Source organism: Haliotis rubra, unplaced genomic scaffold, assembly GCF_003918875.1.
Source record: "Haliotis rubra isolate DU_JTF1 unplaced genomic scaffold, ASM391887v1 Scf81, whole genome shotgun sequence".
NCBI classification, from domain to species: Eukaryota; Metazoa; Mollusca; class Gastropoda; order Lepetellida; family Haliotidae; genus Haliotis; species Haliotis rubra.
In genome coordinates this window covers 237,717-372,390 of record NW_025767535.1, presented here as the reverse complement: position 1 = coordinate 372,390, position 134,674 = coordinate 237,717, and the positions used below count along the sequence as shown (strand labels likewise).

Sequence of the window (134,674 nt, the reverse complement as noted above, 5' to 3'; positions counted from 1 at the left end):
TTGTTTCCTAATACTGATTATAGAATTTTAAAATAGATGTTATATTATGTAGTGAGGTACTCAATATGGGAGGCTACTCTAACTAAATGAATCTTACTACATCAAGAGTTATCTCCCCTGGTGTAGCAGACGGCTTCCTTTGTTGACATGGCAGATTTGACAGCAGATGAGAAAAGAAAGCTTGTTCTAGAAGATGATTTTGAAAGGGGTGTGACTAATGCAAAAGAGTTAGCTGGTAGACATGACATTCCTTTGTCTACAGTATACAGAACTTTGAATAATGTTCAGCCAGGAGTTGGGTGTGATCACAAGATAGGGGCAGTACTACGGATCCGATTGTCCGATTGTGAGTAGGGGAAAATTGAAAAGCGTTGAGAATATCAGAAATGAGATGATTAATAGAGGAAGGCCTCAGGTATGTAATGAAACCTTTAGACAAGAATTACAAAGACTTAACTGGGTGAAAAAGCGCGGAATGTTCTCACCACTGATGAAAGATGCACAAAAATAAAGACGTTTAAACAGGTGTAGGGCTCACGAAAATCAAGATTGGGATAATGTTTTCTTTTCTGATGAAAGTTCTGTATGGCTTTTTTCGAACAGTTTGAAAAATGTGGAGAAGAAATATTGAGATGACCCCCGACTCAAAATGCTTCACAGTATAATACATTATGACAAGGCCGGACACTTCGGTGCACCCCACCCGACTGCTTGCTTCGACCACACACCCGTTTTGTGCGGATATATCGTCAGCCATTTGTGTCAAGATCGTTTAGTTGAGGGTCAAAATCGGGCTTCAATCGACTTGCAGAAATAAGAATAAAGAACTGGTAGGTGTCATGAGTGGTGATCAATAGACCAATCATCCATGATTATGTTTACAAGTTTTAATCGATTGCATGCGATGGTAGCGTAGCGATCGGCAAAGCAGTCGGGTGGGGTGTACCGAAGTGTCCGGCCTTGTCATGATGCATTGTACTGTGAAGCATTTCGAGTCGGGGGTCATCTCGAAACAATATTTTTTTAATCATTAATCCTCGCAAAGACACGAGGGCCTTTGCTACAGCCCAGATCTTAACCCTACTGAGATTGTGTGGGGAGTAATGAATAAACCAAAAAGGACTTAGAAATATTGAGGAAATTTAAGAAAGAAGTGGCCAAATATTGGGATACACTAACACACGATTTCCTACGAACGTTGATCGGCAGGGCAATGGGGTCTCACAAAGTACTGAAAAGACACTTAGGTTGTAAGAGAATCATATCAACTTTCTCAATAATTTCTGGGAATAGTATACATAAGTCAACTGTAAGAACATATTCTGTGATCCTTTCATAACGCTGGAATATTGCTAAAAGACGTGTTCACTCACTCAACATGTGATGCTACCAGTTGTTATTTAAGAAATAGATGCATCCGACACACCAGAACTCGGTTTACAGAATTCAGGAAACGACAATAAAAACGAGTCTTTTAGAGACACAATTAATTTTCCTATCACCTGCGTGAAGATGCGCCTGAGTGAGTGAGTTTAGTTTTACGCCGCACTCAGCGATATTCCAACTATATGGCGGCTGTCTGTAATAAATCGAGTCTGGACCAGACAAACCAGTGATCAACAGCATGAGCATCAATCTACGTAATGGAGATACGATGACACGTGTCAACCAAGTCAGTGAGCCTGACCACCGTCGACTCATACGACAAGCATGGGTTACTGAAGACCAATTCTTCAAGATCTTCACGGGTTGAAGATGCTCCTGAAAATTGAGTTTCACCCAGAAGCGGACCGTGCAGTTTGGGTTTTGTTTACTCAAACTAAGTTTTCAAATCATCCGGCCTGTCCGCCGAACGGTATATTTCGTTCAAAATATAATTACATCATCAGCCAATTAATATCAATGACTCACACAATCTGAGAGCGGCTCACTCTTTAGCATGAATTGTTCACCAAATCAGTTACTACCTATGACTAAACAATTTAGTAAATTAATTAATATATTTAACATTGTCATCACATTATATTGTTTTCGCAGTTATTTCCCCTTCCAAACGGAATTTGGGTATTCTTTCCCACAGATGGTCTATATTTAAGAAAGACGGTAGGGCCTAATGGTTAAAGCGTTTGCTTGTCACATCGAAGACCCGGGTTCGATTCCCCTGATGGGTACAATGTGTGAAGCCCATTTCTGGTGTCCCCACCGTGATATTGCTGGAATATTGCTAAACTGGTGTAAAACTACACTAGGATGCTATAAAACGGGATATAAATATGTCATTGATATGATCTGATATCACGAAATAGCTGTGAATTGTATCTTTACATATGTATCGAGGTAACACACCCTAATGTGTGAAACATTCAACTGAGATTTTCCATTCATTGTTTGCGGGAGTGCTGTATAGGCAAGGCTGTCGTGAATCTCGGTTAGTCAGATCCAGATGTGTCCATTTCGCCTCAATCTGAGATCCATTGTTAAACATACATTTGCGTAGGGCTATAGAAGGATGCTGTTGTGTTGTTTAACGCCGCACCCAGCAACACCCCAGCTATGACAGCGGTCTGTAAATAATCGAGTCTGGACAAGACAATCCAGTGATCAACAAGCATGAACATCGATCAACGCAACTGGGATACGACATGTGTCAAACAAGTCAGCGAGCCTGACCAGCCGTTCCCGTTAAGACAAGCATGGGTTACTGAAGACCAATTCTAACCAGGATCTTCACGGGTCGGATAAAGAAAGACACCAGCGAGCCTGACCAGCCGATCCCGTTACGACAAGCATGGGTTACTGAAGATCAATTCTAACCAGGATCTTCACGGGTCGGATATAGAAAGACACCAGCGAGCCTGACCACCCGATCCCGTTACGACAAACATGGGTTAGTGAAGATCTATTCTAACCAGGATCTTCACGGGTCGGATATAGAAAGACACCAGCGAGCCTTACCACCCGATCCCGTCACGACAAACATGGGTTAGTGAAGACCAATTCTAACCAGGATCTTCACTGGGTTGGATACCACCCGACCCCGTCAGAAAGACACTTCATACAGAAAGACACCAGCGAGCCTTACCACCCGATCCCGTAACGACAAACATGGGTTAGTGAAGACCAATTCTAACCAGGATCTTCTCGGGTTGGATACAGAAAGACACCAGCGAGCCTTACCACCCGATCCCGTAACGACAAACATGGGTTAGTGAAGACCAATTCTAACCAGGATCTTCACGGGTCGGATACAGACACCGGCTAAACAATTATTCTTTGTCTATTGTCGCTTTGATCAGCATTTCAGTTATATAAGAGGTGAGAAGGAGGCACCATATAACATGTCGAGCGAACAATTTTAACTTTGAGTGAGTGAGTGAGTTTTAGTTTTACTCCGCTTTTATCAATAGTCCATCAATATCACGGCTAGGTACGACGAATGCTCTTCCTACAAGGTTATCCCACCGCCCCACTTTGAGTCACATGATGTATTTCTCAAGATAATCATAAGGTGGGTTCCTTAAAGGCTTGCCTCTTTGGCGCAACCACCAAGGACAGGAATAGTGCTAAGACACCACGAAACATAAAGAGGAAATTCTTTGTTGCAATAGATGCGACGTTTCGGAGTAGATCCTAACACCGGTATCAAGCAAATGTTTCGGTGTAGATCCTAACACCGGTATCAAGCAAATGTTTCGGTGTAGATCCTAACACCGGTATCAAGCAAATGTTTCGGTGTAGATCCTAACACCGGTATCAAGCAAATGTTTCGGTGTAGATCCTAACACCGGTATCAAGCAAATATTTCGGTGTAGATCCTAACACCGGTATCAAAATGTTTCAAACACCGGTATCAAGCAAATGTTTCGGTGTAGATCCTAACACCGGTATCAAGCAAATGTTTCGGTGTAGATCCTAACACAGTTATCAAACAAATGTTTCGGTGTAGATCCTAACACAAGTATCAAGCAAATATTTCGGTGTAGATCTAAAACTGTTATCAAGCATTAGATAATGGTGTTAAGATCTACAGCGAAACAGAGAAGTTGTCTATCCATATATAGTGTTTATCTTCATCACCTCAGCTTCTAAATGCCACTTAAAGAAACCACAAAACATAGTCAGAGCAAAGCTGAGATCCTAATTCCCAACTACCTAAGGGACGCAACTCTGCAACTTCCTTTTGGTGATATAAGCAACCAAATATACATTAACTCTCGAGTGAAATTTATGCGACTAAGAACACGAAAAAAGTCAAAACTGACGACGTAGTCTCGTCTTACCTTTTTTTCTGTGGACAAGCAGGTCAGTGACACCAGAGGCAAGAGTCAGGCAACGAAAACGCGAATCAGAAAATTCCGCCCCGTTCCAGAGGCATTCTGTTCAGAATAAGAACGAACTAGAAACAAGCCTGAACCAAACTGAAGCGGCTGGGATAGGATAAAAATAGTTTGTACTCATTATCCTCTTACAGTTGACGCTGAATGAATGTCACTAAGTCGAAACGGTATATCATGATCCATGCAACACAATGCTGGCTGTATTTTGCTTTTATGACGTAATATTCTGAGCTCAATGATAAGATTTTAATTACGACAATCCTTTGTCAGTTCTAATCAGAAATCTGCAATTATTATTGTAGTTGCAGTTGTTTTTTATGTTGGTGGTATGAAATAAGTATTGTTTTTGTTTTCGTTTATTTGGTCAGAGACTCTATTATATGGTCTCTGATTTGGTATATTTCTATATTTATTTCCTTTCACATTTTTGTAGAGGAGGGTCGGTGGGGGTCTGCGGAGGGGAGGTGAGGTTTGGTTCCAAAATCAATTAACGCTGTAATAATTACTGGTAACGCATCTCTACACTGGAAGGACTACTTATTTTATTCCTATATTTGAGTCGTTTTGGAAGAAGAAACGACGGTAGTGTGGTGAAAAAAATGCTAAGATTTTCATATGCATGATCTGTGACGTCAAACCAGTGGTATACACCACAGCACGCGTGTGTGCATTAATTACACTTCAATTCGACATCCCCATTCGTCACCGTGTGAGATAAGTTTTTTCTCCTATGTATCGTCACGTTCAGATCGTGTTCCCTAGCAATACGCCATGATTCGTCACAAGGATGACCTTCACGCCACAGACCACACGACCTGACCGGTCGCCATTATAGATAGAATTATCCATGCATTTCGATTATCGTTGTTTTGGTCATTAATGAGTGCAAGTGATCCTACCATTTGCCGAACTGTAGACAACATATCTCAGTTCTAATTTTCCTTCACAGTGCATAAAAACCTACCCATTGCCGTACTGTAGACAACATATCTCAGTTCTAGTTCTCTTTGATAGTGAGTGCGTAAAGTCCTGCCCACTGCCGAACTGTGGACAAGTTTTAGGTTTTAATTCTTCTCGACAGTGAGTACATAATATCCTACCTGTTACCGAATTGTAGACGACACATCTTAATTATAATGCTACCTGTCTATCATCCGACCCATACCCTGATAGACATGTGTGTACATTATCAAACGTCCTCAGTGCCCAGTTGTGAGAGCCAAAAAACAAAACATCCGCTGAAATCAAACAGAACGTATAGGGAAGTGTACAGAACTTCCATGGAAACTATACAGAACCTCCAAAGTATATGTACAGAACTTCCATGGAAACCATTACAAATTTCCTAGGGATGTGTACAGTACCTCTCCGGAAACCATATAGAACGTCCACGGAAACAATACAGAACTCCAACGGACACCATTAAGAATAGCCCCGGAAACCATTGAGAACTTCACCGGAAACCATTAAGAATTCCCAAGGGATATGTGCAGAACTTCCACGGAAACCATACAGAACTTCCAGGGGATATGTGCAGAACTTCCACGGAAACCATACAGAACTTCCAGGGGATATGTGCAGAACTTCCACGGAAACCATACAGAACTTCCAGGGGATATGTGCAGAACTTCCATGGAAATCATTATGAAATCCCATGAAAACCTTTCATAACTTCAACGGAAACCATTAAGAACTTCCACGGAAACCGTTAAAAACTTCCACAGAAACCATTAAGACCTTCAAAGAGATGTGTACAGAACCTCTACAGAAACCATATAGAACTTCCAGGGAAACCATACAGAACATCAACGGAAATTAAATAAAACGTCCACTGAAATCACGCATGCATAAATTCTTCATAAGTCTCTATGCTTTTCAATATGAACGGAGGCAACGGAATTCTAAATGTCCAGTCAGCTTATGTTACATCCCTTGGGCTAACAATACTCCGCATGCCATAAAACAGAAATCTTTAGCAGAAGACAAATATTAATACGTGGATCTTCTGAAAGAATCCGTAACCTTAAAACATTTCGTCGGGTCAACACTCATGAACGGAACAGAAAGCATCAAATTGGTTCGTATGCGCTTCACTGTATATATTTAATTATGCCATGCTTTAGAAAAAAAACACACAATCAACATGCACGATTTCCGTGTAGTTCGGTTTTCGGGTGAAATAAAAAATGATGTTACCTACCTGTTTTCTCAACAATTCTGTTGACTGTAAAGAGTCACGCCCGAGCCGTTACGAACAGGGTTATTCAAGCTGTGGAAATTTCCACTGCGATCTGGAGTATAGTCCGTATCAGGGCTTGTTAAGTTTGCAATGCTTGGTCTAGCAGGGACAGCTCGGGATGACTGAGTTTTACTAACCTACTATCATGTTGACTAGTTTACGTGAAAAACATGTCACAGGTTAACAGATAGTTGGAATTAAATACAACAGGAATCTTTGGGTAGCACGTTCAAGGATACAGTTCTCCACAACAGGTGTCAGATCTGTGAAAGGGGCCGGTTATGTTACCGCCTGCTTATTTCATTGGGGGCGATGGAGTTGAGTAATGGTCAGTTGGTCACGCTGTTTGATCCCCCTCAGTGTGTGAAGCCAATTTCTGGTATTATGTGTTCCAGAATCCAACATGGTCGGTTTAATCCCACATTGTTCCTGATTATAATTCTTGGACTCTTGGCACAGGAAGCATCTAGGGCCTGCAAGTTTCTGAGTGAGTGAGTGAGTGAGTGAGTGGGTGGGTTTGGGGTGGGTGGGGGTTTCGATGGGGGATGGTTCGGTAGTTCGGTCAGTGAGTGAGTGAGTGAGTGTTTGGGTTGAGTGAGTGAGTGTAGCATTACGCCGCTTTTAGCAATATCCCAGTAAAGTCACGAAGAGACATTACATAGACGAGATGGACGGACACTTCAACCAGCAAGCTCCCCTATCGAGATATTCCCCATGCAATGCAGCTCATGTCAATGAACTGTATAGCGAAGGATGTTATTTTTATAAGCATAAAACCTTTGTGCATTGTAGTGATTAAACTTTTGGTGCAGGTGAAACTGTACAATACATGGCACGTATTTATCAAACCGACGGACCAAGATTTGAAGACATTATAATACCTCTTGGACCTTTAATAACCTTTTAAGATTTATGTTTTGTTTAGGTTTATTATAATACCCACGCAGTCATTATAATAATAATAATGCACTTGTATAGCACCACTAATTTCCAACCGGTGGCTGCTCAGTGGTGCTTCACAAGGTTAAAAATAAGAATAAAATAAACAGAGTTATTGGTTGAAGAGATGGGTTTTCAAATCACGGCGGAATGACTGGACAGAGTCCGCAGACACGTGTACAAGAATTAGTTTACTTCCACTTCCAAGGTTGATTTATTGAACTCACAATGTTAAACGTTACTATATTATACTGTATACACTTTTAAATTACAGTAAATTGTTAAATTAGTGTTACATGACTTAACTAGAATAAATATATTTGCTTGTGTAGTTAATCAATACTTCATAATTTTAAATAATTATATTGAAATAAACTAACAATACTGAGTGCAATAGAAAATGGAAACATGTTTAAGAATATTCAATGAATACGTGAACATGACGTACCTTAAGAAAAACCAAGAGAATCATCTATTAGTTGCCAGTCTTTATTCGGGGTATTTCATCCGTCATTTATACATACCCCACCCCCCACCCCGATGCTCTCAAAGGTCGTGGTTGGGTCGCTCGTTCAATTGTCACTTCTTTAAACAATACTTACAGTGCTAATCTACACTGATGACTATCTGAATCTCGAGATTACCTCGAAGCTTGGAAAGACTTGAGTATTCAGAAATGACTAAACATTATCTAACAGTTTCCTCGGAGAGCATGTGATTATAGAGTAATGTGTACATGTTTTCTTCACGATAAGTACATAACGCTTATCAAGTCAAAATTTAATATCGGGATCAACGACGTAAGTCCATATGTGGTAACCTCCCTTTAGCAATTGCGACAGGAAGATACTACAAGCCTCCTACCCCATTGAACGACAGAACATGCCAGTTCTGTACAGGAATAGGACAATCTGCTGCAGAAGATGAAACACACTTTCATATTCATTGTTACTTTTACTCGGATTTGAAATATATATAAGTTAGTTTTAGCGGCTGAACAAATCATTCCAGGATTTATCTACATGGACAGTGGTTGTAAACTTATGTACAATCTTAATCATGAGCATTTACAACCACTTTTAGCTTTTACCCTTCTACAAATGCTTTAAAGAAGGACGCTTTATGTATAACTTAATCCTTTCTTCAACGTTTATAGCATGCATGTTTATGCTCTATACCTTACATATTTATTTTATGCTACTATTATGTTTTAAAACTGTTCTATGTGTCTCACAAGCCAATTTGGTTGGGCATGTACTCTAATATTGTGCCTATATATTGTAATAAATGCTTAGTTGTATGCTTAAAGTTAAATAAGTGCTTAACAGTCACATTTTTTCACATCGTCACGTAAAGAGGCCTTGTCACGTAAACAGAGCTCTCACTGTCTTCACAGGCGACATCCATAAGTCCTCCAAATAGAATAGAACACTGTCCTAGGTTCATACATAATTGTAGACATAGAGTAATATCCATCCATGAGTATCTGATTATATATTTTGTGTTGCAGTGGCTTGTGTTTAATTTCAATCTTACCCTATGCCCACACGCCTCACTACCTTCGAAAGACATGGCCCGTAAAACTAGGTCAGTGTGTTATCGGACGAGTCTTTCAAATCATTAGGCAGAACTGCAAAGCAAACCATGCTTTAAAAATCGTAACCACTAAGTTTTACCGTCATTTAGAAGTGTAATCACGACATTACATTTAATAATAGTTGCATTAGCATTTCTTAAAATTATGTTTTATGCACTGTCATTTGGTCCCGTCACTTCAATAGCAAACACTTACATTAAAAATTAATTAAGAATCAACAATTAAGTCTATGAAAAATTCGTGTGAACGAGAAGATGGTGTTTATAATCTAAAAGTCATTAATATCATTGGAAATAAGACGTGAATTCAGAACAGAAATGAATAGATAATGATTAATGAAAACTCAAATAATGAATGCCTTTTCATGATATAAACTTTTTTTACTATGAACTTTATTTCAGTAAAATATGTTTATTTCAGAAACTAGTTGTTAGTATAGCGTATAACAAACTACGGTTATACAGTACAACTCGAAATTATTGAATTTTGGGTTTTTTTTACTCATTACTCACGTATTAATGTGAATATTAGCAGAACATAACTCCAGATTCAAAGACAGGTAAACAGTTAGTATTTTGTCAAGTCACCATAGGCAGCAATGCAGGCTTCAATGCGGCAGGGCATACTACTGATCAAAGAAGTTAGAAAGTCGTGGTCCATGCTGTCCCAATATCGGACCACCTCTTCTTTCATTTCAGCAATATTTGTCAGATTTTTCTTATTGGCACTTTCCTTCATAAGTCCCCAAACATTTTCTATTGGATTTAGGTCAGGGCTATAGCTTGGCCAATCTAATAATGTCATATTTTGTGTCCGAAACCAGGCCTGTGAATGCTTTGAACGATATTTTGGGTCGTTGTCCTGCTGGAAAATCCAAACATTTCCATAGAACACGTGAGCAGATGGATGTAAATGTCCCTCGAGAATATCTGTGTACCGCTCACTGTTCATATTCCCTTTAAATACACAGAGGGGCGTTGCCCCAAGCACGGATATGCTACCCCACACGTTAAATTTCGGACTGTACTTTAGGCGCTGATACAAAGGTTTTTCAGTTTGTTTGGTCCAGAATTTCAGTGTATTAGGAAACAGCCACACAGAAATTTCATCTGAGAAAATCACATTGCCCCAGTTAAAATTTCCATGCTGAAAGCACCAGTTAAACCTTCGCTCCTTTTGTTCAGGTTTCATGATCGGTGATGGAATTCCTCGACTTTTCTGCCAACCCATTGCATGCAGCTCAGTTCTAATTGTCTCCTTAAAGACAGCCACAGTTCCTCTATCAATCATATCCAGCCTCCTTCGTTTGTTTTTAGAAACAAGATACCAAGCCGCCTCCTGTCACCGACAGTCAATTTTCTGAGCTTACCTGCGCCTCCCTGGTGCTCAATGCCATATCCATTTGCAACATTTTTCAAAACACGATAAACAGTGGACAAAGGGATGTCTGTTCTACTTGAAATCACTTTAGCTGATCTGATGTCCTTGTTATAACACTCTAAAATCAACTTCCTCTTCTCTAAATCATCCATACTGAGGATCACTGAAAATGTCGTCTGCTAGAAAGTAACAAAGGGGATAACTCTTCACAAACTAATGAAAAAGGGTTAACGGAGTTGTCTCTCTTGAATTAAACCAAGCACTTGATAACTGTTCAAGGTTGTTTATACTAGAAATCCAATTAAACATATTCCTAAAATTCTCAATAATTTCTGGTCACACTATAACTAGGGCTGCACGGTATTACCGGTATACCGGTAAACCGAAATACGAAATTGCAACAATTACGTATCACGATACGTTTATGACGTACCGGTATACCGCCAAAGATTTATTTGTTCAATTTTAACCCATTCAACACCGCACATAAGACTTCCGCCCGTATACCCCCTAAATTGTAATGGTGAGTGAAAAGATATATATGTATATTCAGGTAATATGGGTGATGGTAGTTGGTGGGGATTGGGCGGAAGTCTTTCCAAATGATTGACAACGGGTCCACTTGAAAATTGTCAAAGAGCAAAGCATGAACGTTTCTAGGAAATCATTAAAATTGAATAAACTAATGAATAAAATCAACAGTTTTCATCAAAGTTGTCAAACGTACATCTAAGTACAAATAACTATTAGAAGTGAATTTGTTTAAGGTGAAGTTGTATTATTTGAATAATATGATAAACATACCTTTGGTATTATCAACAGTTGGATTAGACCTAAAAAGATTAAATGGTGTATGGCATAGCAACAATGTTTCACGAGCTGATATTTTCCTTGATAAACGTAGGCATCTATCTTATATATAGAACAAACTTTATGGATAACAACTTCTTTTATTCGTGAGTGCGACGTTTCGATACAGATTCTTGTACCGTTGTCAAGCATAATGGAACATGAAGAAGGGGAAGTGTATATATACTGGATGTAACAATGTAACAAAGAAAACAACATAATTAACATAATTGGCTAGGCAGAAAGCTGATGAAGCCAGAGAGTAGACAAAGGACAGGCGTGGAAGCCAATGATGTACAAATAATAATGAGATGTTTATACAGCAGAGTTTATACAGTAGATTGGGCTTGGTGGATGAGTGCATCATAAGCGGATGGAATGAAGTATCCTTGGTCTCGGTTGATGGTGGGCTTTGGCGTTTGATGTGGATGGCTTCGGTGAGCTTGCGTTTAGTGAAGTCTGTTTGTTTGTTAGAGAGAATGGTGATGTCAGACCACTCTATTTGATGATTGGGGCTTGCTTTGATGTGGTCGGAAATGGCTGATTTGCTGTCGGAATTGGTAACAGAGGTCTGATGTTCTTTCACTCGGGTGTTGATGGGTCGGGAAGTTTCGCCTATGTAGCTCTGCCCACAATCACAGTTTATTTTGTAGATGACACATTTTGGGTTGTTGTTCTTTACGGTGGCGGGTTTTCTTCCATTGGCATGGAGAATGTTGTTAAGGTTGGAGGACGCGGAGAAGGTGGTATCTATGCCAGCTTGTTGTTTTAGTAGACGGCTGATTTGATGTGACGGTTTGCCAATGTAGGGGATGGATATCTTGATGGGGGCTGAATCTGGTTTGGGTCTTTTGGTAGGAGGTGACAGGGTTGCAGCGATGGTTCTGTTGACTATTTGGGATGGAAAGTGGTTACGTTCTACGAAGACTTTCTTGAGGTGTTCGATTTCATCTTGTAGTTTAGTTGAGCATATGTTCTTGGCCCTTCTGGTTAATGTGGAGATGATGCCGGTCTTAACTTTAGGTGGATGATTGGAGTTGTAGTGGATGTACTGATCCGTATGGGTAGGTTTTCTATATACAGTGGTCTGGAGTTGGTTGCAGGAGGTGCGGGACACAAGGACGTCAAGAAAAGGTAGTTGCTGGTTCTGCTCGGTTTCCATGGTAAACTTGATGCGGGGATGTTGGTTGTTGAGATGGGTGAGAAGCTGAGTGGGGTCTTGCTGAGGTTGGAGGATGACGAAGGTATCATCCACTTTGCGATACCAACATGTGGGTTTGAAGGGTGCAGTATCTAGTGCTTTATCTTCCAGTTCCGTCATTCCATCCGCTTATGATGCACTCATCCACCAAGCCCAATCTACTGTATAAACTCTGCTGTATAAACATCTCATTATTATTTGTACATCATTGGCTTCCACGCCTGTCATTTGTCTACTCTCTAGCTTCATCAGCTTTCTGCCTAGCCAATTATGTTAATTATGTTGATTTCTTTGTTACATTGTTACATCCAGTATATATACACTTCCCCCTTCTTCATGTTCCATTATGCTTGACAACGGTACAATAATCTGTATCGAAACGTCGCACTCACGAATAAAAAGAAGTTGTTATCCATAAAGTTTGTTCTATATTGTAGTTACAATGTGTCAGTCAGTGTCGATCCATGCTGTTTTAAAATAAAAATATAAACAGAAGAATGTTGTGGATTTTCTTTTTTAACTTTTGCACAATGATTACTCACATATACTGTGATTCAATTTGAAGGTAAAAGAATATTACCAAGAGAACAGATCTCAATAACTGTTCTTTCACAATGTATTGCAATAAGTATCGCAGTACAGAAGAGTGTATCTCAATATATCGCAATACGTATCGCAATACAGAAGAGTGTATCGCAATATATCGCAATACAGAAGAGTGTATCGCAATATATCGCAATACAGAAGAGTGTATCGCAATATATCGCAATACGTATCGCAATACAGAAGAGTGTATCTCAATATATCGCAATACAGAAGAGTGTATCGCAATATAGAGCAATACAGAAGAGTGTATCGCAATATATCGCAATACAGAAGAGTGTATCGCAATATATCGCAATACGTATCGCAATACAGAAGAGTGTATCTCAATATATCGCAATACGTATCGCAATACATATCGCAATACAGAAGAGTGTATCTCAATATATCGCAATACAGAAGAGTGTATCGCAATATATCGCAATACAGAAGAGTGTATCGCAATATATCGCAATACAGTAGAGTGTATCGCAATATATCGCAATACAGAAGAGTGTATCACAATATATCGCAATACAGAAGAGTGTATCACAATATATCGCAATACAGAAGAATGTATCGCAATATATCGCAATACGAAATTTGGGGCAATACACAGCCCTAGTTATAACGAACCAGAATTATTGATCCCTTTGACTTCGTTATAACCGTAGTCAACTGTATAATATACAGCGATCCCGTGGGACCAAACAACAGCTCGGTATATTCGTCAGGTCGACATAATGGGTAGATCGATGCTCATGATGTCAATCTTTGGATTTACTGGTCCAGACTGGATTATTTACATACCGCCGTCATATGATATGATACTGCTGACTGTTGCGTAAAGCTACAAGAGGGAAGAATTCTTTGACTGGCATTCTAGAAGATGGTTAGATGAAGAATGAGGACTATTTTTATGGATATACAACTTCTTTGTTCTTTATAGTCAAACAACGACATTAGAATCCATGTCGAAACGTCTATACGTCTTTATGTCTATACAGAATAAAGACGTTGTATATCCATAAAAATAGTCCTCATTCTTCTTGGAGATATGTTGTCGATAATGGTGTGTTTTCTACGATTGCCACTGGAAAGCGAATTGGACACAGTGAGTAACCAAAAATTAGCATATCCTACAAATGTGGATATGGCTGTATTTGGTTAAAACATGGAGAGATACCACAGATGTTTAAAAGTGGTTTGGCACACACCGAAAAAGATATGTGCATCCATAAATGGCATGGTTCCTTGTCCAGTTCCAGAAGATCTGATTAGAACACTTTATTTAACCCACGATCGTAACTGTTTTATAACAAAGAATAACATAATATGTAGGAAAGGACCCAACAACAGCATTGAATACAGAAGAATAAATCCCACTGGTCACTCCCCGATCGTAACTGTTTTATAACAAAGAATAACATAATATGTAGGGAATGGACCCAACAACAGCATTGAATACAGAAGAATAAATCCCACTGGTCACTCCTTTTAACACAAACATATTCTAACAGAACTATCTAAAGTTAAGTTTTCAGTTTCTTACAAAGTGCCTGTTTATGTTGCAAACTTCAGCGAATCTGTGTAAATAGACACTAGTGTTATTTCGGAATTCTTCCATCGAAATCTATTACTACATGGTAATAGCAGTATAAATGGGGTATTTGTAGCGGGTAGGATCAGGGTAATGAAAGAATGTCATTTTGTTTATTCAAGCAGTGAGCTCATTTTATGTGTTTAGAGGTGAGGTGAGATGAAATTGGGTTTAATGTCGTGCTTGGGAATATTTCGCTCATATGACGACGTGCATGCGTGTGTATGTGTATGTGCGGCTGCTTGTACTCAGCCCAGACTGAAGCTGGTTTTATAGTGCTAGCCCACTGAGATACCATGCCCCAGTGAAGCATGAATACCCCACTCGGACACTGTTTACTGACTCCGAGCCGACCAGTCCTTGTTGTACCCATTAATGCCGAGCGCCAGGCAGGGACCAACAAGTACCACATTTTAACGTCTTTGGTATGACGCGGTCGGGGATCGAACCTGCGACCTTCCACTCTCCGGGCGGACGCTCTAATCACTACACCACGGAGGCGGTCTTTTATCGAGTAAGGTGAGGTGAAATTGGGTTTTACGTCGTGCTTGAGAATATTTCGCTCATATGACGACGTGCATGCGTGTGTATGTGTATGTGCGGCTGCTTGTACTAGCCCAGACTGAAGCTGGTTTTATAGTGCTAGCTCACTGAGATACCATGCCACAGTGAAGCATGAATAACCCACTCCAGACACATTATACTGACTCCGAGCCGACCAGTCCTTGTTGTACCCATTAATGCCGAGCGCCAGGCAGGGACCAACAAGTACCATATTTTAACGTCTTTGGTATGACGCGGTCGAGGATCGAACCCCTATCTTCCGCTCTCGGGCGGACGCATGTGTTTAGACCCTCAACGTGAACACACAATGTCATTTAGTGAGTGGTCAAATGTAACATATGTTATATTCGGGATTACACTTTCTCAGTAAAGTACAGATTCCAGTGACCCGTGAAGATCGCTGTTAGAATTTTTCTTCAGTAACCCATGCTTGTCGTAAGAGAAGACGAACGGGATCAGGTGGTCAGGCTCGCTCGCCTGGTTGACACTCCCAATTGCGTAGATCGATGCTCATGCTGTTGATCACTGGATTGTCTGGTTCAGCCTCCATTATTTACAGACCGCCGCCATATAACTGAAATATTGCTGAGTGCGGCGTTAAACAACAAACAAACAAACATAGTCTAGTACTTTTATTGGGTGGAGTCCCTCCGGGATTCGAAACCACACTCCAACAGCCAGGCACCTAATGGCACACAGGGTCCTGGATCCCGGTATTAAAATAATTATTCAGAATTCAATTTAACCCCGTCTGAAAGTGTGCTTTTCGAACAACGCGCTGGCAATTTTGTGAGTGACCGGGATTGGACTCAACCTAATTAAAGTACTAGAATCTATACTTTACTCAGAAGGAGTAATATCAGTAATATAATACGGTAGACCGTAAGCATCTTTAGAGACAGAATACTGCAGGTGTGTATTCCGTTTTTGCATCTAATCATATCTAGTGTGTATATATTCTAAAGAAATTTTAAAGTGAAACAACACGGGAACAATCAAACCCGTCCCATTATTTATCAAAGACTGCCATTCAGCATATATACTCATGTCAATAATGGTTGTCACCCCTTCAAGTTTTTAATTGGAGAGGGGGTGTTGGGTGGAGGTGGGGGGTTGGGGTTGGGTTGGGGTGACAACCATTATTGGCATGAGTATACATGTACACGCATTTTAATATATCCGTTACACATTTATTTTCTCTAGAGGTTTACGATATGAACACATTAAGGTATATTCCTGCGATATGCGTAGCACGTACGCCACATTACATATTCAAATTTTGAGTGGGTGAGTTTAGGATTATAAGTTACATCGGCAATATTTCAGCCATATCATGACTTAATCAAGTTATAGATTTGTAATAAATAAAGTTAAATTATAAAACCCTGTCAAGGAAGGATAGTAATACAACTAGAGCATCACAGATATAGATATAAAACTAGCATGAAAATCCAAAACCGTTTTACTGTAAAAGACCATACAATATAAAACAGGGCTTTAGATCACCAACAACTAGGGACCATGGGGACTTACAGTACATTTGCTACCTGCATGGCCCCTAGCTGGATTTACACCATCCCTTCAGCTGTAAGCAATCTAGACCAATCTAGCCATACATTAAAATTAGACATATGCTACGACTAAAAATGATATAATTAAATTTGCTTTCAATGTTTTGGGAGGTTCAAATTGTACTTCTATGGGACACCGAACCGCATTTTACCGTAACAAAATAATGTCACCACCACACATATTCTCGAAAGCTTAAATAGGATGGGCTGTTTTATGTCTGGTAAACAACTCAACGGTTATGTATATCTGACTTTTGTGTACGATGTAATATAAGACAATATGTGAAATAGGTCATGTCCTATGAACCACCTTGTAGAATACCCTACACCGTTAACCCTTTCAACTTCCAAATCAATATGTAATGTGCAAGTCAAGACTTAATATCTCAAGTGGGTGAGTATAGTTTTACGCCGCTTTTAGCAGTAATCCAGCAATATCACACATTGTGGGGATTCGAACCCGAGTCTTCGGCGTAACGAGCGGACGAACACTTTAACCAGCAAGCTCCCAAAGGTCTACAATACTCTGACAAGTGTAGATATCTAAAGTTTGAAAATGGCAGTTATATATTAACAAATATTCAACATATTTAAACTGCCTTTGATCCATACATTAGAACAACTTGTTAACCTCTTATAGTAATGGGTTAAGAATTGGAAGTGCTATCACGACGCGTGTTTTGCAGCTGAAAACCAACAGTTTTCATTTATTCTCACAGGTTCCTTGTAGGTAACGCTGAACACTTCAGCCACTCACCTTACCATGTGTTTCGTGACATAGGTACCTGTGGGTGAGTGAGCATGGTTTTATGCCGCTTTTAGCAATATTCCAGCAATATCACGGCGGGTGACACCAGAAATGGGCTTCACACATTGTACCCATTTTGGGTATCGAACCCGGGTATTCGGCGTGACGAGCGACCGTTTTAACCACTAGGCTACTCCACCGCCCCCTCATGACTTTAAACAGCGTTTAAAATATATCAATTCTCAACAGTGGCATGACGTTTTAACCAGCAGTTTAAGATATGATATATACTCAACATACAAAACAACGCTTGATGCTGAAAAATACTTATTAGATTCTTCACTACGAACCGGTTTGCTCCTGCCAGAGTTGGTCATACAAATATACAGACTGACAGAGGCCGGATATCAAATATTCCCCGTCAGCAACGTATCTGTCCAGACTGTGATCGATATGAAATCAAAGATCTGTATCATTTTACTTTGATATGCCCTTCCCTTGACACCATCAGAAAAGATATTCTACCAAGTTATGTGATCAGGAACCCATCAGTACAGATGTTCTCAAAATATATGTCAACAACTTCACAATCTGTGCTTACAAAATTGATGACATTCATGTTGCTTTTAAGATGATTGTTTAATATGACCATATTATTTTATCATATACTTGGCCACACATACATTATGGAAATAAACAAAAGTATTTCTGAATAAAGATGAAAACGGCATTTACAGTCATCGTTTTACTGTGATAAAGCTGTACACATATGGTATATTATATTTTCTGCGCGTCTCTATAGCGACAATATGTGCATTTCGCTTACTTTATCAATAATCTCTTTTGCACATCATGGAATATTATAAAGGCATTTACCTTAATCTTTCAATTCGGATTTGTCTGCAGACTCTCTGTTCACAGTAAACATTCAGATCTTTCAGTATCCTCTCTGAGACCTGGGTGCTGAAGTTTGGAATCAAAGGCGTTTCTTAAATATACCTGCACAATCACTGTCTTATAAACGACCTTTTGTGAACTGAGATGGGGTCTGTTTCTCAGCCTTGTATAAAGTGTCATATCTAAGTATTTCTGTTTTATAAATGTCCCGTGCTGATATTTCCATAACCGACTGCACCCTGTCGCTTACCATGTTCATGAATTGGAATCATAATGAATAGGATTGCCACAATAGTCACCAAACCATAATTATATAGTGTGTCTCTACTATATATCGAGGTCCAATATTTTTTATTATATGCTGCACAATTATTTAGATAACATCATGAAACCATGGACATTTTAAAAATTACATAATCTTGCTTTCTCGTGACAGACATTATACCTTATCTGTCATGTTCAGGAGTTAACAAAAGCGACAAATCTTTCCCATGATAATATTATAATATTATATACATGTCCAGGTCGACTGCACTGTGTCGACCACACTCAGAATTGAATAACTAACAAACAAGCGGTAGAAAAAGTTTTGGTCACCTCGCCCCACCGGCGAGACACAACAGTCTCATTCAAAAGCAAGAAAATTGTCAAGCCCGAAAAGATATTCACGGGGACACAAGTTACATTAACGCTTAGTATATATAAATTTGATAGTAACAAATAATTCCATTTAAATTTAAAAGGAGTCCCAGTGAGATGGAAAATTCAGAGATTGATAACCATCAGGTAACATCCCAAAACACCTACAGCCCATAATCCCTACAGCTTATAACAAAAAAGTTTATGGTCCTTGACAGGCCCAATCAACATGCCTGTCACGTACACTGTTTTCTCATGGTTGGTTGTCTCTCAACTGTCTGGCATAATGAACTGACCCAAAGAACTGGCCCATGGAGTCCTGCTGACCAGAGTGCTGCCCAATCAAGCACCTACTGCCAACAAGTCTGGAAACCTGCAACCCACAATCATCCTTGAAGGTCGGAGGGCCAAGAAGCAAGATCTATCTGAAACACCAACAAAATTATCTAGGAATTTGAATTTGTTTCCAATTTTTAAGTTTCCATGTGTATTATATGCGAAGAGGATATTGAAGAAAACTTCTTTTTTTTCTTTGGGGTGGGTGTGGGTGGGGGTGGGGGTTTCTACTGTGGAGTGTCATAAAACATTGTCTGTGGTGGTCATCCTTCGAAAAGTGCATTACACAAAAGGCATGGAATCAGTTTCTGAAAGACTATGGTCTGATAGTGACTTTTCACCACATTCGTAACTACTTGCCTCGACCTGCAAGAAGACCCGTACCTGTATAGTACGCCATTATTGCCATGACTCGAAGCAAACCAAATCGTGCGTAGTAAAATGTGAAATGAGGTCAAATAGTTTCGTTGCGATTATCGATTTTCATTATGATTTCCGTGATTATAAAATTATCTTGTCACTGATATTTGTTAACGACAAAACAAACCTACTTGAAGTGACTTTCGTGTTGTATTTTAAATTAATCGGCGTTTTTAGGAGTAGCCTTGTTTGGAAATTCAGAGTTATCTTTCCTTGGAAATAGTCCTTCGATTAAGGCCCAGTCGTGAACATAGCCACGAGAGGGGTATGAGTCGCCATCCGGCTTTCCGGAATTACACGATTTTTTTCACCTTGCTCAACACAACAGGGTTTCACACCATAATCCTATTCAAGAAATCAAAAGAAATAATCCTTGTGTTTTAGTTACAATTATATATAATCTTAAGTCACAATGGAACTGTCATGTGTGGACCAGAGTCAGGCAATGAAATAATACTTATTACAACGTAACATTCAGGAGGAACCGTTCCCCAAGGTTTTGCTTGATTAGTCTGTTAAAGACCAAAGACTGTGTACAAGGCATCTAACACTATGCACCTGAGGAAATCTAGACTTGCTTCATTTAGGGCTTTAGCGTCGCAAGGAGGGACAGACAGTAAGGAAAATAATGCGGCTCAGGTACTGTCTGACGGACTAGTTACAAGGCAAAAGAAGGATTGCATGGGATATCATGTTTGTAATTGTAGGTGGTTGGTCAAATGTGGAAATGCAGTCAACACGTCCAAAACGCAACCTTTTGAAGTCCCCAAGCTGGTGCTCACAACCCAAGCTAACAACCAAGCAGGCAGGTAGCAACATGCTCGTCGACATCATAAGTCATGAGGGATTACAGACATGTTACCCCAAACAAACATTAAGATGACCGAATCCTTACTAGTTTGAGAATAAAAATTGCAAGCTCCAGATAAAGAGGTTAAAGGTAAACTCGGGACAATTGCACTCCATTAATTGTGATCCAGCTAGGGTGAAACGATTGAAAACACAAAAACGATTGGGATATTCGTATGGCGAGGTGCAGCTTGAACAAAACCTATGACGAAAAAAATATCATTGTTTTAAGAATACATGTAGTTCCACCGCATATTGCTGGTAACATAATGCAGTTATATTACCGAACCATTGAAATAAATGATATGGTAATAATCCATTTGCCTAAGACCGAGCATTTAGGAGAGTATGAAATATAGAATGCATCTAAACCTGGTCATTCACTATTTCAAGGGTATTTATACTTGTGTCATCAGGGTGAGTGAGTGAGAGAGTTTAGTTTTACGCTCTTTTAGCAATATTCCAGCAATGTTACCAGAATGAGCTTCACACATTGTACCCATGTTGGGAATCAAACCCGGGCCTTCAGCAAACGCTTTAACAACCAGGATAACCCTCCGCCCCGTATCATCAATGAACAGCAAGTATATTTCAGACGTTAGATGTATTTTAAAACGATCTATATGTTTACACGCATAAGTAATATTTTCTCGTACTCTTCTAAATGCCTCTTTATGTCATGACCTGCGAAACAAAACGTATATTTCAAACGTTGTTCATATAGGCCTCGGATGATACAAAAATTTGGGAATACTGTTCCTTAGTGTGGTGTACGCTATGTGAATGAAAGAATGGAGTTAGTGAGTGAGTGAGTGAGTGGGTGGGTTGGTGGGTGGGTTTTGGGTGAGCGAGTGAGTGAGTGAGTGAATGAGTGAGTAAGTGAGTTGGTGGGTAGGTGGGTTTGGGCCGAGTGAGTGGGTGGGTGTGTGAGTGAGTGAGTGAGTGAGTGAGTGATTATGATTTTGCGCCGCTTTCAGCAATATTCCAGCAATATCACGGTGACGGACCCGACAAATGGACTCGAACCCGATTATAACCACTAGACCGCACCGCCCTGTAAGAACGCAAGTCATACCGATACGCCCGTGAGTATTCAATAGTATAATATCACACAAACAAAATTCTGAACTGTAGCCATGAATTATGTATTACCCTTACTTGTCATGACTATGTGGATATTCGTTATGTAATTATGTAAATCATGTAACATTCCAACTTTGAGCAACGAGGAGCCGGCTATTCTTGCGTGAAATGATACCAAGTATGTCCAATTTACTTCCTAGCCCTCGCTGATCGCTGTTTGAAATAGCTTGAGTTTCAAGTCTTTCAGGCCCGTGAAGATCCGGGGTAGAACAGGTCTTCAGAAACCCACGCTTGCCACAAAAGGCGACTATGTTTGTCGTAAGAGGCGACTAACGGGATCGGGTGGTCAGGCTCGCTGACTTGGTTGACACATGTCATCGGTTCCCAATTGCGCAGATCGATGCTCATGCTGCTGATCACTGGATTGCCTGGTCCAGACTCGATTATTTGCAGACCGCCGCCATATAGCTGGAATATTGCTGAGTGCGGCGTAAAACTAAACTCACTCAAGTCTTTCATGAAACCTTTGTATACGGTCTTTCGCTTGGATAAATTTCCCGCGGTTTGTAACAATTCATAACACAGCTATGACCACAGCACATGCTTCAGGTAACTTCATGTCACAGAGTGAGTGAGTGAGTATGGTTTTACTCCGCTTTTAGCAATATTCCAGCAATATCACGACGGGGGACACCGGAAATGGGCTTCACACATTGTACCCATGTGGCGATTCGAACCCGGGTCTTCGGTGGGACGAGCGAACGTTCAACCACTAGGCTACGCCAAAGCCCCCATGTCAAAAAGAACATGCATGGGGATTAATTTATCCTTTCGGCCTGCTTACCATCGTGATTATTTACATGTGTGTATGTTTGTTGTTTAACGTCGGACTCAGCGACGAGGGTATGGGTTCGAATCCCGGATGGGGCTCAACTAAAAAAAGGTACTAAAATTTGTACTTTACTAAGAAAGTGCAATCTCAAATATAACATTTGTTACATTTGACCACTTTCTATGGTGTAATTATAGAGCGACGGTATGAAAATATCGAGTCTGGACCAGATAATCCAGTGACCAACAGCATGGGCATCGATCTGCTCCATTGGGTACCGATGACATGTGCCAGCCTAGTCTGCGAGCCTGACTACCCGATCCCGTTAGTCGCCTCTTACGACAAATACAGACAGTGGCAAGGATTAGCAAACGATCTCATAATTTGGCAAAACAAGCAAAATACAAAAATAACAATGATAGAAATAACGGTTAGAATTGCGGGATTCTGCCTGTCGTGCGTTTCGAATCGGGCAGGGCCGCTTCTTATGCAATCTGCACGTGGTCATCACTTGGTATCATTTCCGACATATTACCCAATGTAAAGGTATTATTCCTAGATTCCTACTGAAAAATATTCCTGAACCGATTCTTATTACCAAAGATAACCTTTAGACTATAGTTACAGTCGAGCCAAATATGTGCGGTACCAGACCAGTTTTCCCATAGAACGTTGTCGTTCGCAACCCATATAGGCAGCTTAGAATGCTGGATAAAATATAGAACACAAGTGTACTATGAATGGAACACGTGTTCTCGCATATGACATTGCCTGGCTACTTGTGGAAACGATTAATGTTTCCGGGTCAAATAGTTTTCGGAGGAAAATATATTCATATGAGAAAATATTCCACAAACTGACTGTGGCAGTAATAACCTTGGTAAAGAATTCCGCTGGATTTACCTGGGACATTACTTCCCATGGAAAGAAGAAATATGGTCTTACAATTATCATTACGTATTTAGTACAGAACAAAAAGAACACACGTTGTTGGAGAGTGAGTGAGTGAGTTTAGTTTTACGCCGCACTCAGCAATATTCCAGTTATATGGCGGCGGTCTGTCAATAATCAAGTCTGGACCAGACAATCCAGTGATCAACAGCATGAGCATCGATCTGCGCAATTGGGAACCGATGGGTTGTTGGAGAGACGAATGATCACAGTAAACAGGGGCGGTGGAGTAGCCTAGCGGTTACAGCGTTCGCTCGTCCCTCCGAAGACCAGGGTTCGATTCCCCACATGGGTACAATGTGTGAAGCCCATTTCTGGTGTCCCCCGTATTGATATTGCTGGAATATTGCTAAAAGCGGCATAAAGCCATACTCACTCACTCACAAGATATACCGAGAAAATGTAAATCGAGAGGTATTTTAAAAAAAATTAAAAAACAGGCACCATGTGTATTCGAGCATGCATTATGATTCCAGTAACTATTAACTACCACAGAAAAACCTATGGTGTCTAGTCCGTATGTTCTATGTTGACACCAGGACAAATTAGGTTAACATTGTAGATAGATTAGTGAGAGAGTGAAACAAATATTCAGGTGTAACGCATGACGACGTTGGTGATGATGATGATGACGATAGCGATGATGATGACGACGATGGTGATGATGATGATACCACGCATGCAGAAATATGAGTGAGTGAGTGAGTTTAGTTTTACGTCACACTCAGCAATACTCTAGCTATGTGGCGGCGGTCTGTAAATAATCGAGTCAGGACCAGACAATCCAGTGATCAACAGCATGAGCATCTACTTATGCAACTGCGATACGATGACATGTGTCAGTTACTGACTTTGTTAGAGTTCAGAATGACACGGTTTTCACGTTTGATTTTGTCACGGGTGTAATGAAAGGTTTGGACTGGTGTCCCACATGAACTGAACACTTGTAACACAATGTTTCTATGTTTGCTGTATTATTTATGTTTGTGTGTTTGTTTAACGCCGCACTCAGCAATATTCCAGCTATATGGCGGCGGTCTGTAAATAATCGAGTCTGTACAATGATCGATCATGAGCATCATTCTACACAATTGGGATACGATGACATGTGTCAGTCACTGACTTTGAGAGTTCAGGATGACACACTTTCACCTTTGATTTTGTCACGGGTCGTGAAAGGTTTGGACTGGTGTCCCACATGAGAACACATAACACAATGTTTCTACTACTGCATTATTTATGTTTGTGAAACGCCGCATCAGCAATATTCCAGCTGTCTGTAAATAATCGAGTCTGGACCAGACAATACAATGATCGACAGCATGAGCATCATTCTACACAATTGGGATACGATGACATGTGTCAACCAAGTCAGCGAGCCTGACCACCCGATCCCGTTAGTCATCTCTTACGACAAGCATGGGTTACTGAAGATCAGTTTTAACCTAGACCTTCAAGGGTCTGCAGAAATATGTATGTAATATAATATAAGTGTAATATATACCGCAAATGTACAGTATTGCCAAAAATTTAACTCAACCCATTATTTTTTCAATAGTCACGTATAATGCTTCATTGGGTGTTCTTGCAAGTGGCTGTAAAGAAATATTATTTCCTCTCATTTATATAGCGAAATGACAGGTAATTAAATCCTTGATATTTTCAGGTAAATCACGTTTCACGTCAAATCACGTACTGAATGCAATACGTGTTCATTATCCTTTCAGACAGACTGTTCTAAATTAGCATAACGTGCTTTCCATTACTAAACTTTTGAGTGACCTAAGTCGACCGTGGTTATGGGGCAGAAGTGTAACAACTGATTCCTTAATCCGTTAGAGCAGTATGCAAATTAGATTTCAGTCCGTTTAGGTCATGAATTAAACATGTACAGTTTAAGATTCAAAATGTTCATAGCACTACGACATTCGTAAGACTTTGATGACCCATAGAGTTACGACAGATCGTAACGTTACGATCGTACTGTATTGAAGTATATATTACAGCTATATTCCAGTTGTCTGTAAATAATGGAGTCGAACGACAGGATCAGCATCGATCTATGCAACTGGGATACGATGACATGTGTCAAGCAAGTCAGCGAGACTGACCACCCGAACCCGTTAGTCGCCTCTTACACACCGCCGCCATATAGCTGGAATGTTGCTGAGTGTGGCGTAAAACTAAACTCACTCACTCCTTTAAAACATACAGTCAAACCGACTGGAAAGAAACATCAATGTGATCGTGAAGGGGTTAATCTCCGAAGCGTACGTAAAATGACTTCAGTAGTATGGTCGTAGCAAATGTCAACGCGTACACATCAACTGAAAGTTATCAGATTTCTGAAATATTTTTTCTGTAGCATTTTCCATCTTTGACCATGGTGTTATACATTTTTCTAGCTAGATTTTGTTTCCGATGAACATGCGGTCTGTGGATTGTATACATTGTTTTGCAAATAGATAATAATGCCAAAACTTATACCTTAATCATATCAATTCTCTTCTGAAAGCGGACGGTGGGGTAGTCTAGTGGTTAAAGCGTTCGCTCGTCACGTCGAAGTTCGATTCCCCACATGGGTACATGTGTCAAGTCCATTTCTGGTGTCTCCCGCCGTGATATTGCTAAAGCGGCGTAAAACTACACTCACTCACTCTTCTGAAAGCAGAGTCCGTTGTACGACTACATGTTTACATATGTATATGAATACCGGGTGTCCGCTGTTCAGAAAGTGAGCGTATCCTGCCATATCGATGGCATCGGTCTCAAACACAAATACTGAACTGTTCGGGGAGACCAGCGACCAAGCTCAGGACTTCATCTCCTGCCTGCTGGTCAAGAACCCAAAGTAAGTGGGAACGAAAATAGTGCTTTCACTTTGTAATAGTGATTTCATTCACTCATAGTTATTCCAGGTTATTAGAGACCCGTGAAGATCCACGTTAGAATTGATCTTCCGTAACCCATGCTTGTTGTAAGAGGCGACAAACTGATCGGGTGGTCAGGCTCGCTGACTAAGTTGATATGTGCTATCGTATCCCAGTTACTTAGATTGATGCGCAGGCTATTGATCACTGGATTGTCTGGTCCATTATTTACAGATCGTCATATAACTGGAATATTACTGAGTGCAAAAAAAGAAACAAACACAAAATAAAATGTCACATAAAATTCCGTTTTATCTCCTTTGCTAAACAAAGACGCTCAGTTGAAGAAAAAAGAGAATCTGAAAAATCGAAGCGGGAAAGAAATTTTATATCGAAATGCATGGTCTGCCGAGTTCAATTGGCTGATTTCAGACAAATCAAAGATGTTCTGTAATGTGATGATGATATTACTGAGTGCAAAACAAGAAACAAACACAAAATGAAATGTCACATAAAGTTCCGTTTTATCTCCTACAAAATCATGTGTTTGAAAGTTTACTAAGGTCTTACTCTGATCGGACAGCTTAAACTAATTTGGAGCAAGAATGAGATCTGAAAATATCCGTAACTGAAAAGTTGTTAAACGTGGACGCCAAAGACTAGTACTTGACACTTTTAGATATAATTCCTTTTGTCTTTTTAGTAGTTATAGTACCAATCTGAATCTTTATGCATAGGTTTAAATGTTAAACAGACAAGTCGTTTCAATAGGTAATTGCAATTTGACCAGATTTGAACACACCCGTGAAAATCCGGGTTTCAAATGGGAGAGTTGGTCTTCAGCAACACGTGCTTGTCGTAAGAGGCGACTAACAGGATAGGGTGGTCAGGCTCGTTGACTTGGTTGACACATGTCATTGCATCCCAATTGCGTAGATCGATGCTCATGACGCTGATCACTGGATTGTCTGGTTCAGACTCGATTATTTACAGACCACCGCCATATAGCTGGAATATTGCTGAGTGTTGCGTTAAACAACAAAAAAATCAAACAATCGGACAACATTGGATAATGAACTTCCATTACATTTCGTTTGCTTTGATTTTACCATTTACCATAGAAGACATTCTTACTCGTATATAGACATAAAAAAATACTGACCAGGAAGGAAGGAAGCAAGATCAACAAGGATGCCAACTTCAAAATGTCATATCTACAAATTTCACATAAATGTTATTTATGAGCAAGACCAGCAACTCAGATAGTGTGTTTTCAGGAGACTTTAAATGACATTTGCCTTCAAATATTGACAAACTGGCCTGAACTTTTGATGATAAAGTTATATAATGTATAAATGGTTAACATACTTACCTTGAGAAAACAGCCTTGAGATTCATGTAAAAACAAAATAAATAAAGCATGTTTAACATTAACATTAAACAGCGCGTCCTGTTTTTTTTGGGTCATATCAGAGATATAATAGCATGCGTAAGTAACAGCCGGCAGGGGGTGGATCACGCGATTTACACCGAGATACATAGAGAATATGATATGAGTTACGATTGAAACTGGGACCTCTGTTTGGGAAAAAAGAAAGGGAACGTCTCACAGATTGCTCTTTGGTTATTTTAGGCGACCATTTGCTGATACTGAGCTATAACATCCAGCGTTCGAAATAACCACTAGCCCGGTAGCCCGATGTTAGGTAAAACTTCCCCGGGCTAGAAATGCATGGTCTGCCGAGTTCAACTGGCTGATTTCACAGAAATCAGATGTTCTGTAATGTGATGATGATCTCATTAACCTTGGTCAGTCAGACCTTGAGGCATAGAAAATAAAGGTGAGGTGAGGTGAAATTGGGTTTTACGTCATACTTGAGAATATTTCGCTCATATGACGACGTGCATGCGTGTGTATGTGTATGTGCGGCTGCTTGTACTAGCCCAGACTTAAGCTGGTTTTATAGTGCTAGCCCACTGAGATACTGTGCCACAGTGAAGCATGAATACCCCACTCAGACACATTTTACTGACTCCGAGCCGACCAGTCCTTGTTGTACCCATTAATGCCGAGCGCCAGGCAGGGACCAACAAGTACCATATTTTAACGTGGTATGACGCGGTCGGGGCTCGAACCCGGGTCTCTGCTTTCCGGGTGGACGCTCTAACCACTACACCACGGAGGCGGTCCTAGAAAATAAAGAGTGCTTAACTTGACTGTCACTGTTTGAATAGTTATAAACCTGAAATTTGTGCTGAATCATCTGGTGCTGACAAGTTGTAACGTTGATGTTTAACTTTGAACTTTATGAAAGAAATAATAAATAACTACTTTTGAGAGTTTTGTATCTTTATTTAGTTTGGCTAGTAAATTTTCATTCGGGCTAGTAACTTTTAAAACTTCCTAGCCCGGTTTGCTAGTGATCCTGAAAAGTTATTTCATACACTGATAGCATCTAGTGGTATTTAGTTCTTTGACGTGATATGGAATCAGAGCGATAATCATTAATAACTTGAATACCCACAGGGGGCGGTGGGGTAGCCTAGCGGTTAAAGCGTTGGCTCGTCACGCCGAAGACCCGGGTTCGAATCCCCACACGGGTAAAATGTGTGAAGCCCATTTCTGGTGTCCCCCGCCGTGATGTTGCTGGAATATTGCTAAAAGCGGCGTAAAACCAAACTCAGTCATTCAGTCAGTGAATACCCACAGCAAGGTGTATAATTTGATGCACACGTAAAATCGCTGTGTCTCGCCCGCGTAACTCAATCCTGTGACACAAAATAACTGAAATTCTGAGAAGAGGTGAAGTGAGTTTAGGTTTACACCGCACTCAGCAATATCCCAGCTATATGGCGGCGGTCTGTAAATAATCGAGTCTGGACCAGACAATCCAGTGATCAACAGCATGAGCATCGATCTGCGCAATTGGGAACCGATGACATGTGTCAACCAAGTCACCGAGCCTGACCACCCGATCCCGTTTGTCGCCTCTTACGACAAGCATAGTCGCCTTTTATGGCAAGCACATCGGTTGCTGAAGACCTATTCTACCCCGGATCTTCACGAGTCACTGAAATTCTGAATTTGCCATTAATTTTGTTTAGGATTTCACAAATTCTTTTAGGCTTACATGTCTTTACCCACCAAGGTTACTACGTTAGAATTAATTAGATTAATTATTAGCTTATGATTCCTTGTACTATACGTCTCCCTACTAAGAGTTGTAGAGTTCATTTTTAGATACTTGAATTACATTTTTTTAACAAAAAGAAAGTTTTTTGCGTGATTTCACAAACCCGTAGCACATGCTCATGTCAATGCGCTTAGTTAGGACAGAGTTGATATGCTGTATGTTTGAAAGATTCTTTTGGTATATTAAATGGATGAAGTTGTATTGAATAAATGAAGTTCGGAAGCGAAGAGTGAGTGAGTGAGTGAGGTTTACGCCGCTTTAAGAAATATTCCAGCAATATCACGACGGGTTACACAAGAAATGTGTACCCATGTTAAGAATCGAACCCGGATCTTCGGGGTGACGAGCGGACACTTGAAACACTAGACTACCCCACCGCCTCGACTCCTATAAATATACTGTTTGTTTTTTTAATCTTGTTTGTTATGAAATGTATGTCTGACATCTACTCAGGTTTTTTAAAAATATGTCTTTCTATGCATACACAAGAAAATGTGAAATATTTTATGATTCCCTGATATAATCTGACATAAGTCATTCACCAGCTTGAAAGTTCTGAAAAGTTCAGTGACCTACAAATGTCACGGATCTAGGTGAACGTGCCAGATATTCTTTTCTAACAACATCCTTGAAGATAGAATCTTATCTTCACGACGGATGCACGATACATCCTCAAAAGCATCAACATTATCAAAATGAGTCGCAAGATAAAAACAGTCGAATGTGACAAAACTTTAATCTATCCCATTTACACGAGACTGCTTAATAAAACGGTTGATATCCTTTAGTCCATCAAATAAAGTTACCTTCTCAAAAATATGTATCCACAAAACAAATAACAAATTCCAAAACCCAAAATATTTCCTAATTTCACAGCTGTGGCACTTTGGACTTGCTAATTCATTCCAGCCTTGGGAAGGACTTTTATTTGTTTTCTCTATTGTCTTGGCTGACTTTGATAACGTTGACGCCTGAGTATAATCAGTCACCATTATTTGCCCATGTGTGGAATCGAATCCGAGCCTTCGGCTTGACGAGCTAACGTTCTAACCACTAGGCTACCCCCCGCCCCTTAAAACAGCAAAGCATTGCACATTATTCCCTAAAACATGGTTTGTGACAGAAACGCCGAGAGAATTGTTTCCTTCAAATTTTGCAATATGGTTTGGCACAGTCATCATAACTATTTAGAAAACGTACACAAAATGCATGTAAAATGAACAATTATATCTCGGTCTACACGGAATAAAATTTCAAGGCGGGTGGGAGATGGGAACGGAATACGGAATACGGACAGTCTTGTGAAAAGCATGCATTGCTGAAGACCTAGACTAACGTACGCTTAGTCTCTGAATATATAATTAGTATGTTGTTAGTAACAAATATTCCCATTTAAATTGAAAAGGAGCCCCTGTGAGATGGAATCTGAGGATATCTAGACTTGCTTCATTTAGGGCTTTAGCATTGCATGGAGGGCTATAGACAGGCGCTTAGCCACTGAATATATATAATGTTTATAGTAACAAATATACACGTTTAAATTGAAAAGGAGCCCCAGTGAGATGGAACCTGAGGATATCTAGACTTGATTCATTTAGGGCTTTAGCATTGTAGGGAGGGCTATAGACAAGCGCTTAGTCTCTGAATATATATAATGTTTATAGTAACAAATATTCCCATTTAAATTGAAAAGGAGCCCCTGTGAGATGGAATCTGAGGATATCTAGACTTGCTTCATTTAGGGCTTTAGCATTGCATGGAGGGCTATAGACAAGCGCTTATCCACTAGTATATATAATGTTTATAGTAACAAATATGCCCGTTTAAATTGAAAAGGAGCCCCAGTGAGATGGAACCTGAGGAAATCTAGGCTTGCTTTATTTTGGGCTTTAGAATTACAGAGAGGGCTTGGCAGTAGGGGAAGTAATGCGGTACCGGGACTTTTAGACAGACTACTGCAGACCTTGAATCTTCAATTGATGCCATTATTGATGCAGTTACATATCCAAAAATGGCATTTGGCGTTGTACGTATGCAACAAATGAACGGAGAAAAGGGATCCGTTCAAATAACCAAATGATGGTTGATTTTCATGCAACGAAAAAGGAAACGAGTGATAACACTTCCTTGTATTCCAGACAGTAATACATGTACTTCATAAGCGACGACTCAGAGAATTTCCGAGAGTGTTCAAGGCGTTTCAGAGAATCAATTTGATAATGGAAATGATTTTTGTCGTTCCGTTTACTAAATGCGTCACAAGCTGATCTGTTGATTTGAACCCGTGAAGATCCGGGTTAGAATCGGTCGTCAGTAACCCATGCTTGTCGCAAGAGGCGACTAACGGGATCGGGTGGTCAGGCTCGCTGACTTGGTAGACACGTGTCATCGTAGATCGATGCTTATGCTGTTGATCACTGGATTGTCTGGTCCAGACTAAATTATTTACAGACCGCCGCCATATAGCTGAATATTGCTGAGTGCGGCGTAAAACTAAACTCACTGTTGATTCGATTGTTCTGGACAAGTCGAAATAATTGACAAAAATGTATGTACATGTGTTTTGCTTTTTTTAAAACGTTGGTATTTATCTATTATCGAATAATATACCGCACCATTCGCTATGATCCTGTCACTTAGAAACGCTAGCCTGATGTATAAATTATTTCTGTTTGTTTTGACCTTCAATGCGATTCAATAGGCAGTACCGTGAGTCTTCTTTGAATGAAAGTCAGAATGCATCCTTTTTGATAAAATGAACTAAACAATATTTCGAAATATTTTGAGGGAGGCGCAATCTTCAACAGAAGCATGAATAATTATATTGATACAGTATTGTTAGACAGATATGACAACAGAACATTGTGACAAATAACATACTGACAGAAGAGATGGACATGATATCAGCCCATCATAAAAAGTGGTGACGGATACGATAGCTAAATACTGTGACCTCTTATATTCACAGATGGACATATCACTCCATAGAGGCAGAACATGCTACGCGGTGATGAAAAGTGGGGACGGATAAGACAACAAAACACTGTGACAGAACATATTAATAGATGCACAATGTCATGATATCAGTCCATTGTGATACACAGTAGTGACGGATAAGATAACAAAACACTGTGAGAGAACATATTCACAGATGGACATGATATCAGTCCATTGTGATACACAGTAGTGACGGATAAGATAACAAAACGCTGTGAGAGAACATAATAACAGATGGACATGATATCAGTCCATTGTGATACACAGTAGTGACGGATAAGATAACAAAACGCTGTGAGAGAACATAATAACAGATGGACATGATATCAGTCCATTGTGATACACAGTAGTGACGGATAAGATAACAAAACGCTGTGAGAGAACATAATAACAGATGGATAAGATATCAGTCCATTGTGATACACAGTAGTGACGGATAAGATAACAAAACGCTGTGAGAGAACATAATAACAGATGGACATGATATCAGTCCATTGTGATACACAGTAGTGACGGATAAGATAACAAAACGCTGTGAGAGAACATAATAACAGATGGATAAGATATCAGTCCATTGTGATACACAGTAGTGACGGATAAGATAACAAAACGCTGTGAGAGAACATAATAACAGATGGACATGATATCAGTCCATTGTGATACACAGTAGTGACGGATAAGATAACCAAACGCTGTGAGAGAACATAATAACAGATGGATAAGATATCAGTCCATTGTGATACACAGTAGTGACGGATAAGATAACAAACACTGTGAGAGAACATATTCACAGATGGACATGATATCAGTCCATTGTGATACACAGTAGTGACGGATAAGATAACAAAACACTGTGAGAGAACATAATAACAGATGGACATGATATCAGTCCATTGTGATACACAGTAGTGACGGATAAGATAACAAAACACTGTGACAGAACATATTCACAGATGGATAAGATATCAGCCCATTGTGATACACAGTAGTGACGGATAAGATAACAAAACGCTGTGAGAGAACATATTCACAGATGGACATGATGTCAGTCCATTGTGATACACAGTAGTGACGGATAAGGTAACAAAACGCTGTGAGAGAACATAATAACAGATGGATAAGATATCAGTCCATTGTGATACACAGTAGTGACGGATAAGATAACAAAACGCTGTGAGAGAACATAATAACAGATGGACATGATATCAGTCCATTGTGATACACAGTAGTGACGGATAAGATAACCAAACGCTGTGAGAGAACATAATAACAGATGGATAAGATATCAGTCCATTGTGATACACAGTAGTGACGGATAAGATAACAAAACACTGTGAGAGAACATATTCACAGATGGACATGATATCAGTCCATTGTGATACACAGTAGTGACGGATAAGATAACAAAACGCTGTGAGAGAACATAATAACAGATGGACATGATATCAGTCCATTGTGATACACAGTAGTGACGGATAAGATAACAAAACGCTGTGAGAGAACATAATAACAGATGGATAAGATATCAGTCCATTGTGATACACAGTAGTGACGGATAAGATAACCAAACGCTGTGAGAGAACATAATCACAGATGGATGGATAAGATATCAGTCCATTGTGATACACAGTAGTGACGGATAAGATAACCAAACGCTGTGAGAGAACATAATAACAGATGGACATGATATCAGTCCATTGTGATACACAGTAGTGACGGATAAGATAACCAAACGCTGTGAGAGAACATATTCACAGATGGACATGATATCAGTCCATTGTGATACACAGTAGTGACGGATAAGATAACAAAACGCTGTGAGAGAACATATTCACAGATGGACATGATATCAGTCCATTGTGATACACAGTAGTGACGGATAAGATAACCAAACGCTGTGAGAGAACATAATAACAGATGGACATGATATCAGTCCATTGCGATACACAGTAGTGACGGATAAGATAACAAAACCCTGTGAGAGAACATAATAACAGATGGATAAGATATCAGCCCATTGTGATACACAGTAGTGACGGATAAGATAACAAAACCCTGTGAGAGAACATATTAACAGATGCACATGATATCAGCCCATTGCGGCAGAACATGGTACACGTGGTGAAACGTCGTGACGATACGATAACACAATACTGGGACAGCATATATTTACGGATGGACATGATATTAGTCTGTTATGGCACAGCTCATGGTGATGAAAAGTGGTGACAACAAAACACAGTGACAAAGCATATTTACAGCTGGATAAGATATCAGCCCATAGTGGCAGAACTCATTGTGTACAGAGATCATAAAAATTCGTGACGGATAAGATAACAAAACATTAACATACTAACATATGGATAGAATAAGTGTCAATTGTGGCAGAACACAGAGATAAATAGTGGTGACAGAACACGTTGACAGAACAAATGACATAACACTGATATAAAACACAGCGCCAAAATTAATCAGATGACAGAAAGTGGTAAAAGATGAACAATGATAACGGTACATGGTCACAGAACACAGTGACAAGAAGTGACAAGCACATGGACACATCCCAGAACAAAACGATGCTGCATAGCGACAAATACCAGTGACAAGACAGAAGTGACAAGAAGTGACAAGCACATGGACACATCCCAGAACAAAACGATGCTGCATAGCGACAAATACCAGTGACAAGACAGAAGTGACAAGAAGTGACAAGCACATGGACGCATCACAGAACAAAACGATGCTGCATAGCGACAAAAACCAGTGACAAGAAGTGAAAAAAGCTCATGGACACGTCACAGAACAAAACGATGCTGCATAGCGAAAAAAAACAGTGACAAGACAGAAGTGACAAGAAGTTACAAAAGCACATGGACGCATCACAGAACAAAACGAAGCTGCATAGCGACAAAAACCAGTGACAAGAAAGAAGTGATAAGAAGTTACAAAAGCACATGGACACATCACAGACCAAAACGATGCTGCATAGCGACAAAAACCAGTGACAAGAAAGAAGTGACAAGAAGTGAAAAAAGCTCATGGACGCATCACAGAACAAAACGACGCTGCATAGCGACAAAAACCAGTGACAAGAAAGAAGTCACAAGCACATGGACGGATCAAAGAAAAAAACGATCCTGGAAGGCGACAGAATCCCTTGATAAGATACATGGCTGGTTGGTGACTTAACTCAGTGATAAGTAACGGGAAACATGACGTGATGGAGCGACCTGATTCAGAGATGTTGTCTGGGCCAACTCGTCACAGATCACAGGTAGGTATAAAACACGGTGACGTTAGTGTTAGCAAGAGAGGGGGAAATCCTGGGTTAACATGGGTATGGCACATCGCTGGCGGCTGTTATGTTACGTGGAGCGGCTACCTTGTGTGAATTCTTGGCAGTTAGGAGTCAGTTGACATCACGTCTGTGGCTTTACATGGAGCTGACACAATCGCCCAACGCTTGACCTAGGTTAATTACATTCGGTTCTACCTCTTTAATATAACAAGAGGAATTGTATGTAGGTAGAGGGCGCTTAAATTGCCTGAGAAATGCTGTTTCGTTATGATAACGGATGCGTTCGTTGCAATATTGTGTTTTCTATCAACACATATATGTATGGATACATCTTACAGTGTTATTTAACTTATGAAGCGACCCGTGAAGATCCGGGTTAGAATTGGTCTTCAGCAACCCATGCTTGTCGTAAGAGACGACTAACGGGATCGGGTGGTCAGGGTCCCTGACTTGGTTGACACATGTCATCGTATCCCAACTGCATATTTCGATGTTCGTGATGTTGATCACTAGATTGTCTGGTAGAGACTCGATCATTTACAGACCGCCACCATTATAGGTGGAATATTGATGAGTGCGGCGTTAAACAACAAACCAACAACGAACTTAACAGACACCTAAGCACTGACGTACGAAAAATTATAGGTAGATTGTATTAAGTGTGGATGAGTGTGGTTTTCTCTGTTTTAGCAAAACGACAGTAATATCAAGACTGGAGACACCAGACACACAGTTTAACCATTTGGGGAATCGAACCCAGTGACTAGCGTACACTTTAACCGCCATATAATCCAGCGTCCATATAGCATAGACTGACTGACTGAGTTTGGTTTTACGCCGCCTTTAGCAATATTCCAGCTATATCACGGTGGGGGACACCAGAAATGGGCTTCACACATTGTACCCATGTGGGGATTCGAACCCGGGTCTTCGGAGTGACGAGCGAACGCTTTAACCACTAGGCTACCCCACCGCCCCCATATAGCATAGAACTAATGTGGGCCCAGTCAACTGCAAATTAAATTGCTGATGTCCGTTAATCAAAAATTCTTTGGATGACTGAATAAATATTATTTTACGTTGGTGTAAAAAAATACTATTAGTCATATTTGAACAAGTACGTTGAATTATCTTAGTTGTTTGATATTTTTTGGTATTATTTCAATTTTGCAAAAGTTTTCCTTTTTTATACTAGTGTAGTTTTCTTTATACAACTACGATATGAACAACTAAAAATCTCAACGAAGACGTCTTCTGCAGTTTAGTATGAGGTGTCTGTTGAAAAAAATGGTATTTGTAACTCTTTTGTTTTAGATAAAATTAATGGCATCCTTGTCTTGTATCTTCTGTCCCTGTGTTGCTCTGATGTCGTTTCCGTATATTCTAGGATGTATTTTTTAGAAAGTATCATAAATAATTATAAATTAAAATGATATGAGTGTCTTAGTCACGTGTGCTTAGCATCAACAAACATCACTGTTGAATCCGTTTCCGCATTAATGTCAGTTTTCGCAAGCACAATGTCATTCGTTTCACATGCTCATCCATCTTTTTAATAACATTTGGACTGGTGTCACTTGCATAGTTACTCGCCGCTTCGAAATCACTGTAGACAGTAACCCAGTACTATAGAGCCTCGTTGTCAATACCGGAAGCTGGAATATTACACCAGTGGCCGGAGTGCGAAAGCCTAGCGGGTGAGACGCAAAGGCTTTATTAGTAATAAATGAAATTTAGACTGAAAACAAGAAGATCAAGAAGTTTGGAGTAAACCGGAAAGAAACAGTAACCACACTGGTCGAATCGGGATATACATTTCCAGTACTGAAAAGTTTAGCGAGGACAGGTGCTTGTTGCACCTCTGACCGTCCGATTGTGTATTACCGATCGTTCACCGAGTGTATTCCTTTGTGAATTTGCATTGATTTCACACATTATCGCCGTGAACGGGGCGATATACATGTTCTGGATTGGATTATCAGAGCTGATGTGGTGCAATGTAATTCACTTGTGAGGGAGTAGAAACGGAACATGCTAAGTATGAACGGGCTGAAAGTGGCTAACTATGTACCCAACAGTACGATCAAGACGGAGCCCTTGACAAGCAAATACACCATCCAAGGCAGCATAGGCCGGTACGTTCAATTTCAGTCTGTAAGATCTTTTATGATAATTATTGTCCTTTTTTTCAGGAGACAACAATATATATTTATGAAGCTTATGAAATAATGATCAGGTTGAGTTTGTTTTCGTTGATGATCTCGTTATGTTATCTCTACTGTGATTTCAAGTGTACTGTGGGCTTATCTTGTTGTTTCTTGCTGATTCACTCACCTTTGCTTATGTCATTATGGTCATGATGGCGCTAATTGCTGTGTGTGTTATGGCAGCTGAGTTAATCAATCAACACTAATTAGACCACATGCTGAGGTGATGTATCCTGCTGATTGGTTGATGACGCTTGTTGGGAATAATCACTGTCAGTGATATTTACCTGATTGATATGTTATATTTAGACTATATTTACTTCATATGAAGGCATGTTTACCACAAGATGTTGGTTAAGAAAGTAAATATTAAGGTGAATATATTAACCATAGTAGCTAAATTAATAACATAAAATATTATTTTTTAAGATTTATGACCACAGTATCTTGGTTATGCAACTTGATTTTTTCATATATGCACCATGTATGAATATTCAGTTTTATTAGTAGAATTCAAGTAGTAATAACTTTGATGCTTTGATAACTTTACAAACATATCAGGGGCGGTTGGGTAGCCCCGTGGTTAAAGTGTTCCCTCTTCAAACTGAAGATCCAGGTTTGATTCCCCACATGGGTACTATATGTGAAGCCCATTTCTGGTGTCAACCACTGTGATATTGTTAGAGTATTGCTAAAAGCGAGGGGCGGTGGGGTAGCCTAGTGGTTGAAGCGTTGTCTCGTCACGCCGAAGACCCGGGTTCGAATCCCAACATGGGTACATTGTGTGAAGCCCATTTCTGGTGTCCCCCGTCATGATGTTGCTGGAATATTGCTAAAAGCGGCGTAAAACCAAACTCAACCAGTCAGCTAAAAGCGAAATAAAACCTCTCTGTCACTCACTAACCACAAACACATCATCGACATCCATTACCCCTGATTACTCACTGACATGGCCTAGATTCATGTTGATAGTTACGGTGAATTATGATTATCTGCTTGACCTTTCAAACCATTTGATTACCACTATGTATGCCATCATTTAAGCAGGGCAGACTGATGTCTGACCGGGATGACATGATGTTCAGTATTTACCTCCCTGTCTGTCAGACAGTTCACCAGGAGACAGCGGGGTACAGTGAAAAATGATGTTGAACTTTAAGCTGACACAGGTACATCTCCAGCATGAATTAAACAGTGAGCGTGGCCTACTGTTGATCCTGGTCAGGTCAACTTCCTGCTTGCCCACCCCTAAGGACCTACAATTGACATTTGACTTGACCACATGACTTGTATTATTATGATAAGTCTGAATAGAGGGAGGAACAATAGGATTGTTTGTAAACATTATTGGGGACATTCATTGTTATAAGTTAATTCATATTTTGGGTTTCACTTGTCTCTAGACTTAACGCTTAGTCTCTGAATAAATGATATTTTGATAGAAACAAATAATTCCTTTTAAATTGAAAAGGAGCCCAAATAAAGTGAGTTGGGTTGCCTTTGAAAGTAGTTCATATGTGCCTCAGACAAATTTCATAGTCAACCCTAAGACTCAGAGAGGGTGTTTGGACTTACAAATGTATCCCATTCACCAAGATGAAGTTCTGAAATCATAATTGTTCACTTCAGTCGAACAGTAAGTTAACAGCACACTCCCAAACGTTTATGTATTCAAAATGATAGTGCATTCATTGTACAATGCTGTAAGTGTTCAAGTGCACCAAGTGTATTTTCCAGTGAACCCACTGTCCCGATATAAATATATAAATGTATTATGTAGATAATAAAAATACTGCTACTTCCTACTCTCTTGCCAGTCTTTAGAAATATTCATTTTAAAAGCTATTTGACCATGGGCTTGTTTAATGTTTTGAAACTGATGTCAGTTATCCTGCAGGTGAATTTTTAAACCCGTTCTCCAGTTAAGACATGAAGAGTTTTTCTTTGATGGCTGCTTTACAAAGAAGATTGCTCCATGTCAGCTTGTAGAGTATTATACCACTGAATAGACCTCAACGTCGTGTTCCAGCTGACTGGCAATAAATGGTGGCTTCATTGAGATTGTAGAATGGAAACTGTCAGATAGAATGAATTACTTGTAGTCGTCGGTACATACCCATGTTTGACTGTGATGTGTCAACCGTCAAGATGTTTGAACAAGGAAGCATAGGTACTGCGATGAACCCTGACAGATTGCTTAAAAAAAATATGTGTCATTAATATAGTTTTATAGGACATTCTGAATAAATTTAAGTTTTCAGTGAAGTCTGGGTTTGGTACATTTAACTTTAAAAAAAGATGTGGAGTTACAATGTATGTGAAGAGAGGGGTTCTTCAACAGGTGCTTTGTTAATTGTAAATCTGGGAGCATATGTACCGGCATGTCTTCCTTTTGGATAATACCAGACTGAAAAGTTTGAAATGGGGTTATGTATGTTGTAGTTCTTCAGGGCTCGATTTAGTGCTTTGTTACTTGCACTGGTGCAAGCCAATATTACAAAATGCAACCTAGTTATTATTCTAACCTGCACCAGGTACAAGTCCATGTTTGAGTAGGTAAACTTTTGAATAAAACATCTAGATAAATGAATAGCATATTTCTTTCATTACATATTGCAATAAAAGCAGTACAACTGGAATTTGGCTGGTGCAACTAGGTTTTTATCTTAGGTTGCACCTGGTGCAAGTAGGTTAACATCTCTTAAGTCGGCCCCTGGGGCGGTGGGGTAGCCTAGTGGTTAAAGCGTTGGCTCATTACGCCGAAGACCCGGGTTTGATTCCCCACATGGGCATAATGTGTGAAGCCCATTTCTGGTGTCCCCCGCCGTGATATTGCTGGAATATTGCTAAAAGCGGCTTAAAACTAAACTCAGTCAGTTAAGTCGGCCCCTGTTCTTGCTGTTTTTTCTGTCTCTGGTATCAAAACCATTTATGATTAGGCCTCAAAAAAAAAAGCTTGTGGTTCCGATTTCCCGACCGACCCTAAATTTCCCGCCGAGCCTAACAATTTTACTCACCACATAATAAATGAAATTTATTTTCTGACACATGAGTAATCATCATAATGTAAAAATATTTTGTAAAAAAACAAAAAATACCTACCTACCTACCCTAGTTCTGAAATGTAGGAAATCGGAACCACAACATTTATTTTTTTGGGCCTTAGTTTTAGTGATTTGTCATTTGGTGTTTCTTGATTAAAAAAGTAGTGGTGGATATTGCCCAGAGTTTCATATCATATTGTATGACAATAATGTATTCATGTACTATGTCCATACCACAATCTGGCATGCAGTTCCCAGTCACAGTTTGGACAACTTTGTATTTTGTTAGATGTTGCTTTGGTCACAACGAATAGGTTTGCTTTTATGCCTCAATCAGCAATATTCCAGCTTTATGGTGTGTTCTGTAAATAATCAAGTCTGGACCAGACAACCCAGTGATCAACAGCATGAACATCGATCTACACAATTGGGATGACATGTGTCAACAAGTCGGCGAGTCTGACCACCCGATCCCGTTAGTCGCCTCTTCACGGGTCACACACAACGAATGAAGTACTAGACACATTATATACAGGAAACTGGCCGCAGAAAGTTTCACTTTTTTTCAATTACAGGAAACAGGTGCAAATGTCATAATTCCACTTCAACTTGTTTATTGTTGACACTTATGTAAACTTTTTCAACAAGACAAAATGTATATATACATGACTTTCAAAACTGCAATATACCAGTACTTTTAACACGCGCACATCACATGATACATATATTTATAGTATTTCATAACACACACTTTTAAATAATAGTCTTCAGTAAATTAGATACAAAAGACCTTTGCTCTTTTCGACAGCGATACCCTGAATAAACAGTTTAAAACTTCATCAGAGGTTCATCTCCAAGGTCAGTTTGTCAATCTTAGGACAGTTCTTGTAGTGACTATTTTAGTGTTGGGAATTGGTTAAAATCTCATAATTGATGATTGGTTCATTACAACTGATCAATCATCGAAAATAATTGGTTAGCGTCATTAATGAAATTTGTTAATGCACATAAAAATAAGGAAAAAACGTAGTTCTTTGGGGTTTTTTGGGCAAAATTTCACATCTTTAAATGATGACTAGCTATAGTATGTTAGGAACATAAATTTCTTGGAGTCTTTAAGATGAATTCAATCATGACTTGAAACGAGCTTGTAGTGCTTATGAAATGTAACAGACAAAACCAACCTTGTGAAAAATATTGTTAATGAAAACAAGTGTTCCAATTGTTTGTGTTCGATTATGAGAAAACATGATCGATTGCATGGTCGTTTAGTCACTGCGACCAATCTTCAATTATTTCAATTAATCGGACCACCACTAGACTATTTGGGCTACAAGGCAAAGATTCATTACAATAGTGTTTGTGTCAAGTCAACTTCAAGTCTAACTCTTTCTCTGAAGAACTCCTTGTATAAAGTTACTTCACATATAAAATGCACAAACGTCATGTCCTTGTGTAAAGTTAACTCATGTATTAACTGTATAAACACAATGTCCTTGTGTAAAGTTACTTTACATATGAATTGTATAAACATGATGATCCACATGTGAAGTTTCTCCACATATGAACTGTATAACATGATGTATAATGACAGACGGTCTGGTTGGATTTTATCAATTTTTCTGTTTCGTGTTTAAAAAAGAATTCTTTAGATCATTGACTTCATATATCTTGAAGTTTTCACACTGGGACTACGACAAGGAAACCTAGCTTTGGACTTGAATGTAAGGATGTGAAGTTAATTCTTTCGAATTCTAATTAAAATTGATCTTTACTTGATCATCATCCGGCTGCTTCATAATTGTGATTGATTTTTTCTCGTGGTTCCTGCTACTAATTTTGAAAATAAAGATTTAAATGGCTGCACATCTTTGTTATGGTAGATTCTAGTGGTGGTCTGATTAATTGAAATAATCGAAGATTGGTCGCATGACTAAACAACCAAGCAATCTATCATGTTTTCTCATAATCGAACACAAACAAGTTTGGCACACTTGTTTGCATTAACAACATTTTTCACAAGGTTGGTTTTGTCTGTTACATTTCATAAGCACTACAAGCTCGTTCCTTGTCATGATTGAAATTATCTTAAAGATTTCCTGGAAATTTATGTTCCTAACAATTAGTAACATACTATGTCCTCCTTTAAAGATGTGAAATTTGTAAATGCATTTTGTACAATTTGCAAAAAACACCAAAATAAGTACATGTTTTTTCTATATTTTTTGTGCATTAACAAACATAACCAGGAGAATGTGATAAATCACACTAACCAATTTTTTTCGATGATTGATCGGTTGTAATGAACCAATCATCAATTGCGAGATTTTAACCAATTCCCAACACTAATAGATTCTATTGTATGTGTTGTCTAGGAAGGTTTATTTTCAACATGACTGACCGTGTCATTGTCTCATTTCCGAATTATTACTATTTCCTACCAAGTTGGGTATTATAAATGGATGGATTTAGCATTCTGTCTAGACAAAGGAGCAAAGCAGTACAATGATACTTTGATTATACTTGTAACAATCACCAGTATGAACACCACAAAACTATCACATCCACCCATTCAACAGGGTATGATCAAAAAGTCATCTCGGCTCCGGGTATGTCAGAAAGTTGTCTCGGAAACACAAAAGTGGAAACCATCTATCTGCTGAATCTTCCGCACAATAGAACCTTAAGACTTCAATAAACCAAACACACTCCCATTTACCCACTACAGTGAAATGTGAGTGAACTCAAGTCAAAGCAATGGGCAATTTTACACTTGGCTTCCTCAATGGAATGCTTGTGTCAAGTAGACAACCACAGCACAAAGAACCAGCTTTGTTGGTCGTCTGGGTAGAATTTTTGTGTCATTGTCATCGTAGATTGCTTTATGAATAAATCTTAAAATATCCCTTCCGTCATTGCAGACTCAGTGTGAATTCTAACTAGTCTGATATTACGTTTTCGTTTGTAATGAGATATGGTGGGTTAGTAGATAAATGTTTTTCATTCATAGTGGAATTCCATACACTTGTGGTAACCTATTGTTATTTGAGCTCTACATGTCTGAAAAGTCTGTTCAAGCTGTGGAATTTTGGTTTAAGTTTTAGCTTTGTCATTTAAAATGCATGTCATCCAAACTGCCACGGAATTTCTGAGTGTTGACGTTACGGATTATGTTTGATTGTAAAAGTTTAGAAGATGACAACATCAAAGCTAACACTTTAATGACTGCGTGGAATTAGAAATAATCTACCAAAGTTGTTGCATGAATACCCAATGAACATGGAATTTTGTGTTTTTGATAAATATTTGAAGACATTCAGGGAAAGAAGCCGATAATTTTGTGTCAAGTGAATATATTTTTTTTCTGGCTCTCTTCCATTCTTAGTAATCTAGTGACATCAAATTTTATTTTTTTAATCACAGATATATTATCAGCTTTTTGTCAATTGGAACTTAGTATAACATGACAGAATTAGAGAGAATACCGACCATTAGTCTCTAGACTAGATGAAAATCTGGTTGGACTTCTTCTCTACCCAAATCTATTTTGTTCACAGAAGCCGTCCCATCTTTGTATTAGTTTAAATCAAGATGTCTGCAACTCATGGCATTAGTTAATGCAAGCATCCTTTATTCCAGACAAATAATGTGTTCAGATAACGCAAAATGAATACTTTTTATCCACCACAAATCTCCTTAGTAATTGATATCACCTGACGATTAAGAGTTATGTTTATCTGTTCCCATTACTGGAGTGATTGCTTTGAACTGTGTTTGAAGTTTGGTGTCTCACAACTGCTAAATATATTATGTCTGATACCCTACTTAATATCTTCTTGGGGCGGTGGGGTAGCCTTATGGTTAAAGCGTCGCTTCGTCATGCTGACGATCCGGGTTCAAATCCCCACATGGGCACAATGTGTGAAGCCCATTTCTGGTGTCCCCCGCCGTGATATTGCTGGAATATTGCTAAAAGTGGTGTAAAACACAACTCACTCACTCACTAATATCTTCTCATTTAAAAGAAAGAAATGTATTCATGTTTAGTCTTATTCATGACCTTGTTAACATATATAATTTCAAAATTTTCTGTTGGAGCTACTAATTTTCTTCAGTGCAAGATGTCCAAATACAAGTGGTACTTATGTATCAGCTAAATGTATCAGTAATATATAAACTTATTATCATGTTATTAGAATAGTAATTGTACATAAAGTTTAGATGATTAGTAAAACTGTCACAAAACAATATTTGGTTGAAGAAATTGGATACATCTTTGGAAGAAACACAGATTGTCACTTCCTGAAACGTTTTTTTGTTTTGATAGAATAAACTATGTTAATGAAGAATATGCTTACAACACATCCACAGATATGATGGGCTGTTTTTTGGTTCTGACCATTTGCTGTGTTTTTTATCAGATAAAATTAATGGATAAAATGATTGACATTGCGAACTTACTTCATGGTTCAATGTGTTAGGGCCGAAGACGCGGGTTCTAATCCCCACATGGGTACAATGTGTGAAGCCTATTTCTGGTGTCCCCTGCCATGGTATTGCTGGAATATTGCTAAAAGTGGCGTAAAACCATACTCACTCACTCACTCCATGTGTTAATGTTTATGTTCATAACATATTAGTACAAATGATACAGTGCACTCTTCTATTTATCTAGTCATATGACATGTTCACATGGCTTGATCAATGATGTCAGACAGTTGTGTAACAAACTACAGTTAAAATAAACTGAAATAGATAGTTATTTTGAGTACTTAACAACTTTAGTTTCCTCAAAACAGACAATTCAGATTTGAGTAATCCTCCTTCAGAATGAAAAAACGGTGATGTAAGCGTCTTCCTGTTTTCAAGACCTTGTTATCTCGGGGTCACCTCATTGACATTGATCCCATCTGAGCAAGACCTTGTTTTGATCAATAGCTAGACTAACTAGTCTATTATGAATGATTTTGTATGATTTTGATCAAAACATATAATTCTACTTAAACTGAAAATAAGACCCCTTCGATATGAGTCTGTCTCCCAATCCCTGAACCACATTATTTTCCCTATTGTCTAGCCCTCCCTGCAATGCTTAAGCCTTAAATGAAGTAAGTCTAGATTCTCTCAGGTTGAATTTCCCATCTGATTGGGGCTCCTTTTCAGTTTAAATGGGATTGTTTGTTACTATCAAAATTATATATATTCAGAGACTAAGCTTAGTCTAAGATATGAGATTCCAGGGGAAAATCCAGGAGTTTGGATCGAGAAAGGAGTGCACATAGATCATGCAGTCCAAAGGTTAGGGGGAAATGCTCTTCAGGAAATTGTATTTTTTCTGGTTTTTTTGGGTGGGTGGGAGTGTGTGTGTGTGTGTGTGTTTTGTGTTTGCACCCAGCCAACCCCCCTCTGGATCCATCCCTGGATTCAGAACCTGAGGAATATATAGACTTCATTTTGGGCTTTTGCATTACAGATGGGCTGGGCAGAGGGGAAAATAATATGGTTCAGGGACCGTGAGACAGAGTATCAATAGGCCTATATAAGCTGATTCCTGCTGAACTCCTGTCTCGCCACAAGGTGCCCTGTGGGGTCCTAATTGCAGGAATTCCTGCTGAGATAATCCTTCTAAAGAGCTGGCAATCTCTTGACTGAAGTGGGGGTTGTATCATAACAGCTTCTTGGCCGAGGGTCAGTTGTGTTCGGTGAAGAGTAGCAAACAGCAATGCAACAATGCAGTGTAATGGAGTCGTTTTCTTTGGGTATAGGGCGTAACAAATGTAAGGATATGTGTTCCGTGATGTCAAAGAAGTGTAACGAATGTAAACGATACTGTGTGTGGTCTTTGGAGATTGGATCGTGTAGCATGTAATCATGAGCTGTTTGTTTGTTCTATTGAGTTCGAAGTAATATACTATTAATACTGTTGAAATTTTTCTGAAGCAGGAATATGATGAATATAACAATGCAGTGTTTGTGTTGTGCATTTAGACCCATGAAGATACGGGTTAGAATTGGTCTTCAGTAACCCATTTTTGTCATAAGAGGCCACTAACGGAATCAAGTGGTCAGGCTCACTGACTTGGTTGACACGTCATCATATCCCAATTGTGTAGATCGATGCTCATGACGTTGATCATTGGATTGTCTGGTCCAGACTCGATTATTCACAGACCGCCATCATACAGCTGGAATATTGCTGTGTGCGGCGTTAAACAACTAGCAAACAAAACATTCTTTCTTTCTTGATGCTTTTTCAGAGCAATATTCCTGCTCTATCTCGACGTGATAATGCTGGAATATTGCTAAAAGCGGTGTAAAACTAAACTCACTCACTCCTGCGCTATCATTACAGCAGTGTGTGAAATAAGTCCAAAAATCCAGGCAGACATCAGGACTGGTAACTTCAAAATGTTACCAGCCCAAAATGGATTTAACCAGACCAAATATGGTGAATTTACTCAGATGTATAGAACATCTAAAAAAAATTACCAGACCATCGGGCTGGCTAGCTGTAAATTCAGACCATCCGTCAGAAATCTAGACCGTCTGGGGAGGTCGGACAGGCCTTATTTCATACACTGATTACAGTCTCGACAAGACAATACAGTGATTGAAATAATGATCACCAATCTGCTCAACTAGATATGAAGACAGACATTCATGAAGCCAGCATGACTGACCACCCAATAAATTTAGTGTCTTCCTGCAACAAGCATATTGCTGAAGATTTTTAAAAACAGCCTTAAAAGCCTTGAGTACTACCACTGAGGATCTATTCTGCCTTAATCTCATAGGTAATGCAGTCTTTATAACATTGTTGTGGTTGTTTTATGGACAGTTTGGGTATATAACAATTCTGTTTTGGTGATGACATTGTCATTAATCATTCTACGTCAACCCTGTGCTGAGCTGATTAACATTTTCAGGTGGTGGCTAATCAGCTCTAGTGAGTTGACCTGGAGGATACTGGAAATTATTTGAATTCCTCATGAGATAATCCCTCTGAAGCACTTGATTGTCAGCTCAAGTAGGGAGGCGGTCACCAAGATGTGATAGACAGCGTTATATCGGGCCCAGGATAACTCAACACACTGCCATATTTAATAATATGTCTCATGAAGGGATGACATTGGAACATTTAGTATGATATATTGTCTCAAGTGTGTAGTCGCAATTTGGCTGAATTAGTGCTGATTGAACTCACTCTAAAGTATCAGGACAGGGGCGGATACAGCTTTTTGAGAAAGGGGGGGTGCACACTATTGAGAAAAGGAGGGGTGCACATTTCATTTTCACCCAAGTTTCAATGGTCATTTAACAAACTTTCAGCACCAAAGGGGGGGTGGGGTGCGCACCCCTTCACCCCCCCTCTGGATCCGCCTTACAGGATATAAAGATATTGATAATAGTTATTAATTTGGTATTTTGTTGGATATGGATAGCAGTTAAGTACACATATAATTAATCAATTTATTGTCAACTTAAATAGGCTGAGTCGTTACATTTTTAGAATTGAATGTTCTTTTTCTTATTGTCCATCTCAAACATGGTAGTCTAAACAGATGTGATTGTTTTTGGGTGGCAAGTAACTGGGGAAAAGTGACAAGGTGACAAGTGACTAGTTGGCGAGTGACTGGGGCCAGCAATGACATGGCCAGTGAGGGGATGGGTGCATTGAGTACACAGGTTTTTAGTTCAGTTTCTGTGAGAATTGCTGAGGTCAGTTTTCACAGGTACGTCTGGGCTGGTAAATGCTGTTAGGGTTGGTTTACTGTTATGATGGAGGGTCATTATCCAATAGCCCGAGGCCTGGTCCTACTAAATTTCCTGTCAGGTTAACAAGTAGACATGCATAATTCACCAACCTCCTTATGATGTGATACTGGGAAGACTTTTGTAGGTTGGCAGACGCTAAGATCCACAGGCCACCTGTCTAGGCAGTGGCAAATCTTTTTCCAACTGGTAGACATGCATAATTCACCAATCTCCTTATGATGTGATACTGACAAAACATGTCTAGGTTCAAAGAGGCTAAGATCACTGGACCTCTTGTCTGTGCTATGGCAAATCTTATTCTATCCTTGAACAAGAACCAAAATAATTGTGTAGGTTAACAGAGGTTAAGATCACTGGACCTCTTGTCTGTGCAATAGCAATCTTTTTCCGTCATTGAACAAGAACCAAAATAATTGTGTAGGTTCACAGAGGCTAAGATCACTGGACCTGTTGCCTGCACAACGGGGAATCTTTTCCATCATAGAAGAAGGGTTATTGCACCACAGGAGGCAGGGTACAAATGTGAACATATCTGGTTATGAAGAAAAGTTTTAAAATCTGACACACCAAGTAACAGGAACAATCTGAGTTTATTTCAAGTCTATTTTTAAGCAAGGAGATGCAAAGATTCTATTTCTTTTCTAGCATTTTGTAAAAACAATAGCAGATAATTGTCGCAGAAGATGCTGGTGGATTAAGAACTATTTTAAGTGACAGTAACTGTATAGCTAATGTGGGCGATGACATTAACTCCTGTCTCAGATCTTTGTAGAGTGGGCATTTCAACTTTAAGTACTTTTCATCTTCTATTTCACCAGTATTGCAGAAGTAACATATTGTCATATAAAACAGCAATGAGCCACCTGGTTGCTATTACTTCATTGAGTCAGATATTGGTTTCTTTTGAAAACGTGTGGAAATAATTCTACTTGTATGAAAAAAAGGCAGACGCCAAGGTGGAATGTTACCAGAGATGGAATTAAATGAATTGGATAACAATCTGACTGGCTTTCATCCATCACTGTCTCTGATGTTGAGCCATCAGTAACAGTATCTACAACACTGAAGAGAATAAGATAAAACGACACTTTTCAGTTGTAACTCTGTCTTCTCACTGATGATGGCAAACAGGGATTGAAATAAATGGTAGCTGTTAAATGTCTCCTTAAATTAAATATTCTGTAGACGTATGTGTAACATACACCACTCAAAAGATGTTAAGAAGACCTGATCTTTTTGCATGGCTACAGCCAATCTTTCATGCCATGCCACACATATCAACTATAGTAATATAAAAGAAATCAGGTGGCTTTTCATTTGTTGAATATTTGTATAATGCTGAGTGCGGTGTAAAATTAAACTCACTCACTGACATTAATTTGTTGTGTAAAAAACCTAGATTTTCTAGCCCTCAAGGTTTTCACTAGTATCTTACTGCCTTGTAGCTATGTCTATCCCTGTACTGTTTATAGATGACAACATGTCAAAACCTTGCCTCTGGTGATCGGTCAGGAGGATGGTCATAAACAAGTGTAGGGCTGACAGACGATGATCAAGGTGTGCACTATAATAGGATTCATGTGTCGCCACAGAGAACCCAGTATACCTGTAGGCATCAGATTCAATTAACCCATTGATCACACTGATTGGGTATTGTTTATTGTGGTACAGGTGTTGCCCTGGCCCTGGGGAAAGTGAACTTGTCAGTACACATGTGATGTATATGTGTGTGATTTTGTAATGAAGAAAGGATGACTTTTGTGTGAAAATATATCAGTGTTACTGTCACCTGATAGTCTTTGAGTAAAAGTGTTTTGAAGTGGGTGATCAGGTTGCTGACTTGATTCATGGCATATCTTCATATCCTGATGAGCAGGATTGTTCTTCACGATAATATCTTTTATTGGATTGTCTGGTCCAGATGGTGTGTAGTCTTGTGCATAGAGCCCAGCTCACAAAGCAGCTGAAGTTACACAATGTGGGTTACAGACAGTACTTGGATGGGTGACCCTGTTTGGCATCTCGACTCCTGAGAGTTTCTAGGACTTTATTCCTGCCCCACAGTGAAGCATATTTGATACATGTGGTCTCACTCTAGGTAAAGTGAGTTTATTCAACATTGCCTCTGTTCACCCAGTAGTGAATGGGTACCTGGTGGGATAGGCCATATGACTGTTAACCTTCTGGAGCTTTACAGATAGCTTGGGTTAACCAAGATAATATTGTCTCAGCACTTTGAGCATGCACAAGTGCATGGATACAGGCTCTTAAGTAATGTCCATTAATGTAATTATTTTTTTACAGGCCTGTGTGTACCATTAAATAACAAAAGATGTACTGCCTGGTCTGTAGGTAAATAATCCTATTTGAATTACTGTTTTGAGATGAAATACAATATAATGTCTTTGGTGGCAAAGATAACAATAGTATTGTTTGGAACATCTTCATTGTTAAATATAAGAGGACGTATGGCCTTGAGATGTCCCATCATTTTTTGGACCTCCTGTAACAGGAAGCAATTGATTTTCATTTCTTAATTTCAACGCTGAAAGGACAGTATCATCCAAACTTTCACTTAAATGCTTTATTTCAAATGTTCAACACTGTTTATGATGGGGCTGTAGGGTAGCCTAGTGGTTAAAGCATTCGCTCGTCGCGCCAAAGACCCGGGTTCGATTCCCCACATGGGTACAATGTGTGAAGTCCATTTCTGGTGTCCCCAGCCATGATATTGCTGAAATATTGCTAAAAGCGGCATAAAACTAAACTCACTCATTCATTCACCCACTCACACTGTTATGACAATATATAATTTTATGAAAAAAACTCAGCAGTTTGAAGAAACGTTTTATTGTTCATCAGTCCAGAGTTGTAGTCTAATTCATGAATGTAGTCTTAAGTTTAAGGGTTGGAATGTCAGCTGGTGGAGCGATGGAATAACACTCACATGACTAAGCTGCAACACGTGAGTTGGAATCCGAGAGAAATGTTGAAGGTGAAGTGTCAGTGTCTCAGCCTGCCTGATACCCTGGGTTTGACTCCGCACAAGCTAATTAGGGGCACAAGTCAAGTTTGTACATACAGTTTGTGTTTGACTGACCTGGCTTTGAATGTTGGATTACTTCAGGGTTGTTACTCACAGGGAAAGTAGAGTAAGGTCAGCTGGCTGTAGATAACTCCCAACAGATCAGTACAGTAAAGGTTTAGCTAGGGGTAAGACAAGGTTGTCCTTTCACACCTGACTTGTTTAGCTCTAGAGAGCAGATTAAGGCTGGATAACTGTAGATAACTTCTAACATTCTAGTACAGAAGAGGTTTATCTAGGGGTAAGACAAGGTTGTCCTTTCACACCTGACTTGTTATGCTAAGGAAAGTATTTTTTAGTTTAGTTTTACGCACACTCAGCAATATTCCAGCCATATTGCGGGCTAAGGAAAGTAAATTAAGGTCAGAGTTTAAGAAAATTCTGTAGAGCTGAACAGCCAAGGTTTGGTAGGTGTAAGATAAGGTTGTCCATTTTCAACTGACTTGTTATGCTTATAGGTCAATGTTGCTGCATTGAACTGTAGATAAGGATTAAAGTCTGTTCTAGAAACAAAAACTTGTGTGAAAAGACTTTCCTTGTTGACGAGTTATCTTTAGGTCTTGGTATGTATGGCCTGTGGTTATGGTTAAGTTTTGGAATTTTACATCTGTGAACAGATCATAATAGAGCATACAGAAAAGAGTTTTGTTCTTTAGCCAAAGGGTATGTAATCATAGTCAAACATCAAAGTGCATTTATGCAAATGTGGGTAGAATCAGCATTTCAAGGAAGATGAAAAGTCAGTCCCTTGTGAACTTGCTGTACAGCTTGCTGCCTATTGTAATCCTCTTCTAGATGTTATAATGAGTGCTGACATATAGAATTGAGACTTTATCTCAGTGTAAGTCAGCTATCCATTTATTGCTGGATTGATGTCAGGAATAAAGATATACTAGCCACAGTCAGTTGGTATAGTGAGAACAGGTTTTTTAGTGGGTGTTTTTAAGTGTTGCACTATTCAGACCAGCTGAGTAAGCATTTCAGCTGTCCCTATGCTGGCTTTAATAGACCACACTATTTCCAAATATAAGGTGAGTGAGTGGGTTTGGTTTTATGCCGCTTTTAGCAATATTCCAACAATATCACTGCGGGGGACACCAGAAATGGGCTTCACTCATTGTACCCATGTGGGGAATCGAACGGGTCTTCAGCGTGATGAGCAAACGCCTTAACCACTAGGCTACCCCACTGCCCCTTTCCAATATATGGATGAGGACAAGCTGGTCATAGTCTAAAAAATAAAATTGGTAATATCTAGAGGTCCTTACACTCAAATACTACATAAATAAAGGAATTAGTCTGTCTCACACTCCCTGAACAACATCATTTTCCTTTCTCACCAGCCGTTTCTGCAAAGCTCAAACCCTAAATAAGCAAGTCTAGATTTCCTCAGCGTCAGGATTTGAATTTGCCACCTGACTGGGGCTCCTTTTCAATTTAAAGTAATTATTTGTTTCTATGTTAATTATGTATATATGTATTCAAAGACAAGTGTTAGTGTAGCATTTCAGGTTTATTTCCGCTGCTGTTAAATAGAACAACTTTCACAGTATACACAGTGTTTGGGGGACCTCTGTCAAACTTGATTTGGAATGAAAATTTGCACTCTTGAAATTAACCTCAGCTTAGTTCACCTTTAGTTTCCACCAGTAATTAAACAAGCAAAGTTTTTGTATCGAGTCACAATGACCTTACTGGACTCATCCATGATTTGATAACACTGTACAAACCTGACAGATCTCTCCGCTCCAGCGATCAACTCTTGCTAGTTGTTCCTGTGTGCAAACTTAAAACCTTTGGTGCAAATTCATTTTCTCATGCTGCTGCCACTCTCTGGAACTCTCTACCATCGGATCTTAAAACCTCTCCATCACTCCGAGTCTTTAAGTCCAAGCTCAAAACTCACCTCTTCAAGAAATATCTATGACGTCAACTTTCCTGTACATAGAACCTGTATATATGTTATGCTCTTAGAGCATGTCCCTGGGTGATGTGGATGAGGCGCTATAAAAGTACTCTTATTATTATTATTATTATCAAGCATTATAAAGCTGTAGATCTATCTGATCGGCCTCCTGGTAACTGAATCAGTACAGGTAGTGGAGATATACCTCCATGAAGCCAGGCACACTGTGTTTACTCTCTCAACAGCCCTGCCTTGATCCTGTAGTGTTCTGCTCCATTGCTAATGGACTCTGGAGATTTGGACTAATCACTCAACTCTAATGTTATCATGGAATACCTTGAAATGGAGTATAATTGCAGTCATGTGTTCCAGCTGGTTTGTGCTTCACTGACAGTAATTAATATCAATTCAAGATAATGTTTTATTTTGGATATGCACTTTGTGAATGTATTTTTCATACTGCTGTTGAAACGTCTGCTGTCGTCTGTAAAGTTACATCAGGCATTATGAGAAGGATGGGTAATTTGCCCTTCTCAACCCTCGCCCTAGACTGGACCTGATGGTCCAGAGCCAAAGGGCTGCCTTGAATGCTTCATTAGGATGCGATTGCACAGGTTGAAAAGGACATGTGAATATTGATGTGGTCTGAGGGTCGCTGTGACCCGACAAATTGATGAACAACTGAGTTCAAGGCTGTTTTATCAGCAGTGCATATTGAAGATTATCAGTGATGTGCTGGATTGTAGCAAGTTGTGGGTGAATGCGATTCTGGAATTTGAGGCACCATACTGAAGACTATGAACTTTATTTAAGCAAGTGATAATAATTACATTGATGATGATGATAATGATGGTGGTGGTGATGACGAAGACGATGATAATGATGATGATGATGATGATGATGATGAGTAATGGATGTCAGATCATGCAATGAATGAAAGCAACATAATACAGATGCAGAAATAGAACAATGTGATCAGTGGGATACCCAATATGTTATCAAGCATCAAATAAATTTGAAGTAATTGTTGCTTGACATGTTGCTCGACAGGTTCCTGTTGCTTGATAATCCATCCATTTTATCAAGTTAATGTGGAACTCAGTCTGAACTGTCATTTGCCATTACGGGAATTCTAAAGTTCATCCTAGAAAAAAAACAACATGCTACATAATTAAATATTTGTTGTGAAATTTCAGCGATATTTAATTTGCTGTGACGTGTGAGTAACTGCAGTCATACCATTGTTATCCCCCGCAACGCGTTTTGCTGGGGGTATTAAAATGGACTCCGTCTGTCCATCCGTCCATCCGTCCGTGCACATTTGTCTTTTCCGGAGCAGAACTTTAAAACCGTTCAATATTTCTTCACTAAACTTGGCACATAGATAGATCTGGTGGTGTACTGGTGCCTTTTGGTAGTTTTGGAATTCTGAATAAAACATTTTTGGTGTTTCCATGGCAACAAGTTCGACTTAGAATGAAATGAGTGGTAGTGCTCTTTTTCGGAGCAGAACTCTAAAACGTTTCACTATTTCTTTACCAAACTTGGCACATAGATTGGTCTGGTGGTGTACTGGTGCGGTTTGGTAGTTTTGGAATTCTGAATAAAATCTTTTTAGCGTTTACGTGGCAACAAGTTTGACTTAGCCTGAAATTGGTGGTAGTACACTTTTCCGGAGCTGAACTCTAAAACCGTTCAATATTTCGTCACCAAACTTGGCACATAGATAGATCTGGTGGTGTACTGGTGCCTTTTGGTAGTTTTGGAATTCTGAATAAAATATTTTTGGCTTTTCCATGGCAACAAGTTCGACTTAGACTGAAATTAGTGGTTGTGCTCTTTTCCAGAGCTGAACTCTAAAACCGTTCACTATTTCTTTACCAAACTTGGCACTTAGATTGGTCTGGTGGTGTACTGGTGCCTTTTGGTAGTTTTGGATTTCTGAACAAAATATGTTTGGCATTTCCATGGCAACAAGTTTGACATAGACTGAAATTGGTGATAGTGCTCCTTTCTGGAGCAGAACTTTAAAAACCTTTCGATACTCAGCTCTCCTTCCACTTTTCGTTATACACACCTAAATATTTGACATAATCGTAACTCGTAGACATAATCATGAAGAGTATTTTGCCATTGCGGGGGATATTGATGACTTTGTCTTCTTGTTGTTATTGATAGAAGTGTCAGTGTTTGAAAATATCAGGTCATTTTCCTGTAGTATTTAAATGTGAAGACCTCATGGTATTATCAGTTTTATTTTAAGACTGTGACAAGGACATGTTGCCCTCATCCTCCGTTCGGGAAGCAGTGTGACATATAATCTGACTCATAGTCCATGAACCACACTGATTTCCCCTCCGCCCAACTCTCTCTGCATTGATGCTAAAGCCCTAAATGTAGCAACCCATGAAGATCCGGGTTAGAATTGATCTTCATTACTGACTGACTGAGTTTGGTTTTACGCCACTTTTAGCAATATTCCAGCAACATCACGGCAGGGGACACCAGAAATGGGCTTCACACATTGTACCCATGTGGGGAATCGAACCCAGATCTTCGGCGTGACGAGCCGACGCTTTAACCATTAGGCTACCCCACCGCCCCTGATCTTCATTAACCCTTGCTTGTTGTAAGAGGGGACTAACGGATCGGGTGGTCAGGCTCGCTGACTTGGTTGACACATGTCATCGTATAATGTATCTCACAGTCCCTGAACCACATTATTTTACCTTCCACCCATCTCTTTCTGCAAGCCCTAAATGAAGCAAGTTTAGATTTCCTCAAGCTCTGAATATTTCATCTCACTGGGCCTCCGTTTCAATTCAATGGAATTATTTGTTTCGAACGAACTTATATATATTCAGATACTAAGTATTAGTCTATGTGATGTACAAAGTCAAGATATGTAGTGTATTTTCCGCTTAGATTATTTTTGAGAAATGATTTGGATGGTTCGGATCCTTGTTCTGTGAATCTACACCAGACACACTGAACAAAATGAATACCACTAAGTATACACCCAGGGTTACCCAATATTAAGTCAAACATATTTGTTGTATTGGTGTAATTGTGTCATTTAACTCCTATATCCTTTGATGTGTTACTATGTTCAGAGATCCTGTGGAGGCCAGATGCCATACTTCCTCTTGTCTATGGTAGTGTGTATCACAGTCCATGAACTGTTTTCCTTTCCGCCAGCCCTTTCTGTAATGCCACGCCCTAAATCAAGCAGGTCTAAATTGTCCCCAGATTCATTTCCCAGGAATCTCACTGGGGCTCCTTTTTAATAAATATTGAGTTATTTGTTTGTATCAAGTTGATATGTTTTCAGAGACTAAGGTTTGGCCTATATCTATGACTTGATCAAACATTATGAGGACCCAGTGTTTAATGGAATCCAAGATTTTCATATTATGATCTTTTTCTTTTCTTTGCAGTAGGATATGGACTATTCCAGAAATCTATATAGGATTCCAAATATTAATGCTAATTGTTATTACTTGGCAATGTTGGCAAGTACTTTGCTAGTCTGTTTCACAGTATTTGAACTGCATTATTTGTCTTCCCAGATCTTTCTGGGATGGTGGGGTAGCCTAATGGTTAAAGCGTTGGCTCGTCACGCCGAAGACCCGGGTTCGAATCCCCACATGGGTACAATGTGTGAAGCCCATTTCTGGTGTCCCCAGCCGTGATGTTGCTGGAATATTGCTAAATCCAAACTCAGTCAGTCAGTCAGTCCTAGATCTTTCTGCAATGCTAAAGCCTAAATGAAGCAAGTCTAGATTTCTTCAGGTTCTGAATCTCCAACTCACTGAAGTTCCTTTTCAAGAAGCTCCTTGGAATTATTTGTTTCTATCAAAATAATATATATTCAGAGACTAAGCATTAATTTGTGAAAAGTATAGTATTTTGCTCAAACTTCATATGTTTGATACTGAGTTCATCAGTATCTTGTTTTCAGGTGTTAGAACTTTGAATCAATGCAACAAAATAGAACTAAGCATTGTACATGTCTTTAGAAATATGGCTCTCTCTAAGAACCCGATCAAAACCTGTGAGTCATGGACTACTGAAATCTCAAATCCTTCTTGACAAGCATTCACTTGGCTTATGTATCTAAGTATTTTAGACAAACAGCTACAACAATCTAGGTGGACTTTATCAACCCATCTCTCTGCAGGGGGTGTTTGTCATTTCTCTTGGGGCTACCTGAGTCAATCTGACTATAGGTCTTGCTTTCTCTGTTCTTGTACCTGATTGTAATCTGGTAATAAACTTTAGTACGTTGTGGAGATATGTTTGTAGTGAGTGTTGGTTGATTTGTGAGAACTGTTTCTTTGGCCACATGGGGTCACTGTTGTACAGTATGTCCACAATGACAGGATATTAGGTGTGATTCATGAACTTGATGTATACTTTCAAAGGTAGATATTGCTCGGTGTACTGATTGGTCCTGTGCCATGACTGTGAAATGTATACTCCTCAAAAGAATTTGAACATGTGATTATATTGCTAGTATACCTGTCATACCTTGATCGATTTTGCTAGTTTCAAAATGGTGATTGTCATGTTTCAGTAAGCACCTTCAGTGATAAGTCATTAAATAAGAGATACAAGTTATGCGTAAGTCAATACATTGTGAGTCACTGACAAATATATGACAATTCCAAATTATCTTTTTTATTGTGTGTGTATGGTGTGATGAACGGTAGATATTAGTATCCAGTGAGATTATATTTTTAGGTTATTGGCCCAACTTCATGCTTAGTGTGTTGGCATGTCTTTCAACAAGTGCAGACTGTCTAACTAATACTGGATGTTGTGCGCATTGTCAAAGAAGTCTGCTGGTATTTTATGAGTTCATATCTTGTAACCCTAAAGCAGACTATTTTTGTGTCAGTGTCAACGGCCTCGGTGATTCACCGTTGTCGAAATGTAGTCGCCCTTCATTGTTTTTCACTGGAATCACCTACTGTCCTATTGTTGAAGCCGGCATGTTCTAATAATAAATAATTGGATTAATTAAATCAGCTCTGAGAATATTTATGTATTTTCGTTAGATTGGAACTCATAATGCTGTCAGACATGGAACAGCGAATTTTTGTGCAAGTGTTGTGTTGAACGTAACATGTATATAAATGTAACATTGCATGCAAATGTAACAATGTGTGTTGATATTAGCGCTAAACGCATATCTAGCCTCTGATATGAACATATTTTGCAGAAAAACAGGTAATAATAATAATAATAATGAAATATTTATATAACGCGCCTTTTCCAGGCTAGATATCCTACTCAAAGCGTACAATCTGATCATTATTACCACGGATAACCCAAGCTGCCTGTTAGGCTCTTAAGGGTTAATAGTCTCACGACTTATTTCGCCTGGTACCCATTTCCTGCTGGGTGAACAGTTCCTGAATTATAAGCTTAAACAATTATGAAAAGGAGCCAAGAAACTTTCTTCATTTTCAGAAACTGTGGTAATCTAGACTTGCTACATGTTCTAGAATGGCATGAGCTTTTCGATATATTTGTTTCCGGGTCTGTGTCCTGGGTGCCTGTAGAAGTTAGAATATGTGTAAATGTAATAATGTTCGTAAATATAACAATATATGTAACAGTGCCTGTTGAATTTAATGTCAGTTAGAATGTGTATGATTGTAACTGTATATGAGAAAATAGTGTATGAGTGAGTGAGTTTAGATTTACGCTGTGTTTAGCAATATTCCACCAATATCACGGCAGGGGCCACTAGAAATGGGCTTCACATGTGCCCATGTGGGGAATCGAACCCAGGTTTTTGCCGTGATGAGCGAACGCCTTAACCACTAGGCTACCCCACCACCCATATAGTGTATGAACTTGATTGACCAATACTTTTATTGGTAACCCAACATCAGTATCTGATCATTCTGATCACCTGATGATCTTCTTTCCATACCTCTTCAGATTGATTTGTTTAAATGAATCACGTGACCTGTCTCCTCTGTCCCATTGAAATGATGAGAGACATGTCCTTCTTCCTTAATATTTATCAACTTGGAGCATTTGTATCTCTGACCCATGTATTGCACACAGAATGTCGGTCTAGAGGACATGAGACGAGCAGGCTGTGGTAGTGGCAGATAACATCGTTCAAACCAGTCTTTTCCTGCTTCCTGACGTCTTGCTGGTGATCAAGACCGTGTTTTTGTCCTCAGTGGTCAGATCTTGGGTCAATATCACATGGATGATAATGAGAATGTTCTCTTTCAATCACTCTGAAAGATTAGACATGATTTATAACAGTATGGAGACAAGTAAATAGTTTAATTTATTTGTTTAAACCACTCAGACGACAGTTTGTCCAAAAGAGACCAGGGACTTCTTAAGTCATTGAATATTTGCAGGAGGTTCAATAAAGGACAGATTTTCCTTACAACTAGTTGCTCATGTCTTGATATCATGTTGGATTAAATGGCTACTAAGGGTTATTGCATGTCCGATCATCTCCAGTGTTAACAGGGGCGGTAGGGTAGCCTAGTGGTTAAAGTGTTTGCTCGTCACATCGAAGACCTAGTTTCAATCCCCACATAGGTATAATGTGTAAAGCCAATTTCTGGTGTCCCCTGCCATAATATTGCTGGAATATTGCTAAAATTGGAGTAAAACTAAACTCACTCAGTCAGTCAGTCAGTCATCATCACAAGGATATTGATGGAATATTGCTAAAAGTGGTGTAAAAATATCACTCACTAAAGTGTTAACAGTGCCTTCAGTGCTTGGGACCGTTGTGGAACCAAATCTAAAACAATATTTTCTAGGTACTGGCAACAACAATCATCATCATCATTGGGGTGCTGGCTTTCGGGTGTGTTTTCTAACTGTCAGTGATGAATGGGTGACTCAGTGGTATAAGGTGTTGAAAGTCATTTATGCAGAGTTGCATCCCTTGCTTATACAGGATCTGCAGATATTGGGTTCAGAATTCAGAATAGCCTATGAATGTGTGACACTTTCTGCTTTCCTCCCAATGGGGGGTCATTTCTGGTGTCCCCAGCCGTGATATTGCTGGAATATTGCTCAAAGCGGCGTAAAACTAAAATCACTCACTCTTCCATATGGGGACAGACTGGGATTATTATTAATTCACCCAATACTTCCTGAACCTTAAGGGCTTAATCCATATTGAAGTTCATATTGCACCTATTCATACCAGGCCAGAATTTCATCATAGTTTTGAAAGTTTCATCATTTTGTTTTGTAAGAGAGGCATCCATGTATGATAGCAGTGGGTGGCCACCAGGAGTCTGGTAGTAGATATGGGATAGATACAGATAGGCAAGGGTATCTACAGTTGAGAGGGGTGGGTCAGGGATATCTTCTCTGACCTCCAATTGAACTCACTCATCTCAATTGATGTTTCTCTCTGAGATGATCATGACTAATCTGACTATGTACTCCCTCATCTATTAGGATTTCTTACTGAACAAACCAGCTATTCATACACCTTGCTGTTATAATTTGTAAAATTATAATCATTATCTGCATCAAGGAAGTCATTGTCCTGTACATAGCCCGGCTGAACAATGTAAGTGCTGCTCAGACCAACACCATGATCATGGCAGTGTCAGAAACATTTATATTTATCATTCTATGAACCCTTGACACATGATTGAGTTGTAATGTCAAAATACAGCCACAACGAATCAATCTTGGCTCTATTAGAGTTTTTGCAAATCTAGAAAAGATTTTCTAGGTATTATTTTGTTTTATTGTTAAATTCTAATGTCACAGCGGCAGTGTTCCAGGGCCTAGATTTTTGAAGCTCTCTTTGCGATAAGATAGTCGTAAGTTAATGTTAATGTATGACACTTACGACTATCTTAGCTAAGAGAGCTTCGAAAATCTAGGCTAGACATATAGGTACATGGTTTTACCTTAATCTACAAAAGTGGGGTCCATCAAACCACCAATAATATATTTTAAGGGTCCTTTCTTGTGATATGAGAGTCCTCTAAAGTATTAAAATGGCGTAGTGTTCTGTTTGTTTGGATACAAATGTCCTGGAATGATCTGTGATCGTGTGGACAGTCAGGTCAAGATGGATGGATCATATTCCACCAATATCTGCTCTTGATGGTGTTGCAGGTACTCACTAGGTATTGTGCATCTCTCAGGTTTTATGCATCCATTCTCTACACTTTAATATGTGCATACTGGATGCACGTTTGTGCATCATATAAAACCCACAGTTGTATTGATTTTAGTAGGTGTTGTTTTCTGTGGATACATAAACTGATGCAAAATATCGGGAATTATTTTAAGTTTTAGGTCTGAATATGAAACTGAAATTATTTTACTGAGTCAGTTACATATGACTTATACAAATTGCCCCAAGCTTATCAGTATGTGTCTGTTCTTTGAACATAAGCCTGCAGATCAAGCCTAGTAAAAAGTCTATTGTGCATATTTGAGATTTGTACTTTCTCAGTAAAGTAAAAATTCCTGTACTTCAGTACACTTATGTTATTATTACGCATATGTTTAAGAATATTAAATTTTGTGTAAGTCTAGGGATTCAAGTATGACTCTGTTCAATGTCCCATTTTCTGTCCCAGTCAGCCTCAGAATTTAACGCTAGTCTGCTTGCCCGAGTCTACCAACATTTACATGATCACATTTACAAGCAACTTTTCCCCTTCTTCATGCCAATGTCAGAAATTACTAAGACAATTTGGTATGGACAAATGAATAACTTTTATGCCATTTAGGACAATTTGTTGCTTTGGAATGTATATTTATTTGCCATTTCATTGGTACGATTTTGCAGCAAAAGGAATATAGTAAAAGATTTTGGGTATATTTTTCAAATCTTAATTCATCAGTTTTGTTATAAATTGGAACTGAATAAAACTGACAGAAGATGAACATAGTAAACACCTCCGGCTCATAAACACTGTTTACACATGTCAAAGGAACGAATTCCTAAGGCTGCATTTATTGTGTTCTTCTCATCATCAGGTATTCCAAGACTGTCAACTTTTGACCCGTCTAAGCAATGGCTCATTACTTGTTCACGCTGCAATAAAGCAATGCCATTGACTGATCGAGATCTCATATTGCCCAAGACAAGAGGACACCATATCAAGCAATTGACGGTTTCAGATTGACTTGAGCAATATATTAGCATGGCAAGGAGAGTCTTGGGGCATACAAGTCGCTGGGGGGCGTGTCAAAAGTTCACTTCCTAATTTCCTTCACTGAGGATGTTACGCATGACAATTGTTTCCTGGTGGGTCGGGCATTGAGGGTCATCAAAGGTATGGACGGTGAATCAAAGGGATAATTGTGGTTTGGATAGTGTTACACCTGGCAGTAGTTGGAGAATGTATAGAATGTCTTTGTTGGTGTTATTTTGATATGGTTGAATTCAAATAGAAGAATTAGAACCCTTTGATCTTGTACATCGTGTTGAGATTTGATTAGAAGTAGTCTTTGACCTATTTTTATGGCCCATCAAAACTGTTCAGTTTGGACAATTGGTTCCAACAGGGCTCCATAAACCGCCCGTCTTAATAAGAATTACTCCTTTAAGTGTTGTTTGGTTTTGAGTGAGTGAGTGAGTTAGTTTTATGCCGCACTCAGCAATATTCCAGCTATATAGCGGCGGTCTGTAAATAATCAAGTCTGGACCAGACAATCCAGTGATCAACAGCATGAGCATCGATCTGCGCAATTGGGAACCGATGACATGTGTCAACCAGGTCAGCGAGCCTAGCCACCCGATCCCGTTACGACAAGCATAGTCGATTTGGTTTTGAAGTTGGAGGCCATGTTGTCATGAATTGTAGAACAGAGAAGTTAATCGTGAATGTGTTCATGCCCAAATAATGATAGCACATTAAGACACCTGTAACAACTAAGGATACCCCTAAAAAAACTCTCCCATTAGGAATACAGGTTACAATAGGTTGAAAGCCATCCTTGCTGGTCCAGGCAGGCAACCATGTTGATTGGGTAATCAGACACAGTGACATAATTGCTAATATGTCTCCACTGACAACGTTGATTTTTGTTCATAATGTCAGTCACCTGATTGTCTGGCCAGTTGTTTTTTCATAGATCCCCCACCAAGTTTGCTACTTGTTTTTACAATTCCTCGGGAACAAATTAATTTTGGTAAAATCCGAACCCATGATACTGAATCTGTTTAAGTCTGTGCTAAAACCTTTTAGTCTACTAGCCCGAACTTCACTCTTAGGCCAGACCAATTTTATTTCTTGTTTTACGGATCCGCTGGTCGTATTTTTTCAAGAATAACAAAATATAATAAATATTAATTTTACCCGCTCAAAAAATAAATCCTCGTTTTTATTGGCCAAAAATGTAAACTTACAATAAAAACCTTTTTTGATTGCTTTTTGCCCCATATAAACTCATAAATTGCCAAAAATAAAATGCTTTTAGTATTTAAAAAGAAAATTATTTTGACTATCCGTAAAACAAGAAATAAAATTGGTCTGGCCTTAGCATCTTTTCAATAGATCTTCAAGTATGTTCGCTGTTATAAGCAGAGCCAACAAGACCGAACATAATTTGACTATACTCAGGCTATGGACTAGTGGCTAAAGTCAATGAGAGTCTTTCTATAGTGTTGATATAGTCCCCAACAATATACTAGTCCAGTATATTCATTTCAATGGACAATAAACTATGATTATGACTATGAGAGTCCATCACTGTCTTTGATCTGTGATATGTGGACACTGTTGTCAACCAGACCAAGACTCTCCCGGGAGATTTACTGCCTCGGACCTACATGCCAGTCAATGGAATCCTCATGTATGGGGGACTGTGGACTTGTTCCACTGGCGCTCCAATTGTCCGTGGCTTAATGTTACAAGATCAATGGACTCCAGGAACCTTTGATTGCCTGGTTTGGGGAACATCAGTCAGTTCGCATGTGATAGTGACTGCAGCTTTGTGTACAATGTCACCCAATAGGTCGTTGTAGTCTGTTGAAATATGGATTGAGATTATCATCAAGTATATCATGCTGTTTTTGCTGTAAAAAAATAACGAAATAACCTTGCTCATCGCACCGAAGGCACAGGTTTGATTCCCAACATGGGTTAGTACAATGTGTGAAGCACATTCTGGTGTCCCCTACCGTGATATTGCTGGAATATTGCTAAACTCTCAGCTCAGCTCAGCTCGCTCAGCTCACTCACTCATTCACTCACTCAACTAAATAAAACTATTCCGGACAAGGACACTGAATAAAAAAGTCATCTTTAAAGAACTCAAGTTATTTGGTCATGTTAAATATTTGTCAGTTACTAAGCATTGCTCACAATATGCAGATTGATAATTGGAGCTGTGTAATCGATAAATAGTCGATTGTAATCCTAAACCCCACCACAAACCTCATGTGGACAATAACGGGACACATTGTGCAAACGAAACGGGCGCCTATTAATACAAAGATCAAGACAATCGAGGATACTTCCTGCTGACATATACACAGTATGTTGTTTTCATTGCACTTATAAAAGACAGGAACTGTATCAGTATTTTATGTGTTGATTTAACAAACATAACTATAAGAAACATATACTTTGTAAAGTTGAATTTGATGTTTCAATTTTTAAGACTATCAATTAGTTTCTGAGCCCAACGGTGATTGCTGACACAAGCGAGATCAATTGATTGACCGATTATTCGATCAAATGCTCAAGCAATATTTGTCAATACCAATACTGCCAGATGATAAACAATATAATTTTTTTGGACAGATATTCATGATAAATTGAATCCTTTTGGGGTTCATCGAAATGATGTTTTCTAAATTAGACTAACTGAAACACCCATGTAGTTATGAATATTATCGCTGCACAAAGTCTTTGAATGACATTTAGAGGTGACAGGAGGGGGAGGCAGGAGGAGATTTGTGGATATTAACTTCTGTAACATGTGTTCCTCAGTTGACATCCATAAATTTCCTCCTTCATTAATGCGCAGGTCTGTCTGTTGTGTGGTTGGAAACTGAAACCCATAGGGAGTGAGTAAATGTTTGTTTCATATCGCAAGCAACCATTTTAACTATGTCATATGGTCCTGTAAAATATTCGGGCTGTAACCAGCAATCCGGAGACTGACGCCATGAGCAACATTCCATGCCAAACAATTTCAGTGACAAACAATTGGCCAAGTAGCAGAGCCAGACAATCTCATGAGGCCTTTTCAAGCAAGAGGTCTTCCAAATCTAATCTGGGCACAGACTAGTCTGTTGGACTAAGAATTGATATATACCTGGGAAGATCTGTGCGACAATTAGTCTTCAGCAACCTGTGTTTCTTGAAAGAGCTGACTAACGGAATTGGATGGTCAGTCTTACAGACTTGGTTGACACGGTCATTGTATCCCAAATCGATAGATCAATGTTCTTGATGTTGACCACTGGATTGTCTGGTCCAGACTTGATTATTTACAGACTGCAGCCATATAGCTGGAACTTTGCTCAGTGTTACATTAAACAACCAAAATGACAAGCAAACAAACAGACAAACAAAAGGATGATATAGGATTGAAGACTATTCTCCTGTGTACGACTACTACCAAGCTTGTAGCATTGACTTGAAAACTTATCATCTGAATCTGCTGAAGAAGTGACTTCATATCCTACGTGAACTGTTTTAGGTTGTAATCTTGAGCGAAGGTGAGACCACAGCTGCTAAAATGAGATCATTCTGGTTCAAGTTTGGTTTCGATGAAGTACGCACAACTCTCCCCCTTTCATTCAGCAAGCACCTGTCCAGGCAGGCAATCAGCACTCCAGCCACTAAACCAATAATGTTTGTCGGGTCCAATCTACACCTATCAGACCAGTTGTTCCACAGTTAGGCACTTCAGATAGGCAGTCACGTCTCCAATATCTTAAGAATGTGGTACAGTATTATTTTCTGTTCACCTATATAACAAGGATTGATCAGCTAGCCTCCAATGTGGCCTTGGAGACCTCCTCTATCAGCATTTATGTTCTCTTTAGACCTCCTGTTAAATCTTAAGGAGTGCTGTATCAATTCATTGCGCAGTTGGTATGTTCTCTTTTTGATACATTATGCTGAGATTTGGCTCAGGAAGCTGCTTTGTGCTGGCAAGATTTGCTCGTTTTTTGCTGTTTGCAATGATTTGTGGACTGACGTGGAAAAGTGGTAGAAGTAGAACCAAATCATGCTTGCAATTATAAACTACTGATAAAGACAAACCATGATATCATCCTGTATGAAGCAGCCTCACTCACTCACTTGTTAGTTTGTTTCATACAGGTGTCAATCAAAGTGACCTCGTACAACCGGCATCAGCTTGGGACTACAAAATGTTATGCAAAACAATGATGCTTTTGTATGCTGTGGCACAGGTTGTCCAGTTGTCCAAGATGCTGCAAATTGCTGTATGAAGTTGTCATGTCAGAAATATCTAATTGTGCATTCGATTCCTGGTTCATTATGTTTTTATTTCGGCCGCCTCTATGGTGTAGTGGTTAGAGCATCAGCCCGGAGAGCGGAAGGTCACGGGTTCGATCCCCTACCGCATCATACCAATAGACATTAAAATATGGTACTTGTTGGTCCCTGCCTGGCGCTCGGCATTAATGGGTACAACAAGGACTGGTCGGCTCAGTATAATGTGTCTGAGTGGGTTATTCATTCTTAACTGTGGCACAGTATCTCAGTGAGCTATCACTATAAAACCAGCTTCAGTCTCGGCTAGTACAAGCAGCCGCACATACACACGCATGCATGTCGTCATATGAGCAAAATATTCTTTAGTACGACATTAAACCCCATTTCACCTCACCTGTTTTTATTTCTTGTCAGCACCATATGTTTTCACTGAAGACTGCGTCACTACAGGCTTTCGTTTTGTATTAGCCTGATGCCACTTGACTGGAATACTTTTCAAAGCAGCATTAAACCAACTCACTCTGTCTCTCTCTCTCGGTCACTTTTTTTTGGTAGCAAATATATGTGTATCAAATTTAGATTAGTGCTTCAGATGATGTGCTTGTCGAAAGGCAGGGGTGGAAATAACTTTAAAATTGCTAGTGTACTCCGGTACAGTGGCACATGTAAAATCACTTGCCCTGATAATTTTTCCACTATACCAGCTGTTTTCTTGTTGATTTTTTACATAAAGAACATAATTAACATTGGAAAGTCAAATGGACACCGGTACAGTGTGATATACAAATTTGCTTGCCCGACAGAAAAAACACTGGACTCGAGCGTCGGGCAATGGGTTTTTTCCACCCCTGAAAGGGACAATTATTGTTGTAACCTGTCTAGAAACTTCTATTCAGCTGTATTCATCAGAGTTGTTTTTAATGAAGACATTGCATGCATCCTAATAATTAAACCACTTCTGACACTTCAGCCATTTCATGATATGTCGACCTTGTCATTCAGATATTTGACCATAGACACATCTCTGTGTCCGAGGCCATACATTGTCTGTGAAACCAGTGATTAATTTGTCTGGTTGATGTATGAGGGATTAATCAAGGTGGTACAGGAATGTTGGCCGGAGATTAACATGAGAGGATCGGAAGTTGGGTTTGAGATTACATTGTGGGTAGACTGTAGTGATAGTGACAGATAGTCACTTCTGGCCATCTATAGGAGGTGACAGTAATATTGATGTGGTGTGTTGTACCAGTGTATGAAATAAGCCAAAAACCCAGCCGGACATCAGGGCTGGTAACTTCAAAATGTTACCAGCCCAAAATGGACTTATCCAGACCAGACACCAAGATATATGGTGAATTTATTCAGATGTATGGAACATCAACATTTTGTTACCAGACCATCAGGCAGGCTAGCTGTAAATTTAGACCGTCCGTCAGAAATCTAACCTGTCTCGGGCGGTCGGACGGGCCTTATTTCATTGTACTGTCAGTCTTTGTCGAGGTGTCTCATATAACCTTGGTGGGGGCGGTGGGGTAGCCTAATGGTTAAAGCTTCCGCTCGTCACGCCGAAGATCCGGGTTCGATTGCCCACATGGGTACAATGTGTTAGGCCCATATCTGGTGTCCCCCGCCATGATATTGCTTGAATAGTACTGAAAGTTGTGTAAAACGCATAGTCACTCACCCACTCACCCACTCACTCACTCACTTACTCACTCATTCACTCACTCACTTACCTTGTTGACGTGTTGCATATGTACAAGGGCTGACTAAAAAGTTTGATCATCGGAAATATCATCGATGGGTAGAATTATTAATGATTATCGACATGTAATTTGTGTCATCGATAGCATGTTACATGAACTGTTGTGATAAAATGTAGTTTTAATATATCATGGGACCCTCTATTATCGCGGTAGTTAATGTTGTCGCCATCAGGATTATGGACGGCTACTGACATTTAGCATTTTATATATATTTTCAGTTGACTGATGTTTAATCTTCATTTCTGTCACAAATAATGTGACACATAGCCGCAACTCGTTTAATACCATTGTGGCAATTCCGATTGTCTCGTTTGACCCGGAAATTGAAGCAACTCTCTATTATCGCGGTATTGCTATTTTCTTACTATGGCACACTGTACAAGCAGATGACACTGTGAAACGTTTACTAAGACAAGTAACGAATCTAAATAGTTGGATCATTAAAAAATATTTAGGAATTTCATTCACATTAATAATATCATCATGTTTTTAACCCAAACATCTGAAACTTCTATTCATTTGGATACAAGATAACATTAGCGTTACAAGATATTGTTTTTCTGCCTTAAAACGTACCATACAAGTTGCTGCCGTGTGTATAGTGAAGTTGCATAATACGTCACTTCCTGTTATATTTTTAGCACGAAAATATGCAAATGACCTTATAGTTGTCGCAGGATTACTCTTGACGACGTAAGTTTTGATTCATGCTAGATGTAATGACAGTAGGGGTCATACTAGTTTCAAAATGTTCTAGAACTTACTGAAAAGATGAATGCTTTACTATTTCTACGATTAGACATGACATTCCAAATGAAATAAATGACTTTTTCAAGAGCACTGAATATATTTACGTAATTTGCATATGTAAACAGCCGATGCGGGGCGTGGTGTTTCTGCTTTCCCGATGTTTTCGCGTGCCGCGATAACAGAGAGCCCGCGATAATAGAGAGTCCCAGTATACAAACACTGTTCACAGACTTATGTCTTCATTCATGGGCTGCTTGTAAAATATGTTCACAACATTGATTTTTGGCTGTAATCCATGAATAAATGGGTCACCACTCACCTGTGGTGTGAAATATGGTGATTTAATTTTGAACCTTTTTTTCATTTTTGCTCAATATTACTTTGACATTTCGCAATACTTGATCGATATTTAGTTACAGATATCCATCTCTATGATCTATAGCATGCCCTTATATGGCTGTAAAGGTAAGGAGCGGTGGGGTAGATGAGTGGTTAAAGTGTTCGCTCGTCATGCCGGGGGTTCGATTCCCCACATGGGTACAATGTGTGAAGCCAATTTCTGGTGTCCCCCACTGTGATATTGCTGGACTATTGCAAAAAGCGGTGTAAAACCAAACTCACTCACTCACTCACACTGTAAAGGTAATGTGTCAGGGGCTTTCTTGGTTGAATTGATTTTTGTAAGCCATGATTTGAAGACAGCTGTTACCTAACACCTCTGTACAGTAACATTGACAATCTAGACATCTAAATAGTGTGAGTGAGTTGGGTTTTATGCTGCTTTAGCAATATTCCAGCAATATCACAGCAGGGGACACCAGAAATAGGCTTCACACATAATGTACCCATGTGGGAATCGAACCCGGGTCTTCAGCGTTATGAGCGGATGCATTAACCATTAGGCTACCCCACCGCCCCAGGCATCTAAATAATTCATGGTCCTATATGTGTATGCAACATAACCATGTAAGTGTCTCATCAAAGAAATTGAAAATGTTCTGTCAGTGTATTATTTTAATAAATATTTTATCAACTACTTTGTTACTATGGGTTTGAGGTTTATTTTAGCAGGGGTTCAAAAATCCCATCGCCCGACGCCCGGGACAAGTCAGTTTTCATTTCGGGCAATCAAATAATGGCATCTTAGTTGTCCGTGGGCTACTAGATAATTTCCACTTGTGGTTTCAACCTGCAAATAAACTTGGATTTAATTTCATATCTGCTCGAAATGTAGCTATTAAATTTCGCAATGATAATAAAGTAGAGTTATCTTTCTTTACTATTTATCACTTTTCAATAAATAGTCCAGTAAACATTAACATCAAATACCATGTTGATTTCTTCTTTCATAATTACATCATCATAATTATGTCATAAAATCAGGGCAAGTGGAGAATTGGTCAGGACAAGTTACTTTCTTAAAGTCACTTGCCCTGTGGCAAGTGGCTTTTTAAAAAAAAATTGAACCCCTGATTTTAGGTATCCCAACAGTGCTACAGCTGGGATAATGCTGAAACCAGTAACAAAACATTCACTCACTAAATTAAGCAACTCCCCCAAAGTTAGTATAGTATGACTTTAATTTATTTTTTATGAAGATTTTTTTTGTTTCCTGTACAGTGACCTTGCCAATCCTCAGTTTTGTTTTCCTGCCAGTTTGTAAACAAGTTTCACTTTCTGTGACTTTGTATTTAGCATCAACATAATTTTGTGAGTCAGTCAGGCCTTCTAATTTTGTACTTATGTATTTATGTTTTTGTGTACATTCATCAGCACAACAACGATCGGTTTCACTTTCACATCTTTGAGTTGTGAATGAAGTTTCCTGTTGATGACAGTTTCATCAACATGGCTGCAGAAATACGGAAATATTTAATTTTAAGATGAGTTCAAAATCTGTCAATATCGACAAACTTTATGGACAGCAACTTCTTTATATCGTGAGTTGTCCCAACTTCTAATTTAAAATGCCACTTAAAGAAGTCAAAATATGTCATTTGGTCATAGAAAATAGAGCAAACAATTCATGAAAAATCGCACCTCACATTTCTCTCTAATGAACACTAAATGCTTAGCAAATTTGAATATGTTTCCATCTAAGGCTATCTTTTTCTATAACTTGGTTTACAGACTTTTTACAGCAATATTCATGTCTGTAGGTGGTTAAAAAAAAATGTTATTTCAGATTTTTTTTCACCTATAAATGTTAATTCATCGATTTTAGTTTCAATATTTAAAATTTTGTTTTGCAACAATGCTAAATTCGTAACAGAAAGTCGATTTCAGTAAAGTAGATTTTTAATTATTTATTTGGATTTTAATTTGTCGTCAGTATTTAAAAAATGGAAAAAATTTAATTTAATTTTGTTTCCACTTTAACAAAAAAAATGTGGTCCACGGATCCATAAACCAATTAATGAAAAAAGAGTGGCCTTAGTTTGGGATTTTTTAAATAATAAGGCAAATGTGGTTGATCCTCAACACATTTAAAATCCAAAGCACTTTAGATATTCAGAGAAACAGAAAAGAGTTTAGGGTTTTGTTCTCAAAATATGAAGAGGCGATTGGGGTAGCCTAGTGCTTAAAGTGACCACTCGTCACGCAGAAGACCCGGGTTTGATTCCCCACATGGGTTCAATGTGTGAAGCCCATTTCTGGTGTTCCCCGCGGTTAAAAAAAACCAAACTCGCTCACTCTCAAAATATGATACATAAGAACATGATGACTGACATGTTTGGAGTATTTATGTGCAACCTTTGGAAACACTACCATCACAATGAAGATGTGATGCATTATTTATCCCCAGCAGGACAAGCTTGGTGAAGTATCTAGAACAACCGTGTTTGTTAGCTCTGTTTCAACATCTGGAGATGGTTTAATTATTCAACATGAAACAAACATGGATTCCAGATTACAACAGTTACTTCAGGAACATTTGCATGATCTTTGTTTGAAATTGCATATCAAGGTTAGCCTGGATAGTGGCTTGTATCTGCTGTTCTTCTTTAACAAAAATAATCTATTTACATTTTAGATAACGACAGTGTATGGAGTGCAGTAAACTTTCTTTTGATCAAGGAATCACTATTTATGACGGCAGAGTAAGGGGTATAGTCTATACTGAAAAGGAGGTAGAATCCCAATTTATACTTGTGGCTTTGTAAAGTTTTAGTCGATACATTACAATCTAATATTTATCTTTTCTTTTGGAGCTGTGAAGTAGCCTAGTGGTTAAAGCGTTAGCTTGTCATTACAAAGACCTGAGTTTGATTCCCCACATCAGTACAATGTGTGAAGCCCATTTCTGGTGTCCCCTGACATGATATTGCTGGAATATTGCTAAAGGCGGGGTAAAACTATACTCACTCACACACTCATTCACTCACTCACTCTAGCAAGGGTGGAAATAACTTTAAAATTGCTAGTGTACTCCGGTACAGTGGCACATGTAAAATCACTAGCCCTGATAATCTTTCCACTATACCAGCTGTTTTCTTGATTTTTTACATAAAGAACATAATTAACATTGAAAAGTCAACTGGATACCGGTACAGTGTGATATACAAATTTGCTTTCCCAACAGAAAAAAACACTGGACTCGGGCGTCGGGCAATGGGTTATTTCCACCCCTGTCTAGTGTTGCTGATAGCTGTTTAAACCATTCTTTCAGTCTTGCCTCTGAGACAAAATATTGACAGGTCTAGTTTGAAAAGACATCCATCGTTAACAAGTCTTCCTGGTCCTTCTGTTGATAAGACTGAGTAAATATAATAAAGAGATGGACTTGTCATCTCTCTCCGTTTATCACGTGATGTAAGTAGCTACAGGCACTATGGCTGTGCAAATACCACTTAACGTTTCTTAGGATTTTGAAGACGCTTCACTGACAGGTTTATTGTCAACAATAGGCATCTCATAAAGTTTGGCTGCATATTTCTTTCCCATTTCATCTTGTTTCCTTTCTTCAATTCTGTCAGATGCAAGTTTCATGTTCATTGGTGATTTGGTGATGTCCTCTCGAGAGGTGATATTTGTATTTTTGGCAGTCAGCACTTTCTCAGACTAGAAATAAAAATGTATATGAAGTTTAATCCTTAGTTTTGCAGCAGAAATTAATAGAGTATTGTATTGTTTTAAGAAGAGTTTTATTCAGTGTTATTGATACATGATAACATGGTGTTGTATATCAGTAAATCAAATCTGTTACAGTGTTGCCCGATATCAAAAGTATTGATGTCATTTACAAATATATCAAACCTATTGATGCCATTTGATATACTGAGGGAAAAAAATAAGGGATCACATGAAAACACAAGTATTCCTTTAATTTTGGTCAAGCTATGTGATACAAAGCTTGTGAAGAAATCTTGGAAAAAAATCAAGGAACACTTGTGCTTTCATTTGATACCTTATTTTTTTCCCTCAGTATATGTCAAACCTATTGATGTCATTTACAAATATATCAAATACATTGTCATATGATAGGGGAATTAAGACATATTATCTGTGATAATTTGACTGTCAGTGAATGTTTTTGTAATTGAATGTCAATATTTTCAGACATTGCATAGCATGCAGGGGTCACATGGTTAGCATAGCTTGATGGTGTTTGTTGATGCAGGGTCACCCTTCTGTGTCAGTGTAAACAAGCATCACTTGTTATTCCACATATCAAGGTGCTATTACATCAAAAAATTAAACATGTACACATGGTATAAATGCAGAGAATGTGTCCTGTATCATGACTTAGCAAATGTTTTGCCCACTTGTGAAAATATATGCACATTCCAAACAGAATTCAAATGGTGATATGCTCTTTGCAGATCAAGTAACTTAGAAGCATGAATGGCCTCTTTCATGTTTTTTTTTTAACTCTGGGATGAAAGTTTTCTATTGAGGTGCTGCTTGATTTATGACTTTGCAAGGGCAAGATAGGTCTCCAGTACCCCATGCTTGTCTCCCTGTGGGATTCCAGGGCAGAATAGGTCCCCAGTACCCCATGCTTGTCTCCCTGTGGGAATCCAGGACAGAATAGGTCCCCAGTACCTCATGCTTGTCTCCCTGTTGGGATTCCAGGACAGAATAGGTCCCCAGTACCCCATGCTTGTCTCCCTGTGGGATTCCAGGACAGAATAGGTCCCCAGTACCCCATGCTTGTCTCCCTGTGGGAATCCAGGACAGAATAGGTCCCCAGTACCCCATGCTTGTCTCCCTGTAGGAATCCAGGACACAATAGGTCCCCAGTACCCCATGCTTGTCTCCCTGTGGGAATCCAGGACAGAATAGGTCCCCAGTACCCCATGCTTGTCTCCCTGTGGGAATCCAGGACAGAATAGGTCCCCAGTACCCCATGCTTGTCTCCCTGTGGGAATCCAGGACAGAATAGGTCCCCAGTACCCCATGCTTGTCTCCCTGTGGGGTTCAGGACAGAATAGATCCCAGTACCCCATGCTTGTCTCCCTGTGAGAATCCAGGACAGAATAGGTCCCCAGTACCCCATGCTTGTCTCCCTGTGGGAATCCAGGACAGAATAGGTCCCCAGTACCCCATGCTTGTCTCCCTGTGGGAATCCAGGACAGAATAGGTCCCCAGTACCTCATGCTTGTCTCCCTGTGGGAATCCAAGACAGAATAGGTCCCCAGTACCCCATGCTTGTCTCCTAGGGATGATTCCAGGACAGAATAGGTCCCCAGTACCCCATGCTTGTCTCCTAGGGATGATTCCAGGACAGAATAGGTCCCCAGTACCCCATGCTTGTCTCCTAGGGATGATTCCAGGACAGAATAGGTCCCCAGTACCCCATGCTTGTCTCCTAGGGATGATTCCAGGACAGAATAGGTCCCTAGGACCTCACTTTTGTGTTCCTGAGGGGATTCCAGTTCAGAGTAGGTCTCCCATGCCCTCTGCTTGTCTCACTATTTGGATTTTCAGTCAACTTAGGCCCAGTACCCTATCTTTGTCTCAATATTAGGATTGTGTGTCATAATACTGGCTTCCAACGAGTTGTGTTTGTTGTTTAACAGTGCACTCAGCAATATTCCCACTATAAAATGTTTGTCTGCAGACTGTCAAGTCTGGACCAGACAATGTAGTTATTGTCACCATAAGCATACATTTACGCATTTGGGATACGATGACATTCATCAAAAAAGTCAGCGAGCCTGACCACCTGATCCTGTTAGATGCCTTTTACGACAAGCACAGGTTGCTGAAGACCAATTCTAACCTGGATCTTCAGAGGTTCCAGTATGGAATGAATGAGTTCAGATTGAGGATTGGATTCGCACTGTGGTGTTGGTTATTGTGATGTGAAACACTTTATCATCTATTAATATTTACAAGCTGCTACAAGGCTCAGACATAGCAGACTTGCTCAGTTTCAAATGATGGAGTGATCTGAATCTCATTGGACACAAAACAACCATTGTTTGTGATTAATGATTTTTTTTGTATCTAGGGTCAGTGTTATCAAAAGTTATCCAAAATGATAACAAATGATATCAGTAAAATACAGCTTTGATAACCATCAACAAAGCATCAAGACATGCGTGAGAGGACAAACACTTTGTCTGAAAATATAACATTTTGATAGGAATAAGCAGTAGTTGTTTCACAGGTAGATATACAAATTGAGTGAGTGAGTATGGTTTTTCGCCACTTTCCAGCAATGTCATGCTAGGGGACACCAGAAATGGGCTTCACACATAGTACCCATGTGGGGAATCGAACCCGAGCCTTCGCCATGACGAGCAGATGCTTTAACCATCAGGCCTTCCCACTGTCCCAGATTGACAAAGAGACATAGTGAAATACTGGATTCAAAATCTGTGAAAATGTAGACTTGCTTCATTCCAGTAAGGGTTGGGCAGATGGTAGACTCATGCTTAGTCTCTGAAAATATATAATTTTAATAGAAACAAAAATTCATTTAGCATGAAAAGGAGCAACAGTGAAATAGGAGATTCAGAACCTAATCTGAGGAATATTTAGACTTGCTGTTTCCAGATTATGCCCGAAATTATGAACGAAAAATAATCGGGAGCAGCTTCATTCCAGTATGAGACAGAGTAGGCAGAAATTAAGTAATATCATTCAGGGACTATGAGACAGAGTAGGCAGAAATGAAATAATATTGTTCAGGGACTATGAGACAGAGTAGGCAGATATGAAATAATATGGTTCAGGGACTATGAGACAGAGTAGGTAGAAATGAAGTAATATGGTTCAGGGACTATGAGACAGAGTAGGCAGAAATTAAGTAATATCATTCAGGGACTATGAGACAGAGTAGGCAGATATGAAATAATATGGTTCAGGGACTATGAGACAGAGTAGGCAGAAATGAAGTAATAATTGGTCCAGGGATTGTTACACTAGCGAATGATATTTACTGCTGTTGTATAACATGAGCTGTTGTGACTGGCCAGCGATGTGTGTGGAGTTGACACTGACACAAGCATGTGGATGACACGAGGCGTTCATCTTGTTGACAGTTGGTTGTAGTAACAGCTGCTGTCCTGGGCAAACAGTGCCACAATGTTCACTCCAATCTGTAACAGCTTCAGATGATCTGTGTGTGTGTGTGGAATATGACCAAAACATTAGCCATTACCCAATTCATTGTTGATTTAATTCTGCACTAGTATGCGTGCATATTTATACCCATACTTACGAAGAAATGGGGTATACAGAATTCATTCATCCTTCCTTCCGTCCCGAAACCTTGTCCGGAGCATATCTCTCTAAGTTTTCATGCAAGGTTCAACAAACTTCATACTCATATTAATCATAATACCCATTGATGTGCCTTTTGCTATTTTGAAGTTTATCAGAATTTTATTGTTGCTGTTTCCGTGGAAACATGACTTAGTACAAAATGTGTTTGATGGTTATCTGTCTGGAGCATATCACCAAAACTATACATGCTATTTTGAAGTTTATCAGAATTTTATATTTTGGTTTCCATGGGAAAATGACTTAATACACAAGTTTATCATGAGAGTCAGTGACATTCTTCAACATTGTCCACTTCATTGTGTGCAACATCAACATGAAACAGTCAAGTTCAATGGTATGTCAGGTTTCCACAGAAAAAAATAATGTTTCCTTAAATTATTAATGTTATCAGTAAATGGCGAAACTATTATGTAACCTGTATATATAGTTTGGTGAAGTCAAGGAGAAAGTTGTGTGAGCTGGTGATCCTTGTCACATTATATATATATCAATATCAGTCGTTTCCATGTCCCAAAGTGGAAAGTGGGGGTATGTGAGCTGTGTTTACTTCTACACTTGTTCCAGTTGTGTACCTGTTGATCAGCTTGTTGAGCTTGTGTACCTGTATTTACTGGGGCAGCAGAGTTTCCACTTTGAGGTGAGAGGTGGTAGGGTAGCCCAGCGGTTAAAGTATTCTCTCGTCAAGCCGAATACGTTGGTTCGATTCCCCACATGGGTACTACCGCCTCACAGGCAACTGGATTATATTCTCCCCAGGGAGTTGAAAATGAAAATCAAGTGCACTCGGATCCATTGTCAGGGTAGTAATAATATAGCACTTTAAACACGCCTCTGCGTGCTACAGAAGTACAGCACAAAATATATGGCCTTATTTTAAATATTTTTAAGTCCAAAACATTAGTCATTTGACAAGGGACTCTTGACTCAGTTGAGAACACTGTTAAAGTGCCATATTTCCTCTAATAAGCGCCCGGGCACTTATTTTTTCAACAGACTTCAAGACCTAGTGCTTATTAGAGGCCCAGTGCTTTTTGCGGATACTGGGTGTAATTATCGTAATTGTTATTGAGCTGTGTTGCCCCCCTCGCTTATTAAAAGCCCGGCACTTATTTGAGAAACGGCTCTTATTAGAGGAAATACGGTAGTTACAGTATCTTATAACTACAAAGTTCGACCAGAACAGTGACACAAACAAATGAGATTCTATTGTTGAGGTGTTTGGGTCATCGGAACAGTTGACCATAGCAGTTCGGTGGACAACACTGCGGTTTTTGTCAACCCACCTAGTCAACACAGGACTGTTAGTAACAATTAACAATTTGAATTAAGCCCCCACAGTGGGGAGAACGTGTAGTTGATATTCAACATGTGACACAAATATTATTCTCTGCCCAGTGGAAGATTTTGTCAACAGGTGACGGAGTTGGAAGACACAAGCTGAAGTTTGTTTTGAGGGGAACTTTGAGTTGGGTTCACTTAAAATGGTGATAATGTCTTGAGTATTTTGTTTGAAGGACTGGTCAGAATGCATATATCATTACAGCTTTGCCCTGAAAAGGTATCATGTGTGATATGTGTTATGAATATTAATCAAGCTCTCTGGATATAATTTATGCATGATTTGTGCATCAGTAATCTGGAAAATTAAATATGGACGTCAAGGAGTCCTTGTCATGGTGTTATTGTTAAAAAAGTTAAAATTTACAGGCTACCTAGAAAAATCCATGTACTCAATGATCTCTAATGTACTTCAGGACATACTTGATGACACTTAGGTCATGAAGTGATATCAGGTAGATATTGGGGCTGGGGCGGGTCCAAATTTTCTACCCGGGTACCCCACCCCCTATTACCCTACACTACCCTGATGCCCATTATGTAAATTCCTGACATCAAATTTGAAAGAAATGGCAATGTATTCTTCAGCTCCGAGGCTAAAATTTCAAGTATTTCAATCTCTTAACCATGTAATATATTCAAAACAGGTGACTAAATAATGTCTATATCTTCAAAGACAAAAGAAACTTTTAATCATGAAAGAAAACATATGACATTGTGTAATCTATTAGTCACATGATTATGCTGATATTGAGAAGGAAGCGTACAAAAATACCTCAGCGTCATTTTGGGTTTGTTGTATGTTTTCTATTACTAAAATTTTGCACAGTTGACCAGAGGCCATGGCACACCCTGGGGGTTAAGATAGGGATATTTATCAAATTTCTTTATTTTTTTCATTATTCCTTGTGTTTGTGTCTTCAGCAACGATACTTGTCGTAAGAGGCGACTAATGGGATCGGGTGGTCAGACTCGCTGACTTGGTTGACACATGTCATCTTATCCTAATTGCATAGATCAATGCTCATCCTGTCGATCACTGGACTGTCTGGTCCAGACTCTATTATTTACAGACTGCCTCCATAATAGCTGGACTTGGCTGAAAGCAGCATTAAACAACAAACAAACAAAAACAAACGTGACATGTGCAGGGTAGCAGAGTCTTGCCAATGATGTGACCCGATGTTTGTGGCTGGTTATTGGACAATCTACCCAAGACACAGAATGTGTAATGTATAGGTACCAAGAGTCTTGCCAATGATGTGACCCGATGTTTGTGGCTGGTTATTGGACAATCTACCCAAGACACAGAATGTGTAATGTATAGGTACCAAGAGTCTTGCCAATGATGTGACCCGATGTTTGTGGCTGGTTATTGGACAATCTACCCAAGACACAGAATGTGTAATGTATAGGTACCAAGAGTCTTGCCAATGATGTGACTCGATGCCTCTGTTTGTGGCTGGTTATTGGGACAATCTACCCAAGACACAGAATGTGTAATATATAGGTACCAAGAGTCTTGCCAATGATGTGACCCGATGCCTCTGTTTGTGGCTGGTTATTGGACAATCTACCCAAGACACAGAATGTGTAATGTATAGGTACCAAGAGTCTTGCCAATGATGTGACCCGATGCCTCTGTTTGTGGCTGGTTATTGGGACAATCTACCCAAGACACAGAATGTGTAATGTATAGGTACCAAGAGTCTTGCCAATGATGTGACCCGATGCCTCTGTTTGTGGCTGGTTATTGGACAATCTACCCAAGACACAGAATGTGTAATGTATAGGTACCAAGAGTCTTGCCAATGATGTGACCCGATGTTTGTGGCTGGTTATTGGGACAATCTACCCAAGACACAGAATGTGTAATGTATAGGTACCAAGAGTCTTGCCAATGATGTGACCCGATGTTTGTGGCTGGTTATTGGACAATCTACCCAAGACACAGAATGTGTAATGTATAGGTACCAAGAGTCTTGCCAATGATGTGACCCGATGTTTGTGGCTGGTTATTGGACAATCTACCCAAGACACAGAATGTGTAATGTATAGGTACCAAGAGTCTTGCCAATGATGTGACCCAATGTTTGTGGCTGGTTATTGGACTATCTACCCAAGACACAGAATGTGTAATGTATAGGTACCAGGAGTCTTGCCAATGATGTGACCCGATGCCTCTGTTTGTGGCTGGTTATTGGGACAATCTACCCAAGACACGGAATGCGTAATATATAGGTACCAAGAGTCTTGCCAATGATGTGACCCGATGCCTCTGTTTGTGGCTGGTTATTGGACAATCTACCCAAGACACAGAATGTGTAATGTATAGGTACCAAGAGTCTTGCCAATGATGTGACCCGATGTTTGTGGCTGGTTATTGGACAATCTACCCAAGACACAGAATGTGTAATGTATAGGTACCAAGAGTCTTGCCAATGATGTGACCCGATGCCTCTGTTTGTGGCTGGTTATTGGGACAATCTACCCAAGACACAGAATGTGTAATATATAGGTACCAAGAGTCTTGCCAATGATGTGACCCGATGCCTCTGTTTGTGGCTGGTTATTGGACAATCTACCCAAGACACAGAATGTGTAATGTATAGGTACCAAGAGGCTTGCCAATGATGTGACCCGATGCCTCTGTTTGTGGCTGGTTATTGGGACAATCTACCCAAGACACAGAATGTGTAATGTATAGGTACCAAGAGTCTTGCCAATGATGTGACCCGATGCCGATGTTTGTGGCTGGTTATTGGACAATCTACCCAAGACACAGAATGTGTAATATATAGGTACCAAGAGTCTTGCCAATGATGTGACCCGATGCCGATGTTTGTGGCTGGTTATTGCACAATCTACCCAAGACACGGAATGTGTAATGTATAGGTCCCAAGAATCTTGGGATGATGCGACTCCATGCCTGTGTTCAGGGATGCAGATAGTGACGGCCAGGGTATTATTGATTACCTACATGAAGACTACGACAACGATCGTGTCTGTCGTGCTTCAGCTGGTTTGCCAAGTGGAGCCAACGGTGTTGATTAATGGCTGTCCTACAAAGGTTGTTTGTTGGAAGTAAATTGTAGCCTCTGTCATTGAATGTCGGGGGTGTTTTATTGATATGTTTTTTATGGGGTGGGTATGATATATTTACATGGGTGTAATTGTGAGATATGTATGATATAGCAGGGGTGGAAATAACTTTAAAATTGATAATGTACTCCGGTACAGTGGCACATGTAAAGTCACTTCCCCTGATAATTTGTCCACTATACCGACCGTTTTCTTGCTGATTTTTTAAATAAACAACATAATTAATATTGGAAAGTCAACTGGACACACGGTACAGTGTGATATACAAATTTGCTTGCCCGACAGAAAAAAAGCTGGACTCGGACGTCAGACAATACATTAAAATGTTATACAAAGAAAATGTTCTTATCTTCTTTTGAGTAGTGGGGTGGTGGGGTAGCCTAGTGGTTAAAGCGTTGGCTCGTCAAGCCGAAGACCCTGGTTCAATTCCCCACATGGGTACACTGTGTGAAGCCCATTTCTGGTGTCCCCCGCCGTGATATTGCTGGATTATTACTAAAAGCGGCGTAAAACCCAACTCACTTCACTCACTCTTTTGAGTGGTATACAATGCAATTCCACCACTTGCCACTTGAATTCAGTTGGGACATATATATTTAAGAGGAAATTGATCCAAATGTTTGTAGCAAATCAAATCTCGTTTCTGAAACAAATACCACTTCCTCCTAGAGGCCAGTATCCTGAATCTGAAAATAGTTCCTCGCTGACAATTGGTACATCAAAGTGGCCACAATGCTCTTCCCTTACAGCATATTGAACTAGTTTCAGCCTCAGCCAATCACACAGGCAATGAAAGAGAATACACACTTGTAACACGACACCATTTTCAAACCATTCAAGTCTAGAACTAAACTCAAAAGCTTTATTTGCTGTGTAATGATAAAATGATCATGCAATGGTAAAAGTATTGCAAAATTTGGAAATTTGTACTTGCCCACAGTAATTTGTACTAGGCACGGTCTTTTGGCTAGTGTTAAGTTGTCCTTACCAATGTATGTGATTGATAACGATTGTATTCGTAATGATCAAATATAACAGGTTAAATGTGAAGCCTGGTTATGTTGTTTGTTTGTTTTTAAATCAGAAGCTATTCAAAAGGAAATTACATTGTTACTATCAGAAATATGGCAGGAAAAGGGTACCATGTTGAGATGATGTATGGCTCTCATATTATATATTATTTGAATACTTGCTAAATTATTACTTCATGAATGTCTGTCTGTGGACAGAACATTTGAGTCAACTAGCCTGCTTGGGCTTGCCTAATCTTTTTTTATATTGTCATGATAATTATTAGCAGTGTAGACCTACATGATCATGACTGTTTCTATAGCCTTGACCTTTTCATCTTTTCATAAATGTTCGAGCCTGCAGAAATTCATGAAAATGAACCTGTTTATTTGTATTTCTTTGTTCGATTGTTTGATGTTTAATGCCACACTCAACAATATTCCAGCTATATGATAAATATCTGTAAATAATGGAATTTAGACCAGACAATCCAGTGGCTGACAGCATGAGCATCAATCTACACATTTGGGACACGATGACGTTTGGGATAGGACTACATATATCAACCTTGAGGCCAAGCCTAAACTCCCTGCCCTGTTAGTTGTCCTCTTGACAAGCATAGGTGAATACCAACTTTAACACAAATCTTTAGTCTTTCTTTTGTTTGGGCCTTTCTGTCGAATGTGTCCCCATGTAAAATTGTTTTGAATTCAAACAATACAGACAGATCTACCTGTAAGTAACAAAAAAACAACTCGGAAAGATGCACCATCACTTTTGTGAATACTGCATTAGCAGAAAATCAAGTGAAAATCAAGTGAAAATCAAGCCGCAGACTTCAAAAGAAGGGAGTCACATAATGTTGTGTGATTGAAACAAGATGTGTAATAAAATATAGGAGAATATTATGTTTTCTGATTTTTTTGCGTCATATCCTTTTACACCTTGTATGGACTTTGATAAATTCCGCCGATCCTTGATGCATGTAGGGAGAGGTGAGGTGTCAACATTGGCTCATATATTTTGTTGTACAGTTAAGAACAGCATGACATCTGCGTGCACGACAATCTTCAGGTTACGTCATGCAGTGTGACCCTTGGTCCGTGAACGCATGTAAATGTTCTCAAGGAGTGGTGTCATTTATCAGGGTCAGATGAACTTTTTTCTATCTCTCTTTGTAATTTGAAGGGTTAGGATTATATATATGGGATGTTGTGGCATGTTTACATCAGTGAATCAGAACTGAAGGAGTGAGTTAGTGAGTTTAGTTTTATGCCACACTCAGCAATATTCCAGCTATATTGCGGCGGTCTGCACCAGACAATCCTGTGATCAACAGCATGAACATCGTTCTACGCAATTGGGATATGATGACGTGTCAACCAAGTCAGCGAACCTGACCATCTGATCCCGGTAGTTGTCTCTAGCATGGGTTACTGAAGAGCAATCCTAACCTGGATCTTCACGGAGCTGGGGATTCCAGAAACGATCATTCTAAGTGGCGTTGAACAATAAAACATTGTTACTAACCAAACCAGCTAGATCACCTTCAAATACTCTCTCAAATACCCACTGATCTTTTGTTAGCAAGAACTCTTATTACTAAGGACACTGAAAGGTGTTGAGAGGGTGAACTTGACCTGTGAGTTTCAAAATCCAACGGGACTTTGTTCCACTTAGAGTTCAGGTTTCTGAAAGCAACATACTGACACCAATCCTGTCAAATGTATTTCCTGGTAGAGGACTTAAGCTGCAGCTACAGTAACACCTGAAACAATTAATCACAAAAACTGTGAAAGAGAAACGGTGTGAGTCATGTGAATGATGTCAAGTTCTTTGCTGACACCAACAAGGAAGGTGAGGATGTCAGGGTGTTGGTGACCTGTTCAGTGGGTCCAGATGAAGCCCTCATGTTATATTTAGTAGAATGAATGTTGCTCATACTGGTGCTGTGCTGTATGCTAAAACTGTATCGTCTTCCTTGTTTAGGGGGGCAGAGGGGTAGCCTAGGGTCTTCCTTGTTGAGGGGGCAGTAGGGTAGCCTAGGGGTTAAAGTGTTCGCCTGTCACGCCAAAGACCCGGGTTCTCTTCCCTATATGGGAACAATGTGTGAAGCCTATTTCTGATGTTTCCCGCTGTGATATTGCTGGAATATTGTTAAAAGTGGTGTAAAAACAAACTCACTCACTCACTCTTTGTTGAGGGTGCTCCTTCGTCCCTGAAGTTTGCTGCTGTTGTATTTCATGGCTTCAGATCGGTTCACTTTTGGGGACATTGACTGATAAATGTCATGGATGTCCTAAAGATTTGTTTTTGCAATGATAATCCACATCACTTGTTTGTGCGTCATATTCATACAGAAATTGCACAGTGGTCTAAAAATATTAATTTGAAACAGTGATTGACAGCATGAGCACCAGTCAATATTTACAGACATTGAGGAAAGCCATAGCTTTCAATGAGCTGAGGTACTAAGAAGGATCTTTTCTGTCCTGGAATCCCCAGCTTGGTCACATTCAAGCCTGTTGTATTGATACCAAAAATTAGCCATCACATTTTCATAAAGTCATAGAAATGTCGAAAGGTCATCTGTGTCCAGAAAAAATACTGTATTTGGATCAAAGGTTCTGGCAAGGAACCTTGAGGTACATGCTTCTGTTTAAGCATTGCTAGTGTCATACTCAAGATACAGGGTTCTGTGATGGACCTGTATGTTGTGTTTTGTTCGAGAGTTGAGATCAGTCATGGCTGTTGATGGCACTATCCAAGATACAGGGTTACAGACGGACCGATATGTTGTGTTTTGTTCAAGAGTTGAGATCAGTCATGTCTGTTGGCAGCAGCACCCACGATACAGGGTTATGGGACGGACCTGTATGTTGTGTTTTGTTCAAGAGTTGAGATCAGTCATGTCTGTTCAAGAGTTGAGATCAGTCATGGCTGTTCGTGGCAGTACACAAGATACAGTGTTACAGATAGACCAATATGTTGTGTTTTGTTCAAGAGTTGAGATCAGTCATGGCTGTTGGTGGCAGTACACAAGATACAGTGTTACGGATAGACCAATATGTTGTGTTTTGTTCAAGATTTGAGATCAGTCATGTCTGTTGGCAGCAGTACCCAAGATACAGTGTTACAGATGGACCTGTATGTCGTGTTTTGTTCAAGAGTTCAGATCAGTCATGACTGTTGGCAGCAGTACCCAAGATACAGTGTTACAGATGGACCTGTATGTCGTGTTTTGTTACAGAGTGCAGAACAGTCATGACTGTTAATGGCAGTACCCAAGATACAGTGTTACAGATGGACCTGTATGTCGTGTTTTGTTCAAGAGTTGAGATCAGTCATGACTGTTGGTGGACCTGTATGTTGTGTTTTGTTCAAGAGTTGAGATCAGTCATGACTGTTGGTGGCAGTACCCAAGATACAGTGTTACAGATTGACCTGTATGTTGTGTTTTGTTCAAGAGTTGAGATCAGTCATGACTGTTGGTGGCAGTACCCAAGATACAGTGTTACAGATGGACCTGTATGTTGTGTTTTGTTCAAGAGTTCAGATCAGTCATGGCTGTTGGATCCACTAACCATGGTCCAGGGCTATAGGATGGACCTGTATGTTGTGTTTTGTTCATTAGTTCAGGTCAGTCATGGTTGTTGGATCCAGTAACCATGGTCCAGGGCTATAGGATGGACCTGTATGTTGTGTTTTGTTCATGAGTTCATAACAGGCATGTCTGCTGAATCCACTACCCATGATACAGGGCTATAGGATGGACCTGTATGTTGTGTTTTGTTCATTAGTTCAGGTCAGTCATGGCTGTTGAATCCAGTAACCATGGTCCAGGGCTATAGGATGGACCTGTATGTTGTGTTTTGTTCATTAGTTCAGGTCAGTCATGGCTGTTGGATCCAGTAACCATGGTCCAGGGCTATAGGATGGACCTGTATGTTGTGTTTTGTTCATTAGTTCAGGTCAGTCATGGCTGTTGAATCCAGTAACCATGGTCCAGGGCTATAGGATGGACCTGTATGTTGTGTTTTGTTCATTAGTTCAGGATGGACCTGTATGTTGTGTTTTCTCATTAGTTCAGTCATGGCTGTTGGTTCCACTAACCATCCAGGGCTATAGGTTGGACCTGTATGTTGTGTTGTGTTATGTTGTGTTTTGTTCATTAGTTCAGGTCAGTCATGGCTGTTGGATCCAGTAACCATGGTCCAGGGCTATAGGTTGGACCTGTATGTTGTGTTTTGTTCATTAGTTCAGGTCAGTCATGGCTGCTGAATCCACTACCCATGATACAGGGCTATAGGATGGACCAGTGTTTCATCATGTTGCATGCATCTGTCTGGTGATTAGGTCAGTGGATGCCGAGTGAGAAGGTCGACCTCCTGGCATTACGTGCAGTACAGTGTCAGGAGACTCTTGTATCGAGAGACCGACATACAGGAAACTTAGTCATAGAGGATATCCGTACACCGTCTATTAAAAGTTTCAAATGTTAGTGTCGAGTGGAAGCTGGACATTGCTGGGCTTCATGATGCAATATGGACTCATGGAAGTTGTCGCAAGGAGATAAGCAGAAATGTAGAAATCTTAAAGTTTGTAAATAAGCAAGCAATAAATATACAAGCAGTGAAGAAATTGACATTTCAGATATTGTTTGTTGTGTACAAATCTTGAATTGATGATTTTGTCTGGTGATATTTTTATAATGCCTATTGTATTATCATGTTGTGATCATAGATTAGGGCTTATAAATAAGGCCATAACATGGTTTTCTTGATTCACACTTGAATATTTAGCATGAGTGTTGATGCAAGACTACAATATTGCTGAATGTCATGGGCAGTATTCACTTTCAAATTGCCCTTGGCAAGTGAGTATGTTTATAAATTGCCTCTGTTCTCCCAGCAGTGAATGGGTACCCGGTGGGATAAGTCATGACTGGTAACATTCTAGCACCGGGGTAATAAATTGTTTGTGCCTTGAAACAGGCACTTTATAAATAACCATTGTTATTGTTTACAAATTTCAAATTTGGTTAAGAAGGTTTAAAGTAGTCAAAATATATTTGATAATGAACATTGTAGGCTATTGTGAAAGTTAAAAGACAAATCAATAGGTATGTCAGTTAAGAACATAAACAATCCTTCCTTCTTGATTTAAATGAAATAATCGACAACTCGTTTCCAACAAGAGCAAAAACAAATTCAGAAAAGGTGCCCTTTCTTATCTGTCGCACGGTCGGACAAAACTTCATTTAGGCACACTTCAAATACAGCAAGATAAATCGCTGATTCATGAGTTTAGTGTCGCATGTCATTACAACCACTGCATCATAATGTCTCTGTCATCTTTGATCGACTGATGCTTGTCAAGTCGTCCATCATCGGCTTATTGGAACTGTCCAATATGGCTGCCGGCCCAGTGGTTACGGTTACATAAGGTTACAATCACCAACCTGTGTACTACCTGGTCAACAGGTTGGATTGTTCAGCATGCTTCGAGGTGCTTAGTTAAACACCTGGCTTTAATCCTGCCAAGGATTATTGATAGTTAATGATGTATGAAAATAGCCTACAGCGCATCACTGTATGAGTCTGTGTATGATTTATACACCTGGCTTAAACCATGGAAATGTTGTAAACAGAATTAAATATATCCATGTCTGAAGTGGTAGTTGTTGTGGGCCCGTAAAATGACCTTGAATTTAAAAGTTGCACTTGAACTAAATGTGCAGGTGTGTGAGTGAGTGAATAAATGTTCTTCAGCTCGATTTTTCAACTCTTACAGCTGAACTTGTTGATTCAAAACAGTAAACATGGAAAATTGTGTACAGTAAACTATGTTGATAAGGAACGAGCTTCAAATGAACTGACAGATAATTATAAACTGTTTTTTCGGTCCTGGAAACTCAATATAAATTTTAGTTGAAATGTGTATAACGAACTACTGGTATAACTGACTTAAATAAGTAGTCCTGTGTGTTCGTCATAACCATTCTGTACTGTATGTTGAGAAAACTGTTGCAATAAATTAAGGGGGTCCTGGGGGGATATTGGACTCTCGCAGTCCCTGAACCGCAATATTTTCTATTATGACCAACCCTAACTGTAATGCTATAGCTGTAAAAGAAGTCGAGATTTCCTAAAGGTTAAAAAATGTCCCATCTTCTTCAGAGTAATATTTAGCTGTACCAAAAAACTAGACAGAGTTTTAGTCGAGGATTTTAGCTATTGCATTTAAATAATGTTTTAATAGTTGTTTGACTTTTACACTTTATGCATACAATTACTTTATGCAGCAGTGTATATATGTAGAAAATTTGTATATTTATGAAAGGTAATAATTTGCATAGTTATCAAACCCAGTTTCAAACATAAGCAACTTCAGCATAGATTCTTTCTTGTAAGACAACTTTTGTAGTAGAACATTGCTAAGTCTGTCATACAGACCCTGAAACAAATATATCCAAGAAAGTCCATGCAAGTCTAAAATACTTGGCAATTCTAGATTTCCGAAACAGAAGAAAGTCTCTGGGCTCCTTTATATTAAAATTTATGATCATAATTTAGGAACTGTTCTTTCTGAGTTTGGTTTTATGCCGCTTTTAGCAATATTCCAGCAACATCACGGCGGGGGATACCAGAAATGGGCTTCACACAATGTACCCATATGGGGATTCGAACCCGGGTCTTCGGAGTGACGAGCCACCCTTTAACCACTAGGCTACCCCAGCACCCCAAGCAGATAGCAGTAAATATAGGTCACAATATGTCTAGCCCCAGGATATGTACAACCTTTACCATGAGTGAGTCACTCAGTTCCACAGTAGCCTCCGGATGCATCTGCGTGAAGGACGACTCAAGGAGTGTAACTCTACCGTTGTGTTGAGAACATGAACCACTATATCATGTGCCTGGTGTAATTTTAGTGTTTGATTCATCTAATTATATATCCACTGGCCGTTATGATTTTTTTATGTGTTATATGATACACGTGTTATCGTTATGTGATATACTATATCTGTATAAACTGGTCTTCAGGTGATTATTTATTGATGCTGTAAATAGATACCTTCCTTGAGATGGGATACTTGGATGAAATGGTTTTATGTTATGAAGGAAGGGGGAGGATGGTTTTACACCACCTTAAGCATTAATCCAGTGATAACAGCAGAAATGGGCTTACACTTTTCGGCAAGCACTCAAACCACTATGCTACCTCACAGCCACATTTGGGGGCGGTGGGGCAGCCTAGTGGTGAAAGCGTTCGATCGTCACACCGAAGACCCAGGTTCGATTCCCACATGGGTACAATGTGTGAAGTCCATTTCTAGTGTCCTCCGATAGATATTGCTGAATATTGCTAAAAGCGGCGTAAACCTAAACTCACTCACTCAGTGGCACAATTTCTCTTCAGATGTGGGTTTCAAGATGTATCATGATTGTGATTATAATTATTGTTGATATTGACAGTTTTCTGCAGTATCTATCCTGCTAGGGCTTTAGGGTCCACTTCATCGTATTAAGTACACACATCCTTTGGAATTTGAGGTGGCTGATGGTAGTTGTGGTCCTCAATGACTAGTAGCATTTGAGGACGGTAATTAAATACCAGTTCTGGATGTGTCAGTTTTCTACAAATTGAACTGAATTTTAATGACTGAAAATGTAGAAAATACAGAAGATATGTCACTGTGTAAATGTATTTTCTATTTGGATTTTTTTGTTGTGATCTCCAAGATAATACTTGTTTGTACGTTTAAGTTTGGTTTGGTTGTTCTTTGCCGCACTCAGCAATATTCCAGCCTTATGGCGACAATCTGTAAATAAACCAGACAATCCGGTGATCAACAGCATTAGCATCAAGTACACAAATGGAATATGATGACATATGTCAACCAAGTCAGCAAGCCTGACCATCCAATCCAGTTTGTCACTTCTTACGACAAGCATGGGTTGCTGAAGACCAATTCTAACCCGGATCTTCACGGTTTTGTGTGTATATAGCCATGAACAGTGGTGAATGATAATCAGTTTTTTTGTCTCTTATTTCAGAGGAAAATTTGCCGTGGTGAAAAAATGTGTGAACAACGAAACTGGGGATACTGTGGCTGCCAAGTTTATTCGAAAACGGCGGAAGGGCAAGAGCTGTCGGGAAGAAATATTACGTGAAGTGGTGATGCTTGAACTTGCCCTGGCTCATCCCCGATTGGTGGATCTCCTGGAAGTGTATGAAACACCGTCGGAACTCATCCTGGTCACAGAATAGTAAGTACATGTAGATCACTGCTCTTCTGGGTTAGGTAGATCTTAATGTGTCTGAGGTATCTACAGATCTCTTTGATCATCCTGGTCCTGGAATAGTAAGTACAATGAGATTAACGCTGGTTTACGTAATATAGATGTCTTTATACCTCATGTTACAATCTCCACATGGTATTGGAGGTATCGTGTCTCCTCGAGGTGTTGGAGATACTGTCAGATCTGCTTAAGTTGTAAGATACCTCCAGAACCCCTCAAGGTGTTTGTAGATACTTTCAGATCTCATCAAGGTGTTGAAGCTGCCATTACATCTCTTCAAGGTGTTCACACACCATCCTTTTTTATCAAGGTGTTCACATATCAATGTGTTTTATCAAGGTGTTCACACACCATCCTTTCTTATCAAAGTGTTCACACACCATCCTTTCTTATCATGGTGTTCACACACCATTTTGTTTTTATCAAGGTGTTCACACACCATCCTTTCTTATCAAAGTGTTCACACACCATCCTTTCTTATCATGGTGTTCACACACCATTTTTTTTTATCATGGTGTTCACACACCATCCTTTCTTATCATGGTGTTCACACACCATTTTTTTTATCATGGTGTTCACACACTATCCTTTCTTATCAAGGTGTTCACACACCATCCTTTCTCATCATGGTGTTCACACAACATCCTTTCTCATCATGGTGTTCACACACCATTTTTTTTTATCATGGTGTTCACACACCATCCTTTCTTATCAAGGTGTTCACAGACCATCCTTTCTTATCAAGGTGTTCACACACCGTCCTTTCTTATCAAGGTGTTCACACACCATCTTTTCTTATCAAGGTGTTCACACACCATCCTTTTCTTATCAAGGTGTTCACACACCATCTTTTCTTATCAAGGTGTTCACACACCATCAAGTATCTCCTCAAAGTGTTGAAACACCAGTACATCTCTTCAAGCCAGCACACATCATCACATTGCGAGGAGCTGTTTATACCTCAAGATGTGATAAGATAGCCTAAAATTGACCTCAAGGTTTTAAACTAAAAACCTGAAAAGGGTTATGAAGTATTTTCCTGAAAGCCTCAGGTATCAGCTAACTTAAGACTGCAATTAGTGTAAGATCTGAAATAGATATAAAACACCCTCGGATCTATACCGTTATCCTGTGAGAACTCCACCGTGTGTCAGGTAAACAGATCCGCTACACCCAACAGACCCAAGAGGCAGTCTCCCATGACCAGGATCATCGATTCCGCTGCCTACTTCCTTAATACGCAACAACACAGCCACAAGCTGCTCAATTCTATCAGATCAATATCCTAAATCAACAGCACTCTTTAGGAACATAGTATCACCATGTTCACCTTGAACACCATGGCTACAGCAACATCACAGCCATTACGAAACTGCCTTCTTCAGGAAGAATGGCAAATTACAAGGTCATTAATGATGCTCCTGTATAATTAAGTGATCAAGTTGTCATTATCAAGCATTGGTATTGTCATATAGAAAAATCAGTGAATCGTGACATCATTGGGATGCAGACTGTACGGACTTATTAGAAACTAATTTCTGTGTTCACGAATTGTTCACTAATTGATATGTCCTCAGAGGACATCCTGTAGGAAGTCTCAATTGGTATTTCCTTTCAAGCAATGGGTTTTCATGATGCAAGAAAATAGCTTCAGCATTTCTTCCCCTTCTATATATAGCTTGTTCTGAAAGACGGTTTGGGAGGTCCATGGACAGTTCTTGACAGGCATTTAGAATTTGGAAGAATGTGAATACTTGACACATTTTATGGATAACATAACTTGTTATCCATAAAACGTGTTATTCAAGTATTCATGTTTCATGAGGACGAATAAATGATCATCATAAATATCAACATTCATCAAAATAATTTGGAACGTTGACATTAAGTGATTATTAAGATGCTATTTTCTTGTCTTCAAATTGTAAACAGTGACATCATAATTTGTAGTTTTCACCCTGAAGCAATATTCTGTTATTGTGAAACTACTGACATGATATAAAACGTAGAAGAAACTACATGTCTTTGCAGATGAAGATCTGTTTTGAAAGGTTTATGATGACTGTGTAGTCACGCTGTGCCTCGGAATAGGAGAACCTGTCTCATTAAACATGTGTTGAGCAGCCATCTGAGACTCTCCTTGTGGTTTCAGAGAAACAGCTTCCTTCGTTGATGAAGTCTCATTCAATCTGTATCAACTTTACATTCTTAAATTTAGAATTCTGTCTGTTTGAAGAGTTAGGGTAGGATGCTAGTTCATTTTTGCTGCAGACGTAATGTTCATTACCAGATTATCTGCTTCCATTAGATGGAGAGGTGCGGTCGATTAGGCGATATGTTTACCATGGTAACTTGTTACCATGACAACATTTGTTTGATATTTTTAACATTTGTTGTGATTGATAAATTGTCAAGGATTTACAGATTGAAAATGTTTTCTAAGATGTAATGTTATTTTTATGTCTTGGTTAACCTACATGGCTTGTATAGATATTTTTCTATCACCCTGGTTGATTTATGAAGAAGTGTAAAGACGATATAGATGACGTTATACAAGGTGATTTTTGCACTAAGGTGATCATGACTCCCTTGCCATAGACTTACACCAGTCACAAACATTAAGGTTGCTTTGTACAATGGCTTCCAATTTCACTCCTTCTAAATGTAGAACACACTTACACTGAGTTTCAAAATATGTATAATTTTGATAGTAACAAATAAACCTATTTAGTTTTGAAAAGGAGCCCCAGTCATTTCGGAACCTCAGGAAATCTAGACTTGCTTCATTCGGGGCTTTAGAATTGCAAGGGAGGGCTGCAGTAGGGGAAATAATGTGGTTCAGGGACTGTGAGACAAACTAACTTGAACCTTGTTTTTCTGATAAGCATATACCTCATCAAGCGAGTTATAGTACCGGTATTGCCCCTCAGACCACAGAGTGAGTTAATACCTAGATCAGCAATATTTGAGTTGCCTGGATATAACTAACCCTGGACCAGTGATCTGAGGATGACTTTCGAGTCCACCCTGGTCCATTGTTGGGGGAGGATTGTATTTGGGATTGATATTAAGCATGGATGAAGTGCTATACAGACAGACTATTATTGTCACTGTCACATTGTGATATGAATACACAATGCCATTTAGAAAGTGGTCAAATATAAAACATTATATTTGGGATTACACTTTCTTAGTAAAGCACAGATTCTAGTATTTTCGTTAGGTTGCTGCAGTGGCTAAATGGGTTAGGCGGGTGAATTTGTGGTTTCGATTAGCTGCCTGACTCTGAGGGTATAGGTTCAAATCTCAGATGGGTCTCAGCCTAACAAAAGTACTAGAATCTGTACTTTACTGGAAAGTGTAATCCTCAGTATAACATGTGTTAGATCGTGATATGACTGAAATGCTGATCAAAGCATCATTCTCTTGCTCATTTGTTTGTTCAGTTGTGCATTCATTTTTATTCACTCTTCATTTGTTCTTCATTCATCTGTTCATTCATTCGTTAGTCTTCTCTAAACAACCACTTGTGAGATGTTCAGGTCTAGAATTTTCAGAAACAGAAAATAGACAGTGCTTATGTGGAGACCATTTAGTTCTGTTATCTCGTCCATCATGATTGTTCCTGAGATGTCAGATCTTGCCGTTATTGTTGTATCAACTTACAACCTTATCAGACGCAAATTGAAAAATGGCATCGTTAATGAAATCACCTCAGCTTTCCCAAGCCTGATACGGTTTGTGATAAATTCCCGTTATCTTGAACAATGACATCCCACGACCCATCAGTCCTGTCATTATAGTATCCCCTACCATGACGTTCACCTGCAAACATATCTACCCAATACTATTGATCTGGCCAGAATTAAAGAGGTGTATGTCTGTATGGAAGTAGTTGTCAGGAAGGTGATATATGATGTCTGCTTTGTGGCTTCAGATACCTGTGTGTTGGGGTGGGGGTGGTGTGATATATGATGGCTGCTTTGTGGCTGCTTTGTGGCTGGGGACACCTGTGTGTTGGGGAAGGGGGTGGTGTGGTATATAATGGCTGTTTTGTGGCTAGGGACACCTGTGTGTCGGGGAGGTGGGGAGGGGGTGGGGTGGTATGTGATGGAGGCTTCTTGACACTGGATATCTGTGTGTGGGTGGAGAAGAGACAGAAAGTCGGTAGTCCTTATTTATCATGAAGGCTAGGTGTTTCTGGGTAGGGAGACAAGACAAGTGGAAGAGGGTTGTGATACATATGATAGAGGCTTTATTTGGAATGGCTGTGTGTAAAGTGGGCAAGGGGCTACAGGAGGGATTATATTCATTGTCAAAAGTAACTGATCATAGTCATGATGTACAAAGTGTTCGTAACGTTATACTTTATGATACAGTGTTTGCCATGACGCAAAAAAAAAGGGTATTTGATGCACAAATTATCTCAAATGCGCAGTGAATTTAGAAGTTTGTGTCATTGTTAACGCAATGCTACTGGGCCCTTAGTTCAGATAATCTAAACTTCTAAAACTAAATATTTGCCAGTTAACTGCTCAGTGCTGATTAAATACCTGACCTGCCTTACCTTGGTTTTTGTCGTTATTAAACAATCTAAGTTGATGTCTTGATGAAAGTTCCAAACTGAAGTTTTTCCCAAAAACATCTCCATGACTCCCTCTCATGACACCAGAGAGTCATGATGACTCCTAAAGTTTTATGCCTCAGGCAAACACTGATCATAGGCTTAAGACCGACCGACCAAGTTTGTTTTAACGCCGCTTTTAGCAATATTCCAGCAACATCACGGCGGGGGACACCAGAAATGGGCTTCACACATTGTACCCATGTGGGGAATCGAACCCGAGTCTTCGGCGTGACGAGCCAACGCTTTACCCACTTGGCTACCCCACCGCCCCTCATAGGCTTAAGAATGGCATAGTGCTACAAATGTTCTGTGGATCAGCCCCATGTCCCTATGGAATAGGAGATCAGCCATTTGATAATTTGATGAAGGTCAGGGAGGTTTGTGAGAGCAATTATATTTGTAGGGATGTCAAAATTATTTTTGGTTGTTATGAAACTTGATACAGAATCGTTTTTTCCCTGTATTATCTAAGTCATTTTAAAAGCTTTTCCCCTCCTCCCACTATAACATCATCCCCGGACAGTATTGTGGGAAAAGTGATCCACTCTCCTCCTCTGCAAGGTGTTCCATTTGGCATCACTCTGAGATTGTGAGAGATTCCTGCAGAGTGGGGTGCGTGTGTCTGATCAGTCGGCCCACATCTGTAGCAGCAACATTCATCAGATGCTCCATCCTGCTCCTCATCACACACCATCAATAGCTTGCAGGTGACGGACATAGTCGTGGCAGGTAGCAGAGACTCCACCCACCAGCGCATGCTGCGTCCACGGACAGATGTAGACCCTGGATAGTTAGAACTGTTGTTAGGGGCACTGGGGTGGCCTAGTGGTTAAGGCGTTTGCTCGTCAATCCGAAGACCCTGGTTCGATGCCCACATGGGTACAATGTGTGAAGCCCATTTCTGGTGTCCCCCGCTGTGATATTGCTGGAATATTTTTATTTATTTTCTTATTCTTCATCTTTTTTTAGGTACAAAACCATGACATCAAGTAACAGTCAAATATAACCATGCATTTGTATACAGAGTTTGGCAAGCATATTATAACAAATGACACTGTAGGGAAATGGGTCCGTTGTACGTTAGTATTAATCAAACATTGTTGCTGGAATATTGCTAACAGTGGCATAGAACTAAATTCACTCATTCACACTATAACTGTTGTTTTGCAGTATACCATCCTTGTGAAAAGAACTTTTTGACAAAATTTCATTTTTCAATTATCAGACCAGGAATCTTTTTATATTTTTATTATCTAAATATAATTTTAGGTCAGGGCAATAAAATATTTAAACTTGTCACCAACCTTAACAAATGTTGCAGTGGTAAGGAGTGAATGAGCAATACTCCAGCAATATCACAGCGGGGGACACCAGAAATGGGCTCCACAGAGTCTACTCATGTGGGGGGGGCGGTGGGGTAGCCTAGTGGTTAAATCGTTGGCTCGTCACGCCGAAGACCCAGGTTCGATTCCCCACATGGGTACAATATGTGAAGGCTATTTCTGGTGTCCCCCGCCGTGATATTGCTGGAATATTGCTAAAAGCGGCCTAAAGCTAAACTCAGTCAGTCAGTCTACTCATGTAGGGAATTGAACCCAGGTCTTCAACGTGATGAGCAGACGTTCTAACCACAAGGACTGGCTAAAAGGACTGTTATAGAAAATATTGGTGATATTCAAAATGGTTAATAATTATCGATGTGAAAAGTGTTATCGATAATGTTGTACCTTAACTTTTGTGACAGAAACAATTTTCAAAAAAAAAAAATCTCAAACAAATGTACGACTTTATTTATGGTCTGTTTCTAAATTATGTTCATTTGTTAATAATCCATGTACGGAATCAAGCCCAGGTCTTCTGCACGACGAGCTTAAGCTTCAACCATTAGGCTACCCCACCATGCCGGTGATAAGGAAAGTCTGCTCTACCATTATCCTGACAGTATCCTGACAACCTTGACATTCACTAAAGACTAGCACAAAATTATACTGATTCTAGAGAATTATTCTGCAGCTGTTGTAATTGAAACATTCAATATACCATACTTGAAAAAATATTGTTTACCCAAAGTTCCTTTGATATGTTACCATGACACTGGCTCTTTTGTTGTCGATTTCTGTTATATTAAGTTTTTATTTTCTTGGTAGAAAACTTGTTACACGCTTCAGTAACCATTAACAGTTTTATGGCAACAAGGAAAAACAACTCGCCATTAATATCCTGACAACCTTGACATTCACAAAAATCTATTGTATATTATGCTGGTCAATATCACAAATTATTGATACCTTTGAAAAATACTCTACAGGAAACTTTCAAATGCTTGCAGGAGTATAGGAAACATTTTGTTATTTCCTTGCCTTTGCATACATGATCTTTTGAAGTTGCTCTCCTACCCCAGAGTTCCATGCAGCCAGCATAGACATTTGACGATTCGTCACATCTTGCACAGTCCATTCAATATATTGTACATATTTCTTAACTCTTTTATTTTTGATGAGTCTTCATATGTAGTTATACAGCTTTGATAGAAAGGTTTAATTTCACTGAGAAAATATCCTTAAATGTGTAACACTACGTGATTTGCGTAGTGATCCTTTGTTTACATTGGTTGTGCGGTTTCACATGCTGTCATCAAAACATTATGGAGAGCAAGTGATGCAGTCACTTATATAAATATGTATCGTCATAACCTGTCACAGTTGTAGAAGAATATCTTAAGGTTTTACCTTGACTTTCAAAAGTGGGATCCAAGGGACCCCCATCAATAAATGTTACAGGTCCTAGCTGGTTATATGAGGGTCCTATCAAGTCTTGAAATGGTGTAGTGCAGTGTACGTTATGATAAATACTTCAGAGCCTGGAATAAATCAGTGGTCATGTGGACAGTGGTCAAGACTGATGGATGAAATTACAGACCCAGATAACTACTCCTGATGCAGTGTAGGTATTATTGTGTGTCTCTTCGGACGCAGTATTTTTTAGTTTCTGCGACCATTCTCTACATTTGTGCATACTAGCGCACATTTGTGCGTCTTGTAAAATCCTGATATCTACATAATGTGAAACAATATGCAGTACCGAAAAACTTGCACTAGGCCAGTCTAGTCTGATTTACAAATATGCGCGTTTGTTTACAAACATGAAAAAAGTCTGGTCACGTGATATGCAAATTAGCCAGTGGCAGTGACATTATTCTAAGTCATCGCAACACCGGAGTGTGCTTTTGAAGTATGTGACTGGTGAAAACAGTCAGCCATTGATCGAAACAGACGCATGTAGCGTACTTTATTAATCTCTAACACTTGGAGGCCCGTTACATTAACAAGAGTAATTTTCTCACAAATCACAAAGGCACCAACACCCATCTGGTTGACAGATTTTGAGCTGTGTTGTGTTTTTTTTTAGATCAGATGGACATTTTTGGTTACATTCTTCATAAAGCTGGCTTTACGTTGTATTATTTTCTTTTGCTTCCATCAAGAGGCTAGCCATTGTTTGAGGAGCCTTTAAGACACCCTTGTGTGTAAAATGTAGGGGGAATGTTTAATGGGCCTGTACACTGTCACAGCCAATTGATTGAATGCTCAAAAACATGACAGCAGCATTGGCCCAGGTACTCAAAGGTTGGTTTGTTAAGATCAGGCTGTTGATTAGATTTGAACTGTTTGATGGGTTTGGCTGGCTCTGCTCATCCGTCTTTCTCCAAAATTAAGGGGCTCCTTTTGGGGTAATGCTTAGTCTCTGGATACATGTAACTTTGAAAGAAACAAATAATTCAAGGTATTAAACAGGAGCCCTAGTGAGGTGGGAGATTTGAACCTGAAGAAATCTAGACTTGTTTTATTTAGGGTATTCAAATTACAGAAGGACTGAGTGTGGCTTTACAGCAACATCACACCAGGGACACCAGAAATGGGCTTCACACATTTTACCCATGTACAAAATTAACACTGAAAGCTGACACTTGGATTAAATAATTTGTAATGCTTTTCTTGAAGATACATTAGTGGGTAAGATTACAGAATACCGGCGGATACCTTCCTAACCATAGGGTTAGGGTTAGGGCAAGGTAAGGGTAAGGTTTAGGGTTCGGGTTAGGGCAAGGGTTATAAAATTAGGGTTAGGGTAAGGTTTAGGGTTCGGGTTAGGGTTAGGGTAACGTGACATTAAACAATATGGTTGGTATGTATCCGGTATTCTGTAAGTGTACCCATTAGTGTTGGTATTTTGGTGTTTAATGACCCACTCAGCAACATTCCAGCAAAGTTTTCATTTATCATCATCATCATCATCATCATCATCATCATCATCATCATCAGTATTCTCTGTTGATCCTAGTGGCCCCCACAATCTTTAATTTTTCGAAAGACTATTTGAAGTAAAGAAATCATCATCATCTGTCAAAGTATTACTTTTATCATCATTATCATCACGCTCGTCAAGCCAAAGACCCAGGTTCGATTCCCCACATGGGTACAATGTGTGAAGCCCACCCGGTGTCCCTCGCCGTAATATTCCTAGAATATTGCTAAAAGCGGCGTAAAACCACACTCACTCACTCACTCATCATCATCATCAGTAATTTCTGTTAATCCTAGTGGTCCCCTCAATCTTTAATTGTTAGAAAGACCCTTTGATCTGCATGCTGAAGTAAGAAAAAGTGCAGGCGCACTCAATCACTTTGTGCTATGTGCGCTGGCATTTGTAATACTTACTCGATGCATCTTACATTCCTCATTAATGGGATGGGTGGGTCCAGAGAGAGTGTCGTTGTTGTCCCACTTGCACTAAGTGATACTGCTCAACTATCAATGCAATGTTGCTTTGAATTATGACAAGGTCTTATCATTAAAGTGCTTTGTGTTCATGGGCCAAGCTTAACAAAATATCCGTTGACATTACCCACCACTTTGAATGCAAAAGCTATTTAGATGGGCAGATAATTTTTCATTTGATGGATGGGTGAAGTGATTTCCAAACAAGTTTGTGGAAGACAAAGAGCTAGTAATGTAAGTCATTAGGTGCGTTTAGAGCGTCCGCCCGCGGAGAGCGGAAGGTCGCGGGTTCGATCCCCGACCGCGTCATACCAAAAGACGTTAAAATATGGTACTTGTTGGTCCCTGTCTTGCGCTCGGCATTAATGGGTACATCAAGGACTGGTCGGCTCGGAGTCAGTATAATGTGTCTGAGTGGGGTATTCATGCTTCACTGCGGCATGGTATCTCAGTGGGCTAGCACTATAAAACCAGCTTCATTCTTGGCTAGTACAAGCAGCCGCACATACACATACACATGCATGCACGTCGTCATATGAGCGAAATATTCTCAAGCACGACATTAAACCCAATTTCACCTCACGTCACCATTAGGTGCGTTGTAGTTTTATTTGTTTGTTATTTAACGCTGCACTCAGCAATATTTCAGCTATAAGGCAACAATCTGTGAATAATCGAGTCTGGACCAGACAGTCCTGTGATCAACAGCACGAGCATTGTTCTACACCATTGGGATACAATGATATGTGTCACCCAAGTCAGCGAACCTAACCACTTGCGATTTTGTTAGTCGCCTTATACGACAAGCATGGGTTACTGAAGACCAATTCTAAAGGGGATCTTCATGGGTTAAGTGCATTGTAGTGCACATAAGCTCTGTGAAGATCTGTTTCTAAGTAGTCTTCAGCAACTCATGCTTGTTGTGAGAAGTAGGTGCCGGGATGACATGCTAACTTTGTTGAGACGTGTCATTGTTTCCATATTGTGTAGATTGATGTTCATGATAGCAATCACTGGATTGTCAGGTCCAGATTATGTTACACGTTCACCTTCAAAATAGTTGAGTTCAGTGTTAAACAACAAACAAGCTTTGGTGTTACAGTAAATGTAGGTGCAAGTTTCATATGCAGGACTAAACGCTGCCATTGATCATGAAGAAGACCTGGGTTTGATTCCCCACATTTGTACAATTAGTGAAACCCATTCCTTGTGTCTCCTGGATACTGCTGGAATAAATTGTTTAAAGCTATTCTCACTCACTCACTCACTCACTCACTCACTCACTCACTCACTCACTCACTCACTCACTCACTCACTCACTCACTCACTCACTCGGGAGCGGTGGGGTAGCCTAGTGGTTAAAGCGTTGGCTCGTCACGCCGAAGACCCGAGTTCGAATCCCCACATGGGTACAATGTGTTAAGCCCATTTCTGGTGTCCCCCTCCGTGATGTTGCTGGAATATTGCTAAAAGCGGCGTAAAACCAAAACTCACTCACTCACTCACTCACTCACACTAATATCTAGACTGCAGTTCACTGCTTCTGAATCTCTATTTGCCTTGAAAATACATATCATTACTATTACTTTTTTTTATGTCAAACCCATTATATTAACTTCCAATTTCAAATTAGATTTCATCCAATGAATACTGAAGTGCCACATTAATTTGCAAGGTGATAAGTGCACTAACATGTGTGATACATATTCAGTGTGTCTTGTAATGAATACAGGTTTGAACTGTGATATGTCTGTCTTCTCCATCTGTGATCATGTGATACTGTGATATTGCTTCCTGCAGCTGTTGCTGTTGTTAAATATCCTGGTACTGCTTTCCTTAACACCATTTACATCACAGCATGTCGGTGAACCTCAATTGGCCCAGGCACAACATACATATTGTATGGGGAAATTCAATATATTTAATGTCATATTGTTATTAACAGAAGGCACAAAATAATATTTATTTAAAAAGGGCTGTGTTTTTTTATTTTAGAATTAATTCTCAGGACATTTGTTTGAGAATTTGTGTGAAATGAAAATGGTAAGAGTAACTTCGGTTTGATTACCTTGGAGAGAATGCCAAAACATTGTCCTTTTAAGTTGAATAGATATTCGGGTCCAAAACATGAACATGGAGTCCCAGGTGGGCCACATATGCGATGTTCACCATTTTTACTGGATTTCCAACAATGTTACATGTTTCACATGTTAGGTTTAAGTTTATTATATTGTAGTTTGGGAATTTAAAGTCAAGTTGAAGATAAACAGCTATAAGTACAAGAATAGAATTGCAGTTATCTGTGTAGTGGAATCTACAAGTTTGATAAATTTTAAACATTGAACAGACAATATTCTTTGGCATCACACAGGTCTCCCAACTTCAAATGTGTCCATCTTTTTGTATATGGATATAGTATGCAATATTTTTCATTTGGTAGAACCTAGAAATTCTTTTCACATGGACTTGAATGTAAACAGTTTAATGGGGATTGGGTGGTTAGTATGGTTTTGTGTTATGATGACTCCCTCGCTCGCTCACTCACTCACTCACTCAATCACTAATCCACTAATCCACTCACTTTGCTATGTTAAAGACACTTTATGTTAAAGAAATTTTATGTTAGTTTGAATCAGGGAGCTTGGATAACATGGTGTTATCCTATCGTCCTGTTTGTCAAGTTTTCGTGAGGTTTCTTTGTCAGTAACAGCCAGTACCACTGAATATATTGGGCGACAATTATAATTGCTTTTGGCTGAGTATTCAGCTTTTGCTAAGCTCTGAGTCAGCATAAATTTCCAGCACTGAGTCATGGTTGTTGTTTTTTAGCTGGCCAATTATCAAAAATTGAATGATTACATAAACAGATCCTGAACAGGAAGTTTTCATTTTCACAGAAGTAATGTGCATGAGGTTAAAGATTATGATTAGTGCACAACAATGCATGTGATAATTTTTAAGAGGCAGTCAAAAAATAATTTTGAAATGACAAAATATTTCTCCTGAAACGGTTTCAGTCAGATTTTTATTTGTGGAAGGTTATTGGTTAGTGGTTAAAGCATTAGCTCTTCACTCCGAAGACCTGGGTTCGATTCCCAACATGCATATGGGTACAATATGTGAAGCGCATTTCGGATGTCCCCCGCCATCTGGAACTCTTAGGAAGCCGCGGCAGCTGAGTGAGTTAGAAGTCCGACTTTGCGTGCCTGACTATGAGGGTGTGGGTTTGAATCCCTAATGGGACTCAACCCAACAAAAGTACTGGAATCTGTACTTTACTGAGAAAGTGTAATCAAAATATATGTGCTACATTTGACCGCTTTCTAAATGGCATTGTGTATTTCATACTTATTTGTTGCCCAGTTTTTTGGCCAAGGTCACTTAGTTTAAAATCCAAGAAAACAATTGGTAGTAAACAATCACCTTGTCAACTCCCACCATTTTGTATATTTGATATGTAGATATACTATCACTGTTATACTATGTTTAGTAACACCGTTGAATACAGACCTGCTGATCAATATGCAATATCACACCAAGGGACATATCTACACGATGATTCATACTAACATATGCCTGAGATCATATTACAGTGCAACAGTCTGGCAAAAACACATCATTTTTATCATTCTCACTCTGTCAGGGATTAAACATTCTGATATTTGATGTCATGCATGGGATGGATAGGAATGTCTAGAATTAATTATATTTGATGATGATGTCACTGCTGGAATATTTTGATTGTCTGAAACAGCTTTCAGGTCTATGTTGCAGTCTGTGAAATTCATTTTGACATTTCATGTATGTGAATAAATTGCAATTGTTGTGTTAGATGCATGTGGACTGCAGAATTGTATGACAAATTGTCAGAGAAAGGTTAGAAACCTAGTACGCATTAATAAATGAGTGTTTATTATTGCAATAAATTAAGGTTATGCTCAAAGGACTATTAAATTTGTTTTTCTTACCCTTCATTACTTGCAAAAGCATGTCCACCATGTTTTTTTCTCAGATTCATCTGTGCGCTGCTGTAGCCTAGTGGTTAAAGCGTTCGCTCATCACACCGAAGACCCAGGTTCTATTCCCCTCTAGGGTACAATGTGTGAAGCCCATTTCTGGTGTCCCCCATCATGATATTGCTGGAATATTTCTAAAAGCGGCATAAAAGTAAACTCACTCACTCACTCACTCAAACTGTTCATTTTCTTTTTTTCATTAACCCAAAGTGATACGGTCTCATTTTCTAACCACCAGAAAACTGAGTTTGATGAAAGTGTAACCTTTAGATACGCCGACCCCTTTCTACAGACCCCCTTTCCTAAATATTTGGCTTATTTACAGTCATATACAGTATTTATTCCTGATCTGCTGTAACTCAAGTGATAATATTTCTGACTGACAGTCACTGATTGAGACTAAAACAAGTTACATAAGAAAATATTGTTATATACCCAGTTTGCTATATACATTGATTTTTAGCTCAGTCCAGTAAAATTATGTTCCCCTGTTAAATCAGCTTGAAATAGTCTAATAATAACATCAAATGTATAGATTTGTTGCTTTGTTTGGTGTTTGGGCGACGAGAATCAGTTTTTTTGTCACAGTCTGGTACATTAGTGACGGTAAGTGAATGAGTTGATATTATTGACATCTCATCAATATTCAAGTAATGTTAGGAAAACCATATTCAGAATCAAACCCAGGCCTTGGTGTGATAAGCAAACACTTTAACCTCTAGGCTACCTCTTCATCGGTATCAAAGAATGTGACTGAAATATTACTTCATTTCAATGTATCTCTGTAATGGTTGGTACTGAAATATTAGTGAGTGAGTTGGTTTTACGCTGCTTGTAACAATATTTCATAAATCTAAATTATTGGACAGTTGGAAGTTGCAAAAATTTGGGTCCTACATTAAAAAGCATAGTAATAATATCATTTTCAATGCATTAGTGAGTGACTAAGAATAGTTTAACCCCACTCTTTTTCCGTCAATATCATGGCTGAGGATGCCAGAAATGGACTTCACATGTTGTACCCATTTGGAGAATCGAACCCTGGCCTTCGACGTGATGTATGCTTTAAACAGTCACAGCCTACCTCACCTCTTCTATTAAAATATGAATGAAAATATATCTCATATAATCTCATATAATAATGCTTTAATAATATGAGAAAAAAATACCCTTGGCTTTGAAATAAATGTTACTCAAATATTTTCGTGTCATTGACACGAAGGTTGTTTTCTAATTGTTGTAGGTTGATAACAAGCTAATTGGAACATTTTCCTGACTTGGCAAACTTTGAAACCTTTGGCTGTCACGGCAGAGATGAAGTACATTTTTATACTCCATTTATAAAATGTCATCCAAAGCCATTACCACATAAGTGGCCAAGTTTGGCCTGCATCCATCCATCAATCCAAGGTGCAGTGATAAGGACAAGATGGCTGCCACAGTTGCCGTCTGCTTCTTCCAAATGTCATCTGTTCATGTGTGCCACTCCCCTATGTTGAATGAGAACCAAGAGCAACAATGTCTTATTTGCTAACAATCAGTTCTCTGTAATAATGTGTGATTCATTGATTCAACTCCCAGATGAAATGCTTCTCTGACATTTCTGAGTATGCATAATGGATAGCGTTTGTTGTGTTTGAACTGTTTCAGATGATTATGTGTGGATTTGGTCTTCACTACTGATTGAAGCAGCAAGTCTTGTAAAACTAACACTTAGTCTCTGCATGCTGAATATATAGTCTTAAAAAAAGTAGGGGAACTTCATTTTCATTCATGTATGGGAATGTTTTGAACTTCATTTTTCATTTACAATTTAAAAACTCGGATACATCAGAGTCAATCAATGTTGATATGATAATAATGAATGTTTTCCCCTTGAGAGCATCACCACTTGCACTTCCTTCTTGTGGATGACCATAGTTGTTTGTTACAGTAAGCCCTTGAAAGATGATTGGTGTATGACACCTAAATTTGCATGTGTATAAGTCGATCGAATCTGTCATTTTAAAATGTAACAAAAACAAAAAACCCAGCTAGAAACAAACACTAACAACTGTATGCTGCAAGATGATTGTCAACATAAATGGTCTACAATGATATATCGGCCTTCTTGAAAACCGTCAAACAAGAATTAAACCCAATGACGTGTATGGGGCTACTGCATTTTGCACATACATCTCATGCGTTGTGTTTAGGGGTGGTTATAAAGAGAAATGGTGGTGCGTTCATAAGATGTCTGTCTTTGAAATGGTCGTTAACGCTTATACTTCCTATCCAATTTGAAAGTTTAGGTTTTCCAACTGTATTTTTAAGAGTCTATATAATTTTGATAGAAACAAATAATCCTATGTATGTTAAAAAGGAGCCCCAGTGAGATGGGAGATTCAAAACCTGAGGACATCTGGACTTTCATCATTTAGGGCTTCAGCATTGCAGGGAGGGATAAGGCAGTAGGGAAAATAATGTGGTTCAGGGACTGTGAGACAGACTAAAAGTGGTGAAGTTTTGAATGAATGAGGATATATTTTCAAAACGTTTTACAGTTGTTATTTTGTAATTGCTGATGGATATTAATTTTAATTACTGATATTGAGGTGTTTAATTTGTTGCTAAATCGTCAGTTTTCAATTATTTCAATCCCCAGACTTAGCGAATGATTTAATTAACTTCTTGATGACAAAATGAAATCATGGGAGACAACCATCTCTGTCAGACTTTTGAAAATGATGGAAAGGTAATTTGAAGCCTTACATAACTATTTTCATTGTTGTATGATAAATGTCAAATTTGACAACAGATTTGTAAATTGACAGCCCATCAGTTGAAATTGAGAAGGTAAATTAAGGTAATTGAGAATGTATTTTTAATAATTATAAATTTTGTGTCAGGGGTGCATCAGATATGCTGATGATCTAATGTGTGTGCTGGGCGTGTACAGAGTTAATGGTATGTGATGAGATGACCCTGACATTTAGTGGAAGACACGGAATAAGATAAGCAGGCATTGATTGATGTATTTTAGCAACTGTGGTATCACGGCAACTGTGTACACGATTAGGTTCCATTATGATTGAACAAATCTTATGGATAACTACTTTTATTTTGAGAGTACGACGTTTCGATACAGATTCTTGTACCGATGTCAAGCAGGAATGAATCTGTGTCAAAACGTCGCACTCACGAAATAAAAGAAGTTGTTTTCCATAAAGTTTGTTCAGTATTGTATTTCCAACCTTCTAAAATGCCACTGAAAGAAGTTACCATTAGGTTCCTTCCAGCTGTTTGTCTATTGTCTTGCACACAATTCTCATTGCGGAGTTACATACCCTTACCATGCCAGGATCAGCAGCAGAATAGGGATTCAGTTCACCCTGATTATGACTCTTGGTCTATCAGTGCCAGGGGTAGGTGTTGAGTATCACCAGATTGATAGTTGTCTACAACCAGCTTTAGGTTCGACATCCTTGCTAGATTTACTTGTAGATGTTTGAATATTTTATTAATCCACCTTTCATGGATAATTCATGGTTGTCATAATGGTCGTCACATGAAACATTCAAGTACAAACCTCCCATGAAGATCTGAGTTACAATTGGTAATCTTTAAACTTGTCATTGATAGGAGGTGACAAACAGGATGGTATGGTCAGACTCATTGACTTAGTTGATGCATGGCGTCATATCCCAGTTGCAAAAAGCAACCTCATGATGTCAGTTCATGGAGTAAAGGCTGTGATTATTTACAGACTGCTGTCAACTTCTTTGTGTTTCAGTGTTTGATGTCAAAATGTCTTTGTCTGATGTGAACTGATCTGTGTTTCAGTGTCTGATGTTAACCTGTCTGTGTCTCAGTGTCTGATGTTAACCTGTATCTCAGTGTTTGATGAGAACTTGTCTGTGTCTCAGTGTCTTATTTAAGCCTGTCTGTCTCACTGTCTGATGTTAACCTGTCTGTGTCTCAGTGTCTGATTTAAGCCTGTCTGTCTCACTGTCTGATGTTAACCTGTCTGTGTCTCACTGTCTGATGTTAACCTGTTTGTGTCTCAGTGTCTGATGTTAATCTGTCTGTGTCTCACTGTCTGATGTTAACCTGCCTGTGTATATCTGATGTTAACCTGTCTGTCTCACTGTCTGATGTTAACCTGTCTGTGTCTCAGTGTCTGATATTAATCTGTCTGTGTCTCAGTGTCTGATGTTAACCTGTCTGTATCTCACTGTCTGATGTTAACCTGACTGTGTCTCACTGTCTGATGTTAACCTGTATCTCAGTGTATGATGTTAACCTGTCTGTGGCTCACTGTCTGATGTTAACCTGACTGTGGGTCACTGTCGGATGTTAACTTGTCTGTATCTCAGTGTCTGATGTTAACCTGTCTGTGTCTCAGTGTCTGATGTTAATCTGACTGTGTCTCATCGTCTGATGTTAACCTGTCTGTGTCTCACTGTCTGATGTTAATCTGACTGTGTCTCAGTGTCTGATGTTAACCAGTCTGTGTCTCACTGTCTGATGTTAACCTGTCTGTGCCTCAGTGTCTGATGTTAACCTGTCTGTCTCAGTGTCTGATGTTAACCTGTCTGTGTCTGTCTGATGTTAACCTGTCTGTCTCAGTGTCTGATGTTAACCTGTCTGTGTCTGTCTGATGTTAACCTGTCTGTGTCTGTGTCTGATGTTAACCTGTCTGTCTCAGTGTCTGATGTTAACCTGACTGTGGGTCACTGTCGGATGTTAACTTGTCTGTATCTCACTGTCTGATGTTAACCTGTCTGTGTCTCAGTGTCTGATGTTAATCTGACTGTGTCTCACTGTCTGATGTTAACCTGTCTGTGTCTCACTGTCTGATGTTAACCTGTCTGTCTGTGTCTGATGTTAACCTGTCTGTCTCAGTGTCTGATGTTAACCTGCCTGTGTATATCTGATGTTAACCTGTCTGTGTCTGTGTCTGATGTTAACCTGTCTGTCTCAGTGTCTGATGTTAACCTGTCTGTGTCTCACTGTCTGATGTTAACCTGTCTGTGTTTCAGTTGTGCTGGTGGGGAGCTGTTCCACGAGTGTGTTATAGAAGAATCCTTCAAGGAGGCTGATGTTGTCCGCCTCATGATCCAGATCCTGGAGGGGCTCACATACCTACACGAACGCAACATAGTTCATCTAGATCTGAAGGTAACAGTGCCAGTGATAGATAATGCTTAGTCTCTGAATATGTGTAATATTGATAGTAACAAATAAACACATTTATATTCAAAAGTAGCCCAAGTCAGATGGGAAATTCAGAACCTGAGTAAATATGCACTTGGTTCGTTTAAGGCTTTAGCATTGCAGGGAGGGCTATTGACTAACGCTTAGTCTCTGAATATATGTAATTTTGATAGTATCAAATATGCCCATACACATTGAAGGAGTGAGTGATAGAGTTTAGTTTTACCCTGCACTCAGTAATATGCCAGCTATATGGCTGCGGTCTGTAAATAATTGAGTCTGGACCAGACAATCCAGTGATCAACAGCATGAGCATTGATATGCGCAATTGGGAACCGATGATATGTGTCAACCAAGTCAGCAAGCCTGACCACCCGATTCCGTTTGTCGCCTCTAAGCCAAGCATGGGTTACTGAAGATCAATATTCTAACCCGGATCTTCACGGGTCACACACATTGAAGGAACCCCAGTGATATTGGAGAGTCAGAACCTGAGGAAATCTAGACTTGCTTCATTTAAGGGAAAATAATGTGGTTCAGGAAATGTGAAATAGACTATGTCAATGACTGTGCTCTTTGTCTACATATTTTGTGTGCTAATGATTAGATGACCAGATTTTAAAGTTGACCTAAATTTTTATCAAAACTGAATTGTAAAATATTGAAATATTTGCATTTATTGAGTTGTGAACCTGTAAACTGGTATGCACACTTTATATAGAACCATATTTTGCATGCTGTTTTACACTTAAACCTCTACAAAGGAAAAAAAATATATTTGAAACCTGTTCTTAAATTACTTTATTTTTAGGTTAGTTATTGTCAAAAGTAATGCTAAAGGGAGACAAGTGCAGGCACTATTAGCAATAAGATGAGCGCCCATAAAGAAAAAGTTGAAAACTTTTTCACATCTGGTTCGAGCATACACACGCAACCATTAACAGAGCTGTAATTTAAGAGGCTGACCTGATCTGCTACTCTCTGTCTGTGTCTGTCTACTGCCTCCACACCCAGACAACAGACGCACGCTAGGTAGGCAGTTTGTTCCCGGTCAAGCTCAACATGCAGTCTGTTGGGATTTCTTTGCTCCACCAGGCCAAACAGGGTACTTAAATACAGACTTCATGTTTGTCTGCTTTCCAACTCCTTCTTAGATCGTACTCACTAGACGTTTTGATATGATTATTTTCAAGCATTTCATATTTTCACAAAGATGGTACTGTGAGCCTAAATAAGTGAGTTAGTGAGTGAGTTTAGTTTTACGCCGCTTTTATCAATATTCCAGCAATATCATGGCGGGGTACACCTGTAATGGGCTTCACACATGGTACCCATGTGGGGAATCAAACCCAGGTCTTCAGTGTGACGAGCAAACGCTTTTACCACTAGGCTACGCCACCACCCCGAATGAATGAGATAAAATTGAGAGTCACATCGTCAGTATTTCCACCATACCATGACTAGAAAGGTTTTCCATACATAATAAAAATGTTGTTCTTATGAAATCCAGTCATCAAAAGACTGTAAAATAATTAAACTATCACAGATGTTTTTTGAGACTAGTATGTAGCCATAAAATATATCATCATATTTAACAATGCAATATAAAATCAAGCTATAGATCACCAGCAACTGAAGGTAGATCACCTTACTAAGGGTTTGGGGTGGTGGGCTAGCCTAGTGGTTAAAGCGTTCGCTCGTCACGCCGAAGACCCGGGTTCGATTCCCCACATGGGTACAATGTGTTAAGCCCTTTTCTGGTGTTCCCCGCCGTGATATTGCTATAATATTGCTAAAAGCGGCGTAAAACCACACTCGCTCACTACTAAGGGTTGATGGGGACTTACAGTATGTTTGCTACCTGCATGGACCCCAGCAGGATTTACATCATCCCACAAGCAACTGGCAGTTATCAGCAAATCTGGCCAAACTTAAAAGAAAAATTCTATGATTTAAACCCTGTCAATGATAATTATCTTACCTCACACATAAATGTCACTTTCTGATTGGCTGAGCGCTCTTCTATTATTTTCAATGGTCCCCGCTTACAAGCGAGTAACATTTCAATGTACCCCGTTGTCAATGGCTACTCATTTGGTACTTCGTGGTAGTAATTCTTTATCTGAAATAACATTGAATCTCGTATGATGTACGGAAATTACCGATGTTTTGCGAATGCAGATCGATGGAAGGGAGATAACTCTAAATCTGTTTTTCTTGTCAGCCAAATCTAGCGATGGCTTTAAAAAGATTTGTACCCGTTCTTCAAACAATTCAAAATTAACATTAAGGTGTTCGGTAAGATAAATACGTTGTTCACTGGTCCCTCGGGGCCCATGGGTTGATGTACCCTCGATGTTTGTTCATGTTCCTTGAGCCCAAAGCCCATGCCCCCTCGTGACCAGTGAACAGCTTATAACATACCTTGGATGAAGGTAGGAAGGAGCATTGTTTTACTATGTATCTTGCTGTCAGAATATTAAATAGTGAATGATTTTGTGTTTGGGCACAATGGTTACATGCAAATTGAAATTGAAAATTATGATTAAAATTTGTGTTCTTGTCAATGCATGAACGGAACAATGACATCCCCCAAAATATTCATGATCCCATTTTATGTTTGTTAATTATAGTTATCATCTGAGTACATTTATTGTCATTAGATGAGATTTTCATCAACATATACCAGGCGGTTTGTTCACTAAAAGCGACATAAAACTAAACTCAATCCCTCAACATATGTCATTTTAGAAAATGCCCCAGAGACATTTTCAGTTGTTTGTTTGTTTTTCTTTGTTTTTTAAAAATGAAAACCAAACTATTTATTGTGGCTTGATTGACTCTAGGCAACGCAGATATCTGAGAAGATCACCTGCCACTTAATATTAAAGTAACAACAGTCTTCTGTTGTACAAATAGCTAAACCGTGATCGGGGCACATGGCAGCAGGCGTAATATCTGTGTTGTGTGCGACTCTGCTGTAGGAGGATTTATACACCATAGTGATTCAAGTGTTTTAATCCAATGTGGACTTTGAAAGTCTGTAGTGTGTATGAAGAAAATAGACTATAGTAGTGAGTATCAGCCATTAATATATTTCTCTCTCTTCATGAGTGACGTAATGTAACAAGATATATGTCTTATTATGCAATATTCAAGCATTTAAGTTACGTACAAGAACACTTATGGGGTCGCCAAACGCATCTCGCTCTCTCTATCTCCCTTCTTCCCTCCTTTCCTCCATCCCTCCCTCTTTCTCTATCTATCTATCTATCTATCTATCCATCTAGTTATTCACATCAATAATCTGATAGAACGATAGTAACTATTGTGCTCAAACCCTCAAACTAATTCTTTAAGTCCATTATTTTAACAAATGTTCTAACTTTTTTCTTAAAGAAAGGTCTTCAGTAAAATCCTTTCTCTATCTGAAATCTCCCCGAAAAGAAAACTGCTGATGAAGCAGAAAGAAATAGCTGCTATTTTAATTTGTATTGATTTTTGTCCTGCATTGGGTTGGGATGTAGACAGTTGTTGCCTGGTTTCCTGGTAACAGCCACATCTCTACATGTCAGACTCAACTTGCGTTTCAAAAACCCCTTTCATGTGGGTCTATACATCTGTGTTATCAGCTTCCCACGTCTGAGTGAATCCTGTTATTTTCCACTGCCATCTCCAGAGTCTTGATTTGTGGGTGTACTGTTCAATACACCTCATGGCCCCTAAAGATCTGGGCCCTGTTCCTCAAAGTGATCATAAGGCTACGACTGTCGTAAGTCGATGTTAAAGTATGGGAGTTATGATCATCGTAGCGCTACGATCGCTTTGAGGAACAGAGCCAAGGGTTAGAATTGGTCTTCAGCAACCAATGCTTGTCGTAAGAGGCGACTAACGGGATTGGGTGGTCAGGCTCACCAACTTGGTTGACACATGTCATCGTATCCCAAATGTGTAGGTGGATGCTTATGATATTGATCACTGGTTTGTCTGGTCCACACTGGATTGTTTACAGACGGCCACCATATAGCTGAATTATTGTGATTTAAACAATAAACAGCCAATACATCTTGTCCATTTACTTCAAATATGGATGCTTGATACACCTCCTCCTGTGAATTGATTTAACCTTTTTGTGAACTGGGATATAGATCTACCATTCGTTTGTCAGATCTGAAAGTAGAGGGGATTGAATGATGAGTAAATTGGTCTCAGTGATGCTTTGAACAGTATTCAAGTCGAGACTCGATTATTTACAAACCGCCGCCATACCCTCGCGTCATGGGTTTCCGTGGTATTACGAAATTTACGACTATGAATATGATCGCTCATATTGCCAAGTCATATAAACATAATATAGTGTTAGACGACATACCTTTGTATCATTTAATATCAATAAAACACTTTTGTCATTCTGAAGTTCATTGTTGTCCGTATCGGACGACAGGCGGCCATTGTGCACAAACTCTAGTGACGTCATATGTTTCCGTGGTATTTCCTTCAGATCAAATTAAGGGCGCACAGCACATGTCACAATCTCACACATTGTCAACAGCCAATCCGGGAGTGTCAATGTAGGTTTACAGTAATATGGAAGTTGATAAATTGTAATACAGTAAACGATTTTGTAGAATTTACACAATAGTCACATTTCTTCAGCATAAATTTCCAGTTCATAAAATATGTAGAGTTGATACGGGATACATGAAATGAAAAGTGAAAAAACAACTTAAGAGATGACCCTATCGGGCTTCTATAGTTTAAAAAATAGAGCTGGGATTTCCCCCTTAGGTCACGTGATTGTTTTTATTGATGACATCAGCTAGCAGACGAGCGATATTTGGAAAACTTTGAAGCTGAGTAAGTTTATAGAAAATGTTTGCAAAGATCGCGCAAAAAATGCATTACGTGCTAGACATAAAGTTGCATTAGTTTTTAATAGTAGATGACTGTACGTACGCAAATTGATGAAAGTCTGAACATTTTTTGTTCAGACCCGTGCCGATCAACTGATGTACGTAAACAATCGATAGGTGGCGCGATTTGGCGAGTAGCTCGTGAGAAATTATGTCATTAGAAAATACCACGGAAACGTAAGTACCACGGAATCATATGACGGCATGGTATAGCTGGGATATTGCTGAGTGCTGTGTTAAACAACAACCAAACCAAACCAATAACAACCTACAGTTGGAGAGACAAGTTTGAGCAAGTTGATTCAAGAGTCTTCCACTGACTGTATATCACTGTTGCCAGTATGTTTGAATGATGAAACATGATCATTTCTATTTGCAGCCTCAGAATATTCTCTTCACAAAACCATACCCAGAAGGTGACATCAAGATATGTGATCTCGGCTTTGCCTGTCTCGTGAACACTGGAGAAGATATCCGTGATATCATCGGGACCCCAGATTATGTTGGTAAGATGGTGGTTTTTTCCTAAGGGTTCCCATTGTGCTTGATTGAGGGAGTGAGTGAGTTGGGTTTTATGGTGCTTTTTGCAGTATTTCAGCAATATCATGGCATGGTCACCAGGCTTGGGCTTCACACACAGGGAACTGAACTCAGGTCTTTGCCATAACAAGCAAATACTTTAACCACATAGCTAGTCCACCACCTAACCCTGTGCTTGAACTTTCAAGTCTTCAGGCAGTGTTCCCGTTCTCCGGTAATTACCGGATTTTTACCGATAAAAATTGTGAAGATCCGGTATTTTCAACTGCCGTCGGTAGCTGCCGCCGGTAAATTTTGTATTGCTTAAAGTTGCCATTTATCGGCAGATTTAATAAACTTGCAGATAACATCTTTGTTTATTCTTTGTTCTCTTCAGATCATTATCCAAACGTATATTGAAAACTAGGGTGGCAATCCCACATCTAAATATAGACTATATAGTTTTTTCACAGTTGTAAGAAGCGATTTTATTGGATCAAGATTGGTTTCTAATGACGCTTTTTCGCCACAGTCTGCTATAAGGGTCGTAATTGGTCAAAATCTGACACGTGACCTAAAGCAGCCAATCATATTACGGCAATGGATTCCGTCCTCGTAAACCAAAACTTTTAGATTTAGACAGAAGTTTTGGGTAAAATAATGCTATTCTGAACATATTAAGGAAGAAATCGCTACCTATACGTAAATTATGGAACTTTTTGGACGTATCGTGCTAGGTTATGACCTGTGACAAATATGCTTCATGTATATATTTTAGCATTAAACATCGTGTCCGAGCGTGAAGATTGAGGCGGCGAGAGCCGAGATGTCAGTTGTCAGTGACTTGACTTACATTACATGATCGCACAAAAACATGGAAAATAGTAATTTTATATGTACAACTTTTATGAATGTTGTTGATTTTATTCATTAGTTTATTCAATTGATTTAATGAATTCCTCGAAACATGGTTACTTTGCTCTTTGACAATGTTATTGTGGACCCGCTGCCGAAGCATGTGTCCGAGAATCGTTGTTTTCAACTCGTGAAATGCAGGTTGAAATTCACCACAGGTATATAAACACTAATTATTTGCACATTTCACAGTCATTTAGATAGCGAATGACATTCTGAACACATTTATCGAATTTAGTTTGACCGCTTTCATTTCCTGATTGTGACAAAATACGAGACGAACGGCTATATATGCCAAATGGCGAATACTTTTGTCAGGTCTAATGAGCATTCTCGAAAAACAAGCAACTCGTACGGCAGACTTTTCAACACATTTACGTACAGTATATCGTTGCGATTACTGATTAATTTGTCTCTCCGGATAAAAACTAGTTCAGCCGGAATTTTCAGACCCCGTCGGCATAAGCCGCCGGTAATTTTTAAAACCACCGGGAACACTGCTTCAGGCTTCAATTAATTATCATAATTGTGGAATTAGGTCTGTCATAAATGTTTTAATAGTTCAAGCATATCAGTGGGGTAGCCCAATGGTTAAAGCGTTCATTCTTGACACTGATAGTCCATGTTTGATTCACACGTGGGTCCAACATTCTGTTCTCCAGCTGAAGTCTGTGTGCTGTGAACACAAAATATTAACATGCACTGGGTTCCTGTTGATGTACATAAGAGGTTGCATTTAGCAGTTTCAGCTTGCTCCAGTACAAGTTCTAAATGCTTAAATCGAGCCCTGTAAGGCCATGCTCACTTAATCACTCATTAGACTTCACAAAATCTAAAGACTAAAGAAATGAAGAGCTTATTTACAACATAATGTCATCAGTCGTTCCTAAACCACACTGGTGGCATAGTTTAAGCAAGGAAAGACAAATGTAGACAATCTTTATATTCATGGAAGTAATATTAAAAGATAAAAACAAATTTTGCAGGGAACTAAATTCAAAGTAGTCCTGAATACCGTGATTCTTTCTCAGGTTAAGCTACCTGTGTGATGATGTGAAAGTCTTAAAGTGTTTGAATGACAGGGATAGATATCTGTGACCAGGGGCTTGTTCAAAGCGATTGTAGCTCTATGACTGTCTCAAGTCCATGTCGATGCTCATGCTGTTGATCACTGGATTGTCTGTTCCAGACTCTATTATTTACAGACCGCCGCCATATAGCTGGAATATTGCTGAGTGTGGCGTAAAACTAAATTGTTAAACTTATCCTATCTCACGGTATCCATCGCGAGAGAGATAGGATAAGTATATAAATATACAATTTATTATAAAATTTACAAATTTTTAAACTTATCCTATCTAACGCGATGGATACCGTGAGATAGGATAAGTATATAAATATACAATGTATTATAAAATTTACAAACTCACTGTCTCACGCTTAAGTCCATGTTAGAGTATGGACCTATGATGGTGTCAGAGGTAAGATAGCTTTGTTGGGCTGGGCCCTGGCTGTTTGATTGTTGCTCATGATTTCAACCACTTGTTCTCCACTCACTCAACTCACTCAGTCCATTCTGTTGTTACAGCTCCGGAAGTCCTGGACTATGAACCACTCAACACAATGACAGACATGTGGTAAGATTATAGCAAACACTCATCTATGTTCAGTTATTAAGTATTTGATACCTTGGAATTTACATGTTCATAGCTCAACAGTAAAGAGATCCATGTAAAGTCTGAAAATATGTTAATTCCTTTCTTCCATTGTTCTTCAGATAATGTACAGTGAACATTTTTTGCTGAAAATGTGTTAACACTTTTCCTGAGATGGGTACCCTTGAAGATCCGGGTTAGAATTGATCTTCAGTAACCCATGTTTGTCATAAGAGGTGACTGACGGGATTGGTGGTCAGGCTTGCTGACTTGGTTGACACATGTCATCGTATCCCAATTGTGTAGACGATACTAATGCTGTTGATCACTGGCTTGTCTGGTCCAGACTTGATTATTTACAAACTGCTGCCATATAGCTGGAATACTGCTGAGCGTGGTGTAATACTAAACTCACTCACTTACTCATGGCCCTGTGATCTGTTGTAGGAGTATGGGTGTTCTGGCGTACGTCATGTTGTCGGCGTGTGCGCCGTTCGCTCCGGGGAGAACAACCAGGAAACGTTTTGCAACATCTCCCAGGTGAAGCTGGACTTCCCACCCGAGCTGTTCGGGGAGACCAGCGACCAAGCTCAGGACTTCATCTCCTGCCTGCTGGTCAAGAACCCAAGGTAAGTGGGAACGAAGATACTGGTTCCACTTAATCCTAGTGATTTCATTCACTCATAGTGATTCCAGGTTATTAGAGACCTGTGAAGATCCGGGTTAGAATTGATCTTCCTCACATACTTCATCAGCATAACTGCAGGAATGTTATGGTCTGGAATTACAGATTTATACTGATTTTGATTCTTTAATTTCATTTGTCAGATATTTGTGGAGATCACTGACGTAAATATGTGCAGATTGCATCAGTTTGGTCATTCCTCCCTTCTTGAACAGACAGTATAATCAGGGTTTGCACGGGCTCGAAGAAAAGCCTGAAATATTGACATTTTCCCGGAAAAAGGTCCTTCATTCATTTTAGCCTTCACAACTCCCTAATTCCTAGTGATTGGCCCTAAGAAGGCCCTCTGTTCAACAAAACTTGTCAAGCTATGATTTTACAGGAAACTAACATGATACAAATACCTTGCAATGATGATGGGTGTAATTAATCTCCATCACAAAGCAGAACTTTCCCATTGCAGCGATGAAATTGAGAGTTATTTCCCTCTGAAGGTTGGTCCCACATTTGACCAACCTTGTGTATAGTCAACTATTTATGTGTTATATATAGAAAAGTATAATACTGTATGGATAACCACTACTTTATTTATTATGATGCGACGTTTCAGTATAGCTTCTTATACCGTTGTCAAGCAAGAGTAAAGTAATACAGCACAGAACCGACTTATATACATGTAACAGGGATTACGTAAGACAACATGAGGGAATACATCAAAGGGATTAACAACAACAACAATGGGGTAGGTAATGATACAATAACAATGGGAGGAAGGCAATGTTGGGGATTATTTACAGACCGCCGCCATATAGCTGGAATATTGCTGAGTGCAGCGTAAAACTACAAACCAGCAACAACCAGGAAAGTCCCAATAGTGCAGCATGGAGGTGTCCTTGACTTGAACAAAAATTTGTCCATATAGCTTGAATATTACTGAGTGCAGTGTAAAACTGAACTCACTCACTCACTGTATCTAAAAAAGCGTTGATACAGTAGATACATTAGGACATTTTGACTCAGTTGTCTCATTTTTCCATTTCAGAAAACGATTGACAGCTCGGCAGTGTCTGGACCACCAATGGCTCAAAACATCTGTTGACAACGCTGGGGTGCCGTTACTGCCATCCCCGTCAGACGCAGCTTTCGGTCTGTCTCAGGACCTTGGATCTACAGTCAACTACCACTCACAGTCTCGCGAAAATCAGGAAAACCTCATTAACGGCAAACAGTTGAAGGCCGCGTCAACCAGCATGTTGATGGAACTAAAGGAGAAAGATGCAAATTCTTGTCTAAACCATCAGAAGAGTACCATGTCTAATGCCGACAAGAGGCGGTCTATGGAAATTCCGCTGAAAAAATTACGTAGTGACGATAACGGCGAGCAGCCGCATAACCTGATGTGTGAAATATCTGCCAAGGCCGTCAAAGACAGTGTGAATATGTTCGAGAGCACAAGAACTTACAATGTCCAGAAGGAAGTGGATTTAGTATGTGGCGAGCACCAGAGAACGGACATGACGTCAATAAGCACGGATAATGACATAGACAGCAACATATTGCATGTGTCGCCCCTGGAGCAGGATATATGTATCAAGTCGAGTCCGGATTAATGCTAGTTTGGTTTAAACAACATATATGCGTGTTATGTACATGGGTGGTCACATACCTAATACTCACTTACAAGGGTGATGGGTTGATGTTGTACATGAGGCAATGCCCCCCTTAGATTACATTGGTTTAATGATGTAGATAGCTAGAAAAATGTCAGTGTATATAACAAGAATGAAACAATAGATTGAAGAACTCTTTTAAACACATTTTGTTTTATTGTTCAGCAGGTAAAGTTTCAGAATCGGGCGGTGGGGTAGCCTAGTTGTTAAGCGTTCGCTCCTCACATGGGTGCAATGTGTGAAGCCCATTTCTGGTGTCCCCCCGCCATGATACAAGTGGCGTAAAGCTAAACTCACTCACTCACTCACTGAATGGTGTGTTTCATGTGACACGAAGTAACCAAGATTTGAGCTTGTGTTATTCAGTATCCGTTCTAAAACATTTTGTGATGAAATCTCATGGGGGGCATTGTTTCCTTTACTGTCTTCTTCGGTAAAAACTAACGTTGTATGTAGTTTAGGACAGAAATGTATTCTGTCAAATAACTGATCATTTGTAAAGAAACAAAAACATTGTTTTGAAGTATTTGCCATCAAATGGTTGGACTTCTCTGCATCAATAGTATTAAGGATGTAACCTACTGTCAAACTCCTTGAAGCACATGTAAAATATATTTTGAAAATTCGGATAATTTTATTGGCATGAATGACATCAGCTAATTTTTTAGATGAAACAACGAACAAATTTCTACACATAGGAGGGCCTTGTGTGATTGGTTTCGATAATATTTATGTGAACCGGATTTAATCATGGAATATTTTCCATTGCTATTTTTAAAATTTTGCAATCCAAGGAGTCCTTTAGGAGTTCATCATCATGATGATTTCATTTGTGACTTGTCATTGACTTGCCATGTCTATTTGTGGAGTTTTTTCTCAGATTACCTCAGCCCTTTTCCCCTTAGTACCTCAAACATTGTGAAATCACAGTTGAAACCAGCACACTCATTGTCATTTGTCAGTCTACAGGAAAAGGAAAAATCTGCATAGGTGGAAAATGTCTATAGAAGAAAAAAGGATGCTTTTAGGCCATGAGGAGACTTAAAATACCTTCTATTCATTATGTGTTTCAATTAAAATATGCTGTGTTTTGAGTACCAATGGGCTCAAATTCTGGTTTTGCCTCGTAAAACTTTTGAAGGATGTCAGAATTGTCCGGATTTTAACAGCATGAGAGTCATCTCCCTTTGAAACTATGCAGGTACGTTCAGTGAGACCATATGCCAGTATATGGTTGTTGGTAATTAGCTTTCTGTCTTTTTGGAAACCATTCAGAAAAAGTGTTGTCACCAATTAGAATATTATTTCCTTCTTCACAGTCTTCATTAATTGAGTTTTTAGGTTGATAATCAACATTATCCATCAAACATATCTTTAACAAGCCCAGAAGATACTAGTTGTTACTTTATGATTGTAAAAACAGGGATTATAAAATATATGTTCAATTTTAACTTCATTAATGAAAGTCAAATTAGACTTAATGAAAGGTCCATCGGAGACATGTAGGTAGAGGGGTAGTAGCCATGTGGTTGGAGTGTCCGCCTGGTTTGAATCCACCCAGGTTTGAATCCACTCATGGGTGCAGTATGGGAACCCCCTTGTTGGTTCTGCAATACTGAGGCGAAAAAACATTGCTCACTCTTGGGTTGTTACGATGTCATGATGCGATACTTTGTCATGATATGACAGAACCTTCCTGCAGAGGTGACTGGAGCCATTATGTATTTCACAAGATTATCATTTAGAGTGAGTTTTGATAGTTTTCTGTTGGTATCTAGTATATGTTTATCCCTTTGGTCCTGTCTTTTGGGTATTTTACACCAGTAAAATATGACATTTTTAAAAATAATAGTATTTTGTGATCCACAAAGCGTTCTTAACGTTATGACATGTCGCTTATGAATGTCGTAGCTCTACAAACGTTTTGTGGATTGGGACCCTGTAAAGATATAAAGGTATCAAAGTTGCAGAAAGATTCTTTGGTAATTCAACTATTCGGTTAAAATATGATGGATTGCACCTAAAAGTAGTTTATCCACTTCATTTTCATACATTTGCTGGAATATTGCTAAAATCGGCGTAAAACCAAACTCAGTCAGTCAGTCATTTTCATACATAGCCTCAGAACAGCTGGTATAGTCTTGTTTTGTACTAGTGGCAACCATTTGCAGTACAGAGTCAGTGGCGGATCCAGGATGTGGGAGAAGGGGGTGCACATAGATTATGAAGTTCAAAGGTTAGGGTTCACACACCCGCAACCCCCTCTAGATAGCTCTGGATCTGAGTGTTGCCTCCCTTTGGCTCTCTCTGGAACCTGTGTTGGTTGGCTAGTATTGTGAATTATGTTTAGTGGGTTTCATCAAAACGCTATATGTATGAATACGACAGCAACACATAGGTCTTTCCTCCATGTGAAGTTGAAATATATGTTGGGGGTCTCATGGTCTCATCGCTAGTCACACCATAGACCCGCATTCAATTCCCCACATGGGTACAATATGTGAAGTCCAATTCTGGTGTCCCCTGCCATGTTTCGCCTGGAATTTTATTAAAACTGGCGTAAATCTATACTCACTCACTCAATGTCCTTAGGAATTCAGCATAAGCAAGACTACTCTCACTTCTATAGGTTCGTATTGTCACATGATATCAGGATAATTCTATCAAATCATGGCGCAAAGTATCACCATTGTGTATCGTTCCATCCCATGTCATCACCCCATATGTTATGGACTCTGGAATTACTAGATATTTTGTCAAGGATTTTGTATTTCCATGCATTCACAAAACATATCTCAATCAAAAGATCACTCTTTCATCGACCCTTTGAACATTGGACCAAAGTAAGCTAGCATCAAATTGTTGATAATCATATATACACAAGCTTTGTGGTTGTAGTCATGTCATGTTGAATGTTAAATAATTTTGATCTCCTTGAAAATTCATTCATGACTGATACCAAGAAATGGTTGTTAACAATCTTCTTGTCCTGAGACAGATTTGGATATGTACAGATCTGTTTCAACAATTCTTCATATGATATGTAATCCTAACGATGACAGTTTGAGAAGAAATTCAACAGAAAGGAATTGACTTAATGTTGTATTTATTCCTTGCAATAGAAAGTCAAGAATATTCATTGGCATATGAAATTTTAGTTTTGTATGTAGACAACCGAATCACGGCCTGTGAAAGTTTTGATAGTACAGTCACCATTCCAAGCAATTTACATAATGATCTCCCGATTTTTATTTCACATACATCAACATCAGTTTCAGTTTTGTTTTGATCATGAAACAACATTTGTGTGCATCAGGGGTTAATTTCTTGAAGCTGTGGTAGTGCAAAGACGATTAATACTATGTTATAACATAGACTCCAACCGTCATACAGTTATGATCGTTTCTTGAAATAGGTCCCTGGATCTCTCAATGCATCACCTTGACTTCCCCTTTCAAGGTCATATTCCCTCTGTTAGAATCCCAGTATTGCATAGATCGATGCTCATTCTGTTGATCATTGAATTATAGAGTCCAGGTTCGATTATTTACAGACTGCCCCAATATTGCTGAGTGTGGCATTAAACAACAAACAAATAGACTCTCAGTGAGTAATTCTTTTTCAGAAGTTTTCTAAATAGTAGTTGATCCAATAATACGCCTTTGAAGAAAATCTTGGTCTTAAGTATTTGACCCTTACTAAGAGCTGATTATTGAGAATTTTGGATCGCTGAATTGTGACATGTTTTAGGTAGTTTCTGCTTGAAATACAAAGGTACAATTACATCCTCTGTAATGGCCTTATTTGGGTGACCTGGGTCCAATCCGCAAAGCGTTAGGACCTATCGTAACTCTATAGTTTACCATAGGCTTATGAATGTCATAGCGCTACAAATACTTTGTGGATCGGGACCCAGATGGATCCACAGCCTTGCTACTCAATGTTTAAGTTTAAGTTTTACGAATAACACATCATTAAAAACATTTGTGATTTTTTCTATATGGCTAAAATCTTTGTCAATACTCAGTTTATTTGAGGGAAAAATACATTTAAATATCTGAGAAAATGTAAGACTAAGCATTCCGATTAATGTGCGATTTTTGCACGACCCAATTAAAACATCATCAATTTCATACTCTATTATTTATAATGAATATTACTGAATCAGACTCCATCACTTTCCTGAATATAGTAATGCCTGGTATATTGATATTAATGTGATCTTACATTACTTCATTTAGCAAGTTACAATGAACTGTTAGTTTCTAATTATGCAACATTAGCTTCATATTTGTTTACTTTGTTATGAGGTTTAAAACATTATGCAGTCAAGCTCAAGTCTTTTCACTGATAGACACTTAATTATGCAGTCTTGCTTGTAAATAACTGCAGTTCTGTGAATTAAAGTTGCTTCAAATCTTTATGCAAAACAGGAAATTTAAATTCCATTTCATTAGTGAGTGTTATTTAAGCAATATGTTTACTGTACAAATTATCAACATCTGTTAAAGCCTTATTATTTTCTCATTGATGAAGTCTTAAAATTTAAATCTTGTTGAGTGTCTCTAGTGTTTGGAAAAGTATGTTATGGATTATTATTTTTTTCAGTAATATATATATCATGTTTTTATTTTCATTTTTTCTTCATGCCAAGTCAGTTGAATAGTGATAGTGATTAAAAGCAGTTTTTTTTCAGATTTAATTACCTTTACTTTGACTTTAAAATTAAATGAATAAATTGTTAGTTTCATTTGTTTAAGATGCTTTAAAAGCCATGTTAGAAGAGACAAATCCCAGTCAAGGAAGGTTCAATAATGGTGATTTAACAATATCATTATTGTCCGTCATTTTCTAAGACGATTTAGAATATTCCAGTGTGTGTGACAGCCCAAGGTCATGTTAACGTTAAATTGTTGTTTACCAGGTTCATATTTCTATATTGTTTAGTTGTTGCATGAGAATAGTATATTTCAACTGTTGATACTGTTTCTATTACAACTGGTTCCATCCTTTCCACAAACATTGCACAATTTTATGGTGGAGAGATGAACGTGGGAAATTATGATGACAACCTCACAGAAAGGCTAAAAAATGTTTCTGATCTTAGTAAAAAAATTTACTCAAATCACAATTTGGATTACATACAGTGTTGTGTAGACAATTTAAGGAAAAGGTGATCTCTGAATTGTGTTATGCAATTTTAGGTCAAGGTCAAGGTCAAGTTCAAGTTCAAGGTCAAGGTCACTCCAGTTAAGCTTTGTAGGACCAACAAAGGTGTATAAACTTGTTTCTTGTCAGCAAAGTTCTGATTTTATACCATAAAGCTGATAAAGATTCTACAGGAACCACCAAAACCACTGTAAGAAAGTAAGTAAGTTGAGTTACATTGCCAAAGTGGTCAATTCTGTCATGGCATGTCTTTCATTGTCATTATGTCGACCCAAGTTCTCTCTCCCCCCTTTGTTATGTAAGTCAAGTGCCTTTGCCTTGACCATATTTGGTGAGGTGTTTTGAGCAGTTTAAGCACTTTTTATCACCGAGATGACAGGTAATCAATGGCAAATGGTTGCCCTGGTAACAGGGAACCACTATTGAACATATCAAATATGTTGTTGCACATGTGTTTGTCGTGCAGTCCGTTCACCGGTGTGTTGCTGCCTGCACGCTTTATCACTGATTGATCGCATGATGTTGCTGAAAGTCGTAGGTGATTATTCCTCGTATTCCTTCAGACAGCTTTTTTAATGTTGTGTAAAAGATAGGTAAAACCTGTTACCATTTCTCTATCCAAGAGATCCGAGCACTGTTACCATGGTTACAGATGAAATAGTAATAACCAAAATATTTCTTTCATTATTCCCATGTCTATGTGTTGTCATGACGATATTGTGCTCAGTTGACTTCTTTTGTTGACTGTGTATAGTGTAGAATTTTACATTTTGACTTTTAATGAGATAGTGTTTCATACAGGACACAGGTACGACGTAATGTGTTTTTTTAATTTAAGAAGGATTTTTCCAATCTGTAAATTCTGAACTGTTTATTTATCATATTATTAGCTAGAAATGATATGTGATTCTAGACGACGTAATCCGCCAAGTGTGAATGTTCAACCTGATATGTTATAATGCTGAATTGACATTTTTTTTTAAATCTGGGTTTTTCATTTTTCTGCATTCATTGCCTTAATACTCATTTGTGATTTAAAGATTTGTGATTCAAAGTCATTAAATAATTCTGTCTTTGAATACACAAGTGATTCAAGTGGTACCAGGATCAATTTTTTAGGAGAATGGAGAAAATGACTCAAGGCATATTTTGAGATTATTTTGTCCTAAGTGCTTAATTAACGGATGAACAATTTCATAATTAATCAAACCCAGATTGTAAGTGTTTTTTTAGAGTATTATGTCTCCAGCATTAATATTTTATCGATACAAGCATTTGTAAGCTTCCTTTTGTTCTGTGGCTATAGAATTATTTTTACAAGTGAAAAGTTAGAGCTTTTAGAAGGAAAGCTAGCTCAAGCAGCATTAGCACAATCAAGGGGGAGGTAAGTGTGTGATACTTGTCTCATTACCTCCCTTTGGTGAATTGTAAGATGGCAGTCATTAACTGGAAGAAAAGTTTGCAATGTTTATGTAAAATTAAAACTGATGTCTTAAGGAAACATTAATTAAATGTTAAAGTTTGTCAGGGTAAAAACGTGTTACAGTCAGGCTCAAAGGTTAATGTTTTATCAAAAGAAAATGCTTGCGAAATTCAGTTCAGGTTCTTCTTCAGTTATTTTCCATTCCAAATGGATGAGATACTGATTGTGTTTATCGTATACCTAATAACCTTACTGTCATGATGTATCATCACTGTCAGGGGGATTAGATGTCTTTGCAAAGGTAAGACAATAATGTGCTATGCAGAGTTGCTTCCCTTTGGAATGACTGAAACCCAGAATCATGGGTTCAAATCCCAGTTTGGACTCAAAAGTGGTATTGTCTGAATCCTGCATACATCAGACTTTGCTCGCAGGTTTAGATGATACACTGAACTACATTTATGATGAACTGATGGATATAAGAAACTGGCTGTATTTGGGGTGTTTCGGGTTCGTTTAATTTTTTGTCCTAGCCACTTGAGTCGAAATGCCTATAATAGACAATGGTTATAAGGAACTAAAGATAGTGACTCCTTTGAGATCTTTATAGCTGTAGTTCACCATCACCCAAATATAGATCAGATGTTGTTTACCCTGACTCACTAGCTCAGTTCTTATCATAACCCAGCTACAAAAATTTACTTGATTTGAAAACATGTTTTCCAAGTTATTGAAACTTCTATTGAGCAAGTTTTGATGACCGTACAGTATGCCATCATTTGTAAGAAACAAAATGGTGGTTTTTAGAAAAGCCTATCTCAAAGTGTGAGTTACTCCTGAGCTTTAGCTTCCAGATATTGATCTAGTTTCTCCTGTCTCCATGTTGATGATACAGTCAAACGCCATTGTGTCGTATTTACGGTTGTCTTTACGTAAAAGCGTTGTCACTGAGTATCCATAATAAGCAGAGATGCCAACCCTTACGATTTTATCGTATTCGATAAAATACACAACACAACACAAAATACGCGACTATGATAGCAGTAAAAATATACAAATTTTTAAAAATAATACATTAAATTAAATTATCAAATAGCATACGTACATTTCAACCACATTTTATTCAGTGTCAAGCTATATATGGATACTTACTACTGATTTAGGTGAGTGCAATGTCAATAACAAGGTCTTAGACTATATATTTACATTTTTTATTTAATATGAAAATTCTTTGGAAAAGTGCATACTAATTTTGGCCCCAAAATACTAATTTTTGCATCAGGTTTTGGCCAAAATACTAATTGGGCTAAATTAGGGTTGGCATCTCTGAATTAGTCATCCTTTTGATGTGTTGAACCTCGGATAACTGGAAGTATTTTCGTAGGTTCCTTCAACTTCGACGCAATGGTGTTTAACTGTAAAATAATGACTGACACAGTGTTCAACTCATTTCATGTTGTGATATTTCTGGCAATAATTAAAATGATTTAATATCCTCTTACATTCTGATGAGGAAAAAGAATTGATTCATATCCAAAAAGTAGACATTATATGGAGCAGACCTTCACACTGGATTCACATTAATACTGATTAAAAGGATTCTCTTTTGTATATTCCTTTGAAAGACCATAAGATAATGGCCTATTTGTGTCCACTTGAAAAGCCAAATTTATGAAATGATGACAAGCTTTTTTAATGTTAGAAATGTGATCATTCATGTTCATTTGACTGCAGAATAACTAGAATTTTGTCAGTTCTCAGAAAACAGTAAGAACATTTGTTGGGAAAATTGCTCCTTATTTCATCTTCTTCAGATGCTCGAAATATTTCCTTCTTTCTTCCATATGTGGTTGGTGGGGTAGCCTAGAGGTTAAAGCATTTGCTCATCACACGAAGACCAGGGTTTGATTCCCCACATGGGTACAATGTGTGAAGCCCATTTCTAGTATTCCAGTCACGATATTGCTGGAATATTGCTAAAAGTGGCGTAATATCATACTGACTCACTCGTTCATTTCTGTGACATCTCAGTTACAAAAATGCTGCAAGTCCAAAACATACAAGGGTTATAAGGAAAAAGGAGGCTGAATTTGTTTACCGTTGACAATTTTGTTAGTATTAGAATTTGAAATTTGCCTTTTCATGTGGTCCAAAATGGTCATTAGAATGCCTTGTCATTAATGTATGCATTAATTTCATAAATAAGTTGAAGTCAGTTTAGAATGTGTGAAATTTGTTTTGTCCTGTTCCAAGAAGCAATCTTAGAGCTATGACAGTCGTAACTCTCATACTTTAGTATGGACTTACCGCCATCTTAGCACTACCATAGCTATGTGGAACAAACCCATGTCCCTAGACACTCTGTTTGCCTGCCTGCAGACTGTCTGGCATGAAATGGCTGTCGAAAAGTATTTAGCAACAGTATTCCCCAAAGAAAAGCTCAAACTCCTGTTTCAAGACAAATCAGCTAAATTGTTGAATTGAAAGTGGCAGTTTTGTATGCCAGCACAGCCTAGAACTGATTGTCTTAGAATGTTTTTCAGACTTAAAAATCACTTGAAATTTAAGTGTTATGTTTGATGTATTTTGTGTATAGATATTTTTTTTATAGTAACATTTTCTTTAAGTGTTCAAATTTAAGAGTCACCTGCCCAAGTGTACTGATTGTGACAGAAAAAATGTTCTGAGAGACATTTGTGATTTTTAAATGTTTTTCTAAGTCCTCCATGTCTTGGTTTTAATGAACTTTCAGTTTTATAAACTGGAATATCCATGCTTGCTGAACATGGTAATGATTTAGAAAAGTACACAAGGGTGTTTTGAGAATGCGTTATGACCTACCATGCAGTCGTTCTAGATTGCACATCTGAGACCTGAGGTGCGCCGGGGTCGCCTGGTGGTGAAAACGTTCGCTTGTCACACTGAAGATCCGGGTTCAATTACCCAATGGGTACAAAGTATGAAGCCCATTTCTGGTGATCCCTGCTGTGATATTGCTGGAATAATGCTAAAAGCAGCGTAAAACTAAACTCACTTACTCCGAGACATCTGTCACTTCGGGTTTTCCTCATCCATTAAGTTGACATGCTGTTACACAACTGAAATACTGTTACAGCTGACCTCGAGTCAACTCACTCACTCACTCACTCACTCAAAGGTTGTAATGTCCGACTGGAAGAACTTCACTCCTGTTTGAAGGATGTTCCTTTCATTATGGCGTTCTGCTGCAGTCTGTACAACCTTGGCAGCTTTAGTGAGCTGTGTAGGAGATGTCCCTCCAGTGTAATGTGTGTCTCCACCAGTGTGGCCTAAGTCAGTTGTATGGGAGGTGCCCCTATAGTATTGCCTGTGAGCTGTATGGTAGGTGCCCCTATAGTATTGCCTGTGAGCTATACGGGAGGTGCCCCTATAGTATTGCCTGTGAGCTGTATGGGAGGTGCCCCTATAGTATTGCCTGTGAGCTGTATGAGAGGTGCCCCTATAGTATTGCCTGTGAGCTGTATGGTAGGTGCCCCTATAGTATTGCCTGTGAGCTGTATGGGAGGTGCCCCATAGTATTGCCTGTGAGCTGTATGGTAGGTGCTCCCCTATAGTATTGCCTGTGAGCTGTACGAGAGGTGCCCCTAAATTACTGCCTGTGAGCTGTATTGGATGTGCCCCTATAGTATTGCCTGTGAGCTGTATGGTTGGTGCCCCCATAGTTTTGCCTGTGAGCTGTATGGGAGGTGCCCACTAGTACTGCCTGTGAGCTATATGGGAGGTGCCCCTATAGTATCGCCTGTGAGCTGTATGGGTGGTGCCCCTATAGTATTGCCTGTGAGCTGTATGGGAGGTGCCCCTACATGAACTGCCTGTTTCCCCAAGTGTGGCCTGTGTGAACAGTTGGAATGTGCCCCTACAGAATTGTCTGTTTCCACCAGTGCGGCCTAAGCGAGCTGTATGGGAGGTGATCTAGCAGTATTGACTGGAAAGTGGCCAGTTGGTGACCTTGTGCAATAAGTCCTCATGTCAGCCTTCACTGTTCTGTATATATGTATGTATATATATCCCATGTTGATTGTAGAGCTTGAAGATAACATGTGTCACAACTATGTAATAAAGCACTAGAAACCTGAATCGAGTTTTGTTCTTGTTACCAATGTGTTTTATCGTAACCCTCTTGGGTTTTCACACCATTGTGAATCCAGATCAGAGTTGGTCCAAGGCCACCAAATTGGGACATGAGAGGCAGCTAAAGTGCATCAGATAGTCATGTTTGATGATGTTAAGGTACCTATCAGCATTGGCAAATGCTCATCATTTGCCAATCAAGATTTGCCAATTTGAATGGTAACATTGCGTGAAGAAATGTTTAATAAACAGTTGGTTGTCATGTGCCACACAATGCCAACATAGTCTCTGAAACAACTACCCTTGAAGGTCCGGGTTAGAATGAGGTGAGGTGAGGTGAAATTGGGTTTAACGTCGTTCTTGAGAATATTTCGCTCATATAACGACGTGCATGCATGTGTACGGGTATGTGCGGCGGCTTGTACTAGCCCAGACTTAAGCTGATTTTATAGTGCTAGCCCACTGAGATACCATGCCGCAGTGAAGCATGAATACCCCACTTAGACACATTATACTGACTCCGAGCCGACTAGTTCTTGTTGTACCCATTAATGCCGAGTGCCAGGCAGGGACCAAACAAGTACCATATTTTAAAGTCTTTTGGTATGACGCGGTCGGGGATTGAACCCGCGACCTTCCACTCTCCGGGCGGATGTCTAACCACTACACCACGGAGGCGGTCCCGGGTTAGAATGAACCTTCAGTAACCCATGCTTGTAGTAAGAGGCGACTAATGGGATCGGGTGGTCAGGCTCACTGGCTTGGTTGACACATGTCATCAGTTCCCAAATGCGCAGATCGATGCTCATGCTGTTGATCACTGGATTGTCTGGTCCAGACTCGATTATTTATAGACCCCACCTTATAGCTGGAATATTGCTGAGTGCGGAGTAAAACTAAACTCACTCACTCACTCTGAAACAATTCCCAGTCGCATGTATGTGATCCGAGTGATGCGATCACAGCCATTGCCTACTGTCTTTGGTGCACACACACAGAAAAGTGTCTGAATGCTTGCCAGGGGAAGATTGCACCACCTTTCAGTAACCGCATGGCCCGGACCCTGTTTTGTTTCTGAAGGACAGGGCCTTGTGTAAGGGCCATCTCCAGCTTGTACCTCATGTGTTCAATAAGGCTGAGGTCTGATAGGTGGGCTGATCACTCCATGCAAACAATTTCCTGCTCTAGGTAGGCACCAGTAGTGAGTGAGTAAGTTTAGTTTTACGCCGCTTTTAGCAATATTCCAGCTATATCACTGCGGGGGACACCAGAAATGGGCTTCACATATTGTACCCATGTGGGGAATCGAACCCGGGTCTTTGGCGTGACGAACGAACACTTTAACCACTGCTCTATGAAGTCTTGTGTATTAGCCGATGATGATGAAGTTCAGTTTGATTAAACAAGCATACTGTCTTGGGTGCACCTCCAGAATGTCATCCATGTAACACACCTGTCACCATACACAGGTGTAGGACACAGAGATAGCCTTTGTATGGGGAGGTAAATAACCAAAAAAAAGATTTAGGTTTTGGTTTTTTTTATGACCTCATTATACACTTAAGTGACCCAGTTAAACACTTGTGTGACCTCTTTAGCAAAGTTAAAATAGATAATTGACCAAATTAAACACCTGGTCAAGCTGAACAAACACCTATTGTGTCGATCTGTGTCTCGAGGTACATGCATGTACATGTGTTTGGACCCATTGTACACGACCTTGTCAGGACTAATACTGTTCTTAACCAAAACTTTGTATGAATCCTTTTGATGAGAATCATGCTTCTACTACAGTACTCACGAAAATAGAAATAAGATGTTTTTTGGGCGTTATTTCATAGTTTTGAACACAACTAAAGTATTGTATGACAATCGTTTTTTCCCCAACTTTTGCTTTTAACACTTTTTGTAAAATCGGCCAAAATAGATGAATTTACAGGACAGCAAATCGTGTCATTTTCACCTCTGCAATTTCATCGAAGTCAAAATGTACGTTTCTGATGCAAGCTGGTACGCGTATATAAACTATTTTATGAAAAACTTCATATACCATTCATTCTTTATTTCTTTTATCCTAATTGATATACCAAAAAATGGATTTGGGGATTTTCTCAGTACATTTATCATGGCTGTACTCTTGTTGAAAGTTTACTATTTTTACGAGTTTATTCATAGCTTTCATTGTCAATTGCACAATTGCTATGGCAATGCATGTGCAAATGCATCTTCCTGTCTAAATGTTGCACCCCCGGAAGAGGGTGTTGGTCGTTGCCATCAAAATTGCTCAAAACCGACAACAGCGTGATTTAGTTCAAGCGTCAATTTATTCTTCACCCCAATAAGATGGCGTCAGTGTGCGACGCTGGTTACAGCAAGTTTACAGTACAACAGAAATAGATGGATTGTCTCCCTTAGTTCAATGATCTGGTATTCCACAGATTAACTACAGGTATACAACCCACACCAAGTTGTCTCACTTACCTGGTAGCAAAACATTTACACATACCATACAACTCAGCATTAACCTTTGCATGGATGGTTAAGTATAATTCTGTTCTTACTCAATAGTTACTGACAAACAATAACTCATATTGGATGAATATATATGCTACACAGGCACTTCAACATGTACAAATAATCTGCATGAAACTATATATTTTAAATGGAGTAATACAGTAACTTGAATTATTATAACTCAACAGATAACTTCAGTTGAATACACGATATTTACAGTACAATCTAAATTTAATAACGTTTACCAATACTTGCATTCAACAAATATATTTCCCTGTTTCAACATATTTGTTACAGACCAAATTATGATCTAACCATTTCAAATCTAAACATCAGTTTCAAGGAATTTAAAATACTTTCGTAATGTTCTGTCCTTCTTACCGGAATAAAGTGCCCTTGACCTTATTTCCGATCTGTCCCAAACAGTATGCGCATAACCCTTACGACACTGACATGCTACTTTTGGTTCGCAGCAATTACAATTTACTCTAGCAATAATAATATTTTGGTCTGCCCACAATGTTGAATACATTTAATGAACTTCTAGGCTAGAATGCAAAAGAGAATGGTTGTAACCGACATATGTACAGCATCAAGCAAAATGGCAATCGACTTGCACTACAAATAGGTCACAAAGTTTTGTCGAAGGACAGATTCAAAGAACTAAACAAATGCACAGTTCCTAGTGTGTTGACATCCAAACAAAAGTGTAACATGACCTACAGGGGCTTACGAGGGAATGTGCTTGGTGTTGAGTAGGGGTGTCACGATACACCAATCTCACGATACGATACGTATCACGATTTTAAGGTCACGATACGATATCGCGATACATAATTTTCGCACCTTTTCATAGCATTACCTTACCGGCAACGTACGCGCTCGCTGATTGGTCCATCAAAATAGTGTAGCCAATCACAAAAGCTGTTAGTTTCCAACCTATTTTTTTAAGTAAAGCTAGCTACATCTATTTATCGGAGCTGTCTATTATAATTTTACTATCAAGACTTTGAAGGAGATGGATATAGC

The 134,674-nt window shown here is 39.2% G+C and overlaps 1 protein-coding gene and 2 long non-coding RNA genes across 3 annotated transcripts; 2 read left to right on the top strand and 1 right to left on the bottom strand.

Annotated features, from left to right (window-relative positions):
• The first annotated feature begins 37,627 nt into the window (after positions 1-37,627).
• Positions 37,628-122,477, top strand: LOC124261786 (serine/threonine-protein kinase 17B-like). Its single transcript, XM_046696137.1, is given in 8 exon segments — positions 37,628-38,108; positions 91,210-91,422; positions 109,898-110,036; positions 115,365-115,491; positions 118,008-118,056; positions 118,522-118,573; positions 118,576-118,703; positions 119,802-122,477. Coding segments are annotated over 8 exon segments (1,380 nt in total). The 5' UTR covers positions 37,628-38,004; the 3' UTR covers positions 120,370-122,477.
• Positions 102,355-120,809, bottom strand: LOC124261788. The gene is made up of 3 exons (XR_006894428.1): positions 120,735-120,809; positions 105,171-105,173; positions 102,355-102,375 (listed from the first exon to the last, which is right to left on the bottom strand). It is a non-coding gene; the product is annotated as an uncharacterized LOC124261788 (long non-coding RNA).
• A 12-nt stretch (positions 122,478-122,489) lies between the features above and the next one.
• Positions 122,490-130,534, top strand: LOC124261787. Its single transcript, XR_006894427.1, has 2 exons — positions 122,490-130,349; positions 130,494-130,534. It is a non-coding gene; the product is annotated as an uncharacterized LOC124261787 (long non-coding RNA).
• Positions 130,535-134,674: the final 4,140 nt, after the last annotated feature.